Below are 109,999 nucleotides of genomic sequence, written 5' to 3'. Positions count from 1 at the left end.
ATAATAACATATTCACATATCTGTCTGTTCTGTTAGATCTTGCAGGTTATGAAGGGCAGGGACTGTCTTACTCATCTTTGCAGCTTCTGTACCCAGAACACAGTATTTCTTCAATAATCCATTTTCCAGGAAATCATTCTAGCCCAACTGGAATACCTATGATTCCCAAACATGCTATGGAGGTTTCTGACTCAGTACCTAAGCACGTGCCCTTCCCAGATCCTCTCTGCCATCCACTTGGTAAACTTTTTTTCATTTTTTCCCCACTTATACTTTTCACACTCAAGGCCCAAGAAATAGTTGAAATGTCACTTTTCCTGTGAAGTCACCTTTGACTCATTCTTTCCTTCCCAGTTATTTCTAGGTTTATATCCCTCTGGGATTTTATAGCATCTGTCTGTATTAATTAGTTCTCTTAGATGTCTTTTTCCTGTACTCAACTGGCCTTTGAGAACTTGGATGTGTAGCAGTGTACATGGCACATAATGAACCAGTGGCCCTCAATTCTAGCAGTGCATCAGAATCACCCAGTTTCTTTAAAAAATACTGATATGTAGGACCCCAGCCTTAAACAGTCTTGTTCAACAGATTTGGGGTAAAGTCCTAAATTATTCTCCAATAGCTGATGGGCAGGATTGAGAACCTCTGTAGCAGATATGAAAACTTACGCTAAAGACCTATATTCACTCATTGAAGTAAAGACAGTGAAGATTTATTCCACTAAGCCTGAACCAGTTCTGAAGTTTCTTCCCACTTAACAAACACAGGGGCAGTATGGTGTCCTCCTTGCTGATGCTCTGGTCCCTTATTATAAAACTGATACACTTTAAAGCATCTGTGGAAGGGCAACAAAAGTAGTAGAATGTACTGGGCCCAACCAAGGTAATGGCACAGGCGAACAGAGACCAGGCGAAACAGCTTTATTTGGACTGAAAGTTGGAGACTGAGGGGAGGACCTGAGATAGCATAGTCAGCTAAGGAGTGGAGATTAGATTCGAAAACGGCAGTCAAAACTCATCAACAAATGGACTCCACTTCCCATCAGGCTTAGAGTTAGTGCAATCAATAAAAGGCCTGCTGGGAAATGTATTTGCCACTAAATCACCCAAGTGTGCCACAGTTACAAAAAAGGTACAGGGTTTTTCTGTTGTTGTTTTTCCCATAATTAAGTTTCCACAACACCTTCCCAACCACAAGTGTTATAAAAGAAAATTTAAAAAGTCACATTTTATAGCTCTTAGACTTGTCTTCAGCATTTAGCTCAAGGTTGGCGACCCATCTTCAAAAAATAGTTCTCCTGAAAAACTCATCAGCTAAAAGTTCTATCCAAAATGACCTTTGCTAGCCCATGGCAATTCTTTTCCCACTTTCCCTAGCCAGTTAGGGCTGAACAGCAGAGTGAGGCTCAGATTAGGGGAGGGTGGGTAGAGGGACACAAGGGCTAATTGCCCCCAGTGCAAGATGGCATCTGAAGCTTGAAGGGAGAGCAGAACTGGAGAGACTTGAGGGAGGGGTCCAGGCCCTGTATTCAGTCAGAGTCACTGCTGGAAGAGGAGGAGGAATGCTGCAAGGGGAAAGGGGAAAGGAGACAGCATCAGATCCAAATGACCTTTGATCACTCTATGGGACATTCTTTGGAGCACTACCCCTCCACCCAAGACCTAAGAAGGTCAGGAGTCTTGAACCAGACTGTCCCTTAAACAGCAAAGGCAAGGATTTCCTTCAGCAGTGAACACACAGGAATGGATTAAACCATCCTAACTCATTGTACTGCATTTGGAGCAAGTTTCCAACTTTCTCTACCAGAGACAATGCGTAGGCAAGGAATAAATTATAGGCACAAGCATAGTATAGTTCTAGTAAACAGCTGCTACCTTATAAACCTTTATTGATTAGCCGTATGGAAAGTTCCTAGTTGCTCTGAACCTAAGAAAAGTGAGTAGAAACAGCGGTTGTGTGTGCATCTATCTCTACTTTTTCCTAAGTTCCATTTGGGAGAAAGTGGGGAAGGTGGGAGAGAAGGCTGGGAGACCCCTAGTCAAGGTTCTTTACCTGCATACTCCCATCAACACTGTCATTAAAAACATTTTTTAATCTCTCCAGCGTAATTTTTCCATTCAATTCTCATCTTTTCTTCTCCTCAGACTTCTACCAAAGATCCAGCACCAGGAATTAGAGCCCAAAGCCATAAGGCAAATAAATAGTACTAGGCAGGAAAATTTAGATCAAGGCCTCCTCAGATCCGGGTTTGTTCAACCCTTGCAGAGTTGTCCTGGGAGCTACTGTTACCCGTCCTAATGAACACTCCTCTAGAATGAGGCCTTGGGGCTGAGCTCATATGAAACTTAGCTTTTGTTTGAGGCTGAGAATCACTGACTGCTCTTGTCCTACTGGGTGGTAGGACAAAAAGGTCCATGTAATTAACACATCACCCTGAAGTAGAGAAAGGAAGTCCAGGAATTAGGGCCAGATTATTGTCTGTTAATTATTATGTAAGACTTTGTTTTGTCAAAGGACTGACCCTATGAATGGACATTTTGACCACCTCGGTGGGTATGTCCAACTTGCGAAAATATGCATCTGGGAGTGGGGTAGGAGGACAAAAATTCTGGGAGAGAGAAAAGCAAACAAGAATAGTTTTTGATTCTGACATCCATCCTAAGGCTCAGCCTAATCCCTCCCAGACAGAAGGCCCAATTAGCCGAATTCGCATTGCTCTTCAGGATTATCAGATTCTTCCCAATGGGAATCCTTTTCAAAGAGGAAAAACTGTCTATCGGAGCAACACAATTGCTGCCCCCTATCCTCAGCTTGTGAATCCCCCTTGCCTACCCCCTGCCTGCCTAGTCTCTAAGGGGACACCCCTTCTTAGCCAGGATCCAGAGGGCACTGACCTTGCCATGCTTGTGATGTTTGTGCATCTTTTTATGAGCTTTTTTCATTTTCTTCCGCGTCTTCTTGTCCATCACCATTCCTGGTCCTACCATGCCAGGAGCCAAGGGATTCACAGGAGGCATGCCTGGGGCAGGTGGTGGGTATGGTGGTGGGTAGGGACCTAGTGGCTGGTATCCTGGATACCCTGGTTGTGGCAGAGGATGAGGGGGCCCGACTTGGGGGAAAGCTGGATTCCCCTGAGGAGGGGGAAAGGTGCCTGGAGGAAAGGCAGGATTGACAGGCGGCGGATAGGCAGGATTGGAACCTCCAGGGTATCCAGTGTTAGGGGGATATGGATTTGGCCCTGGCTGCCCTGTTGGAAGAAGCAAAGAACAAATTAAGATTAAAACTGCCCAGAGCCTCTATCAACAACAAAAAGGTGATTCAGCTTCTCGCTCAATACTTAAAGAGAAATGGAAAGGTGAGGAAGGAGAATGGAGGGTAGGGGAGACAAACCCACACAGGAGAGAAAAAATGTCACATCCCTCTCAGGCTGGGGAGAGACAGTGAACTCTAAGGAAAGAGGAGAGTATTGGTTATCTATGGTCTAAGGACTTGGCTTTTGAAGGTGGGGAGAGAGAAAGGTGGAGGAAAAACACAGAAACTTCCTGTTGTGGGGCCCATTTGAAAAGGGGTTGGGTGGGAGAAGAGTGCACCCAAACACCTACCAGCATTGGGATTCCACATGGTCAGGTGTTTTCTCCAGCCTGAGGAGAAAGAAATGAAGGCAAAAAGCTGACGACCCAGAGGTGAGACCGGGATTTAGTGACCAAGCCCCACCCCAATGCCTCCTGCCCTACATAGGCTCTGAGAACTACACGACCTCCACATAAATGTTTCTTTCCACTCGTTCCTTCGCCCTCAATACTTATTCCTAGTTCCCTAACCAAGGAATGCAGCTCCCAGGGCCGCTCCACCTGCCACTACAGCTGGAGGATTCTTAACCCCTCAGGAGAGCGGCAGAGTCAGCGAATCTCTATCCCGGTCACTCATCTCCCTTTCCGTGACTGAGTACGTGACTTTAACCAGCCACAGGTTAAGGAAGAATTTTAAACAACTTTACAGCTCCTCGGGGAGGAAGACAGGACCCCCACCCTAGGCTAACAGAAGGACCCTCCTCGAGCTGAAACCAGGAAGGTGGCTCAGGAAAGATCCTCAAATGCTTACACATAGAGACACGCCCCCTTGCACATTAAAAAGGGTATATAGAGATCCTGGCTCCCAGCTGCGAAGGGACCCCTGACCCAGGAACGGGGAAAGGAGGAAATTGGGGGAACCCAGATGCCCCATCACCTTTACACCACCGCCCGGATTCGACTCGTCCTTCCCAGTCTCCGCTCTCACTTCCTGGTCACCCCCACCTTAAGCTTCGGCACCCGGTCTGCTACCGCCTAATTGGTGAGTATGTGTGGTCATTCGGCGTTATGATTGGAGGACATGCTCGTCAATTACTCTAGTCCCTACTACAGTAGGGGTGGATCCGCAGCCTTTAGGGCGAGGCGAGTGCGGAGGAGCTGGCTGGCCGGAAATACCTGGGGGCGGGACTACGAGAGAGGCGAGCAGAGGGCGCAATCAGTTTCTGAGCAGAGTGCGGCGGAAGGGAAACTCAGCCTCTGAGCTTGCACGGTGGGTGCAACACCCTGTAATGTGAACACAATACACCGTGATAAGTGTTGTAACACAGATATATACAGTGTGCTTAGGGAAGATCGGGGAGCTGCAGAGTGTCAGCTCTAAGCCTCAATATTGCCACCTCCCTCCTAGCCCCCGAGGGAAGTAAAGAAACATTCTTGGGGGGAAATACAGACATTTCTTAACTCTCCCGGGATGCTCTATCTCAATTGCATAAACCAGAAACCACCCCAGACAAAGAGAAGTACTCTCCGCGAGGCGAAATCCGGAAGGTGGCTCAAGAAAGATCCTCTAATGTTTACATATGTAAACACCCACTTGCCCATTAAAAAGGGCAAATGGAAATCCTGGCTCCCAGATGTCGAACTGCATAAACCAGAAACCAAGGAGGTCATCCTTGACGGCTCTCTCCTTCGCCTCTCTGGCCCCCATTCCAATACCGATGTGGAATCCCTGTACTTCTCTCCATCTTCCCTGCTCCCAACCTACCATGAGCTCTCAACTGGATTGTTGCAATGGTTTTTGTTTTTTTTAAATAACAAGCTTCACTTAATAAACATATATCGAACCATGCACCCAAAACTTTAAAAATACTCATTCTTCTTAAGCATACTTAGAACATTTTATAAAAAGTTGTCTCAATATAATTCAAATTTCAAAGAATTGTATAATACATACCATATTCTCTGACCACAATCTAAAATATAAATACAAACAACAAACATACATCTGGAAATTAAAACAAACAAACAAACAGTCTTCCAAATAACTCTGGGTCAAAGAATAAACCATGATGAAAGTTAAATACTTTGAACTAAGCCATAATGAAAATAGTACATCCCAAATTTGTGGGATAAAAAAATATAAAAACAATAAATTTTATACTGAGTTTGTCATCTTGAACTAAAGACTTTGATAGATTTATTAAATACTTTTTATTTTGAAATATTTTTAGACTCACAAGAAGTTCCAAAAATAGTAGAAGTTCTCAAGGGGAAGATCCCTTAATGTAACCCTCCTAAACATGACCAAAATATTAAAAGTTTCCAAATTATTTTTTTTAATAGTAAATCCCCATGTACACTTTACTTAGCTCCCCTCAATGATATATAACCATAGTACATCTTGGTATGTTTTTATCAGGTTTGTGCTAAATATTTGAGATGACTTGCAACATTTCCTATTTTTTTAAGTTCTATGGCAATTTATATCTACATTATTTCTTTCTTGGAAGATTTTGAATTTGAAATTATTGATGAGGGCATGATGTCTTTTAGAAGTTAAGTATTTCAAACTATTTCTTTTTTAAAACAGCTTTATTGAGATATAGTTCATATGCCATACAATTCACCCATTTAAAGTGTACAATTCAATGATTTTTAGCATATTCAGAGCATTGTACAACCATCAGCATTATTTAATTTTAGAACATTTTTTGTCCCCCCTAAAAAAACCCCACCCCCATTAGCAGTCAATCCTCACTCCTCTCTTTACCTCTCTCCTACCCCACCCAAGCCCTAATCAACCACTAATCACCGTTCTGTCTATAAATTTGCCTATTACAGACATTTTGTATGAATGAAGAATTGTATAATATGTGGCCTTTTGTGACTTTCACTTAGCGTAATATTTTCAAGTTTCATCTGTTTTGTAGCATGTATCATCAGTACTTCATTCCTTTTTATAAAGGAAGTAATATGCCACTGAACGGACTTACCACATGTTGTTTATCCATTCATCAGTTGATGGACTTTTAACTTGTTTTTACTTTTTTGCCTATTATGAATATTGCTACCATGAACATTCATGTACTAGTTTTTGTGTGACCATATGTTTTCAGTTCTGTTGGGTATGTACATACGAGAGGAATTGCTGGATCATATGGTAACTCTAAATTTTTGAGGAACTGCCAAACTATTTTCCAAAATAGCCACACATTTTACATTGCCACCAGCAATGTATAAGCATTTAAATTTCTCCACATCTGTGCCAACCCTTGTTATTGTCTGTCTTTATTAGTACAGTGTAGCCATTCTACTGGGTGTAAAATGGTGTCTCACTGTAGCATTCCTATCAGCATCCACTCTGGCCCTCTTCCAATTCATTCTCCACATTGCAACCTGGCAAATTTTTTTCCAAAGCCAAATCTGATGTCACCCTACTGCTTAAAATTCTTCGGTGGTTTTGCATTATCCTTAAGACAAAGATCAAAACTACTTTTATGTATATGTATTAATTTTTGTTGTATAACATGAATTGAAAACCAAAAAGGATAAAGAGGTATAAAGTGAAAAATCTCCCCCCACTCTTGTTCTTCATCTACTCAGCCTCCTCTAACCTACATAACCCCTGTAATTAGTTTCTTCTATATTCCTCCAGTTTTTTCATTACGGTCAAGCAAATACTAATTAATATATGCCCCCCTTTAAATATAAAAATAGCAAATTATGCAGTTTAATTCTCAGTTCCCCCCCACTTAACATGTCTTGGAGATGTTTCCATATCAGTAGGTAGATATTGTCCTCGGTCGTTTTCACAACTGTATTTTATTCTTCTGCCTCATGTACCATGGTCAATGAATAGTCAGATTATTTTCAAGCTTCTGCTATTAAAAATTATGTTGCAATAAATAATCTTGTGTATATGACATTTTACATATTTTTACTTTTTATAGATATTGATGTACTGCCCTCCACAGAGGTTGTATTTATTTACATTCTCACCACCAATATATGAGTGGGTGTTTTCCCCAACACCAACAAAGAAATACTCAAAATCTTACTCCTATCATGTCCGCAGTGGTCTGACCCTGCTACCTTTCTGGTCTCTTCTCAGACTGCTCACCCCTGGCTTTCTGTCCTCCAACCTCTAGGCTTCCTATCATCCCTCCAGGAGATCTTGCTTCCTTTTGCCAGGAATGTTCTCCCTATCTCTCTCCACTTTGCCTAGGTAACTCCTGCTCGTTCATCAACTCTCAGCTCCAGGAGCACTTCTTCAGGGAGGCCTCCTTGACCTCCTAGTCAGGGGACATCCCTTTGTTGTAGCCTCTGACAGAATCTTTCATTTCCTTTAGCAGCTATCTCAGCTTATAATTATACATCAATCAGTACTTACTTGATTAATGTCAGCTTCCTACATTAGACTGCAAGCTTCTTGAAAACAGGGAGTATGTTCATTAAACATTCAACATTTCACATAGTGCCTGGTACATAGGAGGGTGTCAATGAATACACTGTTAAATGAAAAACTATGTGAATGAATGAATAAGTGAACAAAGAGAAATAGAGCATTGCAGCTCTAGAGTCAGTCAGACAGACCTGGATTAAAATCCTGGCTTTGCCACTCGTTGTGGAACCTTAAACAAGTTATTTAACCTCTTAGGCCATCAGTTCCCTCATCTATAAAATAGTCAGCCTGCTGTATCCACAGTTTTCACTTCTGCAGATTCAACCAACAGCAGATTGAAAATATTTTGGAGGAAAAATCCCAGAAAGTTCCAGAAAGCAAAACTTCAACTTGCCATGTGCCAAGCACTATACTAAATTCATGTGAATGAAGTGATGTGTAGGAATATCCTACTGTAGCCTATATGCAAATATGTGCTATCTGCAAATATTATGCCATGTCATACATACTTGAGCTTCAGAGGATTTTGGTATCCGTGGGGGTCCTGGAACCAATCTTCCCACAGGTATCAAAGGATGACTGTAGTGGCAATGTTACCTACCTCATAGGGTGATTGTGATAAGATAATCATATATCTCTCACATAATAAACATTTATTATATGCTAGCATGTATTACTAATATTCTTATTAATATTAAGAATTGTTACTATTAGACCAGGATGATTTTAACCTCTGTGCAGGGCCCTCATAGTTTGTCAATATCCTCCATATTTCTCTTCACCTACCTGCTAGTTGGAAAATTCTGTCTCAGATTTAAACTCAGAATATTTGAAAGCACTTATGCTCATTCATTAAATTGCTAATTATTTATCATGCTTCTGTCATTCATTCATTCAACAAATATTTCTCAAGCTAGCCAAGTACTGTTCTAAGCATTGGGGATAGAGTGAAAAGACAATAGAAAAAAATCCTTGTCTTCATGGGGATAATATCCTGCTGGGAGAGGCAGAATATGAATAAATATATAATCAAATGTCAGATAATGATGTACACTATATAGAAAAATTAATGAAGTAAGGGGAAGAGCTGTGGCACAAGTATTTCTAGATCCTTGTAAGCAGTAGAAAAAAGTTCAGATTTTATTCTAAGTGTGAATAGAAGCCTCTGGAGGATTTTGAGCACAAAAATGACATGATCTGATTTTCTTTTTTTTTTTAAAAGTCTTTCTGTGAATCAGTGTTCATAGAAGCATTATTCATAATAGCCCAAAGACAGAAACAACCCAAATGTCCATGAACAGATGAATGGAAAAACAAAATGTGGTACATACATACAACGGAAGAGTATTCAGCCTTAAAAAGAAAGGGAAAATGGGACGGTCGGATGGCTCAGTTGGTTAGACCGTGAGCTCCCAACAACAAGGTTGCAGGTTCAATTCCCAAATGGGATGGTGGGCTGCTCCCCCTACAACTAAAGATTGAAAATGGCGACTGGACTTGGAGCTGAGCTGCGCCCTCCATAACTGAATTGAAGGACAACGACTTGGAACTGATGGGCCCTGGAGAAACACACTGTTTCCCAATATTCCCCCCAAAAATTTTTTTTAAAAAGTGTTGTGTGGAAAAAGTAAAACAATTAGACCTATAAAAAAAGGGGGGGGGGGGCGGCCCGGTGTCTCAGGTGGTTAGAGTTCCATGCTCCTAACTCTGAAGGCTGCCAGTTCGATTCCCACATGGGCCAGTGGGCTCTCAACCACAAGGTTGCCGGTTCGACTCCCACACGGGATGGTGGGCTGCGCCCCCTGCAACTAGCAACGGCAACTGGACCTGGAGCTGAGCTGTGCCCTCCACAACTAAGACTGAAAGGACAACAACTTGAAGCTGAACAGCACCCTCCACAACTAAGATTGAAAGGACAACAGCTTGACTTGGAAAAAGTCCTGGAAGTACACACTGTTCCCCAATAAAGTCCTGTTCGCCTTCCCCAGTGAAATCTTAAAAAAAAAAAAAAAAAAAACGGAAGGAAATCCTGTCACATGCTACAACATGGATGAACTTTAAAGACATCATGCTAAGTGAAATAAGCCAGGCACAAAAGGACAAATACTGTACGATTTCTTACATGAAGCACCTAGAGTAAGTAGTCAGATTCATAGAAACAGAAAGTAACTGCCACAGCCTGGAGGCAGCAGAGACTGAGGGTTATTGTTTAATGGGCACAGAGTTTCTGCTTGGAAAGGTGAAAAAGTTCTGGAGATGGATGGTGGTCATAGTTGGTTGCACAACAATGGGAAAGTACTTTAATGCCACTGAAGGGTTAAAATGGTTTTTAAAAATCATTCTGGTTATTGTGTGGTGAAAGAACAAGATAGAGAGGGGTTAAAGTGGAAGCAGGGAGCCCAGTTAGGAGGTTACTGTTGTAGTCCAGGGAAGAGATGGCAGTGGTTGGATGAAATGTGGAAACGATCAGGTGTGGTCAGACTCTGAGTATTTTCTTAAGGTAGAATTAGCAGGTCTGGACTGGATGTCAAGGATGAAAGAAATAGAGAAATCAAGGATGAACCCAAGGATGCTGAGCAACTGGGAAATAACTGCCATTTACAAAATAAAGAAGATGGGGGAGGAGCCGCTGTGAACACAATTGGACAAATTAAGTTTAGAACGCCTATCAGATATCCAAGTGGAGAGGCTGAGAAGGCAGTTGGATTCGGCAGTCTAGAGCTCAGGGAGAGTTCTCGTCTGAAGAGAAAAAAGCAATCAAGAGTTCTCAAGGTACGTAAAGCCAAAACGTTAGATGAAGTCAGCTGTGGGGCCATGGTGGCAAGAATAGACAGGAGAGCCAGCACTTGGCTTTGGGACTGTCAATGTTTGGAGATTGAGGAGAGAAGAGGAACGAGCACAGGATACAGAATGAGTGGCCAGTGAGGAAGAGGAAAGTCAGAAGAGAGTATAAAGAAAGGAGCCAAGGAGGAAACTATCAAATATGTCAAATGCTGCTGATACATTATGTAGAATGCAGACTAAGAATTGGCCATTGGATTTTGGCAAGGACAGTGAATTTTTAAGAGCAGTTTTAATTACGTATTAGAGATGCAATTTTGCCCGAAACAAATTGAAGCGAGAATAAGAAGTAAAGTGGAGACAACAAATAAAAGCAATTCTTCCAAGGAGTGTTGGTAAATAAGGAAGCAGAGAAATGGAGCAGTCATCGTAACAGGATGGGCAGCCTAGGAAGGGCTTTTTAAGATGGGAGTGTTTAAAACATGTTTGTAAACTGATGCAAATAATCCAGCAAAGAGCGAGAGAGAAAAAAAAATGCCGTTGCTGGAGAAAGAAGGGATCATTGAAGGAGTAAAGTGCCTAAGTGACTAGAAAGAAAAGGGTTCCAGTTTACAAGTGGAGGCACTGACCTCAGATAGGACAGTTCATTTAGTAGAGGGAAGTGGTTGAGAGTGAGCTCGGAAGCCAGATTCCTTCCTTTGTAACCTTAGACAAGGTACTTCACAAAAACTCTCATGTCTCATTTCCCCATCTGTAAAATAAAGGATAACAATAATACCTAACTCATTAATAAATGTAAAGGACCCGGACCACCGCTGCAAATATAGTCCTATATATGCTATTATTATTGTAATAGGAAGGAAATCAGAGTCTTCGGGTCCAAATGCAAGTACATTAGTAGATTTAGGGGTGGGATGATGTGACTGTTCTTTGCTAATTGCTCTTGATTTTTTTTTTCTTTTCTTCAAAGAAAAAAGAAGCAAGGTTATCAGTTGAGAGTGAGGTAAAGGGAGATTAGAAATAGTCATCTCAGAAAGTGGGCAAATTGACCAAGGAACTGTAGTAGGATTGCTGGGCAGTATAGAGGGCTCACTTGAGGTTTGTGGGCCATACATGTAAAGTGAGACCAGTCAGTACCGGTGGTGGTTTACTCCAGTTAAATTCCAGTGCTTTTGGGTACAGGTGTGGAATAGGAGAAGAACTGGATTTAACTTGGGTTAGTGTTTGATTGGAAAATACAAGAAAGGGAAAAGGAAAGAAGGGCAAGGCTGTCGAGAGTGTATGTGTGGTAGTGATTATGGTGAGAGGCCATGGAAAAATAAATTGAGTAAGGAGAAAAAGACTTAAAGTGTGTGATGGATAGTGAAAAAGGGGCAGGCTCAATGGATTGAATGTCCCAGTGAGATTCTTTAGAGTAAGTGAGGTGAAAAGGTGGGAGTTGACATCCAGAAGATGGAATATTTGAAACATTTTGGTAGCTGAGGTAGTAGAGGAAACACTTGTTAGAAATAAAAAGGTCAAGATCAAAGACTTAAAGATTATCTACACAGTGACTAAAGTCACCAAGAATGATGAAAAAAGTCGTGATTAAAGAAAAAGACTTTAAACAAGATATGAAAATCTTCAATACAAAAGAGTGACCAGGAGGTCTGTAAATGATCACAACAAGATGAAAAAGCAAGTGGTGTGGTCTGATAGCATGCATTTCAGAGAATCTTGGGATTTGTCTGTTTATTTATTTATTTGGAAAGAAAAGCAGGTTTATTCAAAATGCCAGCATTCTGGGAGAATCAAAGCTTGGGTTTTTGAAGGAGAAAGATGGAGAAATGCATAGGAAGCGGTAACAGACAGAAAAGAAAATATGGACCCCTCCTCCAGGGTATATGTAAAGGAAAAAAACAGCTACCACTCCAGGAAAAGCAAGGTTCATTTTAATGCATGGAGGAAGCTGAAGGGGACATTCAGAGAAGAGTTTGCAGCTATAGAAGATTTTGTAAATATTTCCCCAGACCTGAGGTAAATACTGTAGATATGCAAAGCAGTATGAGACACTTGCCTCTTACTTTCTGAGAACTTTAGGTAGTCCTATGAGAGGTAAGTAAAGGCATAAAGCTATGGCACAGGACAAAATACGTGTCGCTTTGTAAGCTCTTCGGCCTTTTCCTATCACGTCTATGGGTCGGTCAATAAGCATTTATTGTAAATACCATGCACGTCAAAAGTGAGCGGCACTCTTCTTGAACAGATGAGAAGAACGAGGCTCAAAAAGAAGTAGCTTATTGCAGCTTCCACCCTCGTGAGTGGTAGATTGAAATCAGGAACCCACAACTCTATTCCATCCACCAGGCTGTCGTCCTGAACTGGGAACGAGAAGGAATATAAACTATGTTTCTCAACACCCTCCATGCTTTCAGCTAGTCTAGGTGAGAATATGATGCTCACAAATGAAATAATTTTAGCAAACAACATACCAATATGCACAAAACATGCTACAAATTGCCAAAGGGAGGCAGTGTAAAGTCACATATGGTTTTTCAAGAAATATTTCCTGGTGATGGGAAATTTCTTTACACGCTTTTCCTAAATTCTATAAGTAATTCATGAGAATTACAGAAAAGGAGAAGAAAAAAAACCAAACTACTTTTGAGGTCCCATCACCCAAACAGAATCACTATTGCTAATATTTTGGTGTTTTTCCATCTAATCTTTCTTTCTAGGTATAGACTTCTAAAATGAATACAGTCGACCCTTGCACGACACAGGTTTAAACTGTGCAGGTCTACTTATACACAGGTTTGTTTCAACAAATACCTATACGGTTTTCCATCCACAGCTGGGAGTGTGCAGATGCAAAGGACCCAAAGTATGCACTGATCTGCATTTTATATAAGGGACTTGAGCATCAGAAAATTTGGGTATTCAGATACCAATCACCCACAAATACAAAGGGACAACTTCAACTAGGAGGGAGTCAAACGTTATAAGACATTTTCAACTAGGTGGGGGTTGGTGCCCTGAACCCCCATGTTGTTCAAAGGTCAACTGTATTTAATTTTAATAGACTAAACACGCAAAAAGTTCAAAATTCAAGAGGTAAAAATAAAGGTAGTAAAAGATCAGTCTTCTTCCCATCGTCCACCACGTCTGTCGTCAGTCACAGTGCTCCTCCCAGAGTCCACCTCTAGTCATAGATTCGTGTTCCCAAGTTTCTAGAAAGCTTATTTGTATGCATGTTGCCTCTCCGTGAGCGTGGAGTCACATTCGTCATGGCAATATCATACTAGGCAAACACTGGATTTGTGACGTAACCTTCACAACTGGGACTTTAATATCTTCTCATAGAATCATGGAATTACAGGGTTGGAAATCACTTAGAGAATCATTCATTCAACTTCCTGAGAAGCATAAATAAATAAACTTTTGTAAGAGTTCACAGTTAGGAGAGCCAAGATGGTAATCTAGGTTTTCTGGCTTGTACATTAGCGATCCCTTCAACACAACATTTTATAATACACTCACTCAAGAATACTATCAGAAAATGTGTTATTTCCCACAACCCTCCCTTTGTTCCTTACATTTATGGCCTCTCTGAAGTTTTGGAGCTGGTCATAGTCATTGCTTTTTAATAAGTTTTATTTTTTTTTAGAACTGTTATAGATTTACAGAAAAATTGAGGTGTTACTTTTCATATTCCCCACACCCAGTTCCCGTTATAAACATCGTAACATTAACAGCATGTTTGTTACCTAATGAACCAACATTTATTCATGATTATTAACTAAACTCCATATTTTATTCAGATTATTTTAGTTTTTACCCAATGTCCTTTTTCTATTCCAGGCTATCATGTTCCATTTTGTCGTCCTCATCATGTTTCCTTAGGTTCCTCTTGGTTTTGACAGTTTCTCAGACTTTGTTTTTGGTGCTCTTGACAGTTGTGAGGAGGACTGGATGAGTATTTTGTAAAATGTGCCTCTCCTGGGATTTGTTTGTTTTTCTTGTGATTATAAGTTTATGTTTGATTTAACATAACACTAGGCTTGTAGCATAGGTTTGTACGCATACATTATTTTCATGTGACATTATCCATTTCTAAAAATTTATGACATTTTCATAAACATCGTTTTTAATGATGAAAACCCCTGCTCTGTTACTTAAGATCTATGTGGGTTTGGACACATTCCTGAACTTCGCTGAGCCCTTGGTTTCCTCCTCTACAATGGTGTTCAAAAGATTGTCATGAAACAGTACACTTGAGCAGAGGCAAAACACAATGCAAAGTTATATTTAAAGATTATTCAGAGTGGCATTTAACCTAGATTGGGGGAACATAGGCAGCCCAGAGGCAATGGCAGTAGTTTCGGCCCCCAGATCCAGGAGGAAGGAAACGGAGGATGGTGCTCAGAGGCAGGTCCTGCCGCTGCAACCTCCGTGGGGCCTGAGAACTAACTGGATATGGACAGGACGAACTGGGGCCACTGGAGCTGACGAGAGCACCTTTGCTGGGATCCTCTAAGACCAAGAGAAATTTGGTGTCCTTGAGGGTCAGGAAAGAGAGCAATGGCAGACCTGTTGGTGAGGGGGGAGGCAGGAGTTTGGATTTGAATATGTGTAGTTTCAGGTGATGGCTGCCTATTCGAGTGACGGTGTCTTGTAGAGAATTAGAGATGTGAGTCTGAAGAAAGGTGAAGTCTCAGGGCTTGAGAGTGGATGGGCTCTCCAGAAGCTAATCCTGGAACTCTGGAACAACTAAGCTAGAAAGGGGCTAGAGATCATCTCAACTACTCCCGTTTACAAAGTTTCCCCTAAGGCCAGGTGCTGTACAAGAGCTGTCACTTTCTTTTTCACCCTGAATTGACCCTACAAGCAAGGTAAATGTTTTTATCCACACTTTACACGCGATAAAATTAAGATTCCAAAGGTTGAGTAACTTGCCCCATCACATAGAGCTAGTTGGTCACTGAACAGGAAGCAAACCTGTTGTCATGAAGTCAGAACTCCCCCATGGTTCCTCTGCTATTAGACCAGAGGCCTCCGACCCCTATTTGGCAAATGAGGAACATGAGCCCCAGAAAGAGGAAGTAACTGGCCCAAGGGCACTCAGGTAGTTAGAAACTGAGTTAGGGCTATAAACCAGGCACCTATAATTGGACTGACACTGAGGGGCAACCAGTGTTAAAGGGACTTGGGGCAGGAAAGAAAAGCCAATAGAGAAAACACACAAAAGGAAATGAAGGAAGAACTTCTCTGCAGGGCTCACAAGGCCTTGCCTACAGTTCTGCACGTCACCTCTTCTCTCCCCACCCCACCTCCCACACTTTTACTCCCCAGGCGACTTACAGTTTCTTGCTATACCTCATGATAACACACTTCTTTGGGTCAAGAATGCCCGACTGCCCCCAACACTCCTGGAAAACTCCTGCTCATTCAAGACCCAGCTTATGCATCCCGTGCGGTGTGAGGCCTTCCCATTCATGCCTCAGGAGAGGATACTCCCTCCAAGGACACAGTACAGAACCCCAACAAAGTGAACTGTGGGTCTCTGAGCACCTTCAGCGCAGCAATTCATCGTTTCCATCGTTCTTTCGCCAGTGCCTTGCATGAGATCCCACAAAATAAAGGCTTGTGAAGGAGAAGGAAGAGAGGCAGAGCCCAGGATCACAGGAGGGGAGCACGACCCGAAAACGTGCAGTCAGGAAAGCTGGCTTCATCTCTTTCCTGTGCACACCTCCCCCCAGTCACCGGTCAGAACTGCAGGGGACGGGATACCCACAGAAGCATCCAGGCCTTTGGTGAGTAGGAAAGCAGTGGTGAGGCAGAGCACACAAACATATGATCAGCATAGTTATGTTTGCACGTACATAGATTACACATAAACTGCATATTTACACCTGAGAAATGGGACCCACAGGTTGAGAATTCCTGGAACAAGGGCCTTGCTGACTGTGAAATGGCAGGCTCTCAGCTGAAGCCTACAAGGAAGAGTGGCAATGGGGAGATGTTGAGAGACAGTCTTCTGGGCAGAGAGGTGGGCAGCTCTGTGAACAGCCCTCAGGGAAGGAGTGGGCCTCCTGAGGACGTGCCAGGGAAGCCAGGCGCTGCTGTACACACTCAGCTGTCAGCCGTGCTTCCGGGTCTGCGTCCCAGCAGTCCTCTAGGAGCTCTCTCAGGCCAGCAGGGTCCTGGGAAGAATGACCAGGAGGCAAGCGTCACTCCAGGATCCTGAGCAGCCCCAAGTGGCCCCCAAGATTAAAAGGGGTCTACCAGTCCCGTTTTCAACACTCTCCTGATCCTTCTTGGAGCAAGACTCCTCTCCCCCCTCACTGAAACCCAGCCCTCTGGATCTTGGTCCCTGAACAGGTTCTCTGGGTGCCTTCCGAAAGGTCCACCTCTTCCTCTGAGGAGTTCATTCCAGTTAATGGCTTAACATGTCGATGGGAAATTGTTCTCCTTCCTCTCAGGCAAACAAGGTCTTCTGCAAATAATGTCTGGGCCACTGTTATCTAACCCAGCTTCCACTTGTGCAGTGAAAACTTCAGACCAGGTATATCAGACCAGGTAGTAGGAGAAGGGGCTTCCTGTTAGGAAACTATTTGTACAGACCTCTGAAATTTCACTTTAGACCACTGTTTTCACCCTTTATACCTGGAACTGGATGGTACTGAGTCATGGCAGAAACACAAATGTGTAGGACAGAACAAGGAATTATTGGATTCAATGGTGTGCTGCAGGGTACTAGGAGAGGAGCCATCTTGGGGGCAAAGCTCAGGGCAGAAATAAAGCCAAGGAGGGCTTCCTAGAGCAGGGGACTGAGGAATAGAGCTAAACTGATGGTGGAGAGAGAGAAGAGAGACAGACTGGGCAAGATTGAGCAGCAGGAAGGTGTGAGTGTCAGGAATGGGCTGTGTGAGACTTACGGTGGAAGAGGATGAACCGAGGTACCGAGAGTTTGCTCAGCTCAGCGGAACATGAGCAAGGAGTGGTGGGAGATGAGACATAGGAGTAGAGGGACTAGTCCTGGCAGATAAGATCTGGTCCCCAGCCCACTAGCCTGTGGCCTCTTACTGTGACAAAGCAACGCCAAGTGGGTGGGATGTATGGGCGCCTTCTCTCCTCCACTGCCAAGGTCCACAGCTCACAGGTGGTGGGAGTGCTTCCCAGTTCTGCCTCGTAGGCCAGTTGGAAGGGTGGTGGTCTGCTGTCTGGGAAAAGCACATGGGGCTAGGTGTCAGCTAGCACTACGGGTGCCTTCCTTGTGGAAAGACCAAGGCAGAGAAGAGCAGAGCTTCCTGGGTCAGGAGGTAGGTGGGTCTGAAATGGATGGGCGAGGCATTAGGGAAGAAGGAGCGGGCGGACTGTCGCACCCATCCTTACCAGGTCGCAAATCTGGGCAGCGGCTCAGGATTTCCCACAAGAGCAGAGCCAGAGAATAAACGTCGGCTCGCCGGAGGGCCATGCCCCAGTCCTGTAGGTCCAGAGTCTTGTCCAAGAGCTCTGGCGCCATGTACCTCTGGGTGCCAGCCTGAAGAGTGAGGCATGAAGGGCCAAGACTCATCTCCTTGGCAAGTCTCACCGTAACACTGGTCCATGCAACATCCCCCAACTACAGACTCAGCAATGTCCCAAACACTGTAGGCACTGCTGCACTGTTGCTACAGCAACGGGTGCTACAGCATCAGCACCACCACGATTCTCCTGCGCCTCATCCTTATCCAGAGTCCTTACCTCCATGATGGCAGCTGGGCCTTGGGGTTGAGTGGGGGCCCAGGCAGGGGGCTGAGTGAGGCCAGGGAGCACCAAGGCAAGGCCCAGGTCTCCAATGGCACATGACCCATCCTCCCGAATGAGCACGTTTTGGCTGCTCAGATCTCGGTGGGCTATACCTGGTTTATACTGGCCTGTGGGAGAAGCCAAGGTTAAAGGGGCATGGATCTTCTTCCTTTCTCTTTTGACCCAACCCTTCCCCGCCAAGCTAAGGGAGAATCAGAAATAGCATGTGGCTCTGGACTCCCACGGCGTCCTGATCCCAGCTCACCCACCATCCTGCCAGCGCTCCTCATGGAGAAACGCCAGGCCCTGCGCCAGGGACAGTGCCATCCTCAGGGAACGTCCCCAATCACTGGTGTGCTGGGTCAAGTAGTGGCACAGGGAGCCCTGGTGAGAAGTAGAGAGAACAGGGACACACACAAAACTGGAGGTGGCTGATCCACCCCAGGGATGCCGAGATCAACTGCATCTCCCAGCAGACTGACACACGGACACATCCAGGCCAAGACAGCAGGCAGCAGAGGAGGGAGAACGGGCATCAGTCATATTGACAGTAAAAATAGTGACTCTAGCTCAAGTGTCCTGAGCACTTACTGGGGGCCAGGCCTCTTGCAATCCTCACAACCACCCTATGAGTTATGTACTCCTGTCACTCCCATTTTACAGGTGAGGAGCTTGAGAGAGAGGAAGTCACTTGGTGAGAGAGAAGTGGAGCTTGAACCGAAGCGGTCTGATGCTAGCGTCACTCACTATTAAGCACCTTATACTGCCTCGGAGGACTTGGGACAAAGACAGAAACAGAAGAGGCAGGGCGAGCTAGGCTGGGGCACCGCTCATGAACCACCTGGCCTGAGGTGTTAGGCCTGATGGCAGAGCTGACCGATGGGTAGAACCTTTGGGTAGGAGAGTGGTAGGTGGGGAGCAAGTAGGAACTGGAGCGAAAGGAGCAACAGAGTCCCTCATTTGACAAACACTGAGCACCTTCAGTGTGCCAGGCAAGTTAAACAAACAAACAAAACCACAGAAGCAGTGATTTTTGAGCTGAGCATTGAAGCATTTTTGAGCTGATCAAAGAGGGGACTTTCCAGAATTCAAGATTAGGAAGGTGGAGCTATAGGTGCTGATAAGTCCCAAGACCTTAGTGGTCCACAAGGCTGGGTGTGGTTTGGCCCCTGCCTACCTCTTCTTCTTCATCCTTATTGCTCATGGTCCTCCCCTCAAGTCACGTGTCCTCCCTCTTCTCTCGTAGTACCATGGCGCTCTTTTGGCGCCTAACACACTTGACAGTTTACACTCATTTTTGTGTTTACTTGATACTCCGTTCTCCCCCACTACTCCATAAAATCTGTAAAGGCCGGGAGGGCCTGGGTGTGTTTTCTCTAGCACTCAGCACAGTGCCTGACACATAATTCATAAATATTTGTTGAATGAATATGTGAGTGAGTTTGGAGGGCTATGTCTGGAGGTGTTTCTTTAACTATGATTTTATTTAAGGTATGGAATATGAATTGTTTTGATTTCTCCTTTTCTTTATCTATTTTATGAGTTAAAAATATTAGCCAGTGTAATAAAACAGAAAAAACAATACAAATCAGTTTTACTGTTTTAGAGAAGAGGAAATCTAAAGCGGAAGAACAAGCATGGTCAGGGCACAGCGGCCGTGCAGCCCCCACCCATCTGTATTCACACACAGGCAAACCCACACGTAGGCATTCCTTGATCCTCACCTTGGGGTGCAGTTCCAACACCAGCAGGGGCCCAGAGGGCAGGGGGCCAGGGCCTCCCCTGCTGGCAGCGATAAAGCGGACAACGTGGTCATGCCGCAGGCCTGGCAGCTCATACAATGCTCTCTCAGCTCGGAACTGGGCCACAGCCCTCAGGGGGAAGGCCTTGATGGCTACCAGCTTGCCTTGCAGCTGCCCAGCCCACACAATGGCGTGACCTCCTTCCCGGATGACCTGGTGGGGACACGGCGCTGGGTGCAGGCCGCAGCCGGTACCAGGGCCAGGCTTCCTCCCCAGCAACCCTTTGAGAGGGACTAGTGGGCCCTTCCTTCCCTCCCTGGGCACCTGGGAGAAGCACAACTCAGGCAGCTCAGGCAGCTCTGCACTCCAATCCCTGTCGGAGTCTGGCTGTGGCTGTGGCTGTGGCTCTGGCTCTGGCCCACCTTGCACTCTGCAGGCCTTTCGCTGCAGCAGAGCTGGGTAGAGAAGAGCCTTAGGGTCAGGGTGCACAGGACGGAGACTGGGAAGGGGGCTTTGTGGGAGGTAATAGGAGTCAGGCTGTAGAGATCTCAGAACCAGGGGGTCAGGGTAGTGTGGAAAGAGGCCCGAGCTTCGGGGCTGTGTGTTGGGGCCACAAGGGAGGATGAGGCAGACCAGTACCCAAGACGGTGCTGCCCAGCAGCAGCAGCAGGAGGAACAGCCCCAGCAGCACCGCCGCCATCCAGATGGACTCGCCTGGGCATTAAGACAAGAATGTAGGCTGGACGCGGCATGCCCCAAATCCACTCTCTGCTCCTCTCCCCCTCCTCAGAGATCTTGCTTCTGGACCCACCCCCACCCTGGTCACAAGCCCCCTTATCTACCAGTCACCAGGGCAACCAACTTCTCAAGGCCAGGAGGAGGGAAGCTTGGACGGGGGTAGGGTGAGAACTGGCCCTAGTTCTACCTCTCATCCTAACCTGGTCCCCAGCCCCCATCCAACTTCAGCACCCCGGGGGCTACCTGGGATAGCCTGGGGACCCTGGGAGCCAGGAGTGCCAGGGCTCCCCAGAGGAGGCAGTTGGCTGTAGTTGGCATTGCAGAAGTCAGTGCCACAGGAGCAGGTGAAGAGAGTGGAGCTGGGGCTGGGCTGGGCTCGGGGGCTCGGGTCACAGTGGGGGGACTCACAGCCTGGCTCATCACTGTCTCGGCATCCTGACAGGGTAGAATTAGAAGAGGAGAAAGAGACAGTGACAGAGAGCGTGCACACAGTGGGGTCTGAGAACAGAGAGGATAAATCCCTTCTCAGAGGCATCCCTTCCATTAGATGGGCTTTTCTTTCCCTCCACACATCCCATTTCTCCTCCTCCCTCAGCTGCCACCCCCACCCCAGGATGGACCTATCTCCCACCCTAGCTATCACCTGCCGTAGGCTTTGACATTCACCTTGCATCTCCACCTGTGCCTGGTCTTGGGTCAGGTTCCAGATCCCAAAGCAGCAGTGGCTGTAGAGGCAGCGGATAACCCTGGGGGGCCCTGGGCCTGCATCTAGCAGTTTCCCCAGTGTCTTTGTGCTTCCTCGCACTCTGGGGGCCTCAAAGAACACACAGGTCCGTCTGCTTGGGGGTGCTGTGGCCCAGGGTGGGGAGAGGGGAGGATTCAACACAGGAGTGAATACAGGGGCAAAAACAGCAGGCAAAAGGAGAGACAAAACATGTTTCATATTCCAGGCCCAGCATGGGAAAGCCATAGGAGGAAACAGGGCCATCAGAGTCCTGGAACCTGACCCCACCAGGGGGACACATGGCTCTACCCTTCACCCTTACATACCAACCCCACTCACCACTCTTCCAAAGGGGTGGCTGGTGCTTCAAGTGCCTCTTTCCCTCAGTAGGTGAGTGGAAAGGCCCTGCCCCTCCTGTAGACACTTACCTTGCACAGCTGCAGGAAGCAGCGCCCAAAGCCCCAGAGTACCCAGCATCATTTTGAAGGAGGCAGCAGCCGGAGGGGAGCAGGAGCCAGCACAGCTGCCCCTGGCCAGAGCTTCCTTCACATACAGGGCACTGTGGGGCTTCTGATCCCACAGTCCCCAACTCCGCCCCCCTCCCTCTTCCCAGTCTCTGTGGGGGAGACGGCTGCTGTGGGGGAGAGGATGGTTGTGGGGAAAAGCAAGGAGAGAGAGGAGGAGCAGAGAACCAATCTCATATCCTCCTCTCGTCAGCCACCTCCTCTTTTCTCTGCAAAGTGGGAGGCGGGCGCCTTGGAGGCCCAGCTAAGAACCCAGTGATGCCTAACTGACCCTGGAATCAAGTCCTGGATCCTGCCAGCCAGGAAACCAAAGTGAGGTCAAGTGCTCAGAGCCATTCATCTGTGCCCAAGATCCCTTCTAACCCTTGTTTTCAGGGCTCAGATCCACAGTTCCGTGGGGAGAGAAGCTTCACAGCCCATACTAGCTAGAGTTGACCTCATTTTCCAAACTCAAGAGTTAGAGAGCAGTTATATAAAATTTCTCAGAGTTAAAAAAAAAACAACACACATTGAAAATGGTATAATGGTCTATGGCCATACCACCCTGAACGCGCCCGATCTCGTCTGATCTCGTAAGCTAAGCAGGGTCGGGCCTGGTTAGTACTTGGATGGGAGAAAATGGTATAATGGTAAGTTTTGTTACCAAATTTTTAAAAATCACTTTGAGTCACACACTGAACAAATTACCATTGTTGAGAACAAACTTTTATTGAGCACCTATGTGCTAGGGCACAGCTAGGGCTATTCGTTTTACAATCACCTCATCTAATTCTCCTATTGAACTACTTATTATCTTCACTTTATCAGTAAGAAAGCTGAGCTTCCGTAACTAGCCCAAGGTGATTGGAACCTAGGTTAAATCACCTAACCTAACCTGGAGTTAGGTTAAGTCTAACTCCAAAGCCCAGGCCCTGTTTTTTGCATTATGCCATGATGCCCGAAAACAAATACAAAACTCAGCAATAAAAATATTTCCATTTAATACAGTATTTGAATATTTGAATTTGGATTGTTGAGAAAAGATGCACCATTACCTGCCAGCAGGCCATTAACCAGAAAGGGAAGGTGCAGTTCAAACTATCACCACTAGAGGTCAGCAGACGTAGGAGAAACTCGAGTGCAGAGAGGGGGCCTCTTCTGATGGATGACTAACATCCGTACTAGCACACCTCTGTCTATTAAGCTGCAGGGACTGTAGAATGTGGAGGGAGGCACAGAGCGTACAGAGGGAATGTCAGCACGGCGATGGAAGGAGAGGCGATAGAGTCAGGAATCCAATTCCACCAGACTCAGAAAACTACAGCAATAGATCATTTCCACACCTGTGAGCAGCTGGCTCCCATGAGAATGAGAGTCAGAAGGGACCCGTTTCCTGTTTTCCTAGCCTCTGTCACCCTTGTGGCTACCTAGAAACCCTTTCTGGGAATGGTCTAGCTTTGACAAGGGATGATGGTCTGAGTACTAATTCTTTGATTCTGGGGCCTTTCTCCTGGGGAGCCTGAATGAGTACAACTCCAGCAGCTGTGAAGCCAAAGCTGTAGGAATGATGAGGGCTAGAGGCAGATGGACAGCTGCCCATCCCTCCGTGGGCCCTTCTGGGAGTCTGCAGGACCCGGCCAGTAAGATGACTAGAATGTACTTAGTTACAGCCTTCTTCCTTCACCAGCTCCCAGATCAGATATGGGGTGGGAGTAGGGGATAGGGGGGAGTACTTGAAGGTCAAATAACTTGTGTCTGGAGTGTCTCAAGAAGACTATCTCCTCCAGAGGAGAGCGAGGTAAGGATCAGGCAGGAAGCAGAGGCTCCTCACCCAAAGGCTTGGATAACCACTCCTCTCAAAGACAGAAACGTTCCAGCCAGGTTTATGGAAAGTGCACCAGCTCTGGGCATTCAATTTAGAGCTGAGATGGTGATAAAAGGGGTAAAAGTCTGGGAGCTGAGAGATTAGGCAGGTCCTGAGAAAGGACCTGAGCATAGGAAGCAAAGGCTTCCTGGATTCCACACACCCAATGATCATCAGAATCCTGACTAAAAGTCTGTAGTGGCTCAATAATTGATCCTTGACTACAAGGCTAAAGTGAGTTGTTTATTCATTCAACTCAGAAAATATCTATTAGGTCCCAGCCTTAAAAAGGTATTTCATTAGGTTCTGAGCCTGTAAAGATATGAGATTCCTGCCCTCCAGGAACTCAGTCTAGAAAGGCAGGAAGATAAATCAACAAGCAACCAGAAAATTATGTATCAGACCACAGGTATGAACAAGCAGCTACACATGCAGAAAGATCAAATAAGCTAATTCTGTCCAGGGCATAAAGGACAAGGGAAGAAAGGTGCCCAGAGGGTTTCACAGAGAAACGGACCTTTAGTTTGTCTCAAAGGTAAGCATACTGAAAACAAGTAAAAGGAGGGTGTTATAGGCAAAAGGAACAGCAAAAATACACAGAGGTCTGAAGCAGAAAATCACCCTCGAGATAGACTGAGACCAGATTGGAAAGGTTTTCAATTCTATTATCAAGAAGCTTAGACTTTTCCTAAAAGGAAAGGATTTTAGGCAGCGGTCTGGTGACAATGTGGGAGATGGATGACCGGGACTCAGGGAGACTAGAAGCAAGATCAGTTACAAGACCTAAGCAGTTGCCAAGGTGAGTGCTAGGGCAGTAGAAATTTAAAAGAAAAAAATTGAGGTACATTGTATTGGTAATGTTAACAGGACTGGTAATCAAATGAATGTTGGGAGATGAAAGGGAGAATTAAAAGATTCTTCAAAAATAAATGCTCAAAGGGTAGTAATACTATTGAGTGAGACGAGGAACACAAGGGTTATTTCCCTTTCTTACATGTTGAGTTTATCTGTGGGACATCCACATGAAAATGTCCAGTACGCAGGTTGCCAGATTGGGAGAAAAGGTAGGGCTTAAGATTTGGGAGTCACTAACATGTGTTTAAAAACTGAAGAGCAGATGTGACTTGTTTAAGGGGGTGAAAAAGATAGAGTAAGGACAGGACACAAGACAGGGAAACATCAACATTCATGGGACAGAGGAAGAATGGCTATGAAGGAGACTAAAAAGAATAGTGAGAAAGATTGAAGGAAAACCAGGAGAGTATCCGTTTCCACTCCATGGGAAGAAAGCTCAAGGTGCATGTTATTGCAGAGAGGTCTGAGGCAAAGGACTGAAAGACTACTGGAGCTGGCAACTAGCTGGCCAATGTTTATAAGAAACAATTTGGGAAAGGATGGGTGCTGAACAAAGTGGCCTGAGGGTGAATAAAAGGAAAATTGAGGGTAAACTATTTTCACTAACTTTGGAAATGGAAAGAACTAAGTCAGTAGCTTAAAGAGGAAGCAGAGATTTTCAAAATGGAGAGAAGGAATTTTAACATGCTGATAGGCTGACAAAAGAGAACCCAGGCCGACTAAAGATAAAACGAGGAACTACCATCAAAACAAAGAACAAAAAGTCAAAGAAAATGAGCACAAGTGGCAGGGATGGCTTTGTAAAGGAAAAGTATTTTCTTCTAAGAAATTGGTGAATACATAGATGTTTGTAAGAATAGGACAAGGAAATTTGAGGAAATTCATGCTTCCATTTTCTCCATGAAATAGGAAGCAAATCATCTGCTGAAAAATTGGGTCAGGATTGGGAAACTTGTAATTAATGATATCTGTCTCTATTGCCAAATTGTGAAGTACTTGGTAGCAGGACCTGTCTTATTTCATTTTTCATCCTCAACCTAGCTTAGTACCCAGCACACAGGAAGGGCTCAACAAATGTTTGCTGAATGAACAGATGGCACCACTATTAAATGCCCATTCAAGGCAGCAAAACCAAAAAACCCCAAAAAACAAAAAAGTCCAAACAAAGCCCCCCAGTAAAATGTTAAAATGCTACATTGCAGCTGGCTATGTAAGGAAATCAAATGGCTGAATTTACCCAAGGGTGAATCATTGACAAAGCAGACACCAGGAATCAGATGAGCAAAATAATCAAGAAAGTTGGTAACCATGGTATAAACAATTAATCAAGGATTTTTAGGTAGGAAGGGAAGTGAAGCTGTAGGGAGACTGGAAAGGTTGTCAGAATAATTTCAATTTCAGTTTCTGAAGGGCTCACAATCCAGATTCAATCATGTTAGACACAGGCTGATATTAACTGAATGTAAAATATTTTGGGGCTAGACCTTGGTTCCCAAATACAATTCTCCCATAAAAAGAACCAATGCTCCTTGGATAAATGGCTGATTCTAGGACTGGGGCAGGGAAAGTACAAGATGAGTGTGAAACATCTTGTTTATCAGAAGGTAAGAAAAGTGCTCAAAAAAAATAAAAGGATGTAGACATAGCAAAGGGACACAGGAGCCAACCTGAAAGAGCTCACCATGGTCAAAGCTGGGACAATCTGAACAAAACTAATGTAATACTGGATTATAACAAAATATAAATACATCCAACATTTAAATATAAAAAATGAGTGCATACTAATATAAATTAACGGGGAAGTTTCCTCACAGAATTCCAAATACTCTGTATAAATATTACCCCCACCGAGAGGAAGCTTCATTCCCACTAAAGGCGGGCTACACTTACTGACTTGCTTCCAAAGAACAGGGAAAGAGAACCTGGAGAAACCTGGCAAACACTACCTTATCCAGGTGACGGTTACCTTCAGTAATGTGGCTAGCACACACCCCGCGATAGGATGTGATGAGACGGGCATTTCTCCTGAGTGGTATTTTTTCCAAAAACCACTAAGCTCAGTCTAATAATGAGAAAAACATCAGACAAACCTCAGCTTTGGGGATATTCTATGGGACATCTGGCCAATACTCCCAAAGACTGTCAATGCCATGAAAAGAGATAAACTGTCACAGACCAGGAGACTGGGGAGACACATCAACTAAATGCAATGTGGTATCCTGGAATGGATCCTAGAACAGAAAGAGGACATAACGGGAAGGGCTGGTGAAACCCATTAAGCCTGGGGTTTAGATAATTTAATGTACGAATGTCAGTTTTTTAGTTTTGACAAATGTACCATGATAATACGCTAACAGTGGGGAAAACTGGGTAAGGGGTATATGGAAACTCTCTGTACTATCTTCGCAACTTTCCTTTAAAAATATTCCAAAATAAAAAGTTTATTTAAAAACTGTTGGGGGCCGGCCTGGTGGCTCGGGCGGTTAGAGCTCCGTGCTCCTAACTCCGAAGGCTGCCGGTTCGATTCCCACATGGGCCAGTGGGCTCTCAACCACAAGGTTGCCAGTTCAACTCCTCGAGTCCCGCAAGGGATGGTGGGCTCTGCCCCCTGCAACTAAGATTGAACACGGCACCTTGAGCTGAGCTGCCTCCCGGATGGCTCAGTTGGTTGGAGCGCGGGCTCTCAACCACAAGGTTGCCAGTTCAATTCCTCGACTCCCGCAAGGGATGGTGGGCAGCGCCCCCTGCAACTAAAATTGAACATGGCACCTTGAGCTGAGCTGCCGCTGGGCTCCCGGATGGCTCAGTTGGTTGGAGCCTGTCATCTCAACCACATGGTTGCCGGTTCGACTCCCGCAAGGGACGGTGGGCTGTGCCCCCTGCAACTAGCAACGGCAACTGGACCTGGAGCTGAGCTGCGCCCTCCACAACTAAGACTGAAAGAACAACAACTTGAAGCTGAACAGAACCCCCCACAACTAGGATTGAAAGGGCAACAATTTGACCATTGTTCCCCAATAAAGTCCTGTTCCCCTTCCCCAATAAAATCTTTAAACAAACAAAAAAAACTGTTGGGGCTGACCCTATTCCTCTTGGTCCTCCACATTTCTATGTAGTCATGGCACACTGATCCGGTCAGGACACTGTTTACCTGGGAGTTACGTGTAGGGCAATCACGCTGATTAATATGTATGAGAGCACAGCGGTGTAGCTGGGAACCTTTGTTGGGTTCAGTATAGGAAGTTATATCCATATTCTCCACATTCCCAACCCTCTCAACACACCAGAGACATGCTTTTTTATTAAAAAAAAAAACATTTTTTAATTGGTTTACAAAGGAGCTACAGACTACATTGAAACTATCTTTGTACAAAAAGGCAAAAAAAAAAAAAAAAAAAAAAAGCCCCAAAACACCCAGAGACAAAAGGTAGGAGGAGACGCAAGAAAGGAAGATACAAAAGAGCAGGAAGTTACTGAAAGACAAGAAATTAGCATCATACATACAGGGGGGAAAAGAACAAGAGATGAAGAGAGCATTTAAAAGTATTTCCCCACATAGCCCTGGTGATAATTGGATTGGAACCAACAACAAACACAGCATGAGATTAAGAGGTTTAAAAAGGCAACAGTGGTATGAAGACTGGTTATTGCCAGTGTTAAGAGAGAAATAAACTTGTTTTAGGCACCAGAGATTGAAGCACCGCCCAGCAGGCCCTAGGGCAGCTGCCATCGGTGTGTGTAGAAGGGGACTCCTCAGGTCAATCTCAGCATATTTTCCCCATCTTTCCCCAAAGTCTTTGTGCCCTAGATTCCAGGTGAGGGCTATGGGATGCCATTGGGAGAAAAGGGTGATCAGAAATATGAAGACCTGCCCTTGTCCACAGTGTTCAAGAGCAGTTGCTGGGAAAGTGGAGGGCTGAGCAGAGGAAGCCCATTCCCCTGTGGAGAAGGCACAGTGTCATTCCCGAAGGTGAGACAGAGGAACACACACACCCCAGGAGAGGTATCAACCGTCCTCACTAGCTGCAGCCCAGCTTAACGCCATTTGTCATGCTTTTTCCTAATACTGAAGGGAGTTGAGGGACAGACCACCACACCTCTTCTCGCTTAAGCAGGGACAAGGCAGGCAGGGGTTGTTTGATAATGAAGGGAAATGGGACAAAATACTCACTTCTCTCAAATGAACATTGTGGAGAAAATCTTTTTGGGTTTGGGAAGTCAAACTGGAGAAGACCTACGGGAGGAATGAATCCAGGGATGCCCCCTTTTTATTCCTTTCCCAGCCTTCAATCTAAGGCAAGCAAGCCAAATCTGGGAGAGGGAGTAGGAAGTTTAAGGCTGCTTATTGTCCTCCTGGGGGCTGGTGTTTAGGGAAGGCAGACAAAGAAAAGAAACAGGTCAACCTCAAAGCTGGTCTGCTCATCCTCCTAGAAAACGTCTGCACCCCAGGAGTAGAGCCAAATGAGGCACCAGTTAGAGCACAGGCTCCAAAACAAAAGTAAAGCAACCTGCCCATGTTTTATCAGCAGTTTTCAAAAGCAATGTTTTCCGGGGTTGGAGAAGTGCCATGTCCTCCTCCTTTCCCCAAAGCTACTGCTGCCACCTTTCATCCTTGCACATAAGTTACTGGCTCTCTTCTAAGGGAGATGAAACTCGGAGATTTCACATTTCTCCTCCCTACCCCAAGAGGCTACCCAGCTTTGATTAGGGGGAAGGAGAGCTATGTAAAGGGTCCTCCACTTGAGGCAGCTAGACTAACCTCATTTCCTTCATACCTGGATCTCCAAAACTCTTGATCTGATCCCAAGGTCCAAAAGGCATCAGGGTACTTACAACTGAATGAAAACTTTAAGCAAGTAGCACCAGGGCTCCCCCAAAGCATAACAGGGGCCTGATTAATACCCCCAAAGAACCCCTCAAAAAGTATATAAATTTATTGCGTCCTAGCAAAGATCTGCAGCTTCCAGTATTCACACAATGTGAAGATATTAACAATACAAAATATATTCTGAAAGTCAAACATCTGCAGTTCATAGTGCTTTCTCAGATTTGTTAAAAAAATACAATGCTTAGTTTCCTATATAGGATATACAAAAGCAAAAAATATATATATGTATATAGTAGAAATAAATCAATCAGCCATAGTAATTTACAGCTTTTGTCTCTAACCCTCCCCCAATCATAATCTTTACCCCACACTGCAGTCTATACTTTCTGGGATCAAGGGTTCTATTTATCCTGAACCAAGCTGAAATATCCATTAAATTTCATTCTGCATAGCACTCACAAACAGGGCCAGCTGGGAGGTCCCTGAAGGAACATGTGGGTTGTTACTGCTCTGGGTAAAACTGAGACAGTCAAATGATACGCAGATGAGTATGAATGGGCAGCCGGAAAGGATAAGGGAATGAGTGCTTTAATGTAACCACTCCTCTGGGATGCCCTGCCCCACAAGACTTGGTCATTTAAGAAAAATTAAAAAAAAAAAAAGGAACTCATGAAAAACAAATTTAGAATCAATATGCTTGTCAGTTACATTAATTTCTGCCAGCCAAAAGTTCAGGGAAAGGGATTTTCAGCAATAAGCTCCTGACTCAAGGAATGTAGGCTCCTAACTTCCTATGGGAAAGACTGAGTGGCTCACTGCTGGTAGGAGAAGCTGCGTCAGTTGCAGGGCCAAACAAGATACATAAGGATCTGGAGCTTCCTTGATGAGAAATAGGGCAAGTGGAAAGAACTGGATATAAATTCACTCAAAAGTAATGCTAATGAAGGGGGTCGAGGGTAAACCAGCATTCCATCCCAGAGAGAAACAATATCAAAATAACCTTCTAAAAGTTTGCTGTCCTCAGCTTCATTAAGCTAGGTTGTATTAATAATTTCACACTGGGGAAGATCCCATTCCTTGAAATGCTCTAGCAAAGTACTGCACGTTCCATCCAGTGAGTTATCTGCCCCTTTCTTCCAAAAAGTGTCTATGTACATGATTACAGACATAAAATAACAGGTTCTGAGTTCTGCCTTTCAGTGGGAATAAAGGGTGTGATAAGTGGCTGGGCACGGGTGACTTCTTTTCAGTATTAACAGAATCTGATCTGGGGAAAGTTCCTTGCAATGGTTCCTGAGTGTTAAAAACAGTATTAAGTCTGCAGAGAAAGAACTAACTGGAGTGAACTATTCTTTAGAGTATTAACAGATATTGTATTTCAGGTTAAACAACACAAACTTACCTAAACCCTAATTTGGATAGATTTTATATAAAATATATAGAATCATAACATCATCTATTTGTAGTCAAGGTAAAAAGATTTATGAAAGGAACTAGGACTCTGCTATACATCTGAATGTTGGTTTCACTTTCAAACACAAAAATAGTTTTTTCTTTTAAAAGTGCAGTAGAATATCCCCCATTCATAATTGTAACTAATTTAGCATAAGCAAAGAAATGACCTCAGGAACATACCCAGGTTTTAAGATAGATTTCTAGGTAATAAGCCTGAAAGGCATTTTGATCTGAATTTGATTTATTTTCCAACAATTTTAAATATAATTTCTCATCTGTGTGTAGATATATACAGGCACAAACACACATTCACAGTCATACACAAACACTTAACTTTCTATCAGATCAGGGTAATTTTTATTGCAGGTCTCTTTTAGTATTGGCTAACAGAAAACCTATCCCCAACCTAACAGATTACACACATACACACAGCCATTTTCACACTTCCTCACAGTGAAAAGCCCTCTGACAAGATACCAGAAGGTCAAGAGAGACGATGTTTTAATGGCTGGGCCTTGAGGACAACTCTGGTTGCATTTAAATCTCAGTGCCAAATGCACTAAGAGTTCCCTGCCGCTATAATTTTTGGATCAGTCTCTTCAGGAATCAAGCCATGGAAAAAGCAAGATGGTTTCTCCCGATCTCTCCTATAAACCACAGTGGTAAGACAAGATTTCTGTTTGTTCTGGGCTATCATTCCCATGATCATGTGCTTCCTTTTCCCTTAGGAACCACCCAAGGAAGAGTTAAGGGAAAAGATCAAATAACCACTGCCTTGCCACTGGTACATGTTCTGGAGTTCTGCAGAATGGAAACCCGGAACAGATTCATTGGCTGATGCTCCTTAATAACATAATGGGAAAAAAACTACTGGGGATGTTCAGAAGAGGAAGTGTATTTCCTCTCAGAACTCAGAAACTTACGTGAAATCAAAATTTAGAGCTACCTTGGAAGACAGCCGTAAAAAAGTCCAAATATTCCACTAACTCCTGAACTGGACCACTTCTGCTTCTTACCACATCATTTCCTACTAAAAGCCCCTATCTAATATTTGACCATCTTTTCATAGTTTTATATAAACTGATCCCAGATTATAACCTTCAAAAGGTCTCTTGTACAATTCCATAGAAAGACTTCTGATTCTTGATGCTTAGAGCAGCTAATGAAGAGAAGTGCCTTTGACTCTCCAGCGCCAAGAGGGTGCCTGCGTCAGTAGTATTTTGAACACTCTCTCCACAGCCACCTTAAGCATCAGCCTGAGATCCATGGTTTCTCCATTCTGCTGCTGGGACTAAGGACTTTAAAAGATTCACAGAAGTGCCTCATCCAGGGATCACTACCAAAAACATGAAATGATGAGGTGAGAGAAAGGGAGACAAAAAGGGTTGAGTCAGGAAAAGGAGTGCAAGAAGCTGATCCCAAATAAAAAGACAAAATTAAAAGAAAAACATTATGTATGTGTATATAAACTAAAAGCAGAGCATATGAATGCTTAATCTGGTGGGAAGCCAAGGCAACATCTATAGAACGTGGATGTTGTCACAACAAGGCTCAGCCATAAGGAAATAAGGCAATATAAAAAAATGACCAAGGTATTTTGGTCACAGAATGGTCTCCTTCCTCCTCCCAGCCAACCCCTGCAAATGCATCTCTATATATCTTTTACATATATATATATATATAATATAGAATCTGTTTTTTGTTAAAAAGTATTTCAATGATCATATATATTTAACAAGGCATGATGGCTTTAGGAAAGGGGGGGGGATCCATCATGAGGGAGCTGAGAAAGGAAATGCAGGACAGGGAGGCTGGGGTAAGAAATGTAAGAAACTCGCTGGGGTCAAACAAATGCTCATCAAAGGTGGCACCAACAGAATTTTCACTCCTGTTCACCACTTCAAGGAGGTACTGATGATATAGGTGGGTGCCAGGACCCCATCTCTTCTCTTATATCACTCCCCCAATTCTTCCCACCACCATGCATTTTAATGCCTCGTGGCTCTCTCTCCCACACGTCTCTTGGACCCATGCTACCTTGCATCCCGGGGTTGATGGGTATGGCCCATATGTCTCTGGCCCCGTGTGCCTGATCTCAGAAGCCATTGCCACTGATATTAATGGACTGCAGATCTGCCACCTGCATGACGTTGATGCCACTGTTGGCGAGACGGGCAATACCATCTGGACAGATGGCCTCCATGGCTACCATATTGGTGGTAATGAGAGCCGAAGAAGTGGCAGCGCCACTGCCTTCTGAACCTGCCCCACTATCCAGGGGCAAAGTGCCCACACTCAGGGCTACACCGGGGCCTCCCTTCTTATTCTGGTGGGTCTTGATATGCTTTGACAGGTGGTCACTCCTCATGAAGCGCTTGGGACACTCAGGGCAGGCAAATTTCTTCTCACCTAAGTGAAAAAAGAGAAAGAAGATAAGAAACTGACATATTAGGAAGTAGGGGTGCCTTGTCCAATTACTGTCTTCAAACTATATTAGGCAGAATAAGGCCAGGTTTAGAAGGTGATAAAAGCAAGAAAAATTTAGTTGAGTATCTTTTGCTTTTGGGGGAAGAAAAACAGGTAAAGGTTGGGAGTAGCAGTTCCTGGCCATACATCTTCACACCACAAATTCAAGGAGTAGAAAGTGTCTGTAGCCCTGCATTCCTACCCTAAGGCCCAAGTTCTCTCTTCTTGGACAAGCTTAACTGCCCACCCCTCAAACCAAACATCCTGTGGGGAAGGGATGGTTTAAGCCAATCACAGCCCATTCTTGGAGCTGGAGGTAGGGTCGATCCCACCCAAACCACATACTAAAAATAGAACAAAGGGATCATTCTCAAAGGAAACTTGGCATGCCCCAAGAGGAGGGGAATAAATTTTTAAAAAGGAGGGAAAAAAAGGTTGAGGAGTATTCAGAAAGGAAGAAATACAGCAGCAAAGGAAGGCAGGACTGGGACTAAGCAGAACAACAGGTCCTCCTTCAAAATTCCATTCAAAACCCAGCTCCTTCCTTCTTAAAGGTTTTCTAGATTAACTCCAATTCCATTTGTGATCCATACATTCAGTTTCAAATATAAATTGCTCAGAAATTGTAGTTATTTCATAGGTAAGTTTTGTGACTTTCCATTCTTCTCTATTACTATTTCTTTCTTTTCTAGGCTGCGGCTCACCTGTATGTGTGCGTTTGTGCCTCTGGAGCTCATCTGAACGTGTGAAGCGTTTCCCACAGTATGACCAGGTACACATGAATGGCCTCTCGCCTGTATGCCAGCGCAAGTGTGCCCGTAAGTGTGAAGTCTTGCCATATACTTTGCCACAGCCTTGAATGTGGCAAATATGCTGTTTCTTTTTGCCAGGATCCCCAGAGCCCCTGAAAGTGAGAACACAACTATTCATCATTCTAGAGATAAAAATTGAAGAATCACAAAGTGTCAACAGTAATTACCTGACCCACTCAAAAATAACCCAAACTTTCATTTTTAAAAAAGGTTTCTCTTTAGTATCAAAAGATAAATCTTTAGTTGATTCTGGTTTTGATACCCAAAATTCAAGGTGTAGGTTTCCTCTCTATGAGATATTTGCTCTTTTCTGCTTTCCTGTTCCTTAATCAATTTTGATGTTTGAAGAAATAAACACTCTGGCGGTGACTTGGGAAATCCATGGGTCATTTTCTTAAAAGTTTAAATCTCAATACAAGCATTTTTTATGGGAACTACTGTAAATATAGTGATCTTTTTGGGCTGGGAACTTACTTAATGAGCAAAGGGTCTCTCCATTTAGGCACCTAGTGGAGAACTTTAAGGAAAATATTTTACAACTATAGAACTTTTTTCTAGAATAAATAAAGGTCAAGACCCAAATAGTGACGATTAAAAGCTGAAAAGCTAGAGCAGTATCAGGGACTTCAGTGAAAGAGGAACACAGGCTGAATAATATTTAAAAGGCGAATAAGGACCCTCACACTAATTCAAGGTATGTTAAAAAAAAAAAACAAAATTCCCTCTACGGAGCAGATCCTAAGGTCCTCTCAGAATCAGTTCTGAAATGTTTTTGCCAAACCAATTTGTTCCATGTGTGATCCATTAGTGGGCACTGGGGAGATTTCCAAGAGGGACTTTTTTTTGGTTTTAATAGCACATATTTGCAGAGGGAAAAAACTTAACGGAAATGAAATCACACTTAGGTGGAAATCAGAATTTCCTTCAAAAATTTAAATCCACTTTAAGCTTTATTAAAGGGAAACACTATTGTACTCAGTACTTTTGATTCAGGTTTTTCCTATAATGTAGGGTAACCTACAAATAAATTATTTTGTTTTGATACTCTTATTTTTGTGCTTTTTTAAAAAAAGATTTTATTGGGGGAGGGGAACAGGACTTTATTGGGGAACAGTGTGTACTTCCAGGCCTTTTTTCCAAGTCAAGTTGTTGTCCTTTCAGTCTTAGTTGCGGAGGGCGCAGCTCAGCTCCAGGTCCAGTTCCCGTTTCTAGTTGCAGGGGGCACAGCCCACCATCCCTTGCGGGACTCGAACCGGCAACCTTGTGGTTGAGAGGACATGCTCCAACCAACTGAGCCATCCGGGAGCTCAGCGGCAGCTCAGCTCAAAGTGCCGTGTTCAATCTTAGTTGCAGGGGGTGCTGCCAACCATCCCCTGCGGGACTCGAGTTGAACTGGCAACCTTGTGGTTGAGAGCCCACTGGCCCATGTGGGAATCGAACTGGCAGCCTTCAGAGTTAGGAGCATGGAGCTCTAACCGCCTGAGACACCGGGCTGGCCCCTGTGCTTATTTTTATTGGGACAAAACTTTAATAGACTTTTTTCAAAGTCATTTAAACAACTATGTGACTTTCTGTTTTCTTTCAAAAGCAGTGGCTTGCAGGAAAAGAATGGAACTTGGAATTCTCCAGAGATAATATTGAATAGCAGGTACTACTGAGAAAATCATCAGAACTTTGTTCTGCAGGACACATTACAGTCCCTGACGGAAGAATTTTCTACGTAGACTAAGCATTTTTGTCTATTTTGAGAGAAAGTAAGATGCTGGAAAACTTATCCTCATATAACCACTGTAAAGACACACTACAATAGGTATGTTTTTTTTTCTTGCAAGCCTATTTTACAAGCAACCTTGTTAAAAGCATCTCAAAACAGACATATGGTAATGATCATTAAACCAGCTGGCTCCATCTGATTTCTTTAGGAGCAAGCAGGCACCTATTACGGCCCAAGGTCTTAGAGTCGATGAAAAGATCCAAGGAACCAGGAATCCACAGAATCAGAGCAACCAAGGGCCTGTAATATAACCTAATCAAATGTATTATACTATCTCTGATCCCTCTGCAACACTGCCAAGTCTTAAATGTTAAAAACATAACCCTCTTCTCATCACCAAATCCATTTACTTTTTTTAATTTTTATATTCCTCTTAAGATAATCGCTGGGTCAACTTACCTTCCTTCACTGTCTTTACAGTAGGGGCAGGTGCATGCTTCCCGCCGGGTCCTCCGACCAGCTTGGGGTTGGGGATCTGGGCTGTTTTCTCCTTCCTCTCCGCCTGCAGTGTCATCATGGATTCCATCACCACCAGCCCCATGGAGGCCAAGCTGAGCTCCATGATCACCTGAAATTCAGAGCAAAGGGTCAAGATGGGCAGTAGAGAGGGAGGCCATCGTAGCTGCAAGCATCTCAGGGACACTGCATTTACAGCACCATTTCTTCAAAGCTTTGAAGTCACATTCACTGATATCACCCATACTGGAAATCTCAAGAATCGTCATTGAAAATATAAAGAGCCAGTAAGTAGATGAAAACATGGTCAATCTCACTCCATTTTAAAGGTACAACTCGATTTATAATGGACTTCTGTAATTTTTCATCTATCAGATTATAAAAAGTTAAAATTCTAATAATACACAGCAAGATATGGGGAAAATAGGTGTGTGTGTGTATGTGTGTGTGTGTGTGTGTGTGTGTGTATTGATAAATTAGATACAATTTGGAGGCCAATTTGGCACTATTATTAAAAGTTTTAATGCATATCTTCATTTGTCCAGTAATTCAAATACAGTTCAAAGTAATTCCATTTTGAAACCAGCAATGTCCTATGGATATACTCATGAGAACATAAAGATATGTGACAACAGTGTTTTCTGCAACAACAAAAAATTGGGAACAATAAAAATGTACGCCACTGAGATCCTATAGTTAAATAAATGACAATAAACTTAAGCAATGGACTACTATACATCCATCAAAAAGAATGATAAAGAGGTCCAACGAAACTCTTACTCCTTCCCAGAACTAAAGTGCTATAGAAGCAACCAAATGGAAATGACTAAAGAAGACTTTAAGAGATTCCGAACTAGAAATTATACAAAACCTGAGAGGGGAAACTTCCTGAAACGAGCAAAAAATTGTGCTGAATACTCAGCAGAGAACAGTACATGTGTATTATTAGGTTGATGCAAAAGTAATTGCAGTTTAAAAGGCTAAAAATTGCCAAAACTGCAATTACTTTTGCACCAACCTGTAATATAAAATTTGACACAATGAGGAAAGAGCTAGCTATACATACAACGTTTTGATTTGGGACTAGATGCTTTTCACAATTCTAGAAAAAGGAAGAAAATGTAAAGCATACATTCTGTCATTTGATGTCATTTGTTTTTAAAGATAAAATTTGTATAAAATCACTAATTTCTGTCCCGGATAAATTAAAACAGATAAATGTTACCAAGTTCTAGGCCAATGTTTTTCAAACTTTTAAAACCTGCAACCCAGGGGGCCGGCCCGGTGGCTCAGGCAGTTAGAGCTCCATGCTCCTAACTCCGAAGGCTGCCGGTTCGATTCCCACATGGGCCAGTGGCCACTGCTCTCAACCACAAGGTGGCCAGTTCAATTCCTTGAGTCCCGCAAGGGATGGTGAGCTCTGCCCCCTGCAACTAAGATTGAACATGGCACTTTGAGCTGAGCTGCCTCCCCCAGTTGTTGGCTGGAGCGCAGGCTCTCAACCACAAGGTTGCCAGTTCGATTCCTCGACTCCCGCAAGGGATGGCGGGCAGCGCCCCCAGCAACTAAAATTGAACATGGCACCTTGAGCTGAGCTACTGCAGAGCTCCTGGATGGCTCAGTTGGTTGGAGTGCGTCCTCTCAACCACAAGGTTGCCGGTTCGACTCTCACAAGGGATGGTGGGCTGTGCCCCCTGCAACTAGCAACGGCAACTGGACCTGGAGTTGAGCTGCGCCCTCCACAACTAAGACTGAAAGGACAACAACTTGACTTGGAAAAAAGGCCTGGAAGTACACACTGTTCCCCAATAAAGTCCTGTTCCCCTTCCCCAATAAAATCTTTTTAAAAACAAACAAACAAACAAAACCTGCAACCCAAAGTAAAAAACATATTTGACATTATATTTTACCTAGTAGGTAACACATATAACAGAAACAAAAGTTTCACAAACAATGCTGACGCTTATTATGATAAGCAATGTATTCTTAAATTTTCTAGACTCTACTTAAATTTTTTTTTTCCTTAATGCTGGTCATGACCCAGTATACTGAGTGTATGAACCACTAATGGGTTGGTTACACTGGACATTTTCAAACATTGCTATAGGCCAGTGGACAAAAGTAATGGTTTAAAGGAATAGATAACATTCTTGTCAGGGTTTCAAAGCATCTACTATCAATAAGTATTCACCTATGAAAGCACCGTATAAATAAGTTAATGACTCTATCCATATTTAAGATTTCTATAAATGGAGTATTGAATTGGTCTGCTTTGTTTTATCTACTTTATAAAGAAGGAAACTTAAGTAAATAGGGTAGAACAGACTTACCATCTAAAATCTAGGCTCTTGATTTTACTTTTGTACCTAAGCTCCACTCTTTTCCGCTCATTAACCTAATTTTGAGTTACTATGCCTAATAATAAGTTCTTCTTGTGCATTCCTACACACTCTACCACTTCTAAGCACCAGCCTCTGGCATTAAAATAAATTTAATCTGAATGTTTTGAGACTTGCATGATACTGGCAGAGCTAAAACTGAGAATTACTGGAGTACAGGGTTAAGAACAGCTTCTGGAGTAAAACAGACCTAGACATGAGTTCCTGCACCGCCATTTGATTAGCTTCTAACAGTGAGCAAGTAACTTTCTCCATCATTAAAACTGGGATGAACTATTATCAATCTCATAAAGTTACTGTGAAAAACAAATGAAATAATACATGTAAGGTGCTTAGCATAGTATGTCACACAGCAAGCATTCAACACATTGTAGCTAATATTAATAGGAAAATATCTTATGGGAAAACCATAGTGAGACATCATGGAATAAGATATACACCAATATTTTGTTTAATAAATCTGCCTTAAAAACTATGTTACTAAGGGCAGCCGGTTAGCTCAGTTAGTTAGAGTGCGATGCTCATAGCACCAAGGTTGCCAGTTCGATCCCCACATGGGCCAGTGTGAGCTGCGCCCTCCACAACTAGATTGAAACAACTACTTGACTTGGAGCCGATGGGTCCTGGAGAAACACACTCAAAGTCAATAAAAGTTTAAAACAAACAAACAAAACATTATGTTACTAAGTGGAAACTCCCCCTAGTGGGGATGGAGAATTTATCCTCTGCAATAAGTCCAAATAGTTCAAGGCTAATTAGGATGCTAGTATCACCAATGGTTACCAACCAAAAATTACATTCAAGAAAGAAATTTATGAAACTGTAGATCCCGCTAACTACAATAGGTCGTTAGAATCAAGATTCAGACAAAACCGTGGTACTCATAAACAAATCATCTTCTTTGACCTACTTTCCAAGCTAATCTAACTCATTAAAATTGAGAAGCAATTCATTTACCCCAAAAGACCTCCCCTGTCCCAGTCAATTGGAAAGTGGCAAACCTTTCTCCATTTTATTAAAACATAATAATAATATTCAGGACAGGGCATAATTCAGTAAAGAGGGAAACAGAAATACTCAGATATTAGGCCTCTCTAAAACCTCATGTCTAACTCTATTTCATTACAAAATAGTCAAAACTAGTATCTTCCTGGATCCCCACTATGATTTCAAAGAATTTTTTTAAAAGTGAAAACTGGGAATTAGGTTAGATAAAATTAACAACTTTGAATTTCATTTAACAAAAAGAAGGGATGAAATGTCAACAAAGCATCAGACCAGAATCTGTTTCCAGCCTCTTTTAATAATAGTTTTAGAAAAAGAATAGTTTTATCTTAAAATCTGGCACTGGTTAAGCAATGAAATAAATTAAAGATTCTCCTTTCCATGATGAAAATAACTAGTACACCAAAGGCACAGTTTAATGACAGTCTTGCCCCGCCCACTGGTTGCCTCTAGCATTAGTTTCTGAAATAGCTATGGCAGTTACACACTTTTTATAGTTACACACTTTTTCAGTTTCCTCAAACTGAAGTGTATTGAAATTATGAACTTTCAAGAAGACCATTGTGATAAGTCAAACAGCCTATTCTTTTCTGAGAAAAAACTTGGACGATACTAAAATAAGATAAAATATGAACCTCCTCAGTAATTTTCAAAAGGGTGGTTCCCATATGCTTTCTGGAATGATTTTGGGAACATTATGTTTTTTTTAATTCAGTAAATATTAATACAGTAAGACTGAATTTTAAAACTGTACCTGTGTTAAGCATACACTGGGTTTTCTGAACATGTTCCATTTTACACAACAGATTTAATCCAAAGGAGTATATCTCAGACCACGAAGTGTTTGCACATTCAGCCATGTTGAAACAGAATACTGGTAACATATACTTATGTGTGAGGAACATCAGGATCCAGAATATGACCCCAAATCAAGAAAAACGTCTCTAGTAACAGAGATAGCAAAGTAGAGAAAAAGGAATAGAAGAATTGTTTTTCTTTTTTTTAATTAAATTTATTGAGGTGACAATTGTTAGTAAAATTACATAGATTTCAGGTGTACAATTCTGTATTACATCATCTATAAATCCCATTGTGTGTTCATCACCCAGAGTCAGTTCTCCTTCCATCACCATATATTCGATCCCCCTTACCCTCATCTCCCACCCCCCACCCCCCACCCCCCTTACCCTCTGGCAACCACCAAACCATTGTCTGTGTCTATGGAATTGTATTTTTAATGACAGAAAAACTGATAACTGGGAGTGATAAGATGTAATACCAAAACATACAAATAATATAGATGGCCCCCAATTTCATGCTTCTATTGACTACTTGGTTATTCTTGAGATAGTTTAATGTGGGAAAGACCGGATAAATGCTTGATTTTATCAATTACTAGTCTTCAAAATATCAAGTTGGTTTCCTAAAATCCTTGAAAAGTGACCAATGAATTTTTTTTTTTAATTTTTTTATTGGGGAATATTGGGGAACAGTGTATTTTTCCAGGGCCCATCAGCTCCAAGTCCAGTCGCCGTTTTCAATCTTAGTTGCAGGGGGCACAGCCCACCATCCCATGCGGGAATTGAACCACATTAAGAGCTTGCACGCTAACCATCTGAGCCATCTGGCTGCCCTGAATTTCTTTTCTTAAAAATCAAGTTTATTGGGATGGCCGGATGGCTTAGTTTGTTAGAGTGCGAGCTCTTAACAGTGTTACCGGTTCGATTCCCACATGAGTCAGTGAACTGCGCCCTCCACAACTAGATTGAAGACAACGAGCTGCCCCTGAGCTGGAGGCAGGGCGGCTGGATGGCTCAGTTGGTTAGAGCACGAGCTCTTAACAACAAGGCTGCCGGTTCAATTCCCGCATGGGATGGTCTGCGTCCCTGGCAACAGCAACTGGACTTGGAGCTGAGCTATGCTCTCCACAACTAGACTGAAGGACAACGACTTGACTTGGAGCTGATGCACCCTGGAAAAACAGGTCCCCAATATTCGCCAACAAAGGGAAAAAAATCAAGTTCATTGAGCTATAACTTACAAACAATGAAAACTCACCATTTTAATCAGTTTAGACCAGGGTTCCCAACTGGGGCCATTTTGCTCCCCAGGAGACATATGACACTGTATGGAGAAGTTTTTGATTGTCAGGTCTGGTATCCAGTACTACTAAACATTCTACAATGCGCAGGACAGCCTGCTCCTCCCCCAAAATGAAGAATTATCCATTTTGAAACGTCAATAGTGCCGACGTTAAGAAACATGGTTTAGACAAATGTATACAGTAAGTAGTATAACTACTATTACGTGCAAGATATAGAATATTTCCACCAACTCAAATAGTGCCCTCACTCACCCTGCCCACTGTAATCAGTCTTCTTTGCATCAATATGAACTCATAGATTTAAACATATTTGATGCTTCGATCCAGTGCAGCTTTTTATCCTTACTGATGCTCAAACTATCCACTTAGCCATAGAAAAATACCAAATTGGCTCCTGTGTCCTTTGACAAGATATCCCATGTTTGACATTAATTTCCTGCTCTAGATCTAGAATCAGCTTTCTTCAAGTATTCCTAGTATTTCCTAGTTTCTTTTAATGGGGAATTAGTGTTTAGAAACCACAATCATTTTAGTCATTTGAAGCTCTGGTGGATTCCACAGAAAGTAATCATTTGAACACTATTTCCTGAATTCTTACATGTTGGTATTTAATTATCCGTGCTCTTTATACTTGGAGGTCTATTTCTCTGGCTATAACATTCTTGGTTCATGTTTTACTTCCTTGATTCTCTTAAATGTTAATTCATTGCATTCTGACATGCTGCCAAAAAAGCCTAGTGATACTCTACTTTCCTTCCTTTGTAAGTGATTAGGTCTTTTTCATTTCTTTTTTTAATTAGGATGCCCAAATGATTTTTTCCCTTAAAACCTATCAGTTTTACTAGACTATGTCTCATTGTTGACCATTCTGGGTCAATTTCCCCAGATACACTTTGGGAAAGTTTGCTCACAGGTTTTCATTGTTTTCTTCCTTGAGGACTTTGTTCATCTAAATGTTGGTTCTTCTTTGGCTATATTTTATATTTTTTTCTCACTCCTTTGCCCCCCCCCCCCTTTTTGGGTTTCTTTTATTTTAAAAGCAGGGTTCCCTTTTTATAATACGTATAAAAAATTAATTTTGTTTTACTTAGTCTTTTTATTTTATTGAGTCATTATCTGTTGTGCTTATTTATGTTCTTTTTAGTTTCGTTTTTATTTCTCAAGTAATTTTTTTCTCTTATTTCCAATTTTTTCCTGAGGTCTGTCCCTTCTCTTTTCAAATTCTCCTTTTCTCCAATCACTTCATTTCTGACATTTTTCTAATTTGAATTTGTACTTTCAAAACTTCTATCATTTCCATAAATTCTTTTAGCTTATTTTGAATTTTCACCTATTTTGTGGCATGTCTCCAGGGTCCTTTCACTGTCTGAGGGAATGTTTTTCTGCTTCTTTCTGTTGTTGTTATTAGTATCTTTTACTAGTAGTAACTTTATATGGATTCAAACTCTTTTTCAAGTAAAATGAAGTTTTCCTGAAATTTTAGGAGCAAGGGGTAGGAGCCAGGACGGCTTTTCTAAGCTTCAAGGCTTTAGAGATTCCTTTTCTCTTATTTTTGCAAAGTGATTAAAACAAAAATAACACACAACTTTTCATTCTTTCTGTTATCTACCCTTCTGCTCTTTCTCTTACTTTTATCTTGTTCCTTTCTTTGTTCCTGTCTAGCTCAGTGTGAATTCTACTCCTAGAAGTTTCTCTTCGGTTCCAAGCTTTACGTTAGAACTTCAGTTTGTTAAATTTCAAAAGTTGTCAGACTCTCCCCCTTCCCTTGTACACACCGTCTAACTGAATCCTGCAGAACCCCTTCCAAGTTTCAGTTCCTGTTCTAGATGTTCTTCAGTGAGTACCTGTTGGGAATTTAGAGGTTCTCCTATTCTCAGGGCCACAGAAGCCCTGTTGCCTTCCCTCTGCTACCTCTCCTTCACAAACGCCAGTAATCTATAGATCTTCTAGTTTGTTCCCACCTGCTGGTTCACTGCAGATATAAGCCTTCGTTGCAGAGTTTTTGGTTTTCCTATCCTAGTTTCTCCAGCTAATATATCTGTTTTGTAACAATTTTAAATTTATAGAAACATTACAAAGATAATTCAGAAAGTTCTTATATATTCTACACCCAGCTTCCCTTAAGGTACAGTAGTTAAAACCAATAACATTGGTACAATACTAGTAACTATAGACATTTTTTGGGTTTCACCAGTGTTTCCACTAATGTCCTTACTCTCTTCCAGGATCCCATCCAGGGTACCACATTTCATTTAGCTGTCATGTCTCCTTAGGCTCCTTTGATCTATGAAAGTGTCTTAGTTTCTCATGACCTTGACAGTTTTGAAGAACACTGGTTGGTATTTTGTAGAACGTCCCTCAATTTGAACTGGTCTGATGTTTTCTCATTAGACTGGAGTTATGGGTTTTGGAAAAGAATACCACACAAGTGAAGTACCCTTCTCATCACATCATACTAGCAGGTACATGATATCAATATACTGTTTTTAGGAGGGAGCTACAGAAAGATTAAAGTAACTGGCTGCCACCATTATGTTCCCACAATTTTCACTAAATTATCTTTTAAAAGTTTAAAAAAAAAAAAAAATGGAGTCTGGGTGGCCGCTTAGCTCAGTTGATTAGAGCGTAGCGCTAATACCACCAAGGTTGCCAGTTCAATCCCCACATAGACCACTGTGGGCTAAGCCCTCCTTTAAAAAAAAAAAAATGCAGTCATCTAAATTAATTATCTAGGCGGACTCCTCAGTGCCCATCTGCGGTTTTGTCAGTGGGACATGTATGTACATGTATGAGCACTCGGCTACGGGGCGCCACAGCAGACAACACTACATGGTTCCCAATTTCATTCTCCCTTTCTTCCTGCCTAAAAGGTGCCTGATTTTGCTCAGGGTAACAATATTCCAGGTTAAAAATATTCTCCTTCCCACATTCCCTTGCAAATAAGGAGCTTGATCCATCAGATATAAAACAAAATTGCTGAGGAAGACTTTCAGGAAAGCTCTTTAAATGGGAACTAGGCTTGCTTCCTCTTTTATCAAACTTTACCCATCCTTCCTTTATCCTGTCTGCAAAGAGATCACAATGACCAAAAGTGGAGTATCTGCCTTGCAAGCACGGCAACTGTCCCGTTCTAAAGCAAAACAACATGGCTGGGTCCCTGCTGTTATCTGGGGCTGCAGCACCAACCTTGAACTCACTAGCTCCAAACTTCATGTTCTACGAGAACAGTAATCCCCTCTCTGGTTAAGCCACTGGAATATAGCTAAATGCATTCCCTAACCACAAAAAAATAAACAATAAAGAAACTTTTGTTAAAAAAGTAAGTCATGACAATGTTGGGCGTATCAATTTTGATTGACTGTAGTACAGCTCAGTATGTCCTACCAGTATGCTGTGTCCCTGTTTTTTGTGTGTCAAATTGATAAGAGCCTTTAATTTTCTTGGTCCAATTTCTAGAACTATGCTGTAAGCATCTAACAAAAAAATTCTGATAATTTTATATTAGACCACATAAGAATAGAGAACATGCATCAGAAACTTACTTCTTTCTGCTCCAGAATGCAAGCCCTTGCTAATTCATTAGTAACTTGTGCTCTACACACACCCATATACCTTGCTTCTAAACTTATTTCTTCCACATTAAATCTTTCGTCATTATACAATTACTACATCTTATTTTACACACACATACATATGAGTGACAATTTATAGGCTTTGCTATATATAAACTATATAAACTTCCTTTGGGGCGTATCCCTCTAGTGCCTTATACCATGTGGGCTCCTTAAGGGCAGGTTGTAGAAATGTTTATCAATTATTTACTATGCTAAGCTCTGAATATTCAAAGAATTAGTTCTTGCTGTTGAAGAGCTCGTAGTTCACTACAGAAGAAACAGATAATTTCAAAACAATCAGATAAATATTCTAGTAAAAGCCATTCAAAGGATCTTCTAGTACTGAAAAGGGTCATTTCCCTAGCTTGGAATTTCAGAGAAGGCTTGCTTCCTAGAGGAACTGACATTTGGGCCAAACTTTAAAGAATGCCTAGGAGTTAGCCAGGTCAAGAATATTGGCAAGGGAAGAGTGTCGCAGGCAGAGAAGGAACATTATGAGCAAAGGAATGTGGTGGAATAGAACACGGGATGTGGAACAATGGTGGAGTAGAGGGAGAAGATGGAGGTGGAGAGATGAACTTCAAAGCAGGTGATACTATTAGATACTTAAAAGACTTTTTTTTTAAAGTGATGATAGAATATGGAGAGATCCACATTTTCATACAACTCCCAGTAGCATGAGTGCACAAAAGCATACAAGGTCTGACAATTAAGTTCGCGACCTTGTTGTAAGGATGTTGCTAACCCTTTTTGATATCAGGGGGATTATTCACATGAATTTGTACCAACTGGACAAACAGTTAACCAAGTTTACTATTTGGAAGTGCTGAGAAGCCTGCGTGAAAAAGTTAGATGAAAACGACCTGAACTTTTCACCAACAAGTCGTGGCTCTTGCATCATGACAATGCACCAGCTCACACGGCACTGTCTGTGAGGGAGTTTTTAGCCAGTAAACAAATAACTGTATTGGTTATTTGTACTCACCTGATCTGGCCCCCAATGACTTCTTTCTTTACCAGAAGATAAAGGAAATATTGAAAGGAAGACACTTTGATGACATTCAGGACATCAAGGGTAATACGATGACAGCTCTTGATGGCCGTTCCAGAAAAAGAGTTCCAGAACTGCTTTGAAGGGTGGACTGGGCACTGGCGTCAGTGCATAGCTTCCCAAGGGGAGCACTTCAAAGGTGACTGTAGTGACATTCAGCAATGAGGTATGTAACACTTTTCCTACGATGAGTTCGCAAACTTAACTGTCAGACTACGTATGGCAGGGAAACAGTTTGGTATGTGTATGGTGTTTTGGCGATATGGATCAAGTCTTTAAGATGTGACTAATCTTTAACACTGCAAGAATATTTCTAGGAATAAGGACATGTGCCAGATACTGTATTATGCTCTGGGAATAGAAAGACATAACACCGGCCATGACCGAGCTTCTCTCTCACTGAGAAGACACAAAATGAAATCAACAAGTATAATATCTGTCCTATAATTTGTATAATAAAGTACTAATAAAATTCTCTGATAAAAGAAGTTTAAGAGTTGGGAAGGGAAGTATTAGAAGAAAGAAAAGTGAAATGTTTGGGGCTATTCCATCAGATAATGGTGAGATATAATAAAGGTCTAAAGTAGGGCTATGGGGGCCGGCCTTGTGGCTCAGGCGGTTGGAGCTCCGTGCTCCTAACTTCGAAGGCTGCCGGTTCGATTCCCACATGGGCCAGTGGGCTCTCAACCACAAGGTTGCCAGTTCAACTCCTCGAGTCCCGCAAGGGATGGTGGGAAGCTTCGCCCCTTGCAACTAAAATTGAACATGGCACCTTGACCTGAGCTGCTGCTGAGCTCCCAGATGGCTCAGTTGGTTGGAGCATGTCCTCTCAACCACAAGGTTGCTGGTTCGACTCCCACAAGGGATGGTGGGCTGTGCCCCCTGCAACTAGCAACGGCAACTGGACCTGGAGCTGAGCTGCGCCCTCCACAACTAAGACTGAAAGGACAACAACTTGACTTGGAAAAAAGTCCTGGAAGTACACACTGTTCCCCAATAAAGTCCTGTTCGCCTTCCCCAATAAAAAAATAAAAAATAAAAATAAAGTAGGGTAGTGGTTCCAGTGAAGAAAAAGGCATGGATAAGAAAATATGTAAGGGGGGGGGGAAACGGCAGGGTTTAGTGGTTGAATATCGAGGGTGCCAAAAAAATGTATACAAGTGAACACGTTGGTCAACGTTGCTCAAACAGTAGTTCGCCGTAATCAGAAGTGTCTGGACACTGATGGAAACCACTTTGAGCACCTCTTGTCATTGCTGAAGTCAAATGTGACTTGTATTCACCTTTTGTTATTGGTATACATTGAGTATTACAATTTTAGTACAGTTTTCCTTTCTCAAAATGTGTATACATCTTTTTGGCACCCTCTGCACATGGAACTTCAAACTTTCTGGGATATAAGTGAATCAGCAAGACTGAACAAAAGAGAGGCAACAAACATGTTTAAGATCTTTCAAAGATACAGAATAAGGAATTCATTAAAGCTGAATCTAATCCAGTAACTCTACTCCTAGGTATATAACCAAGATAAATAAAAACATGTCAACACAAAAACTTGTACATGAATGTTCACAGAATCATTATTCATAATAGCCAAAAGTAGAAATAACCCAAATGTGTATCAACTTGACTGGATAAACAAAATTTAGTATATTCACACAATTAAATACTGTTTGGCAATAAAAAATAACTGACAACTGACAATCCTGCTACAACATGGATGAACCTTGAAATCATTGTGCTAAGTGAAAGAAGCCAGTCACAAAAGATCACATATTGTACAATTCCATTTATATGCAATACCCAGAATTGGCAAATCCACAGAGATGGCAAGTAGATTAGGGTTGTCTTAGACTGGAGATGAGGGGTGAGAATGGGGAATGACAGCTAATGAGCCCTGTAGTATTTCTTTTGGGGGTGATGAAAACGTTCTTAGACTGTAGTGGTAGTTGTACAACTCTGTGAATATACTAAATTTCACTGAACTGTATATTTTAAATGCGTGGATTACATGGTAAGGGATTAGGCTGGTGCAAAAGTAATTGCGGTTTAAAAGGTTAAAAAAATGGCAAAAACTGCAATTACTTTTGCACCAACCTAATACATGAATTACAGTTCAATAAAGCTGTTTTAAAAAAACAAACTATAGTTTAACAATTCTTTTCAAAAAAAAAGGAAGGAAAAATGAAAAAAGGTTCAAAGGGGAAAATTATAAAGGAAAACGAAACAACCTACATTGCGGGGGAAGGGCACCACCACGGGAGTAGGGAAAAGGAAAATATTTTACTTTTTATTTATTTTGATTCAACAAATCTTTACTGCACTTTTGCTGTGTGCCACACACTAATGGTAGGTGCTACAGTCAAGGAGCCAAAATATAGTGAGATGACACACAAGGGAAAACGAGGTATCTCTAGTTGCCCTTTTTGCTCTAGATGTCAGGAGGCTCAGAGACAAATCTTATATTCAAAATAACTTCAGATACTTCCGCCCTTGTCATATTTCAAAAATCATTCTAGGCAAATAAAGCTCAATGTTTACCAAAATGTCTGGAAGGGAAGACTGGCAAGAAACTAAAAAACGCTACAACTGGTTTAAGTGACAGGTGGCCTTCTTTATGTTTTTCCAAATGAAATATAATGAAAAATAGAGGCGAGTTAAATATGTACACACACGTTTAAATATGAACAATGATCAAACTTTTGAAAGGCATCTCTGTTATGTTTTTAATTCATTAAAGAAATCACACGCAAAGAAACATCATTTGACATGAAAAGTCTCTGTATTAAAAAAAGCAAGAGTTTGAGAAAGTTATTGTTGGCAAATTTTAAAAACAATGAATTTCTTTATTTAAAAAAAGAACCCAGGCAAGTTCCTAAGAATATTATTATCATACCAGTAGATGAATCAACTGATATAACTTGTAGATAAGCAGAAGAAAAAAATACTCAACCTCACTAGTAAGCAAAAACATAAAAACTTCACTATTAGGGAAAGGTCTGAGTCCATAAAAATGTTCATCATTGGAAAAAGCCATTTAAACAAATATTCATCAATAAATTATTTACAATAGCAATACAAGAAATGGGTTAAAATGTAAACAATAAGGAAATCGTTAAACAACTTGATGGAATATTAGGCAGTCAACATAAGTTAAGTATAAAAACTTGGGGAAGTGCTTATGCCATAATATTACTGAACAAACCAAGGAACAAATTACATGCGTTATTAGAATAAAGCTATGCTAAAGAAATATATACATTAAAATTTAAATAAAGTAGAAGAAAACACACCAAACTGATGACTGTGATGAGGAGTGCTATTGGTTTTGTTTTTCTCCTTCCTATTTCTCATATTCTTATAATGTAATTAGATAACTTTTATCATTAAAACCACCTACATAGTAAAAAAAAAAAAATTTCAACCTGCGCTCTCTCCCCTTTCTGGTACATTAGTTTTTATAGATTTAAACACCGGTTCTTCACATTTCAGAAAATGTGTAGTTTTTCCTAAGTACAGGCAATGAGCACAATGATGGCAAAGCAAGGCTCTCACCAGTAGGTGTCACTGTAATTAAGTGATAGATCCGTGTTTTTAAAGTCCACCCTCCCAGACAAGATTTAAGAAGGAAAAAAGGGCGGGCGGGGGTAGGGGGAAGACAAATTTTAAATGGGAGACCATTTGAGGAAGTATATATAATTCAGAAGTCTCTCCATCAAAACAAGAATTTTTTCCAGTTTTGGTCATGTTTCCTTACTAAATACACTCTAGTTTTTTGTTCTCCATTACAAATCCAAAGGTACAGATTTCCCTATTTCTTTTCCCTATTTCCAAGAAAACTAAAGATTTCAAAATTTGATCATTAGTGACATGCTGAAATTCTTCCAAATTCTAAGACTTTCACCTACTTCCTACCTATGACAACATCATTCTATAGTGAAAAGTGTTTTTCAAAACAGAAAAATTAGAATTGCCTTTTCCCCCTGCAACTATCAACAGTGATGATTTCCTGGGGAAAGGGACTCACTTTAACAACCCTCCCAAACTAGCTGTAATTACTATATTTTTCCGACAGGTGTGATTTAAAATTGATTTAAATATATATTACCAGGAAAACCGTGGAGGAGGGACATAAAAGTTAAGAGAACAGTCGTTTCATTTAGTAAGAGCAGGAAAGTGATAAAATAAAATAAATAGAAGAATGATAAAATTAACTTTGGACTTATTTCATATCTCCATCACGTCCCTAATTAAAGGAGAGATGAACACCATCTCCTCCCTCATTGAGTTTTAAATCAGGTTCTTTTGACCGACTTTTGGACTGTTCATATCTATCAACTCACATTTTAAATTACTGGAGAGCCTCTGATGATTAAAATGAATAAGGGCCATCACTCACACACACTGTAATGAACTATAATGGTGCCGCTGGACAAACCTAGGTTTGAATCCTGGTTTTACCACTTACTAACTGGGTAACCTCTCTGAGCCTTACCTTCGTCATAAGCAAAAAGGATATAATTATATTGGACTAATAAATTAATATAAAGCATACCTAGCATTGTTCCTGGCACACAGGAGATACACTCAATAAATCATTGTACATTAGGAAAATAAAAGGAGGGCTAAATACGACTTTTAATGTTTTTTCTCCCATCTACACAAGCACCCTTTCTACCCACAATGTGTCATTTTGAATTTATCTAGGGGAGTTATAATATCAAATTCAATCAACATCTCTAAAATAGGAGCAATAAAAGAATACTGTAAAAGAAACAAAAAATAAAATACACAGCCATCTAATATTTTGTTTCTAACTACTAGATTTACCAATGAAAAAGGATAATCATATTGCAACCTTCAAACAATATGTAATTCCCATTAAAAATAGCTTGGGTTTGATTAGTGATGCAGAAATAGTAACTGTTCTGAATGCAGTATTGTCTCGAAAGAAGAAACAGTGTGAATTAAATTTTATGTTTTCAGAAAATTTTCTGGATAAAATACAGTAATGAGATGCTGTGTGATGATAAAAGCATGAAAGAATGCTGAAACAAAGTAGAGATGTACATGGGAAAGATAAGAACCTAAAACTCGGGTATCCTAGAGACTGTCTCCCACTAACAAACAAGACCAAATTAATTCTCTAGTAGGGCCGAAGAAGAAAAATGAATAGTAGCCATCTATCATGTTCTGTGAATAAGGTTCTAAAAAAATATTTAGGGGTGGCCGGATGGCTCAGTTGGTTAGAGCGTGAGCTCTTAACACCAGGGTTGCTGGTTCGATTCCCACATGGGCCAGTGAGCTGCACCCTCCACAACTAGATTGAAGGATGACTTGACTTGGAGCTGATGGGTCCTAGAGAAACACACTGTTCCCCAATATTCCCCAATAAAAATTTTAAAAAGAAAGTCTAAATTTATTTAAAAGAAATATTTATAGTACTATTATATTAACAGTAATAATGGAAACCAAAAAGGGGGTGAAGACATCTAAAATCTTACTACCCCAACAAATTACTTATCTTCATTTCAACTTCCCCTCAATTACTATTCGTATGCACAAATAAACTTTACGTATTTGTAATCATAATAGTTACATTATGAATAAAAATCTGAATTAATATTAAAGAAGTAACTCTTCAGATCCACACCATCCTGAGATCCCTGAAGTGACCATGTAAATAAGCACTTACATGTTAGGTATCTTTTAATGACAGGTTCTCTAAGTTTATGCACAAGTAATGCCCCAGCACAATTATATAATCTGATATACTACAGCTGACATTTCAACCCCTCCCCTAAGCATAAACTCTTAAGGTAACTTTTTTTTTTTTTTTTTTTAAGATTTTATTGGGGAAGAGGAACAGAACTTTATCTTAGTTGTGGAGGGTGCCGTTCAGCTTCAAGTTGTTGTCCTTTCAATCTTAGTTGTGGAGGGCGCAGCTCAGCTCCAGGTCCAGTTGCTGTTGCTAGTTGCAGGGGGCACAGCCCACCATCGAGGAATTGAACCGGCAACCTCGTGGTTGAGAGGACGCGCTCCAACCAACTGAGCCATCCGGGAGCTCGGCGGCAGCTCAGCTCAAGGTGCCGTGTTCAATCTTAGTTGCAGGGGGCGGAGCCCACCATCCCTTGTGGGACTCGAGGAATTGAACCAGCAACCTTGTGGTTGAGAGCCCACTGGCCCATGTGGGAATCAAACCGGCAGCCTTCGGAGTTAGGAGCATGGAGCTCCAACCACCTGAGCCACCCGGCCGGCCCTTAAGGTACCTTTTTAATGTTAAGAACTAGACTTCATCTTGGCTTAATTTGTCCAGATTACTAGGTAAGTACTAAAAGCAGATACCTCTCATTTATATCCAGTGTTGCAAAAACACATCATAGCTTTAAACTGCCAGTGACAGTATGACCAAAGGATGGAAAGTTACTCTATGAAAATATCCAGATGCTCATCTAGGCATTGATGTACTTCTTTTCCTATACTGGTTTCCTTAAACTTTTGCTTAATATGGCAATGAATAATTTAGATGTATTTTATTTAATATATTTGGAGTTTTATGTTCTCTGTTCTTTTAATATTGATTATGTAATGAATGAATCAGCAAACCAACTCCTAAGGACTTATTTTAATGATTCAAAATGAGAAAATTGTATGCTATTATACTCTGTATTTAAAATACAGGAAAATTTGAAGGTACCTGAATATTTGACAAGAGAAATAATAAATTGTGGCAAACAACTTGATAGAATATTACATAGTAATTTAAAATCACCCATTTAGAATGGGTTCTTGCCGTCTGTGGGGGCAAGGATGGACCTGGAGGGTGCTGTGCGGAGTGGAATTATGTCAGACAGAGAAAGACAGATGCAATATGATTTTGCTTATATGTGGAATCTAAAGAACAAAATAAACAAAACTGAAATAAACTCATCGATACAAAGAACATTTTGATGGCTACCAGATAGGAGGGGGGGGTGTGGAAAAGGGTAAGAAATTAAGAAGACAAACTTGTTACCAAGTAGTCACAGCGATGTAGGGTATATCAAAAGGACTATAGTCAATAATAACTATGTACGGTGTCAGACGGGTACTAGATTTCTCTGGGTGATAGATGGGACGGGGAGTTGGGGGCAGGGTAAAAAGGTACAGGGATTAAGAAGTACAAATTGGTAGTTACAAAATAGTCATGGGGATGTAAAGTAAAACATGGGGAATATAGTCAATAATACGGTAATAACTATTATAGTGCCAGATGGGCTAGTCAAGGGGATCACTTCTTAAATTATACACATGTCTAACTACTATGCTGTACACCTGAAAATCACCCCTTTAAAAGTGAGATATAAAACAAGGATTCCCACTATTAACAGGAATGAAATGATAGACACGTGTGCTCCAATGTTCATTGCAGCTTTGTTTACGGTGGCCAAGACATGGAAACAACCAAAATGTCCTTCAATAGACGAATGGATAAAGAAGTTGTGGTATATGTACACAATGGAATACTATTCAGCGGTAAGAAAAGATGATATAGGACCATTTGTGACAATATGGATGGATCTTGAGATTATAATGCTGAGCGAAATAAGTCAGACAGAAAAAGCAGAGAACCATATGATTTCACTGATATGTGGTATATAAGCCAAAAACAACAAACAAATGAACAAGAACAAACAAATGAAGGAACAAAAACTCATAGACAGACAATAGTTTAGGGGTTACCAAAGGGTAAGGGGGAGGGAAGATCTAGAGGAGGGTAAACAGGGTCTAATATATGGTGATGGAAAGAGAACTGACTCTGGGTGGTGAACACACTATGTGATATATAGATGATGTATTACAGAAATTGTACACCTGAAATCTATGTAACTTTACTAACAATTGTCACCCCTAAACTTTAAAAAAATGCTAAGGCTACTTAGAAAACATGAAATACTAAAGAAAATATTATATGAATTTCGTTTGTATGGGATCTTCAATTTTTCGTATTAAAAAAATTAAAGCTAAAAAATGAAATGAGGTATAAATAGTGGAAAGGAGTAGATACAATTATTTGTAGATGACCTGGAAACATTAAGAATATCACTAAAAACTATTGAAAGCGCTAAGATTACAGTAAGATAGCCATTATAAAATTCACACACATAATAGGTTTCCTATACACAAATAACAACCAGTTAGAAATAAAATGGAAGAAAAGTCCTATTTGCAATAGCAACAAAACCTATAAAATACTAAGCTTAAAGTTAGCAAGCAATGTGTTGGACCATAGGAAATAATGAAAGCATAATATGAGGCAATAAAAATCCCAGAAGGACTTTTTGGGGAAATCTGACAAATATGTGTCAAATTCATCTTGAAAAATAAGAGATTCATCAGGAAAAAATTTTTAAATAGTAACAAGGGAAAATATTAAAACTTATAAAGGAAGTTATTAAAACAAAGTACCAGAAAAACAAGCAACTCACAAGAGAAAACAAAATGCAAATAAATGAAAATATATTTAATTCCCTAGTGATCAAATAATGCTAATTAAAGTAAGAATATTTTTTCCCCAGATCATATTGGCAAAAGATTGATATCTATGGGAATATAAATTGCTAGATTTCTGAAATTCAGTTTGGCTGTAAATAAAACATTTGACCCACAAAATTTCTTTAAAAATGTTTTATTGAGATGAAATCCAGATAACATACAATTAACTATTTTAAACTGTACAATTCAGTGGCATTTAGTGCATCCACAATGTTAGGGAACTACCACTTCTCTTTACTTTCAAAACTTTCATCATCCCAGAAAAATATCCATAGCCATTAAGTAGTCACTCCCCAGACTCCCCTCACCATATCCTCTGGAAACCACTGTCTCTATGAATTTTCCTATTCTAGATATTTCATATAAATTGAATCATAATATATGCAGCCTTTTTTATCTGGCTTCTTTCACTTAGCATCATGTTTTCCAGGTTCACTGGCACTGGAGCATGTATGAACACATTCCTTTTTATGGCTAAATAATATTCCATCATATGGATATACCACATTTTCAACCCATTGGACATTTAGGTTGTTTCCACCTTTTGGCTATTATGAGTACTACTATTATAAACATTTGTGTACAATTTTCTGTGTGAACATGTTTTCATTTCTGTCCCTAGGAGAATTGCTCACTTACAGAATTTTAATCTAAAAAGTGTGAACAAGCATGTTCATCACAGCACTGCTTGTAACTGAAATTCTGGAAACTAATTAGCATATAAAACAAAGGAACGAACAAACAAACTCACAGATACAGACAAAAGAATGGTGGTTAGCAGGGGGGAAGAGGGCTAGAGGAGGCCAAAGAGGGTAAAAAGGGGTCAAATATATGGTGACAGAAGGAGACTAGACTTTCAGTGGCGATACACAATAGAGTATACAGATGTATTATAAAGATGTATACCTGAAACTTATAATATTAATCAATGTCACCCCAATAAATTTTTTAAGTATATCAATAGGGTTAAGCAAATCCTAGTATAAATAGACTATGGAAATACCATACCACCATCTAAAAATGATATATAGTTCTATATTTATTATTACTTATGGAAAAGATGTTCTTCACATACCGTTCAGTGAAAACAGACTGGAGCACTGTGGATAGTACAATCCTATTTAAATATTAACAAACTATATATAGATTCCTTTGTAAATTGTACACAAATGTACAAAAAGATGGCTGGAAGAATATTCACCAATATTTCAGAGGGTATCTTTGGATAGTTAAATTTCAATTAATTTTTACTTCAGTCTCTGTTGTTTTATGTTTTTACCAATATCAAACAAAATTTATTTTTTAATATATTTTTTATTTTTCCTGTCCTCAAAGGTTAAGTTTTCCAATTTCTTCTCTATAGATCTTTATAAAGTGAATGCCTTGGAACTTCCCGTTTCCCACACTGAAACTGTGATTTATATCAGCAGTCTTTTATGGGCAATGGGCAACCAGTTTTCTCCCTTCAGATCAAATATTCTGTATCCATATATGTTCACGGTACCAAACATGCTCTGCATAAAGAAAAACAAGGGTGGTTCCTGAACTATAGACATTTAAGATCGAAAACACTGACATACCTAGAACTGCACAAAGGGTAGTTAAACAAATGTCTTAAATATTTGTTTGTATGTATTTGTACATCAATGAATCTACACCACCACAAAGAATTGCGCAGGTATAATCATTCTTGTTCTGTAGATGAACAGAAGTCGAGAAATTCCAAAAATCACCAAATTAACAGTCAGTTCAGACCAAACTAGATTCTGCTTTCATTTTGCAATAGATTAATGCAAACAAGTGCATACATACACACAACCAAAATAATCATTAAGTGATAAAAACCACATAGTTCAGCAGCAAGGTTTAAAAGTGTCCGGGAGGGCAGACATATTTTGTCAGCTTTAATATATATGTAACGATATTGTTCTGTGAACTAGGATATGCACAAAATAATACCCACAGTATTATCTGTTATAATTGCCTAGATGTCTTAAATTATTCCATAATCATTTCTGAAGTGTTGAGTTTTGGGGGGGGAAAGGTTATAGGTGACAGGAATTAGCTGAGAGAGGAAAAGTAAAATAGTGCTTAAATGAAACCAAGTTCTAGAAAGGTAAGAGGAAAACATTTTTTTAAGTCGTTTTCATTATTTTTTAGATAAAATATTTTTTAATTTACAGAAAACAACTCTTAAGAAAATAGGGACAGAAAAATAATTCACTGAACTAGGACACTGAAAAACCCAATTATAATTAGACAGGGTGTCAACAAAAGGTTCATCGAGGAGGAGGTTTTTCTGGCAGTCCACAGAGAAAACACAGGCATATGCTCTGCACCAAGTTCATAACCAGGCCAACAAGCAATAAAGAAACAAAATCCACAAGTAATTCTAAACTTTTCTGCTGTCAACTACCATTTTCACCAGAATGGCTTATCCAGGAACAAAGCATACTGGCTGGAATTTACTTCCTTCGATAGTGGTGGTAGTTTGACTACACTGACGGACAAAAGAATATAATGGACCAGAAAGAATGTAAAGGCTTGGACACTTCAATTACTTCAAGAGCAGCCTTGAACTAAGTGATTAAAATCCTAATTTAATTGGATGGGAAGACTACAAGGAATGGAACTTTTATTGAGATGAGCACTAATATGTGTTGAGCACCTACTATGTGCTCTCCTGTTATTTATCTTATTTAATTCTAATAATCCCAGGGGGGGTAAATATTAGTATTAACCCTCTTTTACAGATAAAGAAATCTCAGCTCAGAGAGAATAAAAAACCTCCTGTCGTGCGGGAGACCCTGCTCGCTGCGCCATTTGTCGTGCGGGGCGGCCTGCGGGGTCTCTGGTCCCACTCCCCACATAAGAAGGCAGGATATGGTGAGGCAAAAAAGGAACACCCACGGAGCCATAAGTAGGGGAGTCATACCACTGTGGTCTCACTGGAGGCTGGGCCCACCGGACGCGCAACCTGCCGTCTGCCAACCGACCGACGACTCTCCTCCACTCTCCTCGACTCTGTTCCTCTACTCTCTTCCACTCTCCTCGGCAATCCTCGGCTCTCCTCCGTAGCCGCAGCAGTTATACTAGCGGCCAACTGGCCAACTGGCCACAGCCCACAGCCAACCAGCCTCAGCCGACGGCCATCCACTACCCGAGCCAGCACCCCTCCATGTGAGGCCGAGAGCCTGTAAACTACTTTCTGGGGCTCTGTCCCCACACCTCCCCTATGTCACATAGCCAGTAAGAAGCAAAGTTATGATTTGGACCCTAGCGTGTCTGCCTACAAATTCCATGTTGTCACTCTCCTCGTCATACTAAATGTCTCATTCAGGACAAGCTTTCCTTTTTCTTTCACAAAGGATTTTCAATTAATTACTGCTAGTTTCACACCTGGAGTTATTTCAGCCATCAGATGAAATAAAGAGTATACTCATAGCTAAACCATCCAACCTATACTAAACAGGACGTGAGACATTCATCTACAAAAACAGTACATAAAAAATAAAAAAACAAAAAGTCTTACGGGTTTAAGATCTCACAGTCAGTCATCTGTAACTTCTTCCCATCAGAATACTAACACCAAGTAGAAAAACTCATCCCAAATAATTTCCTAACCATTTTTGTGGATTTTTATATTGTACTTTCAAAGAGTCATCACTTCATTTCCTCTCATAACAGCCCCATAATAAGTGGGAAGAAAAACAGTACTCTTTAGCAAGCTCCTGAGTTTGTTCATAGTAGCAAAGTCTCATGGGAGGTTGAAAAAAGAAATGGGGGTAGGGTGGAGAGGGGATATAGGAAAACAGACATGACACAAATATGATTCATTTATAAATAGAACCATTCATGTGCAGTAGGTTTCATTATCCGTCTCCATTTCAGCTTGGGCCTCATGGTGGTTTTGAACCAGAACTAGACAAGCCTCTGAAACTTGACTTTCTAACTGAACAGAAAGCTTATGTTTTCCAAGTATAACCTTTATATTTTTGTTTCCTTTAGGTACAATCTTGTAGAGCATGCAGAGCACAATGCCAGGTATCTCCAAACAATCCTCTACTGGGGTCCTGGGATACCTTGTTTGGATGAGGGGTCTTCATATGATGCAACATTAGTCGTCTTTCAGTGACATTCTCATTAAGGGAATCATTCTGGACAATGTTACCTGTAGTATTGAGGCTGTAAGGGAGCTAAACAAAATGAAAACTTTGCTGTAAGTTTGATGCTTGGCATTTTGGAGAGGGACCAACTTCTTGGCTGGTAACACTTTTAAACAGCATCAAATTCTTTTGCAAGGAAAGCAATGATTGAAACCAAATAGTCCATGGAGTAAAAATTTTCAGAAAGATGGGCCGGCCCTGTGGCTCAGGCGGTTAGAGCTCTGTGTTCCTAACTCCAAAGGCTGCCGATTTGATTCCCACATGGGCCAGTGGGCTCTCAACCACAAGGTTGCCAGTTCAATTCCTCGAGTCCAGCAAGGGATGGTGGGCTCTGCCCCCTGCAACTAGCAACGGCAACTGGACCTGGAGCTGAGCTGCGCCCTCCACAACTAAGATTGAAAGGACAACAACTTGGCTTGGAAAAAGGTCCTGGAAGTACACACTGTTCTCCAATAAAGTCCTGTTCCCCTTCCCCAATAAAAATCTTTTTTAAAAAAAGTTCAGAAAGAAGTGCAGGAAATGAAGATGCCCATTTTCTGTAACCCCTATTACATGTACCTATTTTTAAGTTTAAATGCCTATTTCTTAAATTTTTATGGTAAGGCACATCTAGATTATGTGATATAATATTTTATAATGTCTCCATTTTGGTTATTGCAATACAAAATTTAAGACTTAAGCCAATTAGCTGTCAGAATGTTTTCAGGAATAAATCAAAGACCCATCAGTAATTTAAGCCTAGCTGCACCTGAATTTGCTTCACAGCTGTTAAAAAGAATACAATGTAATGAGATGTTAGGCTTTTATTAAGACAGCTCTGACCAGATATTTGACTAAAAGATTAATTACCACTACACCAAGATGCTTGGCCAGGCCTAAGCATCTATATAAGCTAGAGATGAGAATATCCATTGCCTGGGATGACAAAACAATTCTAACTTTCTGGGGCCCAAAGGGGTCATTGAATTAATTCCAAAAAGGGAATGCCAACAAGCCATCTTTGCTTTCTGTGGTTTTTCTGTATAAGTAAAAGAGGTAAGCAGTTACCAGTTACTAAGAAGGATTTATCTTTAAAAGCATGTTCAAACACATTGTGTATCATGACCAATTCTTGTGCAATCGTAAGCAGCAATAATTCCTGTTTCAAGTCTCAACCTTTGAGCTCTATTTTAAGCATCTTACTTTAACAAATATCCAAGAGTTAAATAATGTAAAAGCAGCTGGATGGCAACTAAATGTAATAATGATTTTGCTCCATCCACTACGTTTGGAAACTTCAAAATAATCTTACAAGAAAACTACTCAGATAGAAAAACTTAAAATGTAGTTCTGACTAAAAACGTAGTATGAAAATGTTGTTTTTTAAAAAATGTTTGTTTATAGAAGCTAAAAGCAAAGTTATAAAAAATTACTATACTTCCTCAAAAAATTAAAGATATGCAGCAGCTGGTTAGCTCAGTTAGTCAGAGCATGGTGCTCTTATTAACAAGGGCGTCGGTTCGATCCCCACACGGGCCACTGTGAGCTGCGCCCTCTACAACTAGATTGAAACAACTACTTGACTTGGAGCTGATGGGTCTTGGAAAAACACACTTAAAATAAACAATTTTTTTTTAAATTAAAGATACAATTACCATATGATCCAGCAAGCCTATTTCTGGTTATATAGCTAAAAGAACTGAAAGCAGAATCTCGAAGAGATATTTTCACATCCAAGTTCACAGCAGCATTATTCATAATAGCCAAGAGATAGAAGTAGCCCAAATGTCCATCACAGATAAATGGATAAAGAAATGAGGTAAATACATACAACGGAATATTATTCAGCCTTAAAAAGAAGGAATTCCTGTCACATGCTACAATATGGATGTACTTTGAGAACATTATAGTAAGTTTAAAAAGTCAGTCACAAAAAGACAAATACTCGGGGCCATCCCGGTGGCTCAGGCAGTTAGAGCTCCATGCTCCTAACTCCGAAGGCTGCCGGTTTGATTCCCAAGGGATGGTGGGCTGCGCCCCCTGCAACTAGCAACGGCAACTGGACCTGGAGCTGAGCTGCACCCTCCACAACTAAGATTGAAAGGACAACAACTTGACTTGGAAAAAAGTCCTGGAAGTACACACTGTTCCCCAATAAAGTCCTGTTCCCCTTCCCCAATAAAACCTTTAAAAAAAAAAAAAAACAAATACTCTATTCTACTTATATGACATATCTAAAGTAGTCAAATTTATATAAATACAAAGTAGAATAACAGTTGCAAAAGGCTGGGGGGAGGTGGAGTTTAAGTATAGAGTTTGAGTTTTATAAGATGAAAAAGTTCTGGAGATCTGTTGCATAAAAATGTGAATATACTTAACACTATTAAACTGTACACTTAAAAACAGCTAAGGTGGTAAATGTTATGCTTTTACCACAATTAAAAATAATTATTTAAAAAATAACTTTTTCATATGATTTCATTTTAAATAATTTTTCTCTAAAAATATGTAAATGCTAGGAATGTAACAGTGAACAAAAATACCATTAAGTAAATCACAATATTTATGCAATCCTCTTCCCTCTTTTCCATGAATCTGCTTTTGCAACTTGAGCCAAAATTATAAGTAAAAGGATAAAGAGTTAAAATATTAAAGGACATAACAGCATTTTAAATTAAAAATAAACAAATAGGGGGCGGCCGGTTAGCTCAATTGGTTAGAGTGCGATGCTCCTAACACCAGGGTTGTCGGTTCGATCCCCACATGCCACAGTGTGAGCTGCGTCCTCCACAACTAGACTGAAACAACTACTTACTTGACTTGGAGCTAATGGGTTCTAGAAAAACACACTTAAAATAATAAAAGTTTAAATAAATAACCTGACAATCTGTAATGCACTACCAGGAGACTACAATATAAATTCAAAATACTAGTGGCTGTATTATTTCACATACAGAAGGTGTCAAAAAATGTATACACATTTTAAGAAAGGAAAACTATATTAAAATTATAATATATATCTATAGCAAAAGACAAATACAAGTCACGTTTGACTTTTACAATTACAAGAGGTGCTCAAAGTGGTTACCATCAGCATCCAGACACTTCTGATTACAGAGAACTGCTGCTTGAGCAACATTGACCAAAGTATCCACTTGTATACATTTTTTTTGGCACTCCCAGTATTTTGCAGCAACTCTGGCCCTCTCTGAAGTGTACTAAGTATAGGTAACTATAGCACAACAGCAACTGGTGTCTGTGAAGGCAGAGACCTTATCTGTATGAGTTCAGAAAGCCTAGCACATTTGACACATGATAAATGCTCAATATATTTTGCTATGAATGAAGCATCAAAAATTGGAACCCATTTTAACGTTTACACTTTGTATGTAATTCTTAAGCCTGCTGGGGGCAATTATATTACTAAGTATACTGGTGTTCAGTAAATGCCTATGTAAGTTAATTGAACTATGAGTATTACTGAATTTCCTAACAGAATTTAAGTTAAACAAGGAGGGCATTCAAAATGTGATTAATGCCAATTTCTTAAAATTTTTAAAGATAATTCTTTTAAAAGAACACCAAACCAAAGAAACTTCTTGGTAAGATGGAAAATTTCCAAATATGGTTTACAGGGTAATGGGCTTTTTACCTTCTTTAAAATAAATGGTCTGTATAAAATACATTTTTTCATGATGGTGCAAAAAAACTGCCAAAGAATTCTAAGCAGAGTTCTTTCAGATATACCACCAGTAACCATGTAGGGCCTGGACAAAATGAGGCCCTTTAAAAGGGTTGGTAGTTAAACCATATCCCCAAGTACATTGGGATAATTTTTTTTTTTAATCAAAAATAAAGAGCGTAAGGGAAGGAAGGCCCTGAAAGGGAAGTTCCAGAATAACATAAAAAATAATAGATGAAGAGGAATAAGGAAATAAAGTTTGCTATAAAAATGTCTCAAGCATATCAGGGAAAAAATTAGAACAGTCAGGAAAACAAACCACATCTTCCTAACTGTAAAAAAAAAAGGGGGGGGGAGGGTAATACCCCACACACACCCTAATATGACAAAGGTGACCTTCATGTGTTCAAAGACTGATTAATTATCTAAGTCTTTGGTTTCTCTTTTGCCATCTTGTTCCTCCCTTTCCTAGTGTTTTCAATCATCATCATTGATTATTTATACTTCATTTAGAGATTCAATAAATTCAAATTAATTTGTCTGATTACAACAAATTCTCATTCACAACAAAGTTTATAAAGTTGTTGTTGATTAACCACGCCTTTCGCTTCTTTTTTTCCTGTTATCTGTCTTAGGCTACAAACGTTAGTTAACACTTCAAAATAATTGAACTGGGTAAAAAAATAAATAAATAAATAAATCCATTCTTCTACTTGAGAGAAGTAAAAGATGAGAAAGGAGTTGAGTGGCAAGGATATTGATCTTAAATCAAAAGACCTGTCACTGTAAATTTTGTCAGTGACCTTTGGCAAATCACTGAATCTTTATACACCTTACAGCCTAAAGTGTAGTGGAGGGAATGAAGGTTTCCAGCTCTAGCAACCTTCAGTTTAATTGCTATTACCATGGATAGTCTGGTTTAATTGTATTATGTTTGCAAAGAGCTGTAACTTTTAAGCTATCAAAATAGGGTCAAATCAATAAAGAACAAAATTGAATAATTTTTTAAAATCCATCTCAATAGCATTTAACCTTAGATTATTAGCAACAAACATTAGTTCTCTTATATTTTAAAATCTTTGTCTTGACCTAGGTATTTTATATTTTAACTCCTTTGATATTGTTATTGTTTATTTCTACATAGATACAGCATGAGGATTCTAAATAAATTAGATAGGCACATTCAAACCTGTCAAACAAGTAATACCACCCAGTTTCCATAAGCCATTCAGTTTAAAAAACATTGGAGCAAAAGTATAAATTTAAATTATAGCCCAGATTTGCAACCAACTCTGACAAATATTCTTTCTACAGAATATAGTTTTCCAAGGAGAACAGTTCTTAAAACCTAGAACAGTATTAACAATACAGTCAGTGTGGGCAAATAAATTTTAAAATAATCTTCTATACACCAGGGTCTGTGGGACAGTACTATTGTGACACACCTTCTGTAAAAAATCCGAAAAACAGTATGTTTTTCAATTAAACAGCAAAGTGAAAATTTTCAACTAATTATTATATACTGTTTACAGATACCCAATAAGAAACTTAAAGCATTACATGTATAAAGTTTTGCTACAGATGTTCATCTTACATTCTAAAACATTTTCAAGGAGGGAAAACAAAGCAATTAAGCAAGGAATGAGCAGAAGTAAATTATCAGTGCCGATATTTACATGCTACTTTACAAAGTGGAACAATTAAACAGAAAGGAAGATAGCAGAACAGAACAGATAACTAAACTTTTCTGAAACACTAGGCACCCTGTGCTCTTGTTATTTAATTAAGAACTAAAATGGCCACATTACACAATACAACGTGATTTAACAATGACGTCATTTACGGAAAGGCACTGGAATGAATAAATAGGAGCAACTGAAAAAGTCTGAAGGCTGTCTCCTCAGTCTTTTCAGATCAATCAAGGCACCTAAGTTTTAAAGACCTTTTCTACTTAAACTAAAATCATTTAAAAAGCACTAACATGACCCTAAGAAATAAGTCTATTTGATAAAGAAGGCAAATGATGCAGAAACATTTTACATTGTATTTGATAAAGAATACTATTTTAAAATACAAAATTCTCTCATGTGACCTCTTGCATAAGAATGATACTTCTGAACACATTAAAAATCATCTCAACCTTATTGCTAATGTTCAAACGCACTAGTCTAAAATACAACTTTTTAACAAATTAGGTCTCAGCAATCTGACCCCAAGTTTAGTGACACTGTTGGCAAACCAACTCTAGTATCACATTCAACTTAACTTCTAAGAGAAGACATTTTCCTGACCCCGATAAAACTGAACAGATGTGAAATTTTTATTTTTAGTGCCTGAAATTTGCTTCTTGAGTGAATTATAGCCATCAAGGAAATATGTTCTATTCTCCTGCCAAAGCCCTGCCCCACACTCTTTATTAGGCAGAACTCCCACGAAGTCATCCAAACTCAGTCTTTCAAAGCCACCCCCCACCCCCATCATGGGGTAAGAGTTTTAAGGACTTAACAGATACTGAGAAAAAAAACCTAAAGCTTTAAACTGAAAACAAAAAATAAAACAAAATAACAATCTATTAGAGTGTGACTACAATATAAGGGGAAGCGTGTTGATTAGGAAAAAAAATAAGAAAAAAAGTTTCTGATAACTTTAAAAAGAGCCCATAGATCATTTCACTGTCTGGAAACTAAATTTAGTTTACTGGGTGGTCCCTTCCTCACTACCACCCACCAGGGGCAGAGCCATGAAAAACAAGAATACAGAGGTGGTTGGTTTATTTTGTTTCTACATTTATGCCTTTGGCTGTGTATTCAGCAAACAGAAGTAAACAAGAGTAAAAGTCAACAGGAGAGCTAAGAAGATTTTTTAAAGATGATTTTAAAAAATTATGATAAACAGACTAAGCGAACACCTTGGAAGCTGCAGTCTTTCACAACCATGTCTCACTTTGCAGAGGGCTACCTCCCTAACTGTATCTTACAAAACGATTTCACATCCAGGACTCTTTCTACTATTATACATCATACGGCCACGAGGTTGAATTTTTCCAGTAACATAACTATATACCAGAAAAGGGGGTAAAATGAGATACTTTGCAGCAGCCAGGCAACAGCTGAACAGCACTAAGCTTCAGGAATTAGTTTTATTTTGTTTCATTAAGGATGAAGTCAGATCAAATGAAGGGAAAGAAATGTTGCAAAAGTATGACTAACCAGAAAGGAGGAAACTATCTACAGAAACCATAACTAATGAAGCAACCAATCTCAACTCTCACAAAATGGCCTTTCAGTGCCTCATTCTCTCATTAGTGAACGTCAAGCTGCTGCTACCTTACAGAAAGGCATACATTTTCTTGAGCTCAGAGACCATCAATAACAGCTAGGTAGCCCTATCCTATGACATATTAAATGGCAGACTTCCCCAGAGCATGATTTAGCAATGAGCGTGCCTCATAACTGTTCTCTAGAGCTTAAGTTATAAACCTTTTAGAAATTGCAAGGATCCAAATTATTATTAATGGGAACAATCCCACAGCTTTGCTTTCCTTTAAATAAGAGCAAAACTGCTGGATACAACTTCATAGCAAAGAGAAAACAAACATGCTAATGTAGATTACCCAGAAAGTGTCTACTTTTCCAGGCTAAGTTCAGTTTTTATTAAATTTTTCCCACTTCTACTCCCATGATTTTTAGCCTATAAGACATTTGCCAGTTCTAGAGTATTACATTTCAAAGAAGATACATATTGTTAACAATCTAAAGGATTTCTCACATCCGGAGTTAAAACTAACAGGTATTGAAATGCCCTAGATTAGGAGAACTAACAAGCCTCACGTCCTTTTTAATATCTCAATGTCCTCATCTAGAAAATAAAGCAGTTGTACTAGATGATTTCTTAGGTCCCTTCCAGTTCTAACTTTCTATTCTAAGGACTCCAGTTCACTAAGAAAATTACTGCCTTGTTAAAGCTCAAAATGTAGTCATTTAAAACACACCACAAGAATGTAAGAAAGTTAGGGAACTTGAACAGACTTTCCCACACTGACTTTCCAAAATCGCAGAAGGCAGGAAATATGGCTGCCTATTTGTTATCCTCACTTACATAAAAACCAGTCTAAACACCAGTATTATAAAAAAAAGTAGACAATTCATGAGCCTACATATATTCAAACAGGACTAGCACGTCAGTGATACTAAACAATTTCCCATCATAATTTTTTTCATGCCAAAATATAAAAATGTGTATATACCCTTTTATCATGCTTTATTAAAGGTCAGCTCCATCATGATAGACTTTAAAATGATAAAATCTTCTAAATAAACTAATTTTCACCTTTTTAAATGGATATGGTTCAAATTTCAAAATAACCAATAGTGAAACATAGTTCAAAATGAGTGACTATTGCGGTCAACTGAGACGTTCCAATATATATACCTCTTCCCTTAGATTCTTTCCCTTCAATGCTTTCCTTATTCCTAACTCCTCTCCACCTCTCCATTCCATTCAGCCCCACTCCTTCTCTCCCCTCCCTTCTCAACTAAGTACTACTTTCAAAGCAGTCTGGGAAGTAGTTCTCTTATGCTGTTTCCCCGAAAATAAGGCCTAGCCGGACCATCAGCTGTAATGCATCTTTTGGAGCAAAAATTAATATAAGACCCGGTCTTATTTTACTATAAGTAAAATAAGTCTTATAGTAAAATAAGTCTTATAGTAAAATAAGACCGGGTCTTACATAATATAGTATCAGGCCAGGTCTTATATTAATTTTTGCTCCAAAAGACGCATTAGAGCTGACGGTCTGGCTAGGTCTTATTTTCAGGGAAAGAGGGTATCTAGGAAGTATCAGAATCACCTGGGAAGCTTATTAAAAATATACACTAGTGTAAGGGGAAGTGGATGGATTCTACTTTTAACTAGGAGTTTTAAAAAAATTAAACCTTGATTAACCAGCTTGCTCAGAGAGTAGGATAGGACACTCTGGTTAACTAAAGATTAACCAAGGAACTTGTTTTATTGAAGAAAAAAAAAATCCTGGGGTGGCCTGTTAGCTCAGTTGGTTACAGAATGGTGCTAGTAGCACCTAGGTTGCCGGTTCGATCCCCGCATGAGCCACTGTGAGCTGCGACCTCCTTAAAAAAAAAGAAATCCTTCTAGGATCCACGATATCACTTTTCCCCTTGCTCAGAAATTAATAGTTCTTCATGAGAAATACAACTTAATAACTGTCCTACAAATAGGTCAAGTTTATAATGAATTCTTATCCTATGCAGGGGTGAGCCCAAATAACAGGCCAAATAGAGCCCTGGAACTAAGAATTGTTTTACAGCTTTAAAGGGTTGCTAAAATGTAACTGAGACCATATGTGGCCCACAGACCTAAAATATATGCTATCTGGCCCTTTACAGAAAAAGTTTGCCAACCTTTGCTTGTTCTATAGTACTAAAGGCACTGGAAGTACAGAGACCCCAGGGACACTGCCCAGAAGCGCTCCTTTCTCATCAGATTAACAGGGGGGGGAAAAGTTTCCATTAAATCGGTTCCAAATGACTTAAATAGAATCGTTGCTATTTCTCTAATGAACTTGTCTACATGACTAGCCCTCAAGAAAGTGTTACCCCCAAAAGGCTTTATTCCCTTCTTTACGCCTAACAGTTTCACCTGAGGTGCTACTTAGCTCTGGAAATAAATGCAAAAAATGAGAAGCCTTACCTGGGGCATTCGCTATAGCCAAGGGCAGGCTCGGAAGCTGGTGCACCTGGATTCCTGAAGCACCCAATGCGCTGAGGTTAATGGTCTGGAGGCCAGGCATAGAGGAGAGCTGAGCAGCATTCACAGTGACGGTGCCGGCAGGGATAGAGGCAGCTGAGGCAATGGGTGTAAGGGTGGTATTGCTGCTGCTGGTCTGCCCCAGGGAAACACCCTGCATTGGGGCCAACGTGATTGTCTGGGCCTGTGGGTTCTGAACTTGGAGGTTTTGCAGCTGAAGAGTCTGCCAACTGACCTGTCCATTGGGCCCCACTGTTGGTGTCCGGATGATGATGGGGCCAGAGTTTGGAACAGCCTGAAGCTGTAGGTTCTGGAGGGTTTCCTGGGAGATAGCTTGAGTTGTAAAGGTCTGCCCTGACAATGGTGCTGCTTGAAGAGCCTGGAGGGTCTGTCCTCCTTGAACTAGCTGAGGCTGGATAAGAATTTGTTGTTGCTGTGACTGCTGGTTTTGCTCTCCCTCTTTTTGCTGACTTGCTTGCATTGAGCCTCCAGATGTCTGGCTCTGCTGGATGTTTAGAGCTTCAGACCCCTGTAGCCCACTGACTCTCTGGGGTGTCTGGCCTTGAGAGTTGGTCCCTGCTGATCCGCTGGTGGTAAAGTTCATAATTCCCATGTTGCTGGTGGTAGTAGTTGTTGAATAGCTATTGGCATTGGTGAAAAAGGAGCTGGAACTGGCTTGTGATGATACCAAAGTGGCAGAACTGATGGCAGTCCCTGAGGTGACGGGCTGGGAGCCGCTCTCCTGGGACCCAGAGCTGCTGATAGTGACTGCCTGAGAGCTAGGAGTCAAGGTAGCTGCAGAAACGCTATTAACAGGTAGCAAAGTGATATTCCCATTCAGGGCCACTGGTACGTTGGTCACATACTGAGTTTGTCCTGAGAGTACATTATTAGCCAGGCCTTGCAGGGGGACAGCCTGTTGGAGTAGATTTGGCATAGCAGCAATGATGTTGCCTCCACTTCCTCGATTTGTGATGATCTGTTGGTTTGCACCTGGTATGATCTGTATTTGACCAGAACCATCCTGCTGCACTTGGGCCCCAGTGGCAGCGAATTGCAGCTGTTGCCCATCAACGGTCTGGAACTGTGGGATTACTTGATACTGAATGTTAGGCATCACTCCAGGTAGTCCTGTCAAGACTTGCTGGTTCTGTAAGTTGGAGGTGGCAGCCACAACATACTGCCCACCAGAGACCGTGCGATTCTTGGAAGACTCACTGCCATTGCTGCCATTGGTACTGCTGCCACTCTGTTCCTTTGAGGTAGGGGTAGCCCCAGAGGAGGAAGAGATGATCTGCCAGCCATTGGCACCCTGTGAGAGTTGTGTGGCCGTGAGGTCAAGCTCACCGGTGCCCCCTGACTGGCCTGGGCCCTGCGAGTTGTTGCTGTTTTCATTGGGTGATTCAATTCTGCTGCAAGTTGCTGCCAGCAGAGCCAAAGGGGATGGCTGGGATTCCTGGCCAAAAAATAAGAGGAAAGGAATCAGTTCAGTTGACACCCAGTTGCCAGCGGGGGGGGGGGGGGGGGGGGGGGGGAGTATACTATAAACAAATAGCAACGCAGTGCAGACAAAGAGAAAATGAACAAACGAAACCCTGAAATTGCCATTTTTGGGGCTCTCCCAGTCACTTGTCTCTCTGTACTTACTTCCCTATCTCTAAAAGGGTGAGCCCCTTCCTAAATTCTTTTCTGTGGAGACAATCACCTAAAGATGGGTACATCCTCTCAACACCTTGGCCGCTCTGTCCTGATCAGCACTTACCTGTCCTCCTCCTCCACTGCTGCTGCTACTGCCTGTGCTGCTGCTTCGAGCCTGGGAAAAGGCACCACCACCATTACCATTGCCCCCATTATTGCCACCAACTCCTTTTTCAATCTTCACCACGGCTGTCATTTCATCCATGGAGTGATCTTGGTCTAAAAAGAATGAAAGGATAGACAACTTCAAGTTGAGGGAAGGAAAAGGGTAAAGTGAGGAAGAATAGAAGAGGCTATGATGAAACAGGCATGACTAACAGGAAGGTGAAACATGCCAGCGTAAAAAAAAAAAAAAATGGATTGGGGGAGAAGGAACAGTTGCAGAATGTGTAGCACATGAGCTAGGCTTACTGGTGCTGAAACTGGGCCTCAACTCTCCTTTGCACTAAGTTAAACTCAGAAAATATTGAAAAGGTGCTTTTGGCATAGGAAGTGTGAAGGACAGTGGGCATGTTGAAAGAGTTTCAAAACAAGAAAAAGTATCCTGGGGGAAAAAAACAAGGATAAGACAAAAAACATGTGGGTGGATGGAAAGCTTGCTAAAATTAGGGTCAAAGGAGATGGAGAAAGAGAAAAATTCAAGTGTAAAAAGTAACAAGAGAGGAGGGCAAAGGGGAAAAAAGTTGAGAAGTGTGAGTGGGGAAACATTTGTGAATACTGGTAAGGGGCTAAACGGGTCCAGGACATAGAAATCAGGTTTCCTGGCGGACTGAGGGCGGACCCTAGAGGGAAAGGGCGGTTTCGGGGTGAGGGGCGTGGAAAGGGCGGGACAGTGGGGGGGAGGGGAAATCTACGGAGGGTGGGGAGGGCCCTGGGGCCGGCGGCGACCAGAGGGCGGACCAGGGAGGCGGTTGGCCCGGGCGGGGCCTGCACTGCTCGGGCCGCCCCCGCGGCTCCAGCCCCCGGCAGGAGGAGCCTTAGGCAGACGGCCGAGTAGTGGGGGGTAAGGCCCGTCCCCCCCGTGGCCGGGGCGGGCAGGGGGCGGGCGAGGCCACTCTGCCCCCTCCCCCGGGGCGGGCGGCCCATCCCCCTCCTCCTCGGAGGCCCCGCCACTGCCCCTTCTCCCTCCCTTCCCTCCGCCCCGGGCGGGACCAAGGCCGCCGCCGCCGCCTCCCGCCCGCCCCCCCTCATGGCGGGGACCGCCTGGTCGGCCCTCGCGCGCGCCCCCTCATTCCCCTACCACCCCTAAGCTTGAAGTGGACTCATCCTTACCGCTCATGGTGGCAGCTGAGGGACGAGCTCAAGGGGGTCCTGTCCGGGGGGGTTGGGGGGGGCCGGGAAAAACGCGGACGCTGACGAGGCAAACGAACCCGTACCGGACAGGGAGGGGGGGGTAAGGAGGAGGGAGCAGCGCGCCACAAGCCCGGCCTAGGCCCCTCCCCTTCACTGCTGCCCCGCCCAATGAGGGAGGGAGGAAGGAGGGACTTGCAGAAGAAAGGCGGGCAGGTTATCCAATGGTAAGACTCGCTTACTCTCTGAGGCGTGTAAGACAAAGTTGCGTGCCCGGTGTCCGCCCTAAAAGGCCGCCCTCTCAATTTTCAAAACCAATAAAAGACGCAGGAAGTGGATGTGGGCGGGAGCTAGAAATGATAGGCTTGGAAAGAAACCAGTCAACTGCCAGGCGGGCTCTCTGAGAGGTAGAGATAGGAAGAGCTTTGGTTGGAGTGACAGAACAACGACCAACCAGAATCCTGGACGTGCCTGAGCAAAGTCCCAGTGGGAGGAGAGACAAGAAGTAGACAGGAATGGGAGAGGATGAAGTTGATCAAAACCAATCAGAAATCAGGCGGGCAGCCAGGAAAGTTGTGATTGGATTAACGCTGAAAAGAGACAAGATAAGACGCAAATTGACGGGAACTAAAAGCCAATTAAACACCGAATGAACTCTGAGGGCGGGAACTCGGAGTAGGCAGAGGAGAATTGGCGTCTCACTTAGTCACTCAGTCCAATGAGGCGGCGGAGGAAGCCAGGCACCGCCTCCATCTTGGCCGATGGGCGTTACTAGAGCCGTCTCTCATGGGGGAGGGAAAAGGGCTGTGCCAAGAGGAGTCCGTCGCCATATTGGCCCTCCTCACGGGATGTCTTTACAGTGACTGGGTGATACGCTTTAGCGGAGCCCTCTAGCTCAACAAGTGTCAGGGCCAAGAAACTCAGTGTGCAGTTCTGCCTCGCCACCAGGGCTCTTTTACGTCTTCATTTAACGTCCCTTAAAAGTATTTCTCAAGTCTCACTCTTCCCAGGCTGGGCGGACAGGCAGTCGGATGCCTCTGAACGTGGGTGTAAACCCTGAGGGTGCCAGCGCAATGAGATCTGGCGACGGTGCTCACGCCTTCAGTCAACACTGAGCTGACCAATTTGCAAGGCCTTTGTGAGACTACAGCAAACGCCATTTTATTAAATTTCCCCAAAGGTGCTGACCACTTAATTTATGGCGGATTAACTTTTCAAGAGCTCTGAGGCTAAAGTGCACTGGAGGACCCAGAGTAAAGGTCCTGTAAGCCACTTATTCCCCCCCACTCTCAATTGCAAATGCCATCTAATCATAAAACAAGGTAGTAGAACAGTTTTTTTTGTTGTGGTTATTTTTTTTTTACAACTACAAAGATTTTAAAGGAGCTATTTCCCGAGGTACCTGAATTTCTGCTCTCCCATCCTGCCTTCCTTTTATTCTAGTTTTGGTGGAGGCAGCCTGAGTGGTTTGTGGTCAAGAATGATGAGGTCATTCTCTTTAGCACTTGTATGTTATATGTTATCACTTAAATAGCTACAATTTCAGCGCTTGTGATAGGCTGTCATGCTTTAAAGTCTGGATTCCCCTAAAACAGACCTCTGCAGTCTTGGGCAGGACCTGAAGACGGGTGATGTGATTGTCGAATGTGTTAGGTGCCTAGGTCAGTTAAGTGTTTTGCATTCTTTATGTCATGCTCATATGGAAGATTCTAATAAGTTTTAGAGATTATGTGTTTTATAACTGAAGAAATTAAGGCTAGGCAGTAACTTGCCCAAGGTCACAAAGCTAGTAAGTTGTAGTTCCAGATTCCAACCCAGAATAGTGCCACAAAAAGTCTTCTATAAATTCTTTGTAGAGAATAAAGCAATGCCTTGTATAACCATTTATAAAAATGGCTTAATAAAAAAAAAATTTCTGCCTCCTTTGCTCTCCCATCTTTCCCTCCTCTGGCTTTTTCTTCCTAACTCAAGGAAGTCTGCTTCCCCTAAGGGGTCTGAGCCTTTATTGTTTTGTTTTTTTTTTTCTTTATTGTTTTTTAAAAATGCTTTTATAATGTTACCTTCTAGCTCCTGAAAAAATCCTATCCATACTTCCAGGATAGTTCAAATGGCATCATCCTCTTGTATACCTTTATTATAAAACATCACATTACATTATAATTAATAGCATCTCTCCCTAGATCAAAGCGTCTCAAAATATGTCAGACAATCCCTATCAGAATCCTGTGGGCTGCTTTTTACAAAGGTAGATTCCTAGACCCCATCTCAGATTGAATAATTCCCATTCTCTCGGATGGGGCTTGAGAGTATGCATTTTTTAGTAGCTCTTTCAAGTGATTAGTCCCTAAACCAATTTTAAGAAACACTGTGGGAAGAAACTGGAGAGAAGAAACTTCCAGAAGGGAAGAAACTTCCCAAGGGAAGAAACTGCATTAGTCATCTTTGTAAACCAAGCTGTCAAGATTGTAACAGCTGTTCAGTGCATTCAGCATAAGACCACACCTAAACTGGGGGGGGGGGGGGGGGGCTAACATTGTAGAGCAGTCCTCTGAACATTTCACATATATTGTCCAACTTAATCCTTTCAACCAATTTAAGAAACTGCCATCTCTTTTTATAGATGAGAAAACTGAAGCTCAGATACTTCCATTAAATTAATGACTGCTCTGTTTAATTCCAACCCTTGTGTTTTTTCCATGGTTCTAAGTTATTCCTAAAATGAGAACTAGGGTTTGATTTTATCCCAGCTACTGAGAAAAAGGCTTAGATATAGACTCAGCAATTCAGGAGCCATCATCCTTTTCCCAATACTGTTTCTCCAGGACAAGACAAAATTCAGAACCTGGCTAGTGAGGGATGGTTGCTTATTGATGGTCCCTGAAAGCAAATGGGCATGATCCATCTTGTCCAATTATCTGTAAAACCTGAACAAATTTTTTTTAATCTTAACACAAAAAACAAAAATGAATCTATTTATTTCAAGGCTTCTCAAATCACTTAACTCCTAATGACTGTGTTTTAAAAAGCAATGTGGGGGGTGGCCAGTTAGTTCAGTTGGTTAGAATGCTGTGCTCTGAACAACAAGGTTGCCGGTTCAATTCCCGCATGGGATGGTGGGCTGCGCTCCGTGCAACTAAATATTGAAACCGGCAACTGGACTTAAAGCTGAGCTGTGCCCACCACAACTAGATTGAAGGACAACAACTTAGAACTGATGGGTCCTGGAGAAACACACTGTTCCCCAATAAAGTTTAAAAAAGGAAAAAGAACGAGTTCTATGAAGTCTTTCCTACCTTCGACAGGTATTGAATACTCTGTCCACTGTGTTCGGTTTACACACCTCCACTCGAGGTATCTAAATATCTGATTCTCCAACTACACAAAGCAATCTGAAGGCCCAGATGATGCCTTTTCACTTTATATCCTCAGGGGCTGGCATATAGTTGACACCCAGTAAACATTTGTTAAGTGGAAGGGGAAGCATAATTCCAGTTACCTAACATCCTAAATAGGTCTCCAGATTGATTCTCAGCCTTCAGTTGGTTGTCTTTTACAAGTTAAATCATTCTTCCTGATTTTGAAGCCACTTTGTAGCTTTCATCAAATTTCCACTTAGCAATCTCGTAAATGGGAACATTTTACAAATTAAAATACATAGGTGAGTCAAAACTCTCTTTTTACCCCATCATTGCAACATGCCCTCTCAGTAAGTTTTCAACTACAGCTAAGTACAAAACGGACTGACTAACCTTTCTTTTACCTGCCCTGCCTACTCTAGGATAAAGGAGATTGAAGAGAGAGAGAAAGAAAGAGAGAGAGAGAGAGAGAGAGAGAGAGAGAGAGAGAGAGAGAGAGTCCCTGACAGGTTAAGTCTCAGCAGATAATGTTCTAAATCTTTAATTCTAGCTCTCTGAACAAAACAAGCCTAGGTTTCTCACATCATGCAGTTAAGGTTATTTGCAGTACAAAAGTGACTCTAAGAATCTGAATGGATCATTACACACATCCCTCAGTCTTTTTAGGACTCTGGAAAGGCAAGAAACTAAGATAAGAACTTTAACAAGTCGGGTTTCTTTATTTGGGAAGCCCAAAACCTGTTGATGAGAAAAAGGACTGCCTGCAGATATTCTTATTCTTTTTATTATCATTATTTAAAATGAGTCATTCTGTACCTTTGCTATGTCTGTTTCCTTATCTGAGAGGTACTGTGTGGCTCATCCCTGCCTAGACTGTACCTTCTACTAGGAAAGTCTTTTCTAAGTGTGGCAACCAGTCAGCGGCTCTGGTGGTCTTAAAGGCCCTGGAGGAAAGAAGGCTGAGGGGAAAAATGACAGTTTTTGTCATTTTGACAGTTTTTGGCATAGTCAAGAACACAGTTTAGTTATCGTTGGAGCTGAACTCTGGTCCAACCTTGAAAAGGGCTACAAAAAGGCCAGACTGGAAACTGATGGTCTCTGGAGCTTGAAGGCCCTCTGGCAAAGCAAAGCAGAGGTAGTTTGAGGCATGGTGGGGAAGAGGAAGAGAAATTGCTGAGAGACTCTACATTCCACCATCCATCTGCATTCTTGAGAGTTAGAGAAGCAGGCTCCCCATCAGGGGGTCAGAGAGGAAACCAGACCCCAAACTGATTAAGCCAAGAGTTTTTCTGAACATTTAAATCTAGAGACCAGCTTGAAACATACATAATCAAAACATTTCCCTCCATCAAATATCCAAACCCCTCAGCCTCCTCAGGGATCCAAAGCTCACCAGACCGAGAAGGAAGCTGGTGCTTAATGCTGATTTACCCTCACCAGCCACCCCACCCCACCTAGACCTCTGCACCCCAGGGATGACTGGGGTCCTGCCCGGGCAGTAAAGCATTAAAAAAAAAAAAGTTCCTCTTTTAACCAAAAATGAAGCAGTTTCCCTTTCTATTTCCTTTCCTGGGACAAGTAGCCCTGAGTCCCTTCCAGAGTCCAGAGTTGAGAAGAGTTACACCACCCCCCAGTTTCCCATTCCCAGAAAACAGAATGACCCCCGACAGACTCAACAGGTCTGGAAAAAGGACCTGCCCTCCCGGCATCCACAGAAGCTGAAGGAAGAAAGGGGAAGGGAAGGAAGGGGGGCTGGCCCGGTTTCCCCCTCCCACGGAAGCGGGGCCACCCTGGAGGCGGGCGGAGGGCCGGGCTGGGGGAGGAGGGACCTGGACTCATAAACAAACCCGCCTGGGCCACGAGGTGCCCAGAGGAAAAGGGTGGGGTTTGTCGCCTCTCAGACCCAGCCTGAGCTGGATGTCTGGTGTGGGCTGGGCCGGGGCCTCTCCACCCCCAATTTCCGGCTAGGGGTGGACCACCTGGCTCTCCTCAACCACAAACCCCTCCTTCCTGCTTTGCCCTCCCTCCCTGGAGCGGAGAAGCTGGCTGAGGTTCGTTGAGGCCTAACACCTGACTTCTTCCGGAAGATTTCATTGTCCCCAGGGTGAGTGAGTGGGTGGTTCTTGTGAGGGAAAGGCCCTGGATATTAATTCCTTCTTGGGGTGGATAGGGAAAGATGGGAGAGGACAGGAGCTTCACAGACTTCTGCCTCCAAGAAGGGTTTTCCCACAACTTTCCTAATGCTGATGCCCAAGGGATAATCTTTACCGCGGCCTTCCTTCCCTCTGCTCTCCCTTCCCCCACCACTGTAGGTGATCACAGGTTCCTGCACAAAGGTCCCTGGGAGTCTTCCAGGAAGAGCTTACCTTAGTCACTCACAAGACTAGTAACTAACACCTGTAGATATTATAGTATCTTCTTACTGATTTAGGAAAAGAAATTCTACACTGGAGAAATGTGCCCAACCAAGGTCCCAAGGCAGACATAGTGGGACTCCCTGCCACCACTTCTACTCCTGCATTCCCCAAAGTGGGAGGCACTTACCCCTGGTAGAATTTGAACATTTCTGTATGTGTTCTTTCAATGAATTTTAGAAGGAATTTGAAATACATAATCAAACCTATCATTTAACAGATTTTATTGTTAAGATAAAAAAAATTAATGGAATACTGTGGAATAAGGGAAACCTGATAACGGTAAAAACTATGAAGGTGGAGTATGATGATGGAAGTCTGGGGAAATACACTGTACCATCCTGGTTTCACCATCTTACAAGCCGCTGTTTCTAAGGAAGGATGAAGGAGAAGGGGAATTCTGTGAGGGAACTAGTCTAGGTGATCCACAAGGCTCCTTCCAACATTGCCATTCTAAAGTTTAAGAGCAATCAAAGATTTATAAAACAGGAAAACTGGAAGGCAGATGTCACGCAGGGTCTCTAATCCCGCTCCCGTAAGAATGCAGGATATGGTGAGGCCAAAAAGGAACACCAATGGTGCTATAGATAGGGGAGTCATGCTACTATATTCTTACTGGTGGCTGGGTTGGAGACATGGAGCAAACATCCGCCAGTACCTTAACAAGGGGTCTTCCTGCACCCCGGGCTCGCTGGCAACCGGGAAAGACACACGAAATAGGATCCACACAAAGTAGGATCCACACGATCTGCAATCAGCCCCCCGGTTCTCTGCCTGGCAACCAACCAACCAACGCAGCCACGGCAGTTACATCGGTGGCCAATTGGCTAACTGGTCACAGCCAACAGCCATCTACCACCCGAGTCGGCACCTTTCCACGTGAGGCCGAGAGAGCCTGGAAACTGCTCTCTGGGACTCTGTCCCCACAGCAGAGAACAAGAAAAACTGAGCTAGTAAAGTCAGGAATTTTCTCTGAGCCACATTCCCCCAGGTCCACCACCAAAAGGCCCAGAGCTGAAGAGGAGGCCTTCCTACCTTCCACAAGGGAAAAGTGCAAGACAGGATGAACAGGTCCTAGAATGGTTTCACCCCCACCCCTGGAGAATTTTGCCTGGTTAGTCTCTTCATTCCTGCAAGGTGCACACAGCAGGGTTGAACAGGGAGTCACCGCTGCCTGTGTGGTGTCTGTGTTGCAAGACCCTCTGCTCAATCCTGCCCGAGGACTGAGCCCGTCCAAACTGTCAACATCAAGCTGATCCTTCTGTGATTATCTCCTCCTCGACCTGAGCCCACTCTGGGCCTGTACAGGCAAGCAGGGATGATGGTTGGGGCCCAGTCGGAGCTCAGCTTCCAGGTCCATAGGTGGGTTGCTGCCTAGGCCTCCTCAGGCTTAGCATCCTCCAGCAACTTCAAAAACACTGAATCAGACCACCAGACGTGCATTGTGTGGCCCTGATGTAATATAATATGAAGAACACCTAATATATATTCTTTTCCAAAATATTGAACCTGAGTCTAAGAAAGTCTTTAGAGTTTATCTCTAGTTTGCAGAAAATATGGGGGCTGGAGGAACAAGATAAATGGAAACACAAAGACACAAATAAGAAAAATCCAAAAGGTAGGACATTCTACAGGACAACTGACTGTTTCTTCAGCAAGTCAACGACAAGAGGAGGAAGGGCTTAAAAGAGACTTAAGAGGCAAAACAGTCACATGCAACATGAACAAACCAGCTGTAAAAGGCATTTTGGGGACAGTTGGGAAAATTTCAATATGGATTATTAGATGATATCAAGGAGTGATTGTTAATTTGGGGAACATGATAATACTATTGGGATTATATAAGAACAGGTTTTTTTAATTTATTTTTCAATTACAGTTGACATACAATATTATATTAGTTTCAGGTATACAACATAGTGATTAGGCATTTATGTACCTTACGAAGTAATAAGTCTAGTACTCATCTGACACCATACACAGAGTGGACGAAAAAGGGGTTCTACAGAAAGCAACCTCATAGGGTGCTCTGATCCTAAATTCCTATCTAGGCTGGTCATGGTGAGTAGGTCACGTCCCAGGTATATAACTTCTTTAGTAAAAGGCTTATCTTTGCCTTAAGCCGTGTCCATTGTTTCTGTGCACTTAGGTTAACACACTTTTTGAAATACCTCTTTTCATACCCCTCAAGGAAAACCACCCAACCACTCTCAAGAGAGCACATAATCTTGTTAACTATCCTGTAATCCAACCCCCCACCTTGCTTTCTTCCACCTTCCTGTAATCTTTCTTACATTCCCCCTTAATTTCTTTCTTCTTTTTTTAAATTAAAGTTTATTGAGGTGACAATTGTTAGTAAAGTTCCATAGATTTCAGGTATACAATTCTATATTACATCATCTATAAATCCCATTGTGTGTTCACCACCTATTTCAAATGCATAAAATAAACTGCATATAAAAGAAGTTGCAAAACTGTTATACTCTGGAGAATTTGAGATCTTGCTCCCTGGTATATGTCATCAGTTTGGCTCAAATAAACTATTATAAAAATTCTAAGGAAGAAAGAAAGAGAGGAAAGAGGCTGGAGGGAGGGAGAGAGGAGGGAGAAAGAGGGAGAGGGGGAGAGGGAGAGGGAGAGAGAGAGAAAAGGAAGGAAGGAAGGTAGGTTAGCTCAGTTGGTTAGAGCATGGTACTAGTAACACCAAGATTGCCAGTTCGATCCCCACATGGGCCACTGTGAGCTGCGCCCAGGTTTGAACGTTTATTACAATATTATTGACTCTATTCAACATGATCGAACGTGTTTTTATTTGCAATACATATTGAAACATTTAAGGATTTAATATCATATTGTCTAAATTATCTTAAAATACTTCCCCCAAAACTGACCTAAATGTAGCAAATATTGGTAATTGTTAAGTCCAGGTAATAGCTCAATCAGGGTGGTATGATGCCTTTCAGCTGGTTGGAGTGCGAGCCCTGAACAACAGGGTTGCTGGTTTGATTCCCACATGGACCAGTGAGCTGCACCCTCCACAACTACATTGAAGACAATGGGCTGCTGCTGAGTTTCCAGAGGGGCGGCAGGATGGCTCAGCTGGTTGAAGCGCGAGCTCTCAACAACAAGGGTGCTAGTTCAATGCCCGCATGGGATGGTGGGCTGCACCCCTTGCAACTAAAGATTGAAACTGCGACTGGACTTGGAGCTGAGCTGCGCCCTCCACAACCAGATCGAGGGGCAACGACTTGGAGCTGATGGGTCCTGGAGAAACACACTGTTCCCCAATATTCCCCAATAAAAAATTTTAAAAAACAGTTAAATCAGATTTGTTTTCTGTATTGATTTAAATGATTTTTTAATAATATAAATGGTTAAAATATTTTAATTAAATAATAATAATTAAAATGCCCACTGGTTCCTTTCTCCTTTCACATCCCCAGGAATATTAGGATGTGGCCTCCTTTTCTGTCTGCTGTTCACACCTTCCTCGCTGCTCCCCCTTTTCCCCTTGCCACATCAGCCTGTGCCACCTAAAGACATGCTAAAGACATGCCACCTCTTGCCATACATCTCAAGGTTTGGTGGTTTAGAGGAGGGAAGAAGTCTGAGGCTTCACCTATAATGCCTGTTTAGAATCAGTTTATGGGTGATGGTAGCAGAATCTGGGGAAGGCACTCTCCCCCATCCTGAAGCCACCCACGTCTCAGCCATTCAACACTATCACACTGTGGGGACTAATTCAGAGAAGGATTGAGGGAAAATTAAGCGATCTCCCCTGGGCCAGGCTTCTGACTAAGGCTGAGGAGGGAGGCAGTAGGCTGGAGAACTTTTTGCCTCCTACTTTTGTGATTACTTATTCCCTACCATTCCTTGCTCCCCCCACCCACCCCAAACCAAAGCCAATCTCTGCTATACTTTTTCATTCAGTGTTAACATAATCTGTGCAAGACAGGGCACTAGACAGTGGGGAGATGAGATGAATGAGTCATGGCTTAGTAGAGGAGGCAGACTCACATACAGCTAATTATAATAAATTATAATATCCTGTCTTATATGCAGTGAAACAGGTAATACACAAGTGATCCCTTTTTAAGAGACCTCATGCCCAGTTTTCTCTCCAACAAACTTCTCTCCCTCTTTATACTCCCAGCATCCTCCCTCGCAGTAGTCATCAGTCATCAAGTCCCATCAATCTTTCAGATTTATCCCCTCCTCTCTCTCCAAATCCCTTGTCACTGCCTTCAGCAAAAGCCATCGTTCCTTACTTGGTGATGTTACTATATAGAATGGATTTCTTGTCTCTAGTTTGATCCTTTTCAAAATAGGCTCCACGCCTTCACCCTAGGGAGTCTTGTCTTATTGAGCACAGATCTCATTATCTGGTACAAATCAAATCAAATCTTTCCAGTCCTTACCTTTCACCTAGAAACGTAAGTAAAACTTCAGCCATGCCCACTCAACTACTTATTGTTCATAAAATAGGCCTAGTGGTTTCCTCTGTGATATCCATTGATACACACACAAGTGTGTGCCTGGAATTGCCCTTCTCCCATAGTTTCAACAACTCAGCTTTTGCAACCCTTGTGTGCCATTGGTGGGAATGTAAAGTGGTGCAGCCACTATGGAAAACAGTATGGTGGATCAAATATATGGTGATGGAAGGAGAACTGACTCTGGGTGGTGAACACACAATGTGATATATAGATGATGTATTACAGAATTGTACACCTGAAATCTATGTAATTTTACTAACAATTGTCACCCCAATAAATTTAAAAAAAAAACAGTATGGAGATTCCTCAAACCGCTAAAAATAGAACTGCCGTGTGATCCAGCAATTCCACTTCTGGGTATATATCTGAAGAAAATGAAAACACTAATTAAAAAAGATATATGCACCCTCATGTTCATTACAACATTATTTACAATAGCCAAGATATGGAAACAATTTAAGCGTCCATCAGTAGGTGAGTGGATAAAGAAAATATAATATATATACACAATGAAACATTTTTCAGCCATTAAAAATAATGAAATCTTGCCATTTGCACCAACATGGATGGACCTTGAAGGCATTATGCTAAGTGAAATAAGTCAGACAGAGAAAGACAGATACTATATGATCTCACTTATATGTGGAATCAAAAAAGAGAATAGATCGGTAGTTGCCAGAGGCGGGGGTTCGAGGGTAGGCAAAATGAGTGCAGGGAGCCAAAAATTACAAACTTCCAGTTATAAAATAAATAAGTCCTGGGGATGTAATGTGCAGCACGGCGACTACAGTTAATAACACTGTCTTGCATATTTAAAACTTGCTAAGAGAGTAAATCTTAAAAGTTCTCATGACAAAAAAATTCTGTAACTATGATGACGGGTGTTAAACAGACCTATTATAGTGATCGTTTCAGCATGTACAAATATGAATTATTATGTTGTATACCTGAAATTAATGTATGTCAATTATCCCTCAATTAAAACATAATTCAATAGTAATAAAGGTGCCAAAGGGCGGGGGAGGAAGAACTCACCTTTCAAGTTCTTAGATCAAGCTTTATCTCTGCAATCCTTCCTAGAAATATCCCCTCTATCTCTAGAATTTGCCAGGTTTCTCCACCTGCCTCCACTACAACTGCTGCTGCCTTTTACCTCGCAGCCTTCAAGTTTGTTGCACTTACCTGTCTGTACATTTATAAACACAATGGAGTGAAGTGAACCTCGGCCTTGGAGTCACAGGTCAAAGTTCACATCTAGGCTCCCATCAAAGCAAGTTACTTAACCTCTCTGAACCTTAGTAAAATGAGGATATTACTTACCTGGAAGGGTTGTAGAGAAATTAAATGAAAATGTGGTCAGTCTTTTTTGCTCTTATTGTGTTTTGTTTTGTTAATCTGTTTGGTTTTTGTATTTACTAGCCAACTAACACATGAACATCATCTCTTTGTATAAGATTGAAACAATCAGAAGTTTGGTGAGTACGAGCGCATCGTACAAGCGCATCGCCCTTCACTAACCTATCCCACATATACCGTTCTCTCTTCTCCCAAGGTAGGGGACCACCTTCACCACTTAACAGCTTGGTTTGCAGCTTTTCAGTCCCCTTTTTATGCAGCTACATGTATTTACGTACATCCAACAGAAATTTATTCATTGCCTACTAAGTGCCAGGCACTGTTCTGGTGTGGCAATGAAGACACAACTCTGCTCTTTTGAGCTTACTTGCTATGTTCACGTATATCTCTTTGTTGTTGGTATTTTTTTATGTAAATAGTATTATAAATATTATTCTATAGCTTGCTATTTTTTTAACTTAACAAAATATGTTAAACATCTTTTCATGTTAGTTCATTTCATTGTTTCTTAATATTTCAAACTCTACTGCAGCAAACATCGTTCTCTCTCTCTCTCTCTCTCTCTATATATATATATATATATACACACACACACACACATATATATATATATATATATATATTAGTGCCCATGTACGATATTTAGGAGAGAGTGGAGAGCTGTACAGCAGAGTTGTTAAGAGCACAGATTCTGGAGACAGACCAGAGGTGTGAATCCTGGCTTACTAGCTATACGACCTTAGGCAACTCACTTAACCTCCTTGTCTCACTTAATCTCATCTGTAAAATGAGGAAATAGGAGTATTTACTCCATAGAACAGTTAAGGTATGGTTAGAATCCCTGCCCATACTTATCAGTGTTATCAGTATAGAGTCCTAGAAGTAGAATTGCTGAGTCAAGATTATGCACATTTAAAATTCTGATACACTGCCAAATTATCTTCTAAAAAATATTCCCAGGTAGACTCATACCCCCACTATGAAAGTGATAATTTCCCTGAATTCTCACCAATTTTTTAAATTGTTGTCAACCTGACAATTTCATTCTTGAAGTTTATTTTTTTCCTGGTTTATGAAGATTTATAAGGACGAGTGTCTTTTCTATGTTACTGTCCATTTGTATTTTGTCCTCTGGGAATTGTCCTTTGTCAATTTTTCTGTTGAATTGTTTGACTTAAAGAAGCTCTTTCTGTGTGTTAGACATTAATTCTTTGTTAAAATACGTGAAACATTTTCTCTCTGTCAATTGTCTTTTTGTTTTTGTTTTGTTTTTTGAAATGAAAAAAATCAAGTTTGGTGAAGTATAATTTTTACACAGAAAAATGCACCCATTTTAAATGTACATTTTGAGGAGTTTAGACAAATGTATATACCCACATAACCATCACAACAATCAAGATATGGAAAATTCCTTGTCCCTTCTCCCAGACAATCCCTGCCAACCCCTCCCCAACCTCAGCACCCAGGCAGCCACTGACCCACTTTCTGATTAGATTTTATTCCACATTTGATTCTAGAAAAGAATTAGATTTGTCTTTTGTAGAGTTTCACAGAAACAAAATCAGCAATATGTACTTTAAAAAATATATTTTGTTCTAGCTTCTTTCACTCAACGTAATGGTTTTGAGAGTCTCCCTATTGTTGGATATATCAGTAGTTTGTTCCCTATTACATATTACTTACTAGTATTCCATGGTATGAATGTAACACAATTTTTCATTTGCTTTTTGATGAACATTTGGGGTGTTTACAATATTTGGACTATTATGAATAAAGCTGCTATGAATCCCACATAAATCTTTGTGTGGATATGTTTTTATTTCTCTTGGGTAAATACCTAGGAGTGGAATGGCTGGGTCTTATGGTAAATGTATGTTTAACTCTATAAGAAATTGCCAAACTGTTTTCCAAAATTGCTGTACTATTTTACATTTTTAAATATACAGAAATACTAGATACTAATCCTTTTTTAAAAATGTTTTCTCCCTGTCAGTTGCCTTTCTTTTTTTTTAAGGAGGGTGCAGCCCACAGTGGCCCATGCGGGGATCGAACTGGCAACCTTGGTGTTATTAGCACCACGTTCTAACCAACTTAGCTAACCGGCCATCCCCCTGTCACTTGCCTTTTAACTCTGTTATTATTATCTATGCAATGTAACTTATTTTTTTACAGATCAAATCTGTTTTTCTTCTTGTACCTTGAGCTGGGTCTTATTTATCTTCATATCCCCAGCACCTGGACCTGTGCCTGACACAAAATAGCCCCCCAGTGAGTATTTACTGAATGACCCAACAACAGTGAGGAATTCCACTGCTCTCCCCAGGAGTTTGTAAGAAGGATCGCATTCTGATCAGCTAGCTAACACACACACAAGTCACAGGAGATGAATTTAACTGCTAGTATAAGACTCCAAAATATGATCTGCAAAGGAGAGGCTGATGAGATTTGGAAAACCCCAAATCCAATCTAAGCTCCACAGTACACCCAGATCCTTCTCTAAAATGCTTATCTGATTGTATTACACTCCCTTTCTTAAATCTTTTCCAGACTTGCCAGCACCATTGGGATAAAATGCCCAACCTTGGCCTATAAAGCTCTGAGTCATGCTGTCTTCAAGCTTGGCCACATTGTCTTCCTCCCCGACCACACGTTTCAGTGCTTCCAATGTGCCACGATCTTCCCCAAGCCAGGGTCCTTGCTCATGCTGTTTCCTTTGCCTGGAAACTCCTTTCTCCCTCCACCCCCACTTCACTTCTGGGTTACATTTCTGGGCTCATTTTAACTCTCTTCTCCTCAGGGAAACCTTCCTTCCCCAACTCCTGAAACAGCCTTAGGTCCAGTATAACCCTGTAATTACTCGTTCCTTCAACGTTTGTCTCCCCCAAAAGATTGTAAACTCTGCAAGAAAGAAGACAATGTGCTTATTTGCCTTTTTGTCCCCAATGTCTACCAGAGTGCCTAGCTCATAAAAGACACTTGATAAAGGTTGAATGGATGAATGGAGTAAGGGTAAGCCAGGACCTGCAGGAATTACAGGATTCATTAAGAATTTATTTTGGGGGTTAGGGGGCCACTAAAAGATTTGAAGCAGAAAAGTTAGATACAAAAGGCTCAATCAATCCCACTCGACTAAGATGAACTGTTTAGATAAACTGACAATAGAAATTGCACAGTATAGAGTGAATACATTAGGAGACCCTAATCCAGGCTGGAAACACCTGAACTGACTGGGAAATCATGATTCTTCACCTACCTGAGGATCTTTTAAAAACACCCAAATATGGCCCTATTCCAGTCCAATTAAATCAGTACCTCTGGGATGGAGGCTCCAACATCTATAAATTTTAAAAGCTCATAAAGTCATTCCAATATGCAGCTGGAGTTGAAAACCATCGAGTTACATTCCAGACAGAGAGCAAAGCAAATAGTTAAAATATTGCTGGACATAAAGTCCTAGACACAGAGCCTTGGACTTTATCTTCTAAGTTATGGAGAATCTTTGAAGGATTTCCCCTCGCACAGTTTTATTTAGAAATAGTTGACATACATTACTGTGTAAGTTTAAGGTGTACAGTGTGATGGTTTGATTAACATATATTGTGAAATGATTACCACAATAGTTTCAGCTAACATCTATCGTCTCATATAGATAAAATAAAAAGAAAAACATTTTTTCTTTGTGATGAGAACTATTAGGATTTACTACTCTCTAAACAACTTTCCTATATGTCATACAGCAGTGTTAGCTACAGCCATCATGTTGTACATTACATCCCTAGGACTTATTTATCTTAAAATTGGAAGTTTGTAACTTTTGACCACCTTCCTCCAGCCCCCACCACCATCACCTTCTGCCTCTGGTAACCACAAGTCTGGTATCTTTTTCTATGAGTTTGGTTTTTGTTTTGTTTGTAGATTTCACATGTAAGTGAGATCATATAGCATGCCTTTCTCACTCTCATTTATTTCACTTAGCATAATGCCCTCCAGGTCCATCCATGTTGTTGCAAATGGTAGGATTTCCTCATTGTATATGTACCACAACTTCTTTATCCATTTGTCTATCGATGGACACTTAGGTTGTTTCCACATCTTGGTTATTATAAATAGTGCTGCTATGAACACGGGGCCAGGGGGCGGGGGGGGGGGGGGTGCAGATAGCTTTTCAAGTTAGTGTTTTTGTTTCCATTGGATATATTCTCAGAAGTGCAATTGCTGGATTGCATGGTAGTACTATTTTTAATTTTCTGAGGATCCCCCTTACTGTTTTCTATAGTGGTTGTACCAATATACATTCCCACAACAGTGCACAAGGGTTCCCTTTTCTCCACATCCTTTCTAGCATTGGTTATCTCTTGTCTTTTTTATGACGTTTGCAGAATTTTAAGTGAGAAAATGAGAGTCTGTTAAGGACTCTCTAGTTTATTTTCTTTTTCCCCTTGTTTATTCCTAAGACTTTCCCCTCCTCCCCATAAGCACCATCTAATGTGTTTATTTGTCCCTGAATATATACGTATTTTATGGGTGTGTTTAATTTGCATGTAGAATTTAATCATACTATAAGTCTAATTGTTTTACTTTTTCCACGTAATACTTTTTAAAAAAATTTTATTGGGGAATATTGGGGAACAGTGTGTTTCTCCAGGACCCATCAGCTCCACGTTGTTGTCCTTCAGTCTAGTTGTGGAGGGCGCAGCTCAGCTCCAAGTCCAGTTGCTCTTTTCAATGTTAAGTTGCAGGGGGCACAGCCCACCATCCCATGCGGGAATTGAACCGGCAACTTTGTTGTTGAGAGCTTGCTCTCTAACCAACTGAGCCATCTGACCACCCCACACAACACTCTTTTTAAGATTTATTCATGTTGCTATAGATATATCTAGTTCATCACTTCTGTTGCATAGTATTTCCTTAGAGATGGAGAATTAGATTCGTGATATCACAAAGCTGTCATGAATATCCTCATATAGTTCTGTGCATTATTTTCTTGTGATGATTCTAAAATAGGAATCATCTCCCTGCTCCACATCTTTCAATTACTCCCATTTCCTCAGGGCAAAGCACAAACTTCTTAGGATAACAAAGGAGTCAAGTCAATTTTACATCTCTAAACTTCTCTTTCCTTCCTAAGACCTAACAATACTTGCCTAGTTGATAAGGCACTGGTAAAGATCAAATGCATTGCTGTAGGGGAACTGCCACCATAATTAGTAAAGAACTATAAAAATGTTGATTTTATTAGTAGTTTGTCTTTTAATATGTTTTTTTTCCCCTTCAAGGTGGGCTTCATGTTTATTTTAGCCAGACTTAAGTGATGTAAAAATGTATGTGGTAGGGAACGGGCAGCCCACTCATTGGCCTTTCCTGACAGCTCCCAGACTCAGTGTTAGTTGGGTATTGTGAGGGAAGAGTGAGAGAGTGGGAACCTGGAGATGAGATCAGGCTTGAGGCTTAGAGCAAAAGGTTTGACCCCCTGTCCTTTCTTGTTCCCAATTTGTATAGGCTTCCTTGAACAAAGATCAGGCCTTTTTTTTTTTTTTCCATTTGTCTCTATTATCTCTTACAGCCTTTGAGAGAGGCTGATAAGTAGGTGCTCACTAAATGCATGTTGATTTGTAGAGAGAATCCCGACCATCCCAGCCTCAAATCTGGGAAGCAATCCTTCTGCTTGTCCCCACCGCTGATGAACCAGGCAGGGGGTGTGCATCCATACTCCCCAGAGTTTAACTGTCTACTCCTTCCCTGACCACCTCCTTCCACACCCCCCACCTCTGCTCCCGCTGCTCCCCCCTTCTCCTATGTATCTTCTACTCATCCTTCCAGTTTCTACAGCAGTGACCACCTTCTCTGGGACGTCTCCTCAAATCTGAGTTAGGTGCTGCGCCTCAAGCATTCAGCACTTATAATAAGTCCTGTATGGCAGGCAGATAATTTTTTTTTTTTTTAAGATTTTATTGGGGAAGGGGAACAGGACTTTATTGGGAAACAGTGTGTACTTCCAGGACTTTTTTTTTTCAAGTCAAGTTGTTGTCCTTTCAGTCTTAGTTGTGGAGGGCACAGCTCAGCTCCAGGTCCAGTTGCCGTTGCTAGTTGTAGGGGGCGCAGCCCACCATCCCTTGGGGAGTCGAGGAATTGAACTGGCAACCTTGTGGTTGAGAGCCCACTGGCCCATGTGGGAATCGAACCGGCAGTCTTTGGAGTTAGGCGCATGGAGCGCTAATTGCCTGAGCCACCTGGCTGGCCAGAGAATTTTACTTTTTTCAAAAATTTTTTAGGCACTGATTTTTCATTTTGTTAGTTTTCTGTGCGGGTCACTTGCCCCCATTTTACAGACATGGAAACTGAGGCTCACAGAGTTTGCACAACTAGCAAGTGGTGGACCTTGAATTTACAACCTTCCTTGTCTGTCTGACTTCCAACACAGTGCCTTAACCACTACTCAAATTGCTTCCCGGTGTGATAGGAGGGTAGTTGTTTACCTGGTTCTCTTCCACTACATTGCGAATTTCCAGCACATACCTGGCACACAGTAGATGCTTGGAAAACGTCTGTGAAAGGAAGGCAGGCAGGTAGGTGGGGCAGGAAATATAGACCCTTGTTTGCTGAATTCTGGCCAGGGAGTCAGGATGCCTTTGGACCTTTGATAAGTGCCTTGCCATTTCTTTTTCTTTTTCTTTCATTAACGTTTCTGAGCCAAGGCTGGGGAAGGGTTAGAATCTGAGATTTCTTCCCACCCTAGCCCTTGCTTGCCTCAGCGCCGATAGCTCTGCCATTGCCCCCTTGCAAAAAACTGCCAATGTTCTGACCCCAGGAACCAGCCGGGAGAGCGGTGGTACGTGGAGTCGCTGAGCAGCTCACTCCTGCCACCTCGTGGTGCTGACCAGCCTTGCTCAATCTTCTTTCTCCAGAGCCTGGGACCTAGGGAAGGTCTTGCCTGAAAAAGTCTCCGGTAGAAGCTGTTTGCACACTGCCCTACCCTCCAAGGGTTTTTCTTTCCCAGGAATCCCTTCCCATTCACAGCACACATCGACATTCCTGCTATTCCAACACGCTGAGTTGGATGGAGTTAGGACCCTTAAAGATTGTAAGCTCTGAAAAGTTGTGGTGCACACTTCCACCATAAGGGCTTCCAGACAGAAACAATACTAAAAGTAAAATAAGCACAAGTAAGGATGTGCCACAAAAGTCTGACTTCTTTTACAATGATTACTTTAATGCTTTTACTTTTTAAAATATGAAATAACAAATTATCTCAAAATTTCCATTTGTTGTAGTGTCCCTGCTTTGCAGCCCTGTGCACCAAGCACCACTGGGTACTGCCAGGTACTAGTGGGTAACACACCATGGACCCCGCTTTGGAAAGGAGAACCTGCCTGACTTAAGTTTGTGGGCTATTTCAGGGCGAGCGCTGTTGTATTTTATAAATTTTTGTCTTTCGTGGGACCCCACAGTGCCTGGGAGATAATAGGAGGTAGTAATCAATGTTCGGTTTTTGGTCTTTACCTGAAATGAAGCCCTGGCTAGCCTCTTGGCGGGATCTTTGGGAGCCCAGCTCTACCTTATCACGGCCTTGCTGGTGCCTAATGCCTACCTACCTATCTCTCTGCATCTTTACTTTTTCTCTTTGCCAAGTCAGACTCTCTCCCTCTCCAAGAAACCTGATTTCATTTCTAAGAAAGTATCAAAACTTTAGAACTTCAGAACTGGAAGGAACCAAAATATACTAAAAATCTCTACCATTTGTTGAATCCTGTTTTGTTTTGTTTTGTTTTGAGATAGGTTTTATTAAGAATAACTATTTTGTCAAATGTCTTCTTTGCATCTATTGAATTAGTGATGTGATTTTTCTTGTTTAACATATTAACATGCTCTTTTTTTTTTTTTATTTCATTGGGGAATATTGGGGAACAGTGTGTTTCTTCAGGCCCCATCAGCTACAAGTCGTTTTCCTTCAGTCTAGTTGTGGAGAGCGCAGCTCAGCTCCAAGTCCAGTCGCTGTTTTCAATCTTTAGTTGCAGGGGCACAGCCTACCATCCCATGCGGGAATTGAACCAGCAACCTTGCTGTTGGGAGCTCAGCTCTAACCAACTGAGCTGTCTGGCTGCCCCTAACATGCTTTTTATTAGCAAATTCCATTATTAAAGACTCATTCTAGCATTCCTGAGGTAAATAAAAAAGGGACCTTAGACTTCATGGAAGTCAGTGGTTTTCAATTAGATGTAACCAAATTTGTATAATTTGGAAATGACAGCACTGAGAGGTAACATGGGTCATCTATGCTTTCAGATATGGTCCCTAGTTTTTTCATGTATCTTTTTTTCCTCACCAGGCTGCTAAGATCCCAAAGAGCAAGCACTGAGGCTCCTATGTAACATTTTCTCTGAAACATTTCACCCAGGGGGCCACTCAATAAATGCTATTGACTACTAAATTGATTAATAGGATTTTATACTGGAGCTAGAGCAAGTATTTGCAGGCTAAATAGGAAGATGGAAGATAATGGTTATGCTAAATAAACGGCTTCTAGATAGTTAGAAAGGCAAACCATTAAACAAGTGAGTAAAAATGGCTTGAGGCAACCCCTCCCCAGGTGAGTTTGAGAATGAGGATATGCCTTCTAACTGTACCACAAGACCAAGGAAAAACACAATGACTTTTGGCCAGACTGATTAGCTTTGGTCCTTCTTATGATTATCATATTCCCTCTTGCTTCTATCCCAGATTTTCCGGAACTTTACAATTTCTTTTTATTTTATTTAAAAAAATTTTTTATTGGGGAACAGTGTGTTTTTCCAGGACCCATCAGCTCCAAGTCAAATCGTTGTTTTTTTCCATGTATTTGTGGAGGGCGCAGCTAACTGGCCCACGTGGGATTCGAACCGGCAACCTGGGTGTTAGGAGCACTGTGTTCTAATCAACTGAGCCAACTGTCCGCCCCAAACTTTACAATTTCAAATATTTCCCCTAAACTAGTGAGAAGTTCCAGAAAAGAGCAGACTATGTGTCTCTATCCTCAGCTTTTCCAAAGCTCTGTCCTATATTCTATCCATGCCCAAATCTGCATTCTTCCCAGCAAAAGACAAATATGCAGAATGTAAGAATTAGGCCCCTGTCCTGGAAAGGCAGTGAGTGGGCAGAAGAGGATAACGCCCAAGAATGGACTGAAGTGGGGGCACAATCCCCATGCTCTTCTTCTTAACCACCCTGGCTGAGGGGTGGAGGGCAGGCTGTCACCAATGAGCCACAGGTCCCCAGGTTCCCAGGCTCCCGGAACTCCCTGAAACTGCATATTCTTGCCTGCTCTTTGTTCCTTGGCTGCCATGAGTGAGTCCACTGGACACCAGGTGCTTCTTCTCTAGGAATTTGGAGGGAACTAGAAAGTGCTCTGAGGGTAGCACTGACAACAAGGAGCATCTCAGACTTCCTCTATCCCAGTTGGTTCCCAGGATCCTGGAGAGAGGGGTCAAGCGTGAGAGTCATCCAGAAGTGGAAGGGGCTGGTGGGTGTTGTCTAGCAGGGCACGGGCCGCCTTAGATGTCTGTCTGTCCCTTCACTCTCTATCAACTAAGGTCTCCCTGCTCTCCTACCCCTGTATTCTTGGATTTCTAAGACTTTCTTGGCTGGCAAGGAAGCCCCAGGGTCCAAGGAGACTTCAGAGGGGTAAGGGACTGGGTAGAGAGAGAGTGTAGTCATCTATGTGTTTGTAGAATGTACTTATGTGAGTTTGTATGTCTCCTTCTAAGACCTGGACCCTGTGGTTCATGAGTGTCGCCATGCCATGCATGTCCAGAATCATCTATGTGGCATGTGGTGTGTGCCTTTGTGTGTCAAGGAAGGGGCTTCCTGTGAAGGGCATGTGTTGGGAGGGGGTGATGGTGAGAGCCTTGCTCCCTCTCCTCCCCCATCCCTACTCCCATCTGGCCTTGATCAGCCGGTCCCTGGGGAGGGAGCCGCGGTTTCGGATACAGGAAAATGTTCCAGGAAGCGGCCACTGTGCTGGGCCCTGCTCCTGCTCCCCCAGCGGAAATTGTTCCAGGAGGGAGGAGGGAAGGGAGTGTTGAGATAGGATTAAGGGAGGAGGGGGTGGCTCTTGGCTCCCCTCTCCAAGGGATAAAGCAGGATAAGTTAATGGAAGCTCAGGTCAGTCAGGAACCTGTATGCAGCTACCTGAATCATTTATTTCAGGAAAACTGAGAGCCAGCAAAAGATGGTTCCTTTTCTTATCTGGTTCTCTCTGGAGTGATGCTTAGGATTGGGATCTGGGTGGCCCCTCGGGGTCCGTTTTCTGGTCCTGCTAGTGGGTACCCAAGCTAGGGAGCAAGACACCTGGGTCTCCTCTGAAAGTGGTGTGGCTTGGTGGAGGGGGGTGGGCACAGGATTCAGCCCCCTCTTCTCCCCACTGAGGGGGCTTTGAAGCTTGGATCCAGGACTGGGAGGGCTGCCTAATTGGGATAATGGAGGTTAATGGGGCGCCTGGAGGGGGTGGCCACGCTCCTAGATCAAAGAGGCCAGCTCTTCCCAACCACCACAGCTGGAGGTCACAGCTGGAGGGGGAGGGGCAGGGACTTCGGGCCAGCCAGCAGGGGGTGCTCTGGCTCCTGAATACCTGTCTGTCGGAGTCTGACCTCTTCTTCGCTTGGAACTACTTTTGCCTCTAGAGAGTGCTTGTGGGGAGCTGGTGGGGTGGGGGTAAAGGAATGGGATTGAGATTCAGACTCCTCTTTGTGTGAGAAGAGAGAGATGAGAAAGAGAAAGGACACGGCAGGCTGGCAGCCCCGGTTCCTTCGGGACCTCCGGCACTGCAAAGGAGGACGCCTGGGATCCGGCTCTGGAGAAAGCCAGGGCTGGGGAGGCAGGACTCCTATCGTAGATTCAGGCGGTAAAGAAAGGCCTGGGCGGGGTATTTGGGGGCGCTGGCTGTATGGAGGGGAAAGGGGCATACGGAGCTCCCCCGCCGCCGCCTGCTCCCCCCTCCCCCCGGTTGGCGCTCCCTCTCGGGCTCTAATCGGCGCGGCGGCCGCAGCGGGCAGAGTCAGCGCCGCCAGTCTCCGGGACGCGACTCCCAGCAATTGTGGTCGGGACCGCAGATATGCAGCTGCCTCCTGCCCGGGCGCCCGGCCCGGCCAGCCCCGCCTGCGCCCCGCCCCTCGGCCTCCCGGCCGCGCGGGGACACTGAGGCACGGAAGGGAGGCGACATCGCCGGCCTCCCTGGGCTCAGCCTAAGCTCGAGAGGCGGCTGGGGTGGCCCTCGGCCTCTCCCCGCATCCCCAGATCTCACGATCTCTGTGCGTCTAGGCACCTATCTTTGCACAGCTGGAGCTGGGGCTGAGACCCCAATCCTGCCTTAGCTTAATCGCTCGCCTTGCTTCAAACATCCACGCCGAAAAAGTCAAGCAATACTTTGAGATCCAGAGTGGGCGTCCGATTGTGGGTGTGTGAGGAGGAGGTTGGTACTGGTGGAGGCTGAGTCCCAAAAGACTAGTTAACCCGGTCAGTGGAAAAAGGAAGGATGGGGTAGGGTGGCCCAGGCAGACTCGGAACTTACAGGGAGTCCCCGTCGTCGGAGAGGAGAAGAGGGGTGGGGGGTGGGGGTGGGTGTAGAGAGGCAGGGATGGGTGAAAAGGGGGAAAGGAAATAGTTAAGGAGGGATTAGAGCTGTGTGTGTGTGTGTGGGGGGGTGTTCCTCCTGGAAGGCTGGAGGCTAGGTCCTCAGATACAGCGTGGTGCCTTCACTCTGTTGACCAGATCCAGCTGCTGCAAATGGCTGTTCTCAGAACTGAATAGATATCTCTAAAATGTCTGCATGTCCTGTGTGCAGGTGCACGCACACGTCAAGGGAAGTCATTCTTGACTGTTCTCTCTCCCTCACTTCTCTCATCCAGTCAGTACCAAGTCCTATCCACACCACCTCCTAATATCACGCTTCCTTTGTCTTCTCCTCATACCCGCTGCTGCTACAGGGCATATCTTCTCACCTCTTGCCTGGACTGTGGCAACAAACTGGCCCCCTTGCCTCTAATTTTGCCCTCCTCTGAACTTTGACAACACTACTAATTGGCACCACTGATGGAACAACGATTAAATGCCAGACACTGGTAAGAGTTCTTTGTGACAAGGTTGTTCCTAATCCTTGTAACAACCCTGGGAGGTTGCTGTATTATGTTTTCCCATTCTAAAGAAGAAGAATCTAAAGCATCAAAGGTTAAATAACTCAGCTTGGGGCGGCCAGTTAGCTCAGTTGGTTAGAGTGCCATGCTCTTACAACCAAGGTTGCTGGTTCGATACCCTCATGGGTCACTGTGAGCTGTGCCCTCCACAACTAGATTGAAACTGCTTGACTTGGAGCTGATGGGTCCTGGAAAAACACACGTAAATAAAAGTTTAAAAAAAAATTTTTTTAAATAAAATAAATAACGCAGTTTACAGCCATAGTAAATGGCTGATGTACCGAGAACTGCCTGACTCTAAGCCTCAATTTCATTCTCTCCGCAGCCAGGGTCATCTTTCTAATACACAAATATTCCCACATGTTGCCCTTAGGATCAAGTTCAGATCCTGTGCACAGCTGTTTAGACCTTCTCCATCAGTCTCCACTCTGTGCTCCAGTCATGGTCAACTTTCAGCCCCTCAAAAGTGCCCTGATTCTCTCATACCTTTGCCCCTTTGTATATACCCCTCCCCCACCTATAACATTCTTGTCTCTTCACCTGGCTAACTCTTATTCATCCTTCAGTTTCTTTACCTAGCCATCTCTTCTTTCAGGAAGCCTTGCTTGATTTCCTCAACACCAGCTTAGAGTCACACTTTTGTCTCGATAACTTCCAGTACTTACTCTCTTAAGATACTTCTCACTCTTTATGTCAGTTACTGATTTGTGAGGCAAAGGGCTAGGTCTGTCTTGTTCATGGTTGCATGCCTGAGCTTTGCCCTGTGTGCGTGGCACAAAGTAGGTGCTTGCTGAGCATTTGTTGAATGAAAGAATGTTCCTCAGGTCCAGCCCCGCAGTCTCCAAAAACTGTGCTCCCAAGAAGAATCTGAGTAGGTCAGAGAAAACCGGGGTGGAGTGATGCGGACCATTGCCTTGGTTTGTTCAGCCCCATTGCTCAGGACAGAACATGTGGTCATGACCCCATCACCCCAAGTTCTCTTATTTTAAAGACACTAATATATTTCATGTTTCAGATTCCAGGGTTTATTTTTTACAAAGAGTCATTTCCTTGAGATGCCCAGAGTTCAATGCTGACCATATGAAACCCACCCAGGGCAGGCTCCCTTGTTTCAGATCAAGTCTCAGACTTCCCCTTCTCTCCGTTTTCCTCTTTGTCTTCTGCCATACTTGCTCCTTCTTCCCTCTCCCATAGCACTTCTCTTTCTGATTCTGATCTGCCTCCTCTGGAGCTACTATATTATCTCAGGGCTCAAATGTCAACTAAGAAAATGGAGGCTCAGAGCAGAGGGGAGCCAGGGAGAGTACCAGGATTCCTGTCCTGTAGCCCTGGTCCTGGAAGAGGGAACCAGGCGACCTAGGGAGAGAGTTGAGGTGTGCATATATGTGTATGAGTAAACGTGCACAGTATATGGGGTGGAAAGCACTTTTTCCAAGCTGTCCTACACAGAGGTTGCTGGCCTCTTAAAAGCTTCCCTTCTTCCCTGTGTCTTCAGCTTTTCCTCCCAGAATTGGATCCCCTTCCCCAAGCTCCCTGCGCCTAGGCTTAGAATGCTAGCTAGGTCAAGGCACTGGGCAGCGTCCACATCCCAAAGCCACGAGCGGATCTTCCCCCACCCAAGGAGTGAGTTTCCCTGGTCCCCAGCCCTTTGGCTTTTGGAGAACCCTATCAGATTAGCAGCTGTCCCTCAGGCTCTCTTATCTGTATTCCCACCATCTCTGTTTTCCCTTAGGCCTCTCCCTTTGTCTTTCTGTTTCCCTATGTTTGGAAGCCTTCTTTCCTGTCCCCTCTGTGTACTATATCACCAGTGTCTCCACTGGAGACAAGGGTTGGGCCTGGGTGTATCGGGGGGTGGGTAGTGGCCAGACCAGGGGCCTGGGACGTGAGCGCAACTTTCCAAGTTTCTCTTCCAGGCCCCTGTGGTTGGGGAGCTCCACAGAGGGAGAGATGAGTCAGCAGGGCCGCAGAGCAGGGGGGGTCTGGATGGGGGTGGGGATGCCATGCGGGGGTGGGGGGTGTCCCCAGGGCCAGGGTGTTCTCTGGGGCCATCAGGGTCTCTGAACTCCGGTGGATGTGGGGAGTAAAAGATCAGTGAGTCCCCTAAAGGTACACTGGAGGTTCCTACACTAGTAGGAGTTGCAGGCAGCAATTCGTAGGTCTGGAAATGCCCTCCACGTCACCCTTAACCCCAGGTTCTTATAGGAAGAGAGGTTCCTAAATCTCCTCTAGGAGAGCTCAGGGATCCCTAGAGCTGTAGATTGTGATGCTACGCCTGTGTGTATGTGTGGGACATTTGCCATATTGTAACTGCGGATGATTGAGTCTATACAAGTCCTTGTGTGGGGGGTTCTAGGCGGCTGTGAGTCTCTGCAGGTATGTCCACTGGTATGTGCATCTTGTGATTGGCGGTTAGAGTAAGTGTCTTGGTGTAAGCATCATCTGTAAAGTGTATGTGTATATTTCAGTGTGTATCAACGCAGGTGCCTGCAGAGTATATATATGTTTATCATTCAGCATGTGTGCAAGTGAGCATTTGAAAGTGTGTCACTCATTAGCTCTGTATTAGCGTATGTGTCAATCTTTATTTTATTTCAGCAGCTCTGTTCACTGTTCACAGGAGATTCTCTCTAGGGGAGCCAAACCTTCTATAATAACAACAAAGGAAAGACTAGGAGTCCCTTTGGATTAGGGCTTTCAGAGAAGCCCAGCCTGGGAGGTGGGCAGAGGGCAGTGGTATGGAAGGAGGCAGCTTCCCTGAGGAGTAGGGGGTCAGAAGTATCCCACTCTCCCCAATTTTCACTCTCCATCCCCACTGATCATTCCAAAAAGATCTAAAGAGAACTGAGGCAGGTTCCATATTCAACCCCCTCTAACCTAGAAATCCCACCCTGATTCTTCTAGGGAAGGGAGGGAAGGGAGCGGTCCCTGTGGTTCAGCCCAGTCCTGGGGTTGAGAGATCAGAAAGGCATCGTCCCACCCCTTCCTTCAGGGGTGTCCATCTCTGGGAGCTCAGCGTCTGGGTGGCCATGGGCGGAGGCTGAGGGGCCCCCAGGGTGGTGGGGTGGTGGATAGAAACCAGATGCCTAGGGGGTTTATACTGGAAGGACCAGAGCCGCAGCCTCTACCCGCCCCTGCCACATGGCGCCTCTGCCTGGGCTGCCCCACCCCCTGGGAGGCTGGGCTGAGGGAGGCCTGTGAGGGTGGAGGCAGGTCCTGGGTCAGGGCTCCCAGTTGCTGCTCCCAGCCCTTGGGGGCACTGGGAGGGGTTTGGGGGGTCTAGACCCAGGAATACCAGGGCCTCTGCAGGGCTGCAGGACTATTTTTAAAAAGGGTGTGGAAGAAGTCAGAACCCAGGGTCCTGAGAGAGGCAGCTGGGGGCTTCAGGTAGCCCCTCGGCCTGGCTTTGGACAGACCTTTGGGACGGGTCTCTATGTCCAGGCACTGTCCTATTGGGGTTGACACATCAGGGGCCCTGGCTCACATCTTCCTGGGGACGCTGCTCCTTTCTTTTCTTTCCCCAGCACTCCTGCCCCGTCCCAGGTAGGACTTGGGTTTAAGGCCCCCAAAGGAAGTGAAGGAGGTTGACCCTCCTTGCCGTCCATCTCCTCTCCCCAACTCTGCACCTCTTTTTATCCTTTCATCATTCCTCTTTATACCCTTCAATCTCTTCCTTTCCTCCCCAATCTAGTTTGATCCCTACTGTAACACCTCTCTCACCTGCCATTTCTTCTCTGAAGTCTAGACTTTTCTCTTCTTCCTCAGTTGCCTGCCTGACCTAACTAGCTTTGGGTTTTTCTGCTGGCACAGTCACTTCTCCAAGGCTTCCCCATCCTCTTCCCAACTTCTGGTGTGGGGATGGCAGGGGGGGCAGAAATCAATCTGGCACCTCAGGCTCAGATGCCCCCCACCAGGGGGAGACTGCAAGGTCACGGGACACCCCACCACGGGCACTTCCTCTTGGGCAGACGGGTGGGGTGGCCCGTGTAATCATCGGACACAATTATGCGCTATTTATACTCCGTCCCCGCCCCCCCACCTGCCTGGCCGCTTTAACCCTCTGCCTCCTCCGGACCTGAGCAGGCCTCCAGCTATTTTCCCTGTCCTGTCCTTTCTCGAAACCATTGTCTCCTCATCTTTGTTCCTCTGGATCGGTTTCTTTTCCTTTTTAGATTTTTCTGCTCTCTGGTTTTTTAAAGCCACATACCTGGTCTTCTGATTTCCTTTTTTCTCTCTGTTATATCCCATAGTGTCTCTTATTCTCTCGGACCGTTTCATTTGCTCTGTGTGTCTCGGGGTCTTTCTGGCCTGTCTGTGTTTCTTCTTTTGCTTCTTTTCCTTTGTCTGCCAGTCATCCTGGTTCCCTAACCCCCTCCCCCAAAATGTGACCCACAGGTTTCCATGGGGGAAACCAAATCTTGGGGCTGGAATCCAGAACTCCTGGGTCCTGCCCTGAACTTTGATCCTGCCTGCTGGTTAAGCTTCATTAACCCTCCCTGGACTTCCATCAGCTCCTTACCCCTCCCCACTTTTTCCTTGGAGAGCTGGGAGAGCAAAAGGAGCAAGGAAGTGGGCACTCAGAAAGAGAAAGTGAGGGGACTGTGTTGGGAGTTGGGGGGGTGGGAAGGAAAGGACAGGGCTCCATTCCTTTAATGGGCAGGGCTGGCAGAGGGGAGAAGGGTGTGTTGGGGAATAACTTGTAAAACAACCCCAGCTGGCTGGGCCCCTCTGAGGGAGAGATGCTGGTTCTACCACTTGGCTGCCCAGTCCTTTCTCTCCCACAAATTTACCTTAAGACCCAGGTTTCAGTTAATAGACTTTTTGGTTTCCCTCTCCCAACCTAGTTGACCTTCCTTTTCTTCTTCCCCATTTTGATGAGAAGTCAAAGTTGGGAAGTCCTGCTCAAGCTCTAACTTCAATTCTTCCTGCTGCAGAGGGAAATTGATGCATGGCAATGAGAAAGGGGACCAGGAGCCCCCTCCCAGGAAAACACGCTCACTCATGAGAACTATCTATCAAAGGATGGAGATTTGATGAGTGGCCAAGAAAGGCCTGGGGAGGGTAATTGGCAAGAAGTGATGAAAGCTAGGGCATAGCTTTTGGGGGGCTTAATCCAAAGGGGTTGGATGAGTTGACCCAATGACCTGCCTTAAATTTTCTCAGAATCAGAAGATCCAGGTTCTGCCCCACAGAGTGAAGTAGGCCTAGGTGCCTCTTCCTAGGAGTGAAACTGAGGCATTGGGAGGAAGACTGAGGAACCCCCAAGCCTGTGCCAACCCCTCCCTCACTCTCGGTTGCTTCCTCCAGGCCTTGCTCTAGAACCTACTTCAATGACCCTAAAAGCTTGGGCAGCAGGACCCTTCACCCCAGAACACACTCTTCCTCCTGTTTTTCATGACACACATGTACACGTGCACACACACGCACATACACACTGCTCTTCTGATCAGGAGGTGGGTGACTGGAGAAGCAAGCATCTCTGGTCAACTTGGTGTGCATGTGGTCTGTGTGCCTCCAGCCATGTCACTGAGCTCATTTGTGTGTGAGTTTGTCTGCATTCATTCATGACAGTGGCTGTGTCCACAGCTCTGTGTGTGTACATGTGCATGTATCATCCTGTGTTTGTCCATGAGTATGTATGTCAGTGTGTTCCAGTCTCTCTGTGTGAGTGTCGTCCCCAATCCCCCATCCCCCCCCTGGATCTCTAATTAGTGGTTTGGGGTTTGTTCCTTTTCCCTCCTGTTCCTTCCCTCAGCGGCAGCAGCGGCGGCAGCCTCAGCAGCAGCAGGAGCTGCAGCAGCAGAAGCAGCAGCAGCCGAGCAGAAGCCAGAAGTCTGGAGTCAGTAGGATTGTAGGATCGGAGCCCGAGTGGGAACAGGAGTGCAGCTGGCCTAGGAGAAGCACCGAGCCATCCCAGGACTCTCAGGCCACCTCCTGCCTGCACTCCCACTGCCAGACCTCCAGAGAGGAGAGACCCAGGACACACAGCCCCAGATCCCCAAGGTATCTGATACTGGGGAGCTCTGGGAGGGGTGCCCACAGATGCCCATGGGATTGCTGAGGGCGGGGTGTGGGACACCTGGGCCCACCTACCCTCAGATCTTCCCCTCAGCTCCCCCCAGGATGTGCTGACAACTTGCCCATGTCCTTATCCCCCTTCTCCTTCCACCCCTTCCCTGGGAGCCCTGTTTCTCTTCTCCCGCCCAGATCCCTTCTTTGGGGAGCTCAGCAAATGGAGCAGGAAATTTGGACCCTCTGCCTCCCTCTCTCGCCCTGCTCATTGGATCCGGAGGCTTCTCCGCTGGGAAAGCTGTAATTAGAGGGTGGATCCCTACAGACAGAGAGCAGCCCCCCCCACCCCCCACCCCCCAGTCCCTTCTAACTTTAGATCTCTTCTCTCCCATTCTCCCATTCTCCCTCCCTCTCCCTCTCCCTCTCCCTACGGCTCGGCTCTCTCCATCTGCCTGGCTCCTTGGGACCTGGTCCCCAGCCTCAGGATGGCGTCCTCCCTGCTTGAGGTAACTGCCCCCTCCTCCCCCCAGGATACCAGCCGCAATCTTAATGGTTCTAATCCCTGCCTGTCCCCCACCTCCCAACTCACACAGACAGTTGCTGTGGTGCTTGTCACTTTCAGGGGACTCTCAGATGAAGAGAGAGGAGTAGGGTCACAGGAGGAGGGGAGCAAAGGGCAGGAGAAAGGGGGAGGGGATCAGAGAGCAGTCCAAGGAGTAGGATGGAAAAGGGATGGAGAAAGGAGCAAGTGGAGGGGGGAGTGGAAAGAAGTGTGGGAGATAGCTAAGCTGGTGGCACACAGGAGGAGAGAGAGAAGGTGATAGGACTAGTTGAGTGGGCACAAAGCGGAAATTGGGTACAGCTCCTAGGGGCTCTTGTCTCCTGGAACTCTTAGCCTGACCTGCATCTTGTCTGGTTTGTAGGTGGGGAGGGGGCTGGGCCTCTAGGCTGGTGTGTGCAGGAGAGGAGGTGGGCTATGAGAAAAGGGAGAAGGACAGTCCTGTGCATGTGTGGGGGCGTTGACCAGAGGAACTGGGCCCCGGCCTGAGAGGGAACCAAGGAGGAGGGCCAGGGTCTGAGGCCGCCTGCCCGGCTCACAAATATTTAGCTTTCAGCCAAAGACAAACTCAGCTCTATTTTGGGAGTGGGAGGCTCCAGGGCGGACTAGGCCACTTCCCCTCCAGGCTCGGACCCCAGCATCCCTTGCCTCTGGCACTGGGGATGGAGGGTACTAGGGTACCATGGGGTCAGGGTTTGGGGTCTTGAGAAATCTGACTCTACCAGGTCTTCTGGGGTACTCATGGCACATAGTTGGAAGGGGGACTCACAGCTACTCAGAGCCTGTTTGAACATTCTGAATTCTCCCTGCTTCTGGGTCTCTGACTGTTTCTCTGTCACCATCTCTGTCATGCTTTCTAAGTCCGCCCATAGGAATTTGGCCAGAGAGCCCTCCCTCAGTCAACCCCCTTCAGTAGCCTTGAACCTTCCATATTCTCGGGCCCCTCAGGAGCCCCTGTCTCTGTTCCCAGTGCCTTAGCCCAGGTCCCAGGGGTGATGGGCCAAACAGGAAGTCCACACATTCAGCCTGTAGGAGAGGTGTGTGTGAGATGGAGTGGGAGCTTAATGCCTGTGTTCATTGGCCTGAGTGTAAGTGTTAGAAAGTAAACCAGTGTCTGCATGCATGGCTGGCTTTGTGAGAGCACAGGTATATGTGTGTGTACAAGCTGGGACATCTGCGTGTCTGTTAGTCCACGTGAGGATTGGTGTATATGTGTCAGGCTGGGAGATACTGAATTTGTGACTGAGTTTCAGCAAATGACATGCGAGCCAATGGGATGGACACCCTGTCCCTTGTCACTGCTCTGTTCTCAGTCAGGGGTCCCCAGGTGTTGGGCTCTACCCCTGCTGCAATGATGGCAGACTGCTCACCCTGCCATCTCCCCACTAGACTCTATATTGAGCCATCATTGAAACCCTGTGTTTGGTCTTAAGGAAGCTGGAGGACTAAGGTGCATGGAAATCCTGGGTCCACCCAAGGCAGGGGCAGTGTCAGTAGGTGTGGGCATCATGCCAAAGTTGCCAGCGTGGCATTGGTGCCTGGGGGAAGGGCTGACCCAAAGGCCTGCTGGAAAGACACAGGACTGGCATAGCACTTGGCAGGAGGAGTGTGTCGTGAAAACTGGGCCTCCATGTCCCTCATTTCCTGTGAGCTAGAGATGCCCCAACATAAAAGGCATTCCAGTCCCTCTGTCTCTTTCACCAAGTTTTGGGCACCTGGGCCCTTAACCTTCCCTCTCCCAGCCACCACCACCAGGAAGCCCTCCACCTCGTATGGGTGGGCTCTTTGGCAGTGGGAGGAACTTGGGGTTCAAGAGAGGGAAGCAGCTGCTGCTTGATGGGAGGCTCTCACCTGGGCTGAGTGAAATGCAGGGGAATAGGGAGGAGGGAGAAATGGGGGTGGGGGCGAGGTGGGGGATGAAGAATCGGAAGTTGGGAGAGAACTAAGCAACTTGGGAGGAGGCTGAAGAAGTGAAGAACTGGAAACTGGGACCTTGGGTACTCAGAACTGATGGTCAGTTGGCCCTCAGGAGTGCAGCGAGCAGTCCAGTGGGAGGTCAGCTGGGCCCAGTGAGCAACCTGGAGAGAGGGGCTCCCTTCCCGGGCTGCACATCTGGGTGACAGAGCTGGGACAGCTCCTCACATTGTTCCTTCTCCAGAGGCTTCCCCTTTGGTACTTTAAGCCTGCCTTTTTGTTGTTTTTAGCAGATGGTGGGTAGAGGTAGGAGGAAAAACAACTGGAAGGTGGGACTCCTGGGTCCCCAGGAAGGTAATGCATTTAATTAGGTATGGGAGCTCATATTTAGAACCCTTCATCAGGACCCTCTCCCTAGTTCTCAAGCACAAGCAGCAAGAGAAGGAAACTGAGGCTGTGGTGAAACTTAGCCAGGGGCCCAGCTCTCTTGGCCTCTAGAACATTCTGAGAGGGCCTGGTGCTTTACTCCTTTCCTCTGCTCTCAGAGGCCCTGGGGGCCTCCGCTCCTCAGGGCTGGGGTCTCCTGTTGGCCTAGGGCTGCTTGCCTTCTTTCACCCCTCCTTTCCTCCCCACAGCTGGGTGGGGTCCCTAGGCTTGGCTGAGGCCCCTGTGGCCACAGTGTGAGGGCCGGGCGGGGGGGACGGCGTCGGCGTTTTTAAAAATAAACCGACCGCAGGGAAACCAACGGAGCCGGGCCGGGCTGGGCAGAGGGGGAGGGGGTGGTCAGGGGGAGAAGGCTGGAGGAGTGGCCTGGTCTGGGGGTTTTCTGGGGCCCAGCCCTGTGGTGGTTTTCTTAGGTAGGAAATCTGCCTTCTTCGTCGTCCTCCTCCTCCTTCCCCCACCCTTTTCTCTTCCTCCTTTCTTTTCCTCTGTTTTCCTTTGCCTTCTTAGCCTGGTCTCTTTCTATCACCTCTCTTTGTTTATACTGCTTTCCTCTCATTCGCTCCCTTTTGTTTTACCTTTCTGCTCTTTTGGGTCCCTGCCCATTTCTGCCCCCTAATGCCAGTTTCCCCTCTGTTCCCCTTCCCCCATCCTTGGAGGCTTTTATGTCAGTTCTTGACTTTGTGCTGGGTGCTTTGCTCCCGTGTCTCTGGGTCTCTGCTTCTCCCCTTCACACGCCATGTTTCTACCTCTCCTTTCTGCTGGGATTGGGCTCCTGCCCTAACAGCTACCCTGCTCTAGCCCACCCTCAGTTTGGGAAAGACCAGAGTTTTTCCCATGGCCAGATTTGAGAAAGCTTTTGGTGGCTCAGATTTGGGCGTCCATGTCCATGGGGTCAACAGGACCTCAGGACCTGAGTAATTGGGCGGGGGGGATGAGGGGGCGGCGGCAGTTTGCACCTGGGGAGCAGTGCAGGCGTGGTGACTGCATACGCCCCTCACTGCAGACCTACTTGGGGACTGTTACCATACCCACATGCTAGGAGCTAGCACACAGGCCTGGGAACGCTGAGTTCTTGGGGTCTTTTACCAGGAAGGCACCAGGTATATCAGCTTTTGAGGACCCCAGTCAGGGAACTGTCCAGGGTCAGCTTTTGAGGACATCTTTTTTGGTGGGATTCTCAGTAATGGATGCATGGGATTCTGGAGCGCATCTCCTCCCGGAATGTGCCGAGGCTGACTCAGGGAGGGGTATCAGGAGCTCCCCAGTGATGGTGATCTCAATGGGTCTGGCCTGGTAGTAGCAGCAGGCTGGGCACTAAGGGCATTCTGTGTTTCTAGAAGACCTCCATGCTCTGCATTTACATATCTTCCTTCACGTGCTGTGTTGGAATGGTGAAGAGAGACCAGCTACATGGGCTACGTGTTAGGGGACATTGAGGCATGCAGGGGTGTGGCTGTGAGCCAGTATCTTAGCTACCCCAATTCCTGAGGACTTCAGGTTCTTCCAGCTCTCCAAAAGGGGTACCAGCTGGCTCCACAAAGCAGGAGGTGCCCAGTGCCCGCTTGAAAGACATTCTTGCCTCAGCCACAGTCCTGGCTTGGCTACAGCCCTGTTCCCTCTCAATGTCCCAGTGTCTCCACAGTCGCTTCCTCTTGCTCCTCAGCCCCAGAGTCCCTGCCAAGAGATTCCTTACCAGGGACATAAGGACGAGGCCTCAGGGAGACCAGGCCACTGCTTTAGCCAGGAGATGAAGCGGAGACAGGAAGTGGAATATGGGGTAACGCTGGGGAAATCTGGAATGAGGGCAACTACAGTCCCCTAATATTTCTCCTTCCCATGCTGCTCTTTGAGCCTCTGCTTTCCTCTGCAAGTCCCTCACCACGGCCTCTGCTATGAACCCACTCCCAGGAGTCAGCGTTCCTAATTCTTACCTCATCCAGGTGCTGACTCTATCCCTAGCTCTTCTCACAGCTATTTAAGAGATTTTCTCCTGTTCCTTGGAGGCCCTTGCACACCCAGCTACTCCACAGTGAACTGTACTTCCTGCCTCCTGGGTTGGGGTGCTAGGCTGTAGTCTTGGGCCTCTGCTCTCCTTTCACAATGCCATCTGAGCTTTGCCCTGGGACCGTCCTCACCGGCCCCCCTCTTACCTCTAATTCCCCGTTCTCTTCAGTTCTTTCCTGACCCTTCTGGTCTCTTCTCCATGTCTCTAGGTCGCAGTCCTAAAGTTTGCCCTTCCCTCTGCATTCTTCTCCTCTCCCCTAAGCAGTGTTCCTTCCCTCTCTTCCCAGGAGGAAGCTCACTATGGCTCCAGTCCCCTGGCCATGCTGACAGCAGCGTGCAGCAAATTTGGTGGCTCCAGCCCTCTGCGGGACTCAACGACACTGGGCAAAGCAGGCACAAAGAAGCCATACTCTGTGGGCAGTGACCTTTCATCCCCCAAAACCATGGGGGATGCCTACCCAGCCCCCTTTTCAAGCACCAATGGGCTCCTCTCACCTGCAGGCAGTCCACCAGCACCCACCTCGGGCTATGCCAATGACTACCCTCCCTTTTCTCACTCATTCCCTGGGCCCACAGGCACCCAGGATCCTGGGCTACTAGTGCCCAAGGGGCACAGCTCTTCTGACTGCCTGCCCAGTGTCTACACTTCTCTGGACATGGCACACCCCTACGGCTCCTGGTACAAGGCAGGCATCCATGCAGGCATCTCACCAGGCCCAGGCAATGCTCCTACACCTTGGTGGGACATGCACCCTGGGGGCAACTGGCTAGGTGGTGGGCAGGGCCAGGGTGATGGGCTGCAAGGGACACTGCCCACAGGCCCTGCTCAGCCTCCATTGAACCCCCAGCTACCCACCTACCCATCTGACTTTGCCCCCCTTAATCCAGCCCCCTACCCAGCTCCCCACCTCCTGCAACCAGGGCCCCAGCATGTCTTACCCCAAGATGTCTATAAACCCAAGGCAGTGGGCAATAGTGGGCAGCTGGAGGGGAGTGGTGGAGCCAAACCCCCTCGGGGTGCAGGCACAGGGGGCAGTGGTGGATATGGGGGCAGTGGAGCAGGGCGCTCTTCCTGTGACTGCCCCAACTGCCAGGAGCTAGAGCGCCTGGGGGCAGCAGCAGCTGGGCTGCGGAAGAAGCCCATCCACAGCTGCCACATCCCTGGCTGCGGCAAGGTGTATGGCAAGGCCTCACACCTGAAGGCCCACTTGCGCTGGCACACGGGTGAGAGGCCCTTCGTCTGCAACTGGCTCTTCTGCGGCAAGAGGTTCACCCGTTCTGACGAGTTGGAACGCCACGTGCGCACTCACACCCGGGAGAAAAAGTTCACCTGCCTGCTCTGCTCCAAGCGCTTTACCAGGAGTGACCACCTGAGCAAACACCAACGCACCCATGGCGAGCCAGGCCCAGGCCCCCCACCCAGTGGCCCCAAGGAGCTGGGGGAGGGTCGCAGCACTGGGGAAGAGGAGGCCAGTCAGACGCCCCGACCTTCAGCCTCTCCAGCACCCCCAGAGAAAGCTCCTGAAGGCAGCCCGGAGCAGAGCAACCTGCTGGAGATCTGAGCTGGATGGAGGGTTCCAGCCCCAGGGCTGCTTGCCAGCCTCTCCTGGCTCTGTGGACCACTGCTTGCCCCTCACTGCCTTTGCCCCATGCATGCTGCCCTTTGGGGCTCTCATTCATCTCTCCCCTGGCCACTCTGGGCCTGGGTATCTTCCTGCATGCCCCCTCAAGCTCACCGTTTCCCTTTGCCATGAGCCCATTCCGCAAACTCATCTTAGGCCCTCACCTTGTACCTGATTTCTGCACTCTGGCTTCCTAAACTCTTCCTCGTCCCTGCTCACAGCTTCTCTCTCCTCTGCTTTTACCACCACAACCCTCTTTCTTTTCATTTGGGCTCCCAACATTTTATTTCTCCATCTCACTAAGACTTTGATATGCATCTTTTCTGCTTCCCAAGCTTATTTACCACTATCCCTTAGTTTCCAGGCTTCAGTCTTCCCAACTTCTTATTCCATTGCTTTCCATGACTCAGAGCATTCTTTTTACAAACACAATGATGATGATGATGATAATTTATTGCCCCCTGGTGGCCTCTTCATTAGGGACCATATTTAGGGGGATTGGGGTTAGTGACCTGGCAGGGAGCAGGGTGCCAAAAGGGGGGCAGACCAGTGGGGATCTGATCCCAAAGATGGGGTGACCCCCAGGGTCAGGGAGGCTGCCCCCAGCCTTGTATATTTAACCCCTATGTTCCAAGAGAAATGAATAGTAATAATAATAATTCTATTTATCTAAGTTATGATGACAGGTCAGGTAGAGTGAGCTGGGGAGGGAAGGAGGTCCATTTTTGTTATGGAAATTTTAGACAAGTGCATTTCTGTATAGAAAAAGTGTTACTGGAGATCTTAACAGAATTTCTATACCAGGGTCTCAGTTAATGGGGTTTCTCTTTTAATGGAATCTCTGCTAATAGGGTTGGTTAGCTAGATCTCTGTTAGAGGGTTTATGGGGTCTCTCTCAGTTAGGGGATCCCTAATATTCCCACCCCCAGCCAGAAGCTGTGAAACCTCAAGTCCTATGGAGGGGAGGACTGGAATGTACCCCAGCTCCCTCGACCCCAGAACAGGTTCTTCCACTACCCCCCCCCCCACACACACACCATGACCCCATCAGGCTAATCCGTTGTTGCCATGGTTATGGAGAGCTTGCCATATTAGGCTCTTTGGGGAAGCCCACCTAACAGGACAATGATTTGGAGGTGCCTCTCCTGAAGAATAGGTGGGGAAGGCTCTAGGATCAGATTCAAATAAATCAAGTATTTATTGAGTGCCTATTCTGGGCAAGGCACTGCGCAAGGCTGGTGCCTATAAGCCATGAGAAAGAATTTATAGAGCTAGGAGGACCGAGGTCCCCAAGCTGATTTGGGTGCATACACAGGCCCCCAACCTGGGACTTCCGATGCTCCCAACTCCACCTCCAGTGACTTTTAAAGCCGCTTCGTGCCTTTGAATGCCTTTCCTGTGACTTTGGATCCTCCTTTTCCGTCTCCTGCTCCCTCGAGGCCTCAAGTTAAAGGGTTAAAGCCGCTGGGGCTTGGGGAGAGGGTAATATTATGGAAGGAAAGGGATCATGCCCTCATGGAGTCTTTTTTTTTTAATTTAATAAATAAAAGTTCGATTTTAAATTCTGTCCTGGTGAGAAAATGGGAAGAGGAAGGGAGAAGGGTGAGCCACAGGGATTTTCATTGGCAAACTGGAGACTCCCCAGGAGCATGCCCGTTTGCACATTATGTCCGCGGTAGAATACTTCCTGGGCCAGGCCCTCCAGCGGAGTTCAGTTTTCGACCGCGTAGAGCTCTCTGCAGAGTTGGGAAGACAGGTTTCTTCCCTGGCTTTCTCCGATTCCGCACCAACGGACCCTAGCGGACCAGGGCGGAGCGTCGGCCCCGCGGACGCAGCGCAGACTACTCCGCGGCCCTAACCCCGGCGAGGGGCGGCCCCCCGCGGGCGGCCCCAGCCTGGCACGTAACCCGCCCCC

General features: G+C 43.6%; 4 protein-coding genes and 1 long non-coding RNA gene across 10 annotated transcripts; 2 read left to right on the top strand and 3 right to left on the bottom strand.

Annotated features, from left to right (window-relative positions):
* Positions 1-903: 903 nt before the first annotated feature.
* Positions 904-4,340, bottom strand: PRR13 (proline rich 13). The gene is made up of 4 exons (XM_019724455.3): positions 4,228-4,340; positions 3,603-3,641; positions 2,895-3,247; positions 904-1,564 (listed from the first exon to the last, which is right to left on the bottom strand). Exons 2-4 carry the CDS (start codon positions 3,619-3,621, stop codon positions 1,529-1,531), a joined length of 408 nt encoding a protein of 135 aa, XP_019580014.1. The 5' UTR covers positions 3,622-3,641; positions 4,228-4,340; the 3' UTR covers positions 904-1,528.
* Positions 4,341-5,697: 1,357 nt separating this feature from the next.
* On the bottom strand, positions 5,698-28,891 carry AMHR2 (anti-Mullerian hormone receptor type 2). Of its 2 annotated transcripts, XM_019724457.3 has the most exons (10): positions 21,390-28,891; positions 20,967-21,158; positions 20,625-20,699; positions 20,310-20,440; positions 19,968-20,198; positions 18,513-18,627; positions 18,199-18,371; positions 17,848-17,995; positions 17,539-17,675; positions 5,698-16,655 (listed from the first exon to the last, which is right to left on the bottom strand). In XM_019724457.3, the coding sequence occupies exons 1-10, from the start codon at positions 21,709-21,711 to the stop codon at positions 16,446-16,448; spliced, it is 1,734 nt and encodes a 577-aa protein (XP_019580016.3). In that variant the 5' UTR covers positions 21,712-28,891; the 3' UTR covers positions 5,698-16,445. The 2 variants fall into 2 exon arrangements, with proteins under 2 accessions (XP_019580016.3, XP_088655767.1); XM_088799641.1 differs by having other exon boundaries at positions 19,968-20,440.
* A 690-nt stretch (positions 28,892-29,581) lies between these two features.
* On the bottom strand, positions 29,582-71,855 carry SP1 (Sp1 transcription factor). 2 transcript variants are annotated; one of them, XM_074325629.2, is made up of 6 exons: positions 71,729-71,855; positions 70,521-70,675; positions 68,702-70,214; positions 36,404-36,572; positions 34,123-34,322; positions 29,582-33,361 (listed from the first exon to the last, which is right to left on the bottom strand). In XM_074325629.2, the coding sequence occupies exons 1-6, from the start codon at positions 71,733-71,735 to the stop codon at positions 33,048-33,050; spliced, it is 2,358 nt and encodes a 785-aa protein (XP_074181730.2). In that variant the 5' UTR covers positions 71,736-71,855; the 3' UTR covers positions 29,582-33,047. The 2 variants fall into 2 exon arrangements, with proteins under 2 accessions (XP_074181730.2, XP_074181731.2); XM_074325630.2 differs by lacking the exon at positions 71,729-71,855 and adding an exon at positions 70,868-71,239.
* A 5,093-nt stretch (positions 71,856-76,948) lies between these two features.
* LOC141570089 (uncharacterized) lies at positions 76,949-80,833 on the top strand. The gene is made up of 2 exons (XR_012493958.1): positions 76,949-77,206; positions 80,480-80,833. It is a non-coding gene; the product is annotated as an uncharacterized LOC141570089 (long non-coding RNA).
* An 18,120-nt stretch (positions 80,834-98,953) lies between these two features.
* Positions 98,954-109,677, top strand: SP7 (Sp7 transcription factor). Of its 4 annotated transcripts, none has more exons than XM_088799631.1 (4): positions 98,954-99,072; positions 101,285-101,532; positions 102,020-102,047; positions 106,750-109,677. In XM_088799631.1, exons 3-4 carry the CDS (start codon positions 102,027-102,029, stop codon positions 108,022-108,024), a joined length of 1,296 nt encoding a protein of 431 aa, XP_088655757.1. In that variant the 5' UTR covers positions 98,954-99,072; positions 101,285-101,532; positions 102,020-102,026; the 3' UTR covers positions 108,025-109,677. The 4 variants fall into 4 exon arrangements, with proteins under 4 accessions (XP_088655757.1, XP_019580021.1, XP_074181732.1 ...); XM_019724462.3 differs by lacking the exon at positions 98,954-99,072 and adding an exon at positions 100,195-101,071; XM_074325631.2 differs by lacking the exons at positions 98,954-99,072; positions 102,020-102,047 and having other exon boundaries at positions 100,196-101,532.
* The last annotated feature ends 322 nt before the right edge of the window (positions 109,678-109,999 follow it).

This window comes from Rhinolophus sinicus, chromosome 1 (genome assembly GCF_057876585.1).
Source record: "Rhinolophus sinicus isolate RSI-liver-muscle chromosome 1, RSI-T2T, whole genome shotgun sequence".
In the NCBI taxonomy this organism is placed as follows: Eukaryota; Metazoa; Chordata; class Mammalia; order Chiroptera; family Rhinolophidae; genus Rhinolophus; species Rhinolophus sinicus.
Note: the sequence above shows the minus strand (reverse complement) of the source record. Positions and strands in the feature narration are given on the sequence as shown.

Bases quoted from the DNA above. Each gene is read 5' to 3' on its own strand.
- PRR13 (XM_019724455.3), bottom strand. The intron at 1,565-2,894 runs GTCAGTGCCCTC...TTCCCCTTGCAG, and splicing joins AACATCACAAGCATGGCAAG to CATTCCTCCTCCTCTTCCAG.
- AMHR2 (XM_088799641.1), bottom strand. From the start codon at position 21,711: ATGGCCCTGTTTCCTCCTATGGCTTTCCCATGCTGGGCCTGGAATATG. The intron at 21,159-21,389 runs GTGAATGTCAAA...CTACCCTGTCAG, and splicing joins GGCACAGGTGGAGATGCAAG to GATGCCGAGACAGTGATGAG. The intron at 17,996-18,198 runs GTAAGGACTCTG...CTCACTCTTCAG, and splicing joins GCCCAGCTGCCATCATGGAG to GCTGGCACCCAGAGGTACAT.
- SP1 (XM_074325629.2), bottom strand. The intron at 70,215-70,520 runs GTAAGTGCTGAT...TTTTTTGGCCAG, and splicing joins GCAGTGGAGGAGGAGGACAG to GAATCCCAGCCATCCCCTTT. The intron at 33,362-34,122 runs GTGAGCCGCAGC...TTTTTCACTTAG, and splicing joins GCACAAACGCACACATACAG to GTGAGAAGAAATTTGCCTGC.
- SP7 (XM_088799632.1), top strand. From the start codon at position 106,206: ATGAAGCGGAGACAGGAAGTGGAATATGGG. The intron at 106,236-106,749 runs GTAACGCTGGGG...CTCTCTTCCCAG, and splicing joins GACAGGAAGTGGAATATGGG to GAGGAAGCTCACTATGGCTC.